The sequence below is a fragment of the Arachis hypogaea genome, chromosome 16 (assembly GCF_003086295.3).
Source record: "Arachis hypogaea cultivar Tifrunner chromosome 16, arahy.Tifrunner.gnm2.J5K5, whole genome shotgun sequence".
In the NCBI taxonomy this organism is placed as follows: Eukaryota; Viridiplantae; Streptophyta; class Magnoliopsida; order Fabales; family Fabaceae; genus Arachis; species Arachis hypogaea.
In genome coordinates, this window is record NC_092051.1 from 36266709 (window position 1) to 36410887 (window position 144179).

Below are 144179 nucleotides of genomic sequence, written 5' to 3' on the forward strand. Positions count from 1 at the left end.
GAGACTTCTGGATTAGCGAAGATCCTTTGTTCTCGGGACTCTGTTTTGGTTTATATATCTTGTTTAGATACTTTTATCTCCATTAAATAATACAAATTTTGATGACTCCTCTTATAGGGGGTTTTGGAGAATAGGTTTCTGTATTTGTGTCCCTTTGGGTTTCCTTTGGGGTTTCCTTATTTTAACATATGTATATATTGCTATGCTCAGGCCGGTTATCTTCGCGGCCGGATTTTGAGTCTTGATATTCCTGTTTTTGACACTCTTTTGTATACATATGATCTTGCGTTAGCTTATCCTTTGCTCGTTACGTTATCGATCGGAGTGTTGCGCGTTCGAGATTACGGTTTTTGTTTACCCCCTTTTTCTACAAAGGCTCCTAGTTATAATCAATTATTCATACTACTATACGTACTAAATTTTTGTTTTAGAGGTCGTAATACCTTGCCATCTCTGAATTATGACTTAAGCATAAGACTCTGTATGGTAGGGTGTTACAAAATATAATATAATTGCATAGTTATATATATATAGGGTGTTGAGTACCCGAAAAAAATCAGAAAAAATTTTGGTCAATATTCCCAAGATACATGTACAGTTATCTAAGAGTTTCTACACCCAAGATAACTACATAAAAAAATTCCTATATAAAGAGCTTGTTGGCTCGAAGCTCATCACACTACATCCATCTAACTACTTTCTGTTCTCCTTCTCTTTCTTCTTTATATACATGACTAGTAATTAATTTTTTAGTAGTTTATCCCAATGAGATCATAAGAAACGATGAGGAGTGAATGATATTTGAGTGCAATTCACCTGTAATGTTGCGCACTTGATGTCTTGATTCTCTAAATATGCTAAAGAATGCCATCTTGAGCAACATAAGGTATAACATGTGATAGAGTGATATGTTGCTGTTCATGATATAGGTAGTGGCTGTTGGCCGTCCTCTTCGATCTCATAGGCAATTCTGGTAGCAGCAACACCAATTCACTTTGCTGAATCTCGCGATAGTGTCAACGAAGATGGGAATGAGTCTAATTCAAATTACGTTGCTGAAATCGGATTGTCTAATGAGAGTGATTCCTCTTAGGAGTATGTGCTGGAGACTCCAGCTGGTGGGATGCTTGGATTCTTCTTCCTCTTCCTTTAGCCATTCCACAATTATCAAAAGTTTTAAGCCATTGTTACACTCTTAACTTGGAAGAAATGTAACTAGATGATTCTTTCAATCTTGGCGAAAGGAAGATTACAACACAGATGATGACGTGGAATTTCGGGTGGACCATAGTTTTAAAAGTAGAGATGTTGTTCTCATGGCAGTAAAGAACTACAACATTCGAAAGAACGCTAAATATAAAGTTTTGGAAACGTATAGGCTGAAATATCATTGTCGACACAAACAAATATTTGCTAGGTGTCCACGGAGTCTTCGTGTAGCACTTGGCAAAATTTGAACTACTGGTAAATGTCGTCCTTTGCAATTTATAAAATTAACAAGTAAATATTGATTATGTTATATATTAGATAATGGAATTTATGAGTACTTTTGTAGGGAGGTGCGTAGGTTTGGGGGCCACATACCTATTTGGCGCCAACTATATTTCAAGACCATGCTCAGTTGGATAGTAGTCTGATTTGCAATGCGATCCTACCAATTATATATTTTGATCCCTCTGTTTCCATCCCAGTATTGCAAAGTGTAATGCAACAGAGTTATCATTTTAAGCCATCATATCGAAAGGTATGGATGGTAAAGTAGAAGGCGATTGCTTATATTTTTTATGATTGGGAATAGTCGTATAATAAGATTTTCATCCTATTACAGGCTTTGCAACAATGCTTCCCTGGCACCATACATGATTGCATTATTGTTCCTTATTACAATATGAACATAATTGACAGAGATTTGTAGGAAGCTTCATAAGGTGTTTTGAGTCTTCCTTCTATGTGTCGAAGCATTTAGTCAGTTGACGATACACATTTATATGAAAAATACGAGGTGTATTGTTAATATCTATGGCCTAAGATTGTAATAACAACATTCTGTCCACAGCTTTTGCACTAGTGGAGTCTGAATATACTGAGTTATGGTCATTTTTCCTAACAAATTTAAGGCAACAGGTTACTCCATAACAGGACATTTTTCTTCTCATATTTGATAGATCTCAAGCCATACGCGTTGCCCTTAGTGCACTCAATAGTAGTTGCCATCCTCTAACAGCTCACCATGCTTATTGTATACGTAACATGGCTTCCAACTTCACTACCCAGTTCAAGTCGACAGAGGACAAGAGGTATATTATCAATGTAGCATATAGTCCAAGCAAGGAGATATGTAAGTGGTACTTGAACACCTTAAGAGGGTTATAAAGGGATATGTTGGAGCGGACATTGAGGTTTCACTACAAAAAAAGGTCTATGGTCACGGTTTCTAGTGAAAAGGGTGACCATAGGTCTATGGTCATGATTTTTGACTTATGGTCACGGTTTTTCTACCGTGGCCTATTCTGGCATGGTTATAGGTCTATGGTCACAATTTCTATGGTCACAATTGCTGTGCCTAAATTTTGACACTTTAGGCCACATTTTTTTACCGTGACCATAGATTACTTTATGGTCAGTCTTTTGTAAAATCGAGACCATAGCCTAATCTATGGCCACCATATTTTAAAATCGTGACCATAGGCTGATCTATGGTCACAGTTTTAGCGTGACCATAGCTTATCTATGGCTGCCCTATTTTAAAACCGTGACCATAACTTACTTTGTTTTCTGATATTTATCTTTTTAAAGTATAATCACATTCCAAAATTATGATAATCACAAAATAAGTCTAAAAAAGAAAAATTCAAGAAATTTAAATCATAAAATTTACATTATAAATTAGATATGTTTTTAGTCCAAATAACACAAATTAAAATAGGGTGTGATTTATCCATTACATGTAATACTGGGTAAAGTCTCTTAAAAAAAATATAAAAGACATGAAATATTACATTTACATAACTAAAGTATATATGGGATCCATCCCATCTCATATTTCGATGAAAAATAATATTTTCTTCACATCAAGTCCTCTTGCTAGCAAAATAAATAAACATGTTAGAACAGGGAAAAAATACTTTCGATAACACAGTACAGTTGAGTAATGAATATGTGACACAAGTTTAATAAGTCAATCAACAATAAAAAGGACTATATTAACAAATAAATCAACAATAGAAAGCTGGTACCTGTAAAAAAAATTTTCAATGACAATAGAGGGAAAAAAAGGTGATGCTGGTCACAATTAACAGCACATCTAAATGAAAGTCTCAAGACAAAACCATCAAAGAGTTTGAATATCATGCATCATATAATTCCAGTAATACAATGAGAAATAAACTTAAAAAATTACCACAAACTAGGCTATTTTACTCACATGATTGTAAAGGCACTCATTTAGACAACCCAACATAAATAATGTCAAATCAATTTTAAGACTAAAATCATTACACATATTCTATAAGGAATGGTTGACTACCCACCAGCAATTCATTCATACCAATTGGTCAACTACAAACATAATCAAGAGGTACTTAGCTAGCATTAACTTGCATACACATGAAACTTTGATATGCTTTTTATTTATGAATGATAATTATAAGTTTATAGAACATGAAAGTTTGATTTGCTTTTTATTTATGAATTATGATTTTTTTTTTGAAAATTAAATTAAGAAGCTTATCTACAGTTTAATAGTTTTTAGTCTTTTTTATTTTTTAATATTGATGTTTATGTAACTTACAATACACGTATAGAAATTAAACTTCTCGATACAAGATATGTATCTTGATTGCATTGTTCTATTTTCTGCGTATTTTTAAATTTGGAACTCTCTTTAACTTCTTAAATTATTATGACAACATCTAGAATATATCAGAACTACAATCAAGAAAATATGGCAGCAAGTGCTCAAAATGGAGATATATGTATTAATATACAAAGCATATCTATTTCATAGCTAATTGATAGAGACATGTTCACGTTAATTAAACATCATAAACTAGTGAGAGCACACAAATTTCAGAATCAAATCATTACAAGTCTAAAATATTATATTCTTGATTATATAGTGAAGATTGGTTCACTTTAATCTCTACAAGTAACAAGTTATCATATATAAAATTTTGTATAATCAGAATTCATCTCCCTTGAATGAAAGAGGAGAACCCAATGGAAAGCTTGTATCAATAAGTTTGGGATTGAGAAACACAAAAATCACTGTTATATCATCATGGAAATGTCTTCTTACTCCTTGTTCAATCTTTTGGAGGTCTACAAATCTCATTTTTCTCTTCTTTGCTGCTTCTCTTAGTGCAACTTTCACTAGTCTTCTTGCAATTCCCTATAACAATGAAAATGCTTACTATTGGTTTGGAATAATTTGCTTACATAAAGAGTGACCAACCAATTAGGTAGTACACAGATAGTAAAAGACTTGGAATTTGGTAGAGTCAATTTTTTAGTTTTGTCTGATAAAAAGAATTATAATAGAAAAAGTGGAAAGAATTATAATGTTCAGTGATATGTTCAATAACAATTGAACTTATGACAACAAATTCAGCTCAACTCAGTGATATTATCTAGCAACAAAATTCAACTAAGTATTCAATAACGTTATCCAGCAACAAAAAACTAAAGCTCAGTGATAAATTCAGTAACAATTCAACATACGACAACAAATTCATCTCAATCATAATTTGCAACAACAAATTCAACTATGATAATTTTCAAATGCTCAGTATTCAGCAAAACAAAATTAGCTAAATCATAATTTCTGCAACAAATTCAACTTTCAACAACAAATTCAAGATGTACTAAAATGAAATTGAAAGAAAAATAACAGGGCCAAAGCTGAAACTCACTTGCTCAGAGACCAACTCATGGCAAAGGAAGCGTTGATGGCTGAAGCAGGAAGATGAGCCTACGACAATGACAGAGCGCGACGAGCTTGCGACGGTGACAGAGCGTGACGAGCTTGCGCGGCGACGAATTTAGAAGGGAACTATGGCTCCAACATTGGGATGGAGGTTGTAGGTATGGTCACTTGACGACGAATTTCTTAGAGCATATCAATAGTGTTTTAAGGGGAATGAGGAACTTTCCCGTGGCGGCTATTGTGAGGGCAACTTATGAGAGGCTACAACAGCTATTTGTACATAAAGGTCATGAAGCGCACGCTCAGTTGCAAGGTAGCTAGGTTAGCTGACTTGTTCGTAAATAAATACCCCCTAATCAACATCAATAAGTAACATCAGACATACTAGTAGAGAGTATCTGGATCTGTCCTTTACGGAATATGTACAACTCTATTTTTGAGCTAAGTCATCTTCAGACTGAAATTCTGCTTCTTGTCCTTTGACTGCGGTGGAGGTTTGTCGCTGAGCAAGTCCTTAACCCACTGTCATATTACTACTGGAAATCTCTAGTGCAACCCCCAATCGACTTACCAGCTGTGCACAAACTAAGATGGTAAGTCACATTCTAGAGTATAAGGGTGACCTCACCCCAAAGGAGGTGGAAACTATAGGTCTCAAACCTCCACCACTCGACAAATGCAGAAAGAAATGCATTTTCAAATATGAAACCCTTAGTTCTATTGCGCGTACTACGTGTCCAAACCCAACCTCTCTAATGTAAGGTAGTAGGATGCCAGACGGAGGGATAGATAACGTCACACCACATGGCAAGAGCAACCGAGACGTCTATAAGAATAAGATTGATTAATCTTTTTGTAATTGCGTATAACAATGCGTTAATAACTAAATTATAAAAGTTAATCTTATCTAATTCATGAACTTTTGGTATTTAATGTAATTAAATTTTTGAATTAACTAATTAAATAATTTCATTAAAAAAAGTACAAACAGTCTTCCAACTAATATTACAACACCTAAATTATTAATATCCTAATATAAGTATGTATTTGGTTAAGAAAAATAACTTCATCTAAATTTTAAAAATTAATTAATCATATAACAACATTAATTACTAAAATCTTAATATAATTAAGTATTCGATAAAAAAAGAACTTCATATAAATTTTAAAATTAATTAGTCATCTTTTAATATTTTCTTCTAACTAATTAAATCCAACGACCTAAACATATCTATTAATTAATTAAATCAAAATATGTTAACATGTCAACTAAATAACTTTGAGAGAATCTCAAGAAAGCTTTCTAAATTTGAAAAAATCAACCAAATGAGCCTTCATCTCGGCTGCACCTATATAGGTGCATCTGTACATATCTCAGGTACTAAGATCTCAAAAACTGTTAGAACTATATTTCAAGTGTACAAACCTCAGTTCATACATTTATTATATGTTTCAGGTGCACTTAGAATATCACTACAAGAAAGAGTGTAATTATCGATGCCAAAAATCAACGGCCAAAATCTTCGTCGATAATTTTCAACGGCTTGTCGTCGATAAAATAAAAAAAAATTAAAAGTAAAATATTAAAATCGACAACATGGTCGTCTGTTATTTTAGAAATTCAATGTTAGCATATATTGCCCATAGAGATGGGGTGAGATATTTTTTCCTTTAAAATCGACGACCAAAGGATGTCGATAAATTTGAACGATGAAGATTTTTTCAAAATTAGATGAATGGTTTAGATTTATTATATAAAATAAACGGCTAAAGTGTTGATTTTTTTTTCAAATAAAATTGACGGTATTGCTATCGATTTTTATGAACAAAATTTTCACCCGCGTTTACTCCCCGCGCCCCTGGTTTTGCCCCAATTCACCTCAATTTACCTGAGAATTTAACCCCAATTCGCGCCTTCTCCATTTCACCAACCCTCCCTCTCCGATGCCGTCGCGCTTCTTCGCTCTGCTGCCACTGTGTCGTTGCTCTGCTGCTCCCGCACCCATCGTCGCCCCGTCACACTCGCGTCGCCGTCCCTCTGTCCCCTGTTTCAAATAAAAAACCGTCGTAGCACCTCCTTCTCTATATGAATCTCCAGCAATATGTCACATGAAGTATTACGAGTGCTACTTTAATTTGTAACATATGATTTCACAGTTCTATTAGTCTGGCAATATTGAATAAGGTTCAGTTTTCCTTTTCTCTTTACTTTTCTATGTTGTTTTCCTTGTTTTGTGAATTGTGATCCTAAATTTCCGATTTTCGAATGGAGTTCTTCATCTTTGCTCTGCGAATTATTGATTTCTTTCTTTTTTTTTTTTTGTTCTCTGATTTTTCTCTTGGACGCACAATTGATTGAGTTTCGTTTTCTTCTCAGATTATGTGATTCATTTTGTTAATTGTAATTTCTGAGTATGCGATTTCAGTTAATATCTTTAACGTTTCAGAGATGTCGATTATCGGAACAGGTATGCAGACTCTCGGTGATTCTCACTTGATCTTCATCTTCCTCTCTTCGAGTCTTAAGTAACAAGCACAAACCTTTGCTATTAGCATGATTTTTAATTTCTAATTGTTCCTCTCTTTATTCACTACAACAAAAACGCCATTTAGCGGCGGTTCTTGGAGCCGTTTAGTGGCGGTTTTGAACCGCCGCAAAACATTTCGCGGCGATTCCTGGAGACGCCGGAAGATAGGGCGCGACAAAACGGATTGCGGTGGTTTTAGTCAACCGCTGGAATAACCGCTGCAAAATGCAATTTGGGTTTGGCGGCGGTTATTAACCGTCGCAGTATGTGAAGAAAAATTGCTGTTACCCAATTTGCGGCGGTTACGAACCACCGCTAAATGTCGGACAGGAAGAAAAAATTTTTAGTTTTGCGGCGGTTTCAAAACCGCCGCCAAATTTAAGTTTTCAATTAAAATTTTAGATTTTCTATTATTTTGCCTATTTTGACAAAGAATGTTTATTAAACTTTAATTTTTTTACTTTTTAACTAATTTAAACAAATTTAAACCAAGTAACACAGTTCAATTAATATAACCAACCAAATTAAACATATGCAAACATAACATATATAACGAAATTGTCATAATATCATCCAAAATAAAGTAAGAATGCTCAAGTTGGATAAAATAAGCCTAACATACTAAACCAACTTAAATGTAAAAGGTATCCAAGACCATTAATTGAAATTCAAAATTTTTGTTGTGGGTCGTGATTTCCAGATGAAGATGGCCCTGCGCATGACGAGTCCAGTGTACCGCCCACAAAAGCCAGCTCTTCAGCAATCTCAACCGGCAAATTGCCTCATAACTGTTGGACTACATATCCCAAGACCTTATGTATTGACTGTCTCTTCGCCCGCTCTTCTTCTAGCTTAGCCGTCAATTCTGCAATCATCCTCTTATCCTCTGCATTGGACTCTACAGAATCCGACGGTTGTCCAGCAGCGTTACCAAAGACTTGGGTGGGACATGGTCCAGCACCTAGGGCACGAACTCGTCCTGGGTGCTCCTTTCCGAGAACTTGTGCTAGCGAGTCATTCTGTGAAAGGTGTTTAGAGGATCCATCCTGCCTCTCAACATTCACAATTGCTTCCTACGAATATACAACATTGGAAAGGAAGAAGTTAACAGTAGCGCAATATATACAGTAAGCTATATATTGCTTCAAATTTTCAAACATGACTTACACTAACAACACGCGCATCGGGGTGGATATACGAGCTATCTTTTTTCTTATGAGTCATGATAAACAACTCTCCTCTACCAACGGGCCTTCCTTGCTCTCTCTCCTATATCGTTGATATTGACACAATTTAGTAAACAACAACAACATTTTTCAAGAAGCTTAATCAAAATCTTAATGCAAATGATGACTTATTACCACTTCGTCTTTTTTTCTTGCCAAGGTTTTGGAGCCCCCAGTATGTGTGTAAAGTTGCTTGCTCCGATTTAAAGTGTTCTGTTTACACTTTTTCTATGAACAAATTACAAAACAAATGCAAATGAGAAAGATATGTTGAATATAAAATGTAAGGGAATTACTATGTATACACATGTTTTATGTGGAAATAATAAAATATACCAAGGCTTACCTGTGTTTCTTCATTCAGGCGATAGTCAACAAACTTTTTCCAATCATTTTTGTCTATTCCTTTCGGGTGATGCTGAAGATTTTCCTCATAAGTCCTTATTTGTTTGTAACACCTATGAAACAAGTGGTGCCTTGAATCCTTTCAGTTCTTTCCTATCCTCTTCAAAATATCACGCTTTATTTTTCCCCCGGCATCGTCCTCATAGTAAAAGACCCGCTGCAATTAGTTTACATTGTAGTTAACGAAGACCATCAAACAAGTATAAGATTGATATATTTAAGACATGCCACAACCATTACAGGCTAATTTAAATTGTTGAAGTATGACCCTCAAATCCAATACAAGCAGTCACACTTACGTATAAATGAGAAGTGCTTAAATGATGATGTGAAAAACACAATATGAAAATTTTACTAACCATATAATTTACCCATGCAAAAGACCTAAAAAAAACTAAAAACTAAAATTGCTTAAATTGTAGAAGCTTAAAGTTGTACCTTAAGCATGTCGTACGCATGATCCCTCTTTACTTTGCTCACCAGCTTCCAACTTTCTAAGTGTATGGGGAACTGGGAATAATCCACACCCAAACTCCCTATGAAACCACTCAGTAATCCTGCTGCTTGACCAATCGGTTGCAGCTCACTGTTAAACGGGAGTACTATCTTCGTATTGGAAGGGAGGGCTATAGCCTCCTTCACGCTCAGCTTACAAACTTTTCTCACACCGTCCTCTAAGAAGTGTATGGGAAACAAAATTACTCTCTAATCATTGCACAAAAGAAAAATAGAAGTAAATGACTATAAAGATAACTGTTTATGAAAATGGGAGGATAAAAATGTTTACCGATAACAGTAACTTCCCAGAAATCTGTATCTTTGGTTTTCTTGTTGTTATGCTGACCTTCGACTTCTTGGGCAGCAAACAAGTCGTCGATGTGGTCATCAAACGACGGAACTTCTCATCCGCCTCTGGATCGTAATCCTCGTCTTCTAATTCATGATCAGCCACTTCCGCGCGATGCCGAGTCTCTATGTTGTCTGTTGGAGTTTGAGGGTCATCAGCAGTACTCGACTGTGCATTCCTATGATCGATGCACGGTGCACGAAATGGTTCTTTCATACGGGTTGCCGGAGCTCTATTAGTTGAGGATGATATCCGAGGAACCCTATCACGTGGGAACTCCTGTGATGTCTGAGCTCCTCTAGTCGTGGTCCCAACCTTAATGCAATGTGAAACCATTTAGAATTATATCTTAGAGAACTAATTAATATTGAGAATTATTTTATTTCATAAACTAATAATTTTGCCGGGAGGAAAATTAATGCGGTTCGATGAGTCAATTGAAGGACATATAATTTTCACATAAGGTTACGTCAAGAAAAGTTAACCACAAACACTAACCGTTGTCTCTTCAGTACTGGCATTAGTTCCGGCATCTTTCGGGGGTTCCCGTATAATGTTGTACCTTGGTTTCCTAGGCATCCTTAAAAACCTGTATAGAAAACAATATTAGTAGACAAATTATATTAATATTAGATAGTGTTCTTACCTGCAATTCCACATATATAGATAGTATTAATATTTACTATATATAGTATTTCTTACCTGCAAGTCCACATATATAGATAGTGTTAATAACATTTGGCTAATAATTGATGAGTTTAATTTTTGATGCATTTATACGTAGATTGATGTATTTAAATTATTTTTTAAGTAATTTTTGTTGTATATTAATTATTTTTATTAATATGGTAATACATAATTGGTTGTCTTCGACATAAAAATTAAAGTTATAATTGGTTAATATTGGTTAATATACTAAATTTTCTATATTTTATCAATTTTATACGTATGAATTTAGTATATTTTGCATCCACACGGAATGTGTATGCTAATTGACAGAGGATATGCACACATGAATTATTATATAATTTATTGTCTGAATGGTTTAGGCTTGTTACCATTTAATAAGGTGTCAAATAATTCAGATCTTATATAATTATATTCTTATCTTATAGATAGGAAACATGGAAGGTATCATGGTTTCTCAACATGTGTGATTATTCATTGCCACTCATCTTCTCTTCTAACATAGTTTTATATACATTAACAGTATGGTAGCTGATGTTCATCGAACATTGCTATATGGAGGTATCTTTTTGTACCCTGCTGATAAAAAAAGTCCTAATGGAAAACTACGGTATGTCAAGCCCTGCATTACTAAATTTTTTATTGGCCCTACATTATTAATAATTTAATATTCTTACTTTTGTTCTATATATGGAGCCAAACGAAAAAGAAGACCAAGATGAAGAAACAACCTTAAATAATAAATTATGAAAGAATGTAAGAAGAATAGTATTAAAAAAAGAATAATGGAGAAATATTAATACAAATTATTTTAAATTATTTATTATATCAACAGTCATCAGACCTTAGTTATAATGTGAGAGAGCAGACTCAAGTAATCTAAACTAACAAATTCGGTACCCGTTAAATAATTAAAACAAATAAATTCAAGTTACGAGAGTGAGGCACTAAGTATTATTAATTAATCCATTGATCCCCTAATACTTCCTTCCATTTTCAAAGCTAGTATCTAATCACTGTCATGTAGAACTGCTTACGGATAAGATCCCCTATGTTAATGATCTTAACTTGCTTGCAAAGACAGTACCCAATGACACAAAAAGAAAAGAAGAGGAAAACACACATTAATAAAATTTTAAGTCTTGTCCTTGCTTTAGATGTTTATATTTGATAGTAATCATGATTCATGACTTATTGTAAAAAGGGATGAGAGATAATATTAGACGAAAATGAAAAAGCTTAAATAATTAGTATTCTTTAATGTTTAACCTGTCTAACTTTCATTTGCATTAAATAATATATAGATATACTCCATTTTAATATATCTTAGCGTTTAGTTCACAACCTTTTGAGCTCTACGTCAATTGCAGGTAAATATTAAGATCTTGTTCTTCTCCTACAGATGCACAAACAAGATGCAAGTTCACACATCAAAGTATTCCAATCAAACAGTGCTCGAGCATTGCCATCTCTTAAGTCTTAACCAACGATAATAATGCTTTATTTGTTTTATCTATTTACTTAAAAACTTTGGTAGGGTCTAAACTCAATCCATCAAAACGGTGGCATGTGATAAAAGCACTAGCTAGGATCTATCTTTATTATTATATAATGTCAAAAATCATCGAGTTTCATGCCTTTATCTGTAAGGATTGGATGCTCAATCCTTGAGAAATTGATAAACTGTTAGTATTTAGTCAATGTCATTATCCAAATAAAATCTGACGTTACCCTCCCTCTCATTTAGATGGAATTGATTGATAGGCATATAAAGCGATGGCTTTAGTTTCCAGAAAACAAAGAATTAAGTGAAGTAATCTGAGCTGAAAGTGTTTTCCTTGTTTCAACGGTTTAGAAGAGACCAACATTCGTTTTGGGATAATCTTTGAATTCTAGATCTGTAGTTCACCCAAGTGGAAATTGAAATTACTCCCTCAAATTGCTAAGCTCTTATATCTACGTTGCAATTATGATTGGTTTGTTCTTTTGGTTTGAAATGGAAGAATACTAGATTCAATTTTATGAATATAAAAAGCATATCAGAAAGTTTGTTTGAGAGGGGTGAAAAATGGAATCTTGTGATTAGTGTTTATCTAGCTCAGGATAAAGTTCAACACTGGTAATCTGATGTTCTTTGAATTGTTACTTATGGGTAGATATTCCGGGAAATGAATAGAATCTTTATCAGATTTGATTCCATTACTTGGAAGTCACATATATGAGACTAATTTTAAAGACCTTTCACATCAATAGAGCACTTCTATCCACCAAAAAATTAAAATTACAGACTACAGAGCATTATACTGGTTTACTACAAAGGATCCGATCCCTTTCATCAGTTGAACTAATGAGGTTTCAAATTCATCTAGGTTTAGATAAATGAGCACAGAAAAATATATTTTCAATAGTTTTACTAATGTTGATGCTATTGTTAGTTTTTGTTATGTGGAAATGTGTGTGACCTAAGTTGGTATCGGAATCATACTTACTCTTGAGGTAAATTTTTACTGATCTGTCTTTTGGTGCAAAGACCAGATCACTGTATGTAGTCATCTTTCAACAGGGGATGATAAGGTGTACAACATATAATTTAAACATATATAGCTGATTAAACAATACTTAAGCAGTTGCTTTCTAATTTTACCTCTTTGTTAATTAACAAAGGACAACTTTTAAAGAAAAGCGTTTATCTATGTATACAGTAGTCTTTACCTATATAAATAGATGAACAAAGAATATAAAGTTTTTTCTGTTAAATAAAGATTTCAGATATATTTTCAATAGAATTTTGTATACTTTTATTTTTTTAGAATTTTATAAATTTTTTTCTTATATTAGTACTGATTATCATATTGATTGCACATATTTCGCTCCTAAAATTTATAAATATATAATTTTCTTTTCACATATTAGTATCTCGTGACATATTCTGCCATTATTTTTCAAACTGGATTTTTAGCTACCGGTGTATCTCTTATAATATTTAATTAAAATTTATTTTAAATAAATATTTTCATAATTAAAACGAAAAAATGCCCTAAACAAAGTAAATCAATTAAAAAAAACCCGCAAACATGAACTCATATGAACATAAATTAATATTCTTTTCGTTCGTAGCCTATGGAAAGTCGAATTAAAATGAGATTAATACAAGTAATAATATACCCAAAAAGCAGTTTTGAAACAGAATAAAACAAGTTAAGGATATAAAAAAATTGAATTTTTTATCTTCCGGCAAAAAAGTGCATCAATTCAGAAATGTAACACGAGAGGTTCATGAAGCTAAATCAGAGTAATTTGGATACTGTAGATTACTTAATGTTGAACGATATGTAAATGAAATCTTAAGTAAGATAAAGAAAAGAAGAAAAACAATGTACCTTAACTGCGGAAAGACAATCTTATGGGATGTTCAGCAACGGAAAAAACTCTCGAAGAGACAGAGGACTGAACTCACGTAACTGGTTTGAAATGGAGAGGTCTCTCACCTGCTGAGAATGACATGCAACTGATAGGAGAGTTTCATATATATAGAAATTTTGGGGTGTATGGATAAAATAGAAAATGAGGAGAAATAGGAGGAGATCACAACAACATTTGACAAATTGATTTAACGTTAATCAATTCAAATAGTTTGTTTTTGTATTTTCTTATCACTTTTAAATTTGTATTATGCAGTTCCTTTTTTGTTGCACCAAATCTGTTATGAAGTTACCGTATTAACTTAAACAAGATAACTATTGCTTCTTTTAAAAATGTAATCTGAACCACCTGCATAATTTAAATGGACTTAAACAGTTAGGATAACTTAAAAGTAGTGAATACTGTTTGAATTTCAAAAGTTTGTTGAAATATTCAATTATAAATATCTGTGATTCTCAAATGTTATAAACGTGCTTATTTAATTATATAAATGTCACTGATAAGCATTACAATCAGTTGACATAAATTCAGGAAAAAATTATTTCTGAAGCCAAATTCACCTATCTGGTTCTCCTCTTATTGGGTTTCTCTATAAATATTTTTCTATATGCTACTTTAAACTATTTCACATTAAATTGTTTTGATTTCTCACGACGAATCTCGTTTTTTGTTTTTCAGTTTGTTGAAGTAATTAATTTTCACACCAAAAGCCAAGTAAATGGATCTTCAACCAGGTAAGTAACATTGTGTTTCTGTGTCTCATGTATGTTCTATTTGAAACCTTGTTTTGTAGTTTTTCTAATTTCAGTCTAAGAAAAATTAAAGGCCCCTTTAAAAAATAAGGTTTTAATTGAAAAAAAAGTATATCACCAACAAAACTTGTTCCCAATAGCATATAAAAATTAACAAAATTCACAAAGTCAAATACAATTCATTATCAGTACCTTAACCCAGCAGCTCAAATAATATTATCAACACCAAATTAAGAGAACAAATCAAGCAAAACGTCAATATCAAATTTTTCAAAAGGGGCATAATGCTGAATAGATGACCAGAGGTAGGGACAGAGAGACATCAGATAAACACTCATTATAAAAGGATGACAATCTCAGCAACTCACAATACGCAGAAAAAAATAAAATCTCAACACTACCCGAGTAACTAAATCAGTAATTTTTTTAATTAAGAACAGATCAATAAAACAAGAAAAACCAAACTCAGGCAGTGTTTAAGCTAACCAGAGGAAGGGACAGAGAGACAGAGAGCGAGATTGACGGCGACAAAATGCGAGCTCCATGGCAACGGCGAGTAGAACAGAGACCTCGACTGCGACGGTGAGGATAAGAGAGACTTCGGCGTTGACGGCGACGAGAAGAGTGAACTCGGCGGCGACGGCGAGGAGAAGAAATAGCTCGACAATGGTGACGGTGAGGAATCTTCAACCCTGCGTCTGATAACCAGACGACGTCGACGAAAACAGATCCAAATCTAATCGACGATGAGGTTAACGCGGTGCTATAGAGCGGTGAGGGCTGCTGTGGTTGCGCTGGGCGATGGCTGCGGAAGGGGTTAAGAGAAGCGGTGGCGGCTAGGTTTTGTTTCTTTTTTATTTCAATTTTCAGAGTTGGGGCTGGGAGGAGTGTGGGGCTTGCGGGTAGTCCATTAGGTTTATTGTTTTTTTGTTTTTTTCTTAATAAAAATCAAACATTATCGTGTTGGGGGATTATTCAACCCAGACAAACCATAATTAGCAATCGTATATTTTTTTATGCCTTTAAATAAGTAATAATTATAATAAGAATGATATTTATTACACTATAAATCGCTATTATTATACTTATAATACCTATACATATATTAAAATCATAATTGCGTATAATAGCCGTAATTTATAATAGTTACAGATATTTATGTATTAATATCCGTATAAATATTTATAAATGATATCTTTATTAATGAACATAATATTATTCTTATCATAATTTATTGTATAATGTTTATTATAAATATTATAACTATTAATATCCTTATTAATATAATTATAAATATTATATTAATTATAATTTATTACAATAATTGCTTATAGTTTATAACCATTAAAATTTTCGTATATTAATTTACAACCTATAACATTATTATATTATAAGGATATTTTAATATTAATAGTATTATTTAGTATAAAATTATGTTATTAATTATTATATGGTATAATAATTTTTGCAAGTTATAAAAATCTAGTAAATATTGTCTTCGCTCAATTTTCTTTGTTGCTAAAACCAATTCTATCACAATATATAAAAGGATTTAGTATGTGTTTGGATTTCAGTTTGCAAACGTCAGTTTGCATAAAAGTGATTTTACAAAATTGATTTTGATGAAAAGTAAGTTTGGATTAACATGATTTATGTTTGGCAATATTTGTATCAAAATTGATTATAGTAAAATAAATGTTGTTTAGATTATACTAATCAAAATTAATTTTAGACAAAAAATTAATATTAGAGGCATTAATTTAAATTATTTTTTTATATACATACAAAAACAGATCTCACAAAAACAATATAAAAAATATTTATTATATAAATAAATAAATACATTAAAAAAATATGAAAGAGTGTACTATAAATTTTATAATGTTAAACAAAAAAATATTTTAGTATTTTTCTAGCATTACCCGTACTCCTTGATTTAGAATTATTTTGGACTATAAATTTTCATTATTTATGGATCTATTATTACTTTTAATTAATTTTTTTATTTATTTTTCGTTTTTTATAGGATCATAGTTTATATTATACAAATTTTTTATAATAAATGTAGTATATAATAAGTACAATAACAAATTTTACAAAGTGAAAAAAAAAATAAAAAAATTAATATAAAAGAAAGATAGAGTACATCAAAGAATAGAAAAAAAATCATACAGATATCAAATAATAAAAATTTCATAAAACCAACAACATATATCATATAAACAAAAAAATACAGTAAAAACTAAATAAAATTCATATGAATAAAGTAAATAAAAAAAATTCATACACAACATAAATACAATGTAATAAAAGATAGAACAAAAAGAATTTATATGAATAAAAAATAATAAAAATATCATAAAAATTAATAAAATACCTAAAAAATTATAGCACTACAAAAAATAAAAAAATCAACAACATTCGTCATATGAATAAAAGAAATATAATAAAATAAATAAAAAATCATATAAACAAAGTCAAACAAAAATTAAAAAAAATCTTAAAAAATATATATATAACAAATAGTATAGAAAATGATAAAGACATTAGTTACACACTGTTCACTTTGAAGTACATTGACAAACTCTAAATAATAACAATGCCAAAACCATAAAAAATGCTAATAAGACTATATGTGGTGCTATTTTATGAGAGTATTATTCGTCATAATTTCTCGTATGACAGTAAGCGAAGGAAGCATATTTTTTATATTTTGCAAATCATTTTAAATTTCATATCAATTGTAATTCGCTAAAACTAAGTTGCTAGCTAAAACTATATCGTCATAATTCTGATGGATGCAAAATTTTACCAGTTTGTTCTCATCATATTTTCTTACGTCACTATTAATTAGTTCGATATATTTTGATACTATACTAGATATTGATAAAACCTGGATTTCAAAATCACGGAGTAGTGTGGAATATAGGTAAGGACTGAACCATTTTTTAGACTTTGCGTTTGCGAATACATCCTCTGATGGCATGATAAAGTGTCCATGTCCTAAATGCGGGTTTCAACTTATGCAAACAAGAGAGGATGCATATGACCATCTATTGTTACGACCATTTCTCCCTGGATATACTATTTGGGTGCATCATGGTGAGAAGCCGGTTGAAGAGAGACCTGGATTGGGACAAGTAGATGACAATCTGATATCCCAAGTGAATCAAATGCACCAAATGGTCAACGAGGCATTCAATTTCACGATACAACATGGGAGTGAGGACATCACAACAATCGAACATGCAGAAGATGATGAAGACGTGTTACCGAGCCTGTATGAAGGTCCAAGTCACACGGCACGGGATTTTAATAATCTACTGTCAGATGGAGAACAGGAGTTATATCCCGGATGCGCAAAGTACTCCAAATTATCATTTTTAGTGAAGCTTTATCATATCAAGTGTATGTGCGATGTGAGTGACAAGGCAATGACAATGATTCTTGACTTACTACGGGACGCATTCGAACAAGCAAAACTTCCAAAGACAGTGTATGAAGCCAGGAAGACAATAAGAAAGCTGGGTATTGAATACGCCAAGATAGATGCTTGTCCAAATGATTGTATGCTGTACCGAGGTGATGATGCGAACCTGACTAGGTACAAGAAATGTGGGTGTTCAAGATGGAAGCAGAAGACTAAAAATGGCTCTATTCTTAGGCTCAACGTACCAGTGAAGAGAAATGGAAAACCTATAGCAGCCAAGACCCTTCGTTACTTTCCCCTCATACCACGACTGCAGCGGTTATTCATGTGCAGCAAGACATCGAGTGATATGTTATGGCATAAATAGGCGTCTAATAACGATGGTTTCCTTAGGCATCCAAGGGACGCTGAAGCATGGAAAAAGTTTGATGCAAAGTATACTAATTTTTCGGCGGATCCGCGCAATGTTCGCCTAGCCTTTGCGAGCGATGGATTTAATCCCTTTGGGAATATGAGCACAAAGTACTCCATCTGGCCTGTGATTCTTATTTCGTATAATCTACCACCCTGGCTTTGCATGAAGCAGACATCTTTCATTCTATCCACGCTTATTCCTGGGCCGAAAATGCCAAGTAACAACATAGATGTTTATTTGCAGCCTTTAATAGATGAGTTGAAGAAATTATGGGATGGTGTTGAGACCTATGATGCCAAAGAGGGAAACATTTTCAAGATGCGTGCGGTACTGATGTGGACTATCAGCGACTTTCCAGGATTGGGAAACCTATTCGGCTGGAATACGCACAGTGGGTTAGCCTGTCCTACGTGTAACTTGGATGCTAATCCACATCGGCTGAAAGACAGTCAAAAATGGTGTTTCATGGGCCATCGACGCTTTTTGAATCAGGGACACAAATACAGACTAGACCGGAATAGATTTGACGGGCAGGTCGAAGGTAGAGATCCGCCAAAGAAGTTATCAGGAACAGATGTATTGAGGTAATAGTCTAATGTGCACATTTCATTTGGGAAGAGTTCAAGTGTGACATCCAAAAAAAGACGCAATGGCCAGGATACGGATGAAGATGACTCACATTGGAAGAAGAAGAGTGTTTTCTTTGACCTCCCGTACTGGGAGGATCAGATGTTGCATCATAACCTCGATGTGATGCATATAGAAAAAAACGTGTGTGATAATATAGTCTTCACTATCTTAAACGATAGCGGCAAATCAAAAGATAATCTTAAAGCTCACAGAGATTTACAATGCATGGGAATAAGGCCTGAATTATGGCCGGGGGAAGGTGGTAAATATCCTTTTGTGATATTTGCAATGTCAAATTCACAAAGGGATGTATTCCTGAAGACTTTGCAGAATGTGGCCTTTCCAGATGGTTACTCTAGCAATGTTGCTCGTTGTGTTGATTTGCGACAACGCAAGTTATATGGGTTGAAAAGTCATGACTGTCATATTCTGATGGAACAATTACTCCCAATTTTAGTGAAGAATGCACTTCCGAGTCCGGTGTCCAATGTGATTGCAAATTTGTCGTCATTTTTCCGAGAACTTTGTGGGAAAGCCATAAACCCTATGCAGCTTGCTGAGCTTCAAAATCATGTTATGCAAACCTTGTGTCAGATGGAAATGATTTTTCCTCCATCCTTCTTCACCGTCATGGTTCACCTCACCGTGCATCTCGTTGATGAGGTTACTCTTGGTAGACCAGTACATTATAGGTGGATGTATCCAATAGAAAGGTTAGCTTACTGATAAACCCCTTTAGTACATTCAGTTCAGTTAATTGTGTATATACTGAGCGTTTTATTGTATTTATATAAAAGGTATTTAGGACGTCTGAAGCAATATATTCGTAATAGGGCACAACCAGAAGGCTCAATTGCAGAACGCTATTTATCTGAGGAAATCATGACTTTCTGTTCTAGGTATTTGGATAATATTGAGACTAGAATCAACCAACCAGGGCGAGTTGATGATGAGCCTGTTGACATTCTTCATAACTCGGGGGAGAGTATGTTCCCAGCTACTGGCAAGGCATTAGGGGTAGTTTCGCATTTCGAACTCACTCCAATGGAAAAACATCAAGCTCATCGTCATGTGCTAGTCAACTGCGATGCCGGGGTTCCGTTCCTTGAGTAAGTATACGCATGTATTTCTAAAACACCAATATAACTCTTTTCTCCCGATGACTAGTTGGACTAATTTTCTTCTCTCAAATAAAGTACATTTAGGGAAAAGACAAAGCAAAGCATACGTCATCAGACAAGGTCGCAAGCTAAGATAGATAGTGTCGTCCATGCAGAATTTCCTCGGTGGTTCAAGCATGAGGTTGACAGAATACTAACCTGACTAATGTTTTTTTAGCCTGGAATTAGTACATATGCAAACCGATTTTAATATAAAGTATGAATGTTATGTGGTTCCAGGTTCTTATGGAAAGTACAGTTCAATCAAAAGACCTGAACTTGCTTGCGTGCGGTCCCATGATTTAGGCCAGACGTTTTGGGACGTACAATGTTAACGGGTACAAGTTTAGAACTATCTCAAAGGAAAACGGTATGAAAACACAAAATAGTGGAGTATATGTATCATCTAATACAAGAAGTTATGCAAGCATGCGTAATGATAGAGTAGCTGTTGGTGGTGTTCCATATTACGGAAAAATTGTAGACATAATTGAATTAAATTACAGCTGTTCCTTCACAGTGGTATTGTTCAAATGTGTTTGGGCTAATACCACTACTAGTAGAGGCATCAAACAAGACCATTTGGGACTTACCAGCGTTAATTTCTCTCGTCCAATACACACTGGTAATCGTGAAGAAGATGAACCGTACATATTGGCATCAGGGGCTCAGCTTGTATACTATGTGGATGATGAAGTAGCTAAAGAATGGAGTGTTGTGGTTCATGTGAAACCAAGGGATTTGTATGACATGGGAGAAGAGAATGAAGAAGCTGAAGTTGGTTTTTCTCCACAGCCAGGGTTGAACATGTCAGCGAAAGGTGACATTGGAGATTTACTATTGACAAGGGAGGAAGATATAGAAGACCTCATAGAAAATGCCTCAGAGAATTTCGATGATGTTGCATAATGCATTGTATGAAGCATTTTAATGTAATTTAAAAATGATCTTTCTGTCATAAACTAAGTTAAATAATCTCAGCGTTGTACGTTGTTTTCTTTGGTTACTTTATACTTGTGTAGTTTTTTTTTTTTTTTTTGCAGTTAAATATTTATGTTATTGTGAATTCTCATGAGTAAAAGCATACTTTTTGGTTCTTTCAACGATTTTAATACGAAAAAGTTAGTTTACGTTAAATCTTTATTCCTTCTACAGTTGTTGTGTTTTTTAGGGTTGCATTTTTCATAATCTTGCTATGTATTAAGCAATATAATTTCATTAGTTTTACGTTTTGAAAACAATAGTGAATTTAACATAACGGTGGAATAGGATCGATGAAAAATGAGGACTTTTCGTCATTCTCTGCAAACACAACAATTGCTACAGAGCTTCTATTTAAGAAAATTGCCCAAACTACTAACAAGGGTGATGGTAATTGTCGAAAATTTGCGTTTTATTTTAAAATTGTCTTAGCATCTTGTAGTTTGGTTTTTTGTCTAAGTCAGTATTTAATGACTCCAGAGTTCTCAATTTCTTCTATGTATACTCATTCTATTATGTGCATGTTGATATTTTCAGTCTTACTTGAATATTCTGGAGAAATAGTTCGTGACAGTCTAGATGGAGAAGAGTGTGATTCAGAAGACATTTTAGATGATGTATCCTCTGTCGCAATCGATAGATCCATGCAGTTTGATCTGAATAAGGTTCCAGATGAAGAGGATGAAACTTTAGAAGACCAACAGGATAAACAAGATGATATACATGTTAAGAAAAGGTGCTTTGATCGGAATAAAATGCCATGGTATGGAGATGAAATATCAGATCCTCTAAAACGTGAAGCCCATAGATTCATAACAGAGTATTTTTTGCTGGGTCAATACGATGTTGGAGAGAAATTTTGATCTTTTATTATAACAGTTACGCTGATTTCCTTAGTTTAATGATTTGGGTCGCAGTTGTACATGTTTATTCTTGATTTAGGTTTAGTAAGGCATAACTTCAAAGAGGAGTAACTTTGATTTATGCTCTCTAGAACTTTATTTTAACTTCATAAATATCAGAGTTTGATTTTATTTTCTTCTTTTACATCCATGATTGAATGCAATTTTTAAATGCCAATAACGTAATCAAGAAAATCTTAGTGGTAAATTTGTTCACATGAGGTAACATATAAAGGTTACAAGTAACTTGTGAATTTTTTATCGTAAAACGAATGTAGAAAAAGTGTATGTAGCTTCAGATAGTAATCTTCACTTAACTAGATTATACCCAGATGGTTACTTCTAAAGAGAACAATGCAATATGTGGTAACACGTATTTTGCGGCGGTTTAAACGTAACCGCCGCAAAATGCCTAACAAGAAGACACCGGCGGACATATCCCGGCGGTTTTCGAAAAGACGCCACGAAATGTAAACCGGACCGGCAATATAGTGGCGGTTTGAAGAAAACCGCCGCTAAATATAAACCTGACAGCAATATAGTAGCGGTTTTAACAAAACCTTAACAAAACCGCTGCTAAATGTCGGCCTGATTGCAGCCCCAACCTCTAACCGCTGCTATATGTGTCGCAGTTTGTCTTTTCGCGGCGATTTTACAAAACTGCCGCAAAATAAGCGTCGCTATCTTAAGGAATTGTTGTAGTGATTAGTTTATAATATTAGTGTTTTTGTGAGTAGTCTCTATTACTGGTTATGGAAGCTGCTTAGAGGAATTTCAAGCTTTGAAGTTTTTTAATTTGATGCTTGTAAAACAGATGGAATGCTTTCTATAAAAACCATGAGTTAGTTTGCTTCTTTTTCACTGAATATATGCACACACGTCAAGCAAAAATTAGGAAAGAGATAGCTATTTTCTCATCTGCGTCATTACAGAAGTAATGTGCAAGCCTTCTGTATAAGCCTCTGGGCAAAATTGTTTTACTCTTAGGTACATGTTGTATGAACTCCTCAATTTTCATCAACCATGTGGGTAGGGTGCTATTCTGTATAATTGTTCTACATCATGGCTTAACATTGACATAGATTTTAATTATTTAATAGCAATACTGTCTTGAATATATTTGTTATCAGGATTCTAATTGTAGTTTATGCAAATTGTAGGTATTAATGATACTGAGATACATAACAAATTGTAAATTCTAACTGTGACATTTAATTTGTTTGTTGCAAACTTGCACTATGAAGGTCGTCTAGCTATGGTTTTGTGGCCTTCAAATCCAAGAAACAAGCTGATTCAGCACTTAATGAGTTCCAAGGAAAGGTAACTCTCAAGGTTTTGTACTTCACCTTATTTACTTGAATTAGGATTCATGAATATTGGTAGTGCTTATTCTTGTATTTTTTTTAGTTATTGTCTTGATTCTTGAACTCGTTTTAATTGGAGTGTTGTGGGAAATATTTGTTCTTATGCAGATATTTATGGGAAGACAAATCAGGGTAGCTCATGGTAGGCAAGGAGAGTAAAACATCTGAAGATACAACTTCTGAGTTGAATGGTGAAGAAGCTGCCAAGGCTGATTGATACCATGGTTTCTCGTCTAGATATCAATATTGTGAGTGCTGGTATTCCCTTCTTTGCTCATTCTTTCAGCTCATGCTAAATCTTGATTGATTTAAAGTCATTTACAAGGGATGAAATATATCTTCTTTTCCTTCATAAGTCATAGCCTAATCGTTTTGGGGATTCTGGGTGGTTGGGAAACAATCTAAGACATTGATCTGCTAGCAACTTCACTCTAGTATATGCAAAAACTATGTTATATGTGAAATTGGTTTTATCCTAAACTTAATTTAATTTGGGGTTATGCAATGTTATGCTTCTATTCAAGTTAAATGTCACAGCTAGAATCTTCTTATGTTAGAATCTTCATTGTTGATGAAGATTCACACTGCTATAAATTAAGTTACATTAATAATGCCAGTGTTTGGTTGGTTCCATAGGAAGGTGCTTCAAGTCATGTTTGAGTTTGTCTTAAAAATTAGACTTTCTAATAATGCTGTCAGGTATAATAACATTGCCAAGTTTGCGTATGTTGCAATGGGATGATCCAAGTTCACAGTAGAGAAAGACTCAAGCCAAAGCGATTCTCCAACTTCACAAAATGCTAGTAATGTAAAAAGACTAGTTGGCATGGGAGAGTAAGGTTCAAATCCTTAGTTTCTTTGTTCTTTTCTATTTTGTGTTAATTATTATTGGATTAATCCATGGTAAAAAGATTCAGCTACGTTGTTTAATTCACTCAGGGTCATGATTGGAATAGGAGAGCATGTGTACTCAATATTCCTTCTAAGTGTTTTCTTTCTTGAATATTTAGAGATTTAAATAAAGCTATCACATTGCTATCAACCTTGATTTTAATGTTTGTCTCATACAACACACCCACTCTTTAGACATAGATAGAGGTGCTTATTATAACAATTTTTTGTGCAAAACTGCATTAATTTGTTTTCTTGATCTTCCTCGTTGATCATTGAATTCAACAATGCTTGAATAATTTTGGAAGCTCTAGTGAATGATATTTTAGTAATACAAGCTCTTTGTTTTGATGCAGGTAATTTATTATAATTATAATGGTGATCTGCCAAAAGCTCTTGATCACTTTCTTCAGTGTGCAAATTGGCAAAAAGCTCACACCGTTTTCGTAATACTGATTAATTCTTATAAAAGACCTGTGCATTATCACCTATAATTTTGGGGTACTATTGTTTTGACCCATTATATTGTTTTGTATAGATGAAAATTGCGAGATTTTTTCTCCTTAAATCCAAGCAAGTGCATCATCATAAGTAACTACTTTAATATCTTGTGCAGCCAAACACTGAGATATGGAGGATTGCAACTTCCATGGAGAACCAAAAATCTGAAATTGATAATTGGAAGCCAGGAGGTGGAATATATATTTCATATTATTTGATGAGAAACTCACTTCAGGGAGACACCAATGCGATCACTCAATTGGTATGCCAATTTATAAAAGGAGATCCCCTTATTATCATTCATGTACACATTGATTATTCTGGAAGTGCAAATTTATCACACCATAGAATGGTATTTGGGGTACATACAATTAGGAGTTATGAAAGTATGATTTGTTAAGTTAGTTTACAGTCAAATAAAAATAAAGTTGGTAGCTATGAACAATTGGAAGATCGGATTTTGGCTGTGTTTTCATGTAGCTATTGGGCACACTTATTTATATGTTAAGATGATTGGATTCTTTGGTTACTAGTGAAGCAAGTAATGGATCCAAATATTAATAGTAGAAGCAAAATATATTGGAGATCTTGTAAAAGGAGAAACAAGATATGAAAAAAACTAATAATATATGGCTATTAAAATTGACGGTAATGTTGTCGCTTTTTAAATTTAATATTGACAAATATCGACGACTATGTTGTCGATTTTTAAAGTAAAATAGACAAAAGAAAATGGAGAATATGTCGACAATTTAATAATTAAATCGACAGCTAATTTGTCAATTTTAATAAATCAAATATCGACACAAGAGTCGTCAATTTTAGATAATATTATCGACAATCAACATGTCGGTTTTATTAAATATGTAAAAATCTTAAAATTATATTATCGACACAGTAGCCGTCAATTTTATTGAAAGTTTATCGACAACCCAAAAATCTGTCGATTTTATTAGCTTTTTGAAAATTGACACATTTTAAAGCGACGGCTAACATCATCGATTTTACCGTCGATTTTTAGTATTATCGACAGCTTTGCCGTCGATTTGGCCATCGATTTTAACGATGTTTCTTGTAGTGTATGTAATGTCCTCATTGTTTATTCTGGTAATTGACTATCCAAAATGTACATTTTTACTTCAATGGATCTCAGTATTCTAAATGTGACACATTATGTATATCGATAAATCTTTCACTGTTTATATATTTCAGTAAATATTATATTTTAATAAAAATTCCTTAAAGAGCCATATTTTCTAAGAAATCTCAAAGCATTGAATAGGATTAGTTAGACTATTACACTACACCACATTCGGCAGTTAGCGGTGGTTATGGAGTTGGATAGCAACGATTTTTAACCGCTGCAAAACGGATAGCAGCGGTTGCCAACCCGCTGAAAGATAGGGGTGCGGCATAACCTTTAGCTAGATAGTATTTTGCCGCGCTATGTTTTGGCAGAGATTCTAACCACTATTAAAACGTAATCAAGCCTACTTTTAGATGGCAGCGATTGTTAACCGCTGTAAAATGCTATCTGTCAAAAAGCTGTGTTTGTAATATAGCTGCGGATTTGTAACCACTGTCAAATGTCATGTAGTTTTTTTTAATCCAAATTTTTAAATATATAATTCCTTTTATGTTCTTCCACTACGTAAGTTGCTTTAATTTATTAAAAAAACCAACAACCAATTAAACTTAAAAACACAAAATAGAACAAAAATATATACGCAAAAGTCAATCATTATAATAGTAATTTGTCTTCAGTGCATTAATGTCTGTAAACTAGAAATAAATAACTCAAGAGTCATTAAATAGTGAACAATTTAAAAGTGTTTAGATTCAGGTGGATCTATTTCTGTTGAGTTGATTCCATGATTTATAATTCAAATCATTAGTGCCAGAATATCATCTTACACAGGATAAGGTCGGTGCACTTCCCAAAGAATCCAGATCTGTAGCTACGTCAGGTGACAAATTATCTCCTTGTTGCTGGATTAGGTATATTAACAAACTTTCCATTGTCTGTCTCTTTGCCTTCTCCTCTACTGCCTCTGCCTTTAGTTCTGTTGCCTCTGCCTTAAGTTCTACAATCTTCTTTTGATACTCCTCAATCTGCACACCAAAGTCCGACTGCTATGGAATATTACGGAAACACTGAGTGGGACATAATCCGAAACCTAGTCCACGAACTCGTCATGGGTGCTCCTTTTCAAGTACTTGTGCAAGGGAATCGTTTTGTGAAAGTTCCTTGCTAGATGCATCTTGGCCCTCAATATGTGCAATTGCTTCTTGCAGACATGTGAGATTCGGAGTTACACTAATTTTAAATCCATTTTTGTAAATTCAAAAAGAAAGGTGAAAAATTAAAGAACATGACTTACACCAACAACACACGCATCTTCATTTATATATGAGCTATCCTTTTTTTTATGAGTCATGGTTCATGTCTCTCCTCTACCAATAGGCCTTCCCTGTCGTTACTCTTATAACATTCATGTGGACACAATCATATAACAAACAACACTATATTACCAAAACCAAGGCAAAAATCTGAAACTGAATTTAAATTGATTACTTCTTTGTGTCTTTTTCTGGCCATTGTTTTAGAACCTCCAGTATGTGTGTAACGTTGCTTTGAACGATTTATAGCATTTTTCTGCACTTCTCCTACAAACAAAAAACAAATATAAATGTTAATGGGATAAATTAATACAATGTTAGAGGTCTATGAAATAGCCATACATGGTTTTGAGAAAAAAGCATAAGGTAAAGGTATTTTGAGTAGATGTTTTTCTATTATCACAACAAATTCAGCATATTTAGCAATAATTCAGAGGGTTTGGAAATGAATAGAATGAAATACAACTGAATATTTGTTACCTTTGTGTCATCCTTCAACTGATATTCAAGAAACCATTTCCAGTGATTTGCATCTATTCCTGATAGTTTATGGCTGGCATTTTCCTCAAAAGTCTTTCTGCTATCATAAAACCTATGAAACAAATTATTTCCTGTGTTCTTCCAATTTCTTCCTATCCTTTGTATGATTCCCCACTTTATTCTTTCTCCTCGATCAACCTCATAGTGAGATTTGCTAAACATTTCACATAATAAGTTAGCAAAATCAATGAATGTAAATAATCTTATTTGGGTACGTGAAGAATATCAATATTACCTTACTTGGGTACGTTTGCAACTTCTATTAGATGAACCAATGAATATCACTATTTCATATCATATAAATAATCCTTTATTAAGGCATATTTATTTGTCTATATAGCATTTTTGTTTTATTTATAAAAATTTCATCATGAGTTAGAAGAAAGCAGTTCAATTGTATGTTAGAGAATAAAATGACAAGTATGGCGTATATATTTCTTTTCAGTTCAGAAACTATTATATATTATCTTTGTTTCCATATGAATTTAAAATATAGCTATATGTTATAAAATTTTGTAGATACTGCTTACTGACATAATATACAATAGACATTAATAATATATTATTATTGAAAGACATGTAACCTAAACGGACAAAAAAAGCACCAAAATGTTACAAACCCACTCATAGATACTTTATTTTAGACCACCTGCATGCACAATATAATCTATATAATATTATATATTATATTCCCTCCAATATGCAAAAACTATGGTTTAGAATTTTCGAATACATCAATATGAGATATGATTGTGAATCTTACTGTGGAGAATTCCAAAAGAATCGCACTGATCTAATGCTTATTGATGCCTATACTTTCTTGGAATCTTTTTTTATTGGATGATGCGATCCTTTAGAAATTTTTCACCATCTCTAAACTTCTCTTCTTCATGATCCCTTTGTGATGTAAATATAAAAAACAGCTTCAATAATTCTTAAGGATGGTATTTTGTAAGTATAATGTATTTGATATCCTCTTATTCTATCTATTTCAATTATATATATATCTATTCATCTTGAATTCCTTAGGTTATAGGTTCTAAATAACTAACTATGTTTCTTCATACAATTTGATATATGGTTACTTCAATTATATATAAACTACTTGCACAGGTGTGTTATATAGAGAACCTTTTTTGGTAGGTTCTAGGTTATATATGGCTGGTTTAATACAACAAGAATGTCCTGCTTTAGTTTCTTAGATAATCAAATCAGATGCTCACACCAGAAAAAAAAACAAATGCAATTGATTTCCAAATGAAGATAGGATGATGGTATAGAAACTCATCATGTTAATGTAATATATAGTCAATACATTATCATAATATTGTTTAATTAGCTGCATTTCTTAGATTCACCAATAGTCAAAGTTATTCAAATTTACTATTTAGTGGGAGAAAATTAATACTTGTACTAGAGATAAGATAAGATGCATGATAAGGATCTTCTATCATATAGTGTGCCCAAAATCGCAAAATCATCAACCAAATACGTCGGTTCACAATTTTTTATTTCTCTTCACATTTAAGCAAGTGTTAATTTAATTTGATTCTTGCATTGTGTCATGTGTGTGCGTCTTAAATCTTCTCCTTGCAGTATTGATTTAAAAGAAACAAAAAGAAATATTTTACACTCAAATTAAGTTTGAACAAACTTAAATTAACTTTAAGCAGTAGTAAAGCCTTACTATATTAAAAAAGTTTAAAATTACCTTAACCTGGTCAAACGCATGTTCTTTCATAGCGTTGTTCATTGTCTTCCAACTATTTTTACAAATCGGCAACTGTTGAAAATCAGCCCCCAAACTCCCCAAGGACCCGCTTAATAGGCCCGCTGCCCGACCAATAGGTTGAAGCTCTCTGATATATTGGAGTACGATCTTCCTTCCAGGAAGAAGTGCTAATACCTTCTTAACAGTCAGATCCATCTGTTTTGTCACACCATTTTCTAATCAAGAAAAAAGGCGTACAACATTAGAATTACCCAGAGAATTAGAATTCAATGAAAAGATTAATTATAGTTTCTAAGATGCTGGCAAAAAAATTACCAATGACATCAACTTTCCAAAAATCGGTGTCCTTTTGTTTGTTGCTGGCATTGCCCTGATGTTCAACTTCTTGCGCGGCAAACAAGTCGTCGACATGGTCATCGAACGACTCCACCTCATTCACCTTCAGGTCATAATCTTCATCTTCTGAACAGACATCGGCAACTTCATCGCGATCCTGATGCTCTGTGCGTGTTGCAAGAGCTCAAGTGTCACCCATGTCACTTGACGAAGCCAACCATGTTTCATTGCGCGGTGGTCTAAATGGTACATCATTACCACGAGAATGTTGAATACCGTTGTTAGATTGCGGAAGTGGAAGCGCTCTAGCATGCCGCTTGTGCGGATTTAGAATGTCCACAACTGAACCGGCAAGTGCACCGGGTCGTCCAAGTAATACCTCAGGTGAGTGAGGATCAATCCAACGAGGATTGATGGAGTGAGCAATAATGGTTAACTGATTGGTTTAGTCAAGCAAACAAAAAAGTTGGTTGTGTGGGTTTTAAGAGCATTAAACAATAAATCAATAGTAAAGAAAGCAAATAATGAGTTTGGTGTAGAAATTAATGGGACAAAGCAGTTAGGGTATTGGAGATGTTTACTTTTCCGGATTAAGGTTTCTTACCAACTATTTTAATTATGCAAGATTCATTTCATGGCAAACTGTAATTGAATAAATCCTAATCTCTTAGTGATTTAGTCTCCTCTAATCTTCATCAACCGTCAATCTCTTGGTCACTTGATTCCGATTAGAGGTTAAGTTCAAATCTAGTTTATGGCCACAAAAACCCTAATTACCCAAAGCTAAACGGATTATATGTCACATATCCAAATTAATTCAAGTAATTAGCAATTTAGGAGGAATTTACTTTCAAGCTGTGTTCAGGTGAGAGACCTCTCCCAAAGGTCACAAGAACGCACCTAGAATAAGGGTCATACTCTCGTTCCACCAAGATTCATAAAATTAAGAACGAAAGTAATCCTTGAAACTGAATCAGTACATTAATTAAAATAGAAGAATAATAGTCCTAATCTATAGAAATAAATAGAGCTCGTAACCTTAAGCAAGAGGTTTAGTGACTGATGACTTACAGAGAAAACAAGGGTTCTGAAAAGTGTGGAAGAGAGAAGATCCCCCTAAAGGGTGAATCTTTTTTCCTTTTATATCTAACCTGATTTGATTTGAAAATAAAATAAAATAATAAATCCTAAAACTAAAAGATATTGTTTTTAAATAAAAATTACAAAAATAAAAGATAAGATAACTAATAAAAGCTAAATCCACTAGAGATGCTCTAAAAGTGTGGGCTTTAATTTGGATTGCCTGGCGCTAAATGCCCAACGCCAGTTGGGCATTTAGCGCCCATAGGAGGCAGAGGAATTGTTGTTTTGTGGGGTTTGTTGGTGCTAAACTCCAGTTGGGCATTTAGCGTCCAGAGTGGCAGCTCCCAATCTTCTCCTTTTTGCACAAAACTCTGCCAACTTACTTCGAATTTCACCTAAATTAATAAAAACACCAGAAAAACTCAAAGTAGCATTCAAAGAGGATTTTAACACTAAAATATAATAAAACTTAATAAATTCTAACTAAAAACGACTAGAAAACAAGGGAAAAAAGGGTACAAGATGCTCACGCATTACCGTTGTGCACTTGAAGTATCACCTCCCATATCCGTCGTTCCATCCTTTAGTTAAAATCAAAATAGTTAGGAAATCAACCAACCTTTTTCAGTATTCCCACAAATGATATTGACCAAAAAACTATCCTAATAGGCAGTTCAAGAATTCAAGCTCAAACCAGCATTACTTAACTCACCAAAGTAGCTCGGGTTTCATAATCACGGGCAGCACCAGTTCCGGCTGCACTACTAATGGTGTAGCGAGGTTTTCTAGGCATTTGATTAATCCTTTACACAAGATAACGTCATTAGACAATTAGCAAGAGAACGACAATTTATAACTCAATAGTACATAAAAACTCAAACCTTCACCAACATAATTCAGTAACAAAAATAATTATTCCAAAAATGCAGAGGATAAGTTAATTTATTTTTTATGTGCAATGTATGCTTGGGTACCATTATTTGATTGAAGATATTTTTTCAAAGATTTATTTATCCTAAGATTTTTTCAAGTAACGAAATACACATAATTGAACATCTACAAGGTTGACGAAAGAGAAACACAGAGAAATCGTTGGTTCTTTAAGTCAACATCACAAACAAATGATAGAGGTGTGTAAGAAGCATCGTCTTATTTTGTTTTCTTCATATTCATAATGGATTAAATAAAAAAATTTGTGCATAACAAGAAAGGAAAATAATAGGACTAAACTTATTTGTCCTAATCCTTCAAAGGTTTCGATTGGATAAACTCTATCCCTTTCTTTCTCCGTGCGAACTGAAAGATCTTCAATTGTGCACTTTCAGCTTTTTGATCGAGGCTTTAAAAAACATATAAACGACATTCAGTTTTTACTTTATTTAAATTAAACTCAAATTAATTTATTTGCCGATACCATAAAAATAAAATAAAATATTAAAAATATTAATGTTAAGTGAGTTATAAAAAATTCAGCAGAAGGCTCACATTTTTTTGAATATCTGAAAACAAAAAAAAAGTAAAAAAGAAAAACGGTTCGAAAACAAAGGAATATTAAGGGTCATTGTACGAATATTATGAGAAAAGACAGTTCAAATAATTTTCTTTACGGCAACTACAGAGGCAACGAAATTAGGACCCACGTTGACGAGGATTTGCTAATCGATGAACACAGAGACGCCGTTGCAGGTGACTACGGAGGCTGTGATGTCGACAAATCCAGGAAGTCCAAACGACGAAGAGGGGGGCGACCTTCCACGGAGCAATGGCCAACGACACGCACGATGTGAAGCGACGACAAATGATGGCAGTCCGGCATTAATGGGTGTCGGCGCTCTGGAGGATGAAGCTGGTTGGAGTTCTTGCGGTACACTTAAAAGGGTTTGTTAGCTGAGGTTTAAGCTGCCTTAGGGTTTTTTTCTTTTGGGTGAAGGAGGCGCGGAATAGGTAAAGAAGATGGGAGAAACTGACGTCTAAAATCTTGGGTGAATTTTGAATTCGTATCAATTTTATCTCAATCACATTATTCCCTGATTACTTAATTAGCCAACGAATTTAGAGTTTAAGACTTTAAGTTATCATATTTTAAAAACCTGTTTCTCATGATAATTATTTTATCCTTTTATTAACTTAATTCTATTTGAAAAATTATCTTCTATTTAAAAAGTAATTAACTCAAAATCTGGTGATATATAGCAAATACATTTTTTTTATCTTATCTTCAAAACAAACTTTGTTATTAGTTATATTTTAAAGGTGTTTGGAAGTCTATATAATAACTTATATTCTCTCGTATAATCACAAATTCATATTCTCAAGTATTCTTCTTCTAAAATGTTAGGGGCTAACAGTGTTATGTGATTTTCTTTTATTTTTTTCCTCAAGTTCACATTCATCCAAGTATCATATTACCAGTGCTGGATGCTAACTTTTTTCTCCATGTGTATCCTCTAATATTTTTTAAAAATCTCGCTAAGAGAATTTTTAAACTCAATTGTTTTATTTCGATGACCATTTTGGTTGTTTTATACTATATTTGTTGTATTTAAAATGTCGATTTTATGTTAACATATTTATTTATGTATTAAAAATACTAATAAAGAATATATTTTAATTTAAATTGAATAGATAAATTTTTTTCGTTTTCGTTTTTCCCGATTATTTTTGTTCTATTTAAGGAGAAACAATGAATTGATTTTAAAGCCATTTTTTATATCATTGATCCATTTGGTTTTTCTTTTTTTGGATTATGTTTGTTGTTTGTGAAATATTTTTTTAATATTAAATTGTTCCTAAATTATTGTAATGAATATAATAATCTTAAATTATTTTTTATTCTAAAATTTTTGGAAATGTTCTAAAATTGTTCTATTTTCACTCCTAGTAAAACTATATAAATTATATCATGCGAATAAAATATCCTAAACTATTTAGCATTATTTAGTGTTTAACAAGTTGTCTATGAAATATTTTTATATTAACATATATACATATTGGATTTATATTAGAAACAAAATAATATAATATAGTATGTGATGACGAACAATAAGTCCAAATACATGTAAAATATAAAAGGATCTTTGAAAATGTTCGTGTTAACATCTTTTACTACGCTTCGTTCTTCTCGTTTGTATGTAATAATATAATTAGTTTGAAATATCTTCGTTGTATAATAGATATGGACAAAACCTGGATTCTAAAGCCACGAGATAGTGTAGAATATAGACAAAGATTTAACAAGTTCTTAGATCTTGAATTTGCAAATGCATCGTCGAATGGCATGATAAAGTGTCCATATCCTCAATGTGGGTTTCAATATATGCAAATAAGAGAGGATGCGTACGACCACCTGTTGATAAGGCCTTTTCCCCCTGGATATACTATGTGGTTGCATCATGGTGAGAAACTAAATGAAGAGAGCTCTAGTTGCACACTAATAGTTGAAAAACCTACATCCGAGGTGAATCCATATATACAAATGGTGCACGAGACATTTAACTTCACAATGCATCATGGAAGTGAGGAGACCACAACGGGTGAACATGTAGAAGACGATGATCTGGAGTTGCCGTACTTGTACGATGGTCCAAGTCGTGAGACCCAGGATTTTACTGATCTTTTTGCGGATGGAGCGGAGGAATTATATCCCGGTTGTTCCAAATACTCAAAGTTGTCTTTCCCAATGAAGCTTTATCATATTAAGTGTATGTGCGGTGTGAGTGACAAGGCTATGTCGATGATTCTGGACTTATTGTGGGATGTATTTGAGCAAGTAAAACTCCTGTCCACATTATATAAAGCCAAAAAAACTATCAAAAAGTTGGGGATTGAATACAAAAAGATAGATGCATGCTCGAATGATTGCATGCTATATCGGGGTGATGATGAGGACGCGACTAAGTGCAAGCAATGTGGGACTTCACGATGGAAGCAAAAGAACCGGAAGGGTTTCATTGTTAAACTCAAAATACCTGTAAGGAAAAATGGAAAGCCTCTACCAGTAAAGACTCTTCGTTACTTTCCTCTGATACCATGACTACAACGGTTATTCATGTGTAGCAAAACATCAATTGACATGTTATGGCATAAAGAGGCTGATAATAATGATGGGTTCTTGAGGCACCCGAGGGACACTGAAAGCATGGAAAGAATTTGATGCGAAGTATCCATATTTTTCTAATGATCTACGCAGTGTTTGTTTAGCTTTAGCTAGTGACGGATTTAATCTTTTTGGAAATATGAGTACGAAGTATTCGATTTAGCCTGTGATTCTTATTCCGTACAATCTTCCTCCATGGCTTTGCATGAAACATACTTCTTTTATTCTATCTATGATTATTTCTAGTCCCAAAATGCTTGGTAATGACATTGATGTTTATTTGGAACCCTTGGTGGATGAGTTGAAGCAATTGTGGGATGACATTGAAACTTATGATGCTAACAATGGAAACACTTTCAAGATGCGTGGCACTAATGTGGACTATTAATGATTTTCCGAGGTTGAGAAATTTATCTGGGTGGAATACGTACAATGGGTTAGTGTGTCCTACGTGTAACGTGGACGCTAAGGCTTAGCGGCTGACATTCAGCCGAAAAATAGTGTTACATAGGCCATCGTCGCTTTTTGAATTAGGGCCATAAATATAGACTAGACCGGAATAGATTTAACGAGCAAGCCAAAAGTAGAGATCCACCAAAGAAGTTATCTGGAACAGATGTCTTGAGGCAACAGTCTAACCTGCAAGTTTCATTTGGGAAGAACTCAACTGTGATAGCCAAAAAAAGACGCATTGGTCAAGATGCATATCAAGATTATACGCATTGGAAAAAGAAGAGTGTGTTCTTTGAACTCCCGTACGGGGAGGATCACATGTTGCATCATAACTTTGATGTGATACATATAGAGAAAAATATTTGCGACAACGTAGTCTTCACTATCTTAAACGACAGCGCCAAATCAAAGGACAATCTTAAAGCTTGCAAAGATTTACAATGCATTGGCATAAGGCCTGAATTGTGGCCCAGCGAAGGTGGTAAATACTCTTCAGGAATATTCACAATGTCGAATCTACAAAGGGATGTATTCCTGAAGACTCTACAGAACGTGATTTTTCCATATAGTTACTCTAGCAATATTGCTCGTTGTGTGTGACTTGCGATAGCGCAAGTTGTCTGGGTTGAAAAGTCACGACTGCCATATTCTAAGGGAATAATTACTTTTAATTTTGGTAAAGAATGCATTGTCGAGTCTGGTGTCTACTGTGATTGCAAATTTGTCATCATTTTTTCCGAGAACTCTGTGGGAAAGCTGTAAACCCTATGCAGCTTGGTGACCTTCAGAATCATGTTGTGTGATAAACCCATATTTCATGATATATTTTGTGCTCAATTTAAGTGATTTATTCAACCCTTCACCCACTTATTCATGTGAAATTGCATAGTTTTACTTTTCCTTCCTTATTATGTGATATATGTGAAAAACATGTTTCTTATGCTTTAAAAATAATTATTTTAATTACCTTTTATTACCATTCGATGCCGTGATTTGTGTGTTGAGTATTTTCAGATCTCCTAAGGCAGGAATGATTTAAAGGATGGAAATGAAACATACAAAAATGGAAGGAAAGCACAAAATGGAGTTTTTGAAGAAACTGGCAGCGACGCGAACGCATGGACGACGTAGCCGCGTGCCTAGCGCGAAAAGGCAGTGACGCGAACGCGTGACTGACGCGGACGCGCGCCTTGAGCAGAATGCAGATGACGCGTACGCGTGACCGAAGCGAACGCGTGACAAGGAAAACTCCCAGATGACGCGACCGCGTGACCTACGCGGATGCGTGACAGACGCCACGCACCAGAAACTGCAGAAAATGCCCCCAGCGATTTTTGAAACCCTTTTTGGCCCAGATCCAAGTACAGAAAGCACATATTAGAGGTTATAAAATGGGGGAATGCATCCATTCAGGAGGAGGTCGATTATTATTCACTTTTCACAATTTAGATGTAGTTTTTAGAGAGAGAGGTTCTCTCCTCTCTCTTAGGTTTTAGGATTAAGATTCCTCTTAAAGGATTTAGGATTTCAACTCTTCATCAGGTTCAATATTCTTTTACTTTATATTTCTCTTTTACTTTCAGATACTTTAATGCTCTCATTCAATTACTTGTGTTGCCAATTTGGCTTATGAACTCTCTATGTTTAGATTGATTTTCTCTTATTAATGCAATTGAGGTATTTCAGATTTATGATTCTTGTTTAGCTTTTTATATTCTTGGCTTTAATTGATTAACTGGAGGCTCTTGAGTTATCAACTTATCGTGATTGATTGTTATGTCGGCTAATTGACTGGAATTCCACTAACTCTAGTCTTTCCTTAGGAGTTGGCTAGGACTTGGGAATCTAACTAATTAGTTCACTTGACTTTTCCTTGCTTTCGTAAAGGTTAACTAAGTGGGATTAACTTCAATTCTCATAGGAGTAACTAGGATAGGACTTCCGAATTTTCATACCTTGCCAAGAGTTTATTTTACAGTTATTTATTTATTTTACTTGTCATTTAAATTACTTATTCCTTACTTTCAAAACCCCCAATTTACAAAACTCATAACCAATAATAAGAACACCTCCCTGCAGTTCCTTGAGAAGATGACCCGAGGTTTAAATACTTCGGTTATCAATTTTAAAGGGGTTTGTTACTTGTGACAACCAAAACGTTTGTACGAAAGGATTTTCTGTTGGTTTAGAAGCTATACTTACAACGCGATCATATTTTTATATTTCTTTACCGATAGAAAAATCGATCGTCAAAATGGCACCGTTGCCGGAGAATTGCAAATGTGTGCCTTATTATTGGTTATTGTAAATATTTTTCTTTTACTTGTTTATTTGTTTTTGTTTTTTTTTCCTTTTATTCCTATTAGCTACTATGAATTCTCACCTCTCTCGCTTTGAGTTTGGTTCTAAATTTGTTGAAAGGAGTGGAAGCTATAACAGGAATATGCATCAAGGTCTAAGCAGTCAAAGATGGATGGAGCCAAGAGGATCTGATCAACCCTTTAGGCAACAACACCCTCCAAGATATCATAGGCAAGGACCACTCTACAATGCATACCAAGCTGATAGACATGGTGGACCCCCTTGTAATTACCAACAAGCCCTACCCTGTGCTTATAGACCATCCTCTCAACGTAGCTTTGAACCACCACACTCACAAGCTCCTTTTCACCATTCACCACCGTATGACCCTTATCCACCACAATTCCAATCCAATTACTCCCAAGAACCACCACATTCTTATTTTGATCCCTCTTCCCCAACCAATGAACCCTCATACCCACCCCAACCTCCAATGAATGACAAACTTCGTGTTCTTCTTCAAGGGCAAGCGAGGATGCAAAAGGGCGTATTGGAACTCACTACTGTCTTAACTGAAGTAGTAAATATAATAGCTTCCTGACATCTGAGCGCTCAAAATACTCCCATGGCTGCATGTGGAGAATCAAGAGAAGAGCGTAGCATGAAGGAAACACTAGAAACTCCGGTGGACAATGAGGAGCATGGCTTTGTATTGGAACAAGTGGAGGAAGCCATGATAGTTGTAGAGGAAGAAGTGGTTGAAGATTTAGGAGATGCTGAACCTCCATGGGAATCGAGAGCTGTAAAGGATTCTGCTGAGAAGTTCGAAATTGATGCCAAAGAGGACAGTGCACAACCTCCAAAGCATATACCTTGTGAAAAATTGGACGGAACAGACCAAGAAGTTGATTCCATAGGCAGTGATGATCATGAATCAAGCTCTCTTAATCACGAACTCACATCCGCAACTGAACTCCTTGAGCCTGAAGAATCTTATCCAAGTGAATACAAAGATGATGTCGAGGTAGATTTCTCTCAACCTCCAACGTATGACTTGAGTGATGAGGAAGACATAGAAGACTTTGATCAGGACGCAGTTGCAGTTGAAAAATTTTGCAAGGAAGTGGAGGAATTCACAGAAGAATACAAGGGAGTAGAACTTACAGAACCACTGGAAACACCTGTTCCAAGGCAATTACCACCTAATACAAGCTTCAAGTGGGTACAATCCTTAACCTTTATCTTTACCTTTCCACTTGAATATGGTTTGCTTGAAACAGATGGCCAGCTTAGAGCTCTCTGTGGCTTTAAGAGTAAGAGGGAAATGGCTCGTACTCAGAGCTAGTGTACAAGGTTCAATAAGGTTCCGTGCTTCGATTCGAAGTGCAAGGATTGGTATCAAGTTCAATTGAATGGGTCTCAGAAGACGTTTGGTCATCTTGATGAGAATACAATTTCTAAACCGCCCGGATTGAAGAATATAGATCAAGACAACGGCAGATTTAAAAGCAAAGTTTGGGATTCTGGAATCTATTCTGACATTCGTCACCCTGGGAGCCTGAGAACCTGTTTAAAGCTGCTCAACAGCTTTATATGCCTAGTTTGGGACCCCGGAGGCTATTGGCATTCCAAACATTGGTGGAGATTTCTGGATGAATTTAAGCATAAGCCACCATAACAGGAAGCTCATCTAATGTCCAACTTAACGACTTTAACTAAAAGTGCTAGGTGGGAGACAACCCACCATGGTATGGTCGTTTCTTTTTCAATTTTATTTTGTGTTGTTTGTTTTTATATTTTATTATTTTCATTGAACCTGAATATTATTCATTAGCATTGCATACTGCATAATTGCATAATTACATAAAAAAGGGGCACGCGACGCGACCGCGTTGCTAACGCGTTCGCGTCAGTCGCGAAAAACACCTCCCACGCGTCCGCGTCACTCACACGAACGCGTGATCTGGAAATCGGCGTAAAAATCCAACGCCCAGAAATCTGGGCTGGAATCGTGCGGCTGGTGTGCGTTTAGCACAAAACGGCCCACGCGTTCGCATCCCTGGCGCGAACGCATCACTTGCAAAACACTCATCCCACGCGACAGCGTGAGCGACGCGTTCGCGTCGCGTGAATATTATGGCCCCCTAAATGGAGGAGACAGAGAGTTGCGCTGAAACGACGCTGGAATTGTGCATTTAGCACAATTTATAGTAACGCGGTCGCGTGCCTCACGCGTCTGCGTCATCCATCTTTTACCCATTCCATGCGATCGCATCAACCACGCGACCGTGTCAACCCCATTTCGCCCTAATCACGCGATCGCGTGCTCCACGCGTTCGCGTGGATTTAAATCCACTAACCCCCAGTCACGCGAACCCTAACCCCATCGCGCCCCCATACCCCCCCCCCTTTCTCCTCCCCCTCTCTGCAACTCCCTCCTCTGCAGCCATCACCACCTCCGACCGCCGCACCACCCCCAACCACCCAAACCCACCGCGATGCCCACCCCCCCTCCTTCTTCCTTCTCCCCTCCTTCTCTTCCCTTCTCTTCTCTCCCCTCCGCCACTGCCCCCCCCCCCCACCGCGGCCAGCCACGACCGCCCCGCCACTAGCGCCGCCTCCCACCACCACCACCCTCACCCCCTCCCTTCTTACCCACCCCCCTCCACCATTAAACTCTACGCGAAACCCCCTGCCACTAAATAGCTGCCCACCGCCGCGCCAGCCGCCCTTCACCGCCGCGTCAGCACCACCACTACCACACCCCTATCATCTCTCTGTTCCATAAATTTGTTCTTCTACACACCAGGTTCCGCCGAACGCCAATTTCTCTATCACTTGTAGTTATTTGCTTATTTTTCCGATTATGTTCAAATTAGGCTAGTTAGAGATGCATGTTTGTAGTGGATTCTAGGCGGTTAGGTAGCTAGGATGTGGTTAGTGGATTTAGGCCTGATAATTGCACCGTACTTGTTGCTTGTTTTACCTATTCTGCAATTTTGGTCTGGCTGTGATATTTATACTGTTCATATGCTGTTCTTCACTGTTTCATGTTGCTATTACACTGCTTTTTCATGTTCATATTACTTGTGTCTATTTACAGCTTTATTTTAATTTATATGAATTGTTCTGCTTGCTGTTTATTACCTGGAAACATCCAATTTTAGCCGGAATGCTGCCCAATTTTCTGCAAATTATTTCCTTCTCATTCATGTATTGGTTTTGGCAATTTTGAATTTTGCATTACTTAGCTTTTACTAAACCAATTCATGAATGCACGGGATAGCATTCTTATTCCTTCTTAATTCCCTGGATAGTAAATCGCATTATTGATGATTTCCTTTTAATTTTTGCTACTCTCATCTCTATTTGAATTATCATCAATAACCTGATATTTTTGCTTGAATATGAGTTTCTCATTCTTTAAATTTGTGAATTTCTTGTTACCTAGGAAACATTTATCATGCCACTTACTTTAACTTTCTTTCTCCTAACTCACTGCTTTCCACTTTCTAACCTCTTTTTCACTTTTAACCACTTTTAACTTTCTAACTTCTCCCTTTGCTTTTTAACTAACTCCTTCAATTTTTTAACTCATGGCATGATTATTGTTTCTCCTAATTAACAGGTATTCTACTTATAATATATTTTGGATTGTGATTTCTCATCTCAGATTTTTAACTCCGAAACAATCCAATATGTACATTTATTTAACTCATTTTATTATTCTACTGCTCTTTTGCCACTATGTGCTTATATTGCTCTTATTCTATTTGCCTACTTGTTTTCCTGCTTTGTTCTTCATTTATATCCTGGAATTTCTACTTTTCAGGATGTCTGACCCTCAACGAAAAGGAAAAGGCAAGGCAACCACTTGTAAAAGGAAAAGAGGTGAATCTTCTATGTCTATCTTGGACATTATGCATGATGACTCCTGGCGGGAAAAGCACTTTACCCTGCAGGAAAAGGCTGACCAGCTCCTCCCTGCCAATGATCCAGTTAAATTTGCAAACAGATACTGTGAGCTGAAGTATCCAGTGTTTGCCACCTCTAGGAACCTGTACCTGGAAAGAATTCTAAAAATTTCAGAAGAACTACAGCAGTACACCTCCGATCAGATAAAACAGAGAGGCTGGTTCTTCTTGGAGAGAAACTTGATAGAGGTCAATGCTTCCTGGGTAAGAGAGTTTTACTGTAACTATTTCAAGACTTCCCTGGATGCAGTGCACCTCAGAGGGAAATAGATACTGATCACTGAGGAAGTCATTGAGGATATTCTGTGCCTTCAGCCTAAATCAGATCAGCCTGACAGTTACCAAAAGGCTGAAGAGGACATCCGCTTTCTGAGATTTGACTGGGATGCTGTCAAGCAGAGGATAGCCTTTGATTCTACTGACCCATGGGTCATGGGAAAGAACACAGCAATGCCTAAGGGAATCAAGCTGATGTATCTGAATGATGAGGCTCGGCTCTGGCACCAGATCCTGAGCAACTTTGTTATGCCAAGCACTCATGAGACGGAGCTGCCTGCTGCTATGATCACCCTCCTCTGGTGTGTGATGGAGGGTAAGGACCTGTATCTTTCACGATTCATTCGGTATTACATGGCCAGGATCCATGTCAGAGGCACTCTCCCTTTCCCATATCTGATTACCCAGCTCGGCCGTCGAGCTGACGTGCCTTGGGAGCTTGCTGATGAGAAGCCACCTGCTGCAGACTGCAAGAAGATTATCCCTCACAGCAGAAAGTTTCAGACTTTGGGTTACAAACCCCCATTCCTCACCGCTTCTGATGAGACAGCCACACCTTCAGCTGCCCCTTCTTCATCTAGTGCTGCCCCAGCTACCACCACTACACCTCCACCTGCCTCAGAGCCCGTTTACCACCTCGTGCACCGCTTATTTCAGCAGTTGGACCAGATGGAGCGCCGCAACCGGCAGCGATATGAGAGATCTGAGCGTCGCAACAAGCGACGCTATGAGCACCTCAAGTTGATGATCCGATCTGGCGGCGACATCCCCTCCGAGCCTGACACATCATCAGAGCCATCCGAGGAGGAGGCGGACGAGCATGAGGAGGAGACACATGCACAGAGAGAGGCTGAGTAGGCAGGACCAGAGCAGGCTACGCCACAGCAGGAGGAGCCACACCAGATTCAGGCCGCAGACCCAGAGATTCCTATACAGTCAGAGCCTCCACTGCAGCAGACAGATCCTCCTAACCTTATCCTGTCTGCAGATCCTCAGGCCACCACAGAGACTCCAGAAGCCCATCCTTCCAGTGATGACACTCCTTCACACCCAGCTTGAGTGAGCATCGAGGACGATGCTTTACTTTAAGTGTGGGGAGGTTGCCATCCCTGTCGTATCTTTTTGGTGAACCACTACAGACTCTTTTATCTTATTTTGTTATTTTCCTGTATTTTTATCTTTATTTTTATTTTTTAGTACTTATGCATTGCTCTTTTGCTGTATTTCTACTTTATTTCCGCATTTTGCACTTTAGTTTATATCTTAGCCATTTAGTTTAGTTTGCAATTCTAAACTTATTAGTTATAGAATATGTGGATTCATTAGTATAGTTTACCCTTTTAGCATATAATAGTTTGATTTAATTGAAAATAAAAGGAGTAAACTAGAAATCTTAGTAAATTAAAACAATCCACACACCTTGTATATATAGCATTACATGTTAGTTAGTTAACAACATTTCATCAAGGAACAACACTAAGATTTTAAGGGCCACCCTAAGATTTACATTGAGAATAATGGGAACTCTTAATTTTTACTTGCATGACATGTATAACTGATATATGATTTTCGAGCTGGAGAACACACAGCCTGTGAGTTTTGAGCTTAATTGTATCGTTGCATTCGGACCATAAATTTCATTCCTGTGTGTTTTACCCTTCTTTTTCATTCTGATGTTCTTTACTTTGTTTTAATCTATATGTCCAATTATAGAATATAGATACATACCAAGAGATGATTGAGGCCATCATTTGAATTTTTCCTCACTTATCCCAAATTAGCCTACCTTTTACATCACCCTTGTTAGCCCCCTTGAGCTTTTTAATCCCCTCTTGCTCTATAAACCACATTACTAGCCTTAAGCAGAAAAACAAAATAAAAATCCCAAGTTGAATCCTTGGTTAGCTTAAGATAGAAATTGTGTATTGTTTAAGTGTGGGAAATTTTATGGGAACATGGGATGATAGAAACAAAGTAGGAATTTAAAAAGAGTAAGCTATTTCAAAAACAAAAATTTGGGAAGCATGCTCATGTGAGATCAAAACAATGGGATTACCATGTGCATTGATTTTAAAAAAAAGTATTTTTACATTATTTAATTAAGGGAATACACAAAGAAATTTCCCAAAATGCAAAATAAAAAGAGTCAATGCATATAGGTCAAAAATTTCAAAATTAAAATTAATGTATGAGCTTGTAATCCAAAAGGGAAAATGTTGGGTAAATAGGTTAAGGAACTTTAAAATCATATATAGTATGTATGTTAGGTGAGATCTTAGACTAATCAAGGATTCGCTTATTAGCTCACTTAGCCTTATACATATGCCTTCACCTTTACCTTGGCCCCATTACAACCTTGAAAAAGACCTCATGATTTTTGTATGTCTGTATTCTATAATTGTTGATTGGTTAGATGAAGAACAAAGTTATAGAAAGTAAGGATAGAAAAAGAATAGAGTGATTAACCCAATAAACACTGAGTGACTAGAGAGTAAACACAAAATTCAGTGAGGGTTCAATAGCTCATCACCATATATCTCTGCTTAAATTGTTAATTGTCTTGCAAGTTTGTGAAATATTTTTACCCATCTCAATTGTAAAAGTGCTTTAGCATTATTTAAGGTTTGGCTATGCATATATGATTCCTTGAGGATATGAATTAATTTAACTACATGTAAGCTTTATATACAAGTGAATAACAATTAGAATTGCATGATTCATTTAGGTAGTTGCATTTAGAATAGATTGCATTGCATGAGATTCCACCACTTTAACCTTACCTTACTCTTTATCTTAGATTTAGCATGAGGACATGCTATTATTTAAGTGTGGAGAGGTTGATAAACCCATATTTCATGATATATTTTGTGCTCAATTTAAGTGATTTATTCAACCCTTCACCCACTTATTCATGTGAAATTGCATGGTTTTACTTTCCCTTCCTTATTATGTGATATATGTGAAAAACATGTTTCCTATACTTTAAAAATAATTATTTTAATTACCTTTTATTACCATTCGATGCCGTGATTTGTGTGTTGAGTATTTTCAGATCTCCTAAGGCAGGAATAATTTAAAGGATGGAAAGGAAACATATAAAAATGGAAGGAAAGCACAAAATGGAATTTTTGAAGAAACTGGCAGCTACGCGAACGCATGGACGACGTAGCCGCGTGCCTAGCGCGAAAAGGCAGTGACGCGAACGCGTGACTGACGCGGACGCGCACCTTGAGCAGAACGCAGATGACGCGTACGCGTGACCGAAGTGAACGCGTGACAAGAAAAACTCCCAGATGACGCGACCGCGTGACCTACGTGGATGCGTGACAGACGCCACGCACCAGAAACTGCAGAAAATGTCCCCAGCGATTTTTGAAACCCTTTTTGGCCCAGATCCAAGTACAAAAAGCACAGATTAGAGGTTATAAAATGGGGGAATGCATCCATTCAGGAGGAGGTCGATTATTATTCACTTTTCACAATTTAGATGTAGTTTTTATAGAAAGAGATTCTCTCCTCTCTCTTAGGTTTTATGATTAGGATTCCTCTTAAAGGATTTAGGATTTCAACTCTTTATCAGGTTCAATATTCTTTTACTTTATATTTCTCTTTTACTTTCAGATACTTTAATGCTCTCATTTAATTACTTGTGTTGCCAATTTGGCTTATGAACTCTCTATGTTTAGATTGATTTTCTCTTATTAATGCAATTGAGGTATTTCAGATTTATGATTCTTGTTTAGCTTTTTATATTCTTGGCTTTAATTGATTAACTGGAGGCTCTTGAGTTATCAACTTATCGTGATTGATTGTTATGTCGGCTAATTGACTGGAATTCCACTAACTCTAGTCTTTCCTTAGGAGTTGGCTAGGACTTGGGAATCTAACTAATTAGTTCACTTGACTTTCCCTTGCTTTCGTAAAGGTTAACTAAGTGGGATTAACTTCAATTCTCATAGGAGTAACTAGGATAGGACTTCTGAATTTTCATACCTTGCCAAGAGTTTATTTTACAGTTATTTATTTATTTTACTTGTCATTTAAATTACTTATTCCTTACTTTCAAAACCCCCAATTTACAAAACTCATAACCAATAATAAGAACACCTCCCTGCAGTTCCTTGAGAAGACGACCCGAGATTTAAATACTTCGGTTATCAATTTTAAAGGGGTTTGTTACTTGTGACAACCAAAACGTTTGTACGAAAGGATTTTCTGTTGGTTTAGAAGCTATACTTACAATGCGATCATATTTTTATATTTCTTTACCGATAGAAAAACCGATCGTCATTGTGCAAACTCTATGTCAGTGGAAATGATTTTTCGTCCATCCTTTTTCATTATCATGGTTCACCTTACGGTGCATCTCGTTGATGAACTAAAACTTGGTAGCCCGGTACATTATCGGTGGATGTATCCAATAGAAATGTTAGCTTGCTTATAAACGAAATTAATTCTTGCAATTCATTTCATTGTGTATATACTGAGCGTTATGTCTTTGTTGTATAAAAGGTATCTAGGTCGATTGAAGCAATACGTGCGTAATAGGGCACAAGCAAAAGGCTCAATTACAGAGGGCTATTTATCTGAGAAATTTTTTACTTTCTGTTCTTGATATTTTCTAGGGGCTGTTTCACATTTTGGACTCACTCCAATGCAAAAAGATCAGGCATTTCGTCATGTGCTAGTGAATTGCGAGGCCGTCGTTCCGTTCATTGAGTAAGTATGCACACGTTTTAATTTGAAACACAAGTATAACTCATTTCATACAGTCAGTAGTTGGATTAATTTGTTGTTATGTCATAAAGTACATTTAGTGCAGAAAGGAAGCAAAGATTACGGACTCAAACAAGGTCGCAATCTAAGATAGATAGTGTTGTGCAAGCAGAATTTTTTTGCTGGTTCAAGCATGAGGTTCATAGAAATTTAACCTGACCATTGTCTTTTTAGGGTAGAATTTGAACTTTATGAAATTCAATTTTTTTATCAACGATGGATGTTATATGGTGCCTAGTTCCAATGGACAGTACGCAGTATTCGAAAGAAATGAAGTTGTTGGCATGCGGTCCCATGCTTCAGGCAAGACATTTTGAGGCGTACAACATCAATGGGTACATGTTCAGAACCTTCATAAATGAAAACGAGCTGAAAACCCAAAATAGTGGAGTTTATGTCTCATCTAATAGAAGAAGTTATGCAATCATGCGTGACAATAGAGTGGTTGTTGGTAGTGTTCCATATGATGAAAAAATTGTGAACATAATCGAATTGAACTACAGTTGCCATTTTATAGTGGTTTTGTTCAAATGTATTTGGGTTGATACAACTACGAGCAAAGGCATCAAACAAGACCATTTGGGCCTTACCAGCGTTAATTTCACTCGTCCGATACACACTGGTGATCGAGAAGAGGATGAACCGTACATATTGATATTAGAAGCTCATCTTGTATACTATGTGCATGATAAAATAGATAAAGAATGGAATGTAGTGGTTCATGTAAAACCACGAGACTTGTATAACATGGGAGGAGAGAATGAATAAGTTGAAGTTGTTTTTTCTCCACAGTCAGGGTTGAACATGTTAGCGACAAGTGACATCGGTGATTTACAGTTGACAAGGGATGATGATATAGAAGACCCAATAGACGATGATTTTGAGAATTTTGATGACGTGGCATAGTGGAAATATGGAAAACCTGAACGTCATTTATAGAGGATCTGTGTGTGTTTAATTTAATAGTGTTTATGATGTACATAGTTCGCTGGTTACATTACTATCTGTATTTTCATATTTGAATTAAGTTTTTATTTCTTGTTAGTTTTCATGAATAAAACCAGTTTCCCTTTTCTTTCTACGTTTGTTGCTAGCAAAAGTCAGTTTCTAAATAAGTATTGATTTCGTCATTATTGTTGTTGTTTTTAATTTCTAGTGAAAAAATCATGATATCGAGTAAATGATCTTGAATTTCAATATTGTTACCACTAACCAATATAATCAACATAAAATGGTGGTGTAACAGGAGAAATAAAAACGGAGGACTTCTCATCATGCTGTGCAAGCACAACATTTGCTAACGAAATGGCTATGGCTTCTCCATTCTCTTCATTGGAACATGTAATTACTGTTACTAGAGACATGTGGTTCTATAAATTAAATGTTAGGTTTTGGTTGGAGGCTATTTCAGGACGATCTTGTTCTAACGAATACTTACAAATGGCGAACAAAGCTACTATGCAAGTTTGTTCGTTAGGTATACCTTTAAAAACTTGAGTTAAACTACATTTGAATGATGTATATTTTAAGTTGATATATGCTTACAAATTTTCTGCAATAATAGTTGTTATGTTAATGTTCAAATTTGTAGGAACTTCATGAATGGGGATCAATGTACGAAGAAAAATTTGGGTATGCTTTTGTGACATGTGCAGCTGGTAGGACCTACATATACTTGCTGAATTAAAGGTTAAAAATAAATATCTAGCATAAAAAGTGCATCGTAGAAAAATAGTATGCTTTACGAAAAAGACCATGAACTATACATTTTATTATGATGTAGGCGTGCTTTAGAAACACGCATGTTATTGAGTTGGATATTACTTCAAAAGAGGAAATGAAGTATATAGAACTTTCTATTATAGAGCTTCTTTCTAAGAAATCTGTCCAAACTACTAACAAAGGAGATAGTAGTTGTTAATTTTTTTTTGTTTAGTTTTAAAGTTCCTTACCATTTCAAAGCATACGTTTTTTTCTAAATTATTAGCTAATGACCTGGGAGTTATCATTTTCTTTTGACTAGACTTAGATTGTTGTATGCATGTTGATATTTTCAGTGTCAGCTGAATATTCAAGCGAAATAATTAATGACACACTAGATGGGGCAGACACTGATTCAGAAGATGATTTAAATGCTATCTCCTCCGGTGAAATTGACATAGGCATGTTGAGCTCAATAAGGTTCCGGAAGAAGACAATAAAACTTTATACATCCAACAAAGAGAAGATGACGTACATGCTGCAAAAAGGAGCTTCAATCTGAACAAAAAGCCATGGTTTGGAGATGACTTATCAGATCCGTTATCACGTGAAAGCTGTAGATTTGTGACAGAGTATTTCTGGCCAAGTCAATATGATGTTGAAGAGAAATTTTGACTCATTACTTGTTTGTCTACTTCAAGAATTCTGATCTTTATGCTCTATTGAACTTTGTTTTAACTTTATAAAATCAGACGTTGACTTGATTTTTTCTTTAACATTTATGCTTGAATGCAAACTTAAAATGCACTGATAGTACACAAGGAAACCTAATTCATAAAATTTTTGCACATTATTAAGCAATATATGTTTTTTTAAATCATGAATTATTTTTTACATAATACAAATAAAAAAATGTATGTAATGCATAACATATTTTTGAAAAAAAAATTTAGAATTTAAGTAGATTTTACATATCAATGTTTAAACATAAAAATTTGGGATAAAAATATATTGCGGCGGTTGAGAGAAAACCGTTGCTAACAGAGTATCTGGTATTGACCATTGCAACAACCGTTGTGAAATTGACATGTTGCAGCGGTTAAAGCAAAACTGCTGCAAAATAAGGAGCTTTTAGAAGCCCTTACCTGATCTATCGCACCAACCGCTGCCAGATTCCATTTAGCCGTAGTTTTTGTAAACCGCCGCTATCTACCACTTTTCTTGTAGTGAATTACTATGGTTTTTCTTTTGGTAAAAACTTACATGCAGTTGTCTTTATGTGAAGTTGATAGCTGAAAATCATTAGATGATTTGATAGATTTGACTAAATTATCATCTAATGATTATCAATTATCAATTTCATATGAAAACAACTGTATATAAATTTCGATTTTTTTTTTTGGGTCAATGATATTTTCTTTTTATCCAATCATTTAGGGTTTTTTTATCTGGGTTTTACTACATTGGGAGCCCAAAATTCAGGCCCAATGTTGGACACAACGGGAGAAAAGGTTGTGCTAAATTCAGGACCAAAAAAGAGAAAAGAAAGTGGTACTAAATTCAGTCGTTCTCCCGCAAAGAAACGAAGCAAGCGAGAAGACTGGAAAAACAATTCCCGCCAAAAACTGTGGAAGAAACCACCGCATCGGAAAGAAGATGCACATAATAGGGGAAGAATCGCAGCCGCAGCAGAGGTGTGGATATGGAAACTCCTCCACCGATCCATTTGGTTTACTTTATATACTCGATGTTTATTTCCCTCAGCAACTGTTCACTGTCCAAGATTCGTGGCTCAACCTCACTTCTGCTCTTCTCTCCTTCTTCTCTTCTTCCTCCGGCCAAAGCCTGGCTTCTCAGGTACTCTGCGTTGTTTACTCTTCCCCATGCAATTCGCCACAGTTAGGTACATTTCTCTTCTCTTCATTGCATTCGCTAATTAACAATTAGTGTTTTAAGTTTTAGTTAATGAATTTCTCAAGAACTAAAGCATCTGAAAAAGCATTTGTAGCAACGACATTAAAATCGATATTTGTATTGGATTCACGCAGTAATTTGTTAACAAACTCGGAGACAATTTACATGAATGTATTAATTTTGGAGAATTTGTTAGTAAGAATCAAATATAAACATGTATAAGTGCTATTGATCTAGGTACATTGATATTGAATATTTGAATGTTCGATTGTGGTGTGGCCGTTTAATTCTTGCAGCATGATTTCAGGTGAAAAATGATTATGGAAACTTTGTCCTGTCAGTAGACTTTCAGCAACTCAAACAAATATGCCATGTTGAGGAATTTTATGCAATGTTGAGGGAGAAACCTAAAATTGCTATCTTATGCATGAGTGCCGCACTTCACAAGGTATACTTGAAGTTTCGTTTCTGATCACAAACTTGAGCAACACAAGCTCTTTATCTCATGATTATTTTACTTAAAATTGGTAACAGGTTTTGCTTTCCAACTTGGAGAATGACAAGCCGGAGCTTGATGCAAAAGTAGATATCCGTCTTCATAACTGCCCTGAAACTATGATTGCTCTAAAGAACTTAAAAGCAGCTTTCATTGGTATATCATAAATTCGTTGTATTTATTTTTATGCTTAACTATGAAATTTGAAGTTTTTTCACCGTATTGAAGACTAAAATGCATTTTAATATCCTTTTTGGTGATTTGATAGACAAGCTTGTCTCAGTTCGTGGTACTGCTGTGAAAGTCAGCACTGTCAGGCCTCTTGTAGTAGAGCTGACTTTCAAATGTAGTAAATGTAAACAAAGTATTACGCGTATATTTCCAGACGGCAAATTTTCACCTCCATCAACTTGTAATTTGCATGGTTGCAAGAGCAAAATCTTTATTCCATTGCGATCTACTGCTCAAACTATTGATTTTCAAAAAATAAGGTGAGGGTTGCGGGGACTTATCATCTTTAATCTCTTCTTCATGTGCCACTTTTTCCTGTCCTCCCCCATTCATGCATGAAAGCATATGTTAAACCGATAGTTGATCATTTGATGTTTGTGCTGAACCAGAGTTCAAGAGATATTAAAACCTGAAGATCATGAAGAAGGGCGAGTGCCTCGAACAGTGGAATGTGAGCTTACTCAAGATCTTGTAGATGCATGCATACCTGGTGATGTGGTGACTGTTACCGGAATTATAAGAGGAATTAACACTTATATGGATATTGGAGGAGGTATGGTAGACACTGCATGTTGTGTTATCTACCATATATGGTGTCCTAGATTAATGCTTATGTGGATGCTGATGTGGAGCATGTCTAAGTTTCTGCACATTGTGCACAGATAACCATTAAATTTAAATATCTCAATTACTTTACGTAAGATTCAAATTTATTGTCTTGAGTTGTTTCTCATGTCTGATTCAGCTTGTTGGTATTTATTCAGGGAAGTCAAAGAACAGAAGCCAGGGGTTTTACTACTTATATCTGGAAGCTGTATCTGTAAAAAATTCGAAGTCACAGTCCACTCCTGGAGATTCGCAAGAAGCTAATCCCAAAGCTAGACCATCTGAGCTGTTGGATCTGTTTTCATTTTCTTCAAGGGATTTAGAATTTGTAGTGAAGTTTGTGGAGGAACATGGTTCAGATTTGTTTCGTCAAATCCTTCAATCTATATGCCCATCCATCTATGGCCATGAGCTTGTTAAAGGTAAATATGTATCACTTGAAGCATGCCTCTAACTTGTTTGCATTCAGTTGCTTGTTGATTTGCTGGGAGGATGAGTCTTGGTACATTGTTTATTACAATGTTGCTTCCTTATGACTTGTTGCTGGTAGCCATGGGTTCTTCTCATGGAAATCTTCCCCGAGAGTCCAGACTGTACAAGTGCCCAAGTCTTATGCATTAGGATATCCTTTTTGTGACATGTTTGGTGACAGGTTTTCATGTGCTTTCTATAAGTTTTACTTTTTTAGCATAGCCTTGTTCATATTTCCTAGAAAAAAGGTTGTAATTTCACTAGCCTGACATGTTTTTGCTCATGTTTAACTTATGAATCTCTTCGCTGAAATGTGAATTGTAAGTAACGGTCTTGGAAGTAGAAAATGCAACTCGTACTATTACAGTATTACGGTACTCCAAATGTGTTATCTCTTGGTCATATGTTTGAAAACTAGCTTGCAATCAATAAAACAATTCTATTTTGCTATCATTTCAACAGCCGGGATAACTCTTGCATTATTTGGTGGTGTGCGAAAGCATTCTATGGATCCAAATAAGGTTCCTGTGAGGGGAGACATTCATGTTATAATTGTTGGTAAGCTTTTTAATATTGTTTTCTTCAGTTAGAAGTTAGAATAATGGAGAGTGATGAAAAAGTTGGGATGATATGACCAACTTGTTATATTCCAACTTCAATTTTTAGGTGATCCTGGTCTTGGTAAAAGCCAATTGCTACAAGCAGCAGCAGCAGTTTCTCCACGTGGCATTTATGTATGTGGGAATGCCACAACCAAAGCCGGCCTCACGGTAGCTGTAGTGAAGGATAATATGACAAGTGACTATGCATTTGAGGCTGGTAAATGTCTTTACTCCCCCCCCCCCCCCCACACTCTCTCTCTCTCTTCCCTCCCCCTTCTCTTATCTTCTTTCTTCTCTCTTTTCATTTTTATGGATTTTCTTGATGAAACTGTGATCTTATGGGCTCCATGTGTCTGCTGATTCTGGCATTTTGTGGTTAGTGGTAGTTGTTACTGGTTGATAAGGAATATGTGGCAATTTTAGTTTAAATTGTGCTTTTACAAGTTGCCATTCATCATTTGATTCCTTATATTGTTTTTCTCGTTTTGAAATATTTGCTACTAAATGATAAATGAGGAATTTAAATTGTAATAGATAAGGATCGCATATTATCAAGTCATTGGTTTGACCAAGGAGTATGGGTTGCTCCTTTGATGGTAGGAAATCATATGTTGTTTTCCTGTAGAATATGAATCACTTCACATTAAGTGAAAAGGAGGTTTATTTCTCTTATGCTCCCTGGATGTTCTAACTAATCATGCTATGCTCTTTTGCAATAAATAGTTCTTGTGTGAATGATTGTTGGAATTCCTGATAGGTGCCATGGTTCTGGCTGATAGTGGATTGTGCTGTATTGATGAGTTTGATAAAATGTCATCAGAACATCAGGTCTGTCCTCTGGTGATCAATTTCTTGTTATTTGAATCTAAATTTTGATCTGAAGCTTTATTGTGAATTTGTTTTACTACAGGCTTTACTAGAGGCAATGGAGCAACAATGTGTTTCCATTGCAAAGGCTGGTCTAGTAGCAAGTTTATCATCCCGAACTTCTGTCCTGGCAGCTGCAAACCCCGTTGGTGGTCATTATAAGTAACATTATACTAGTTTTCATCTTATTCTCACAATTTTCCATTCGCAAGATTCTTTCTTTTTATATTCTGCATATATTATCGTGAAAAGAATAATATATGAACATTAAACAGCAATAGAATTTGGCAATATCTCTTATATTTCCATTTTATTTTATTATATTAATAAGGTAAAATTTTTTGAGTTTCTCAATTGATATATTTAAATTTGAATATTGTCTGTACTGCTATCGAATAATGCCACCCCTGCTACCAAGCCAAATGTTCCTTTTAATAAATTCTGCAAATTATATGTATTAAGGTAACTATATAATGAAACCAAAAACACAATTGCAGCCGGGCGAAAACTGTTAATGAAAATTTGAAAATGAGTGCTGCTCTTCTGTCACGTTTTGATTTGATTTTCATACTGTTAGACAAACCTGATGAGCTTCTAGACAAGCGACTCTCCGAGCACATTATGTCCGTAAGTTATACTGTCTTCTCATTCGTTGACTGTGCTTGCTAGTACAATAAAGTATATGTTGTCAATAACTCTTTCACGGTTGATGGGAATGACATCTTTTTCTTATCTTGATTAAAGTAGCAACTGTTATACCGATAATAAATCAATATTACCAATTTTTTAAGAACTGTGAAAATTTTTAGTTTCTAGGCAAGTATGTCTATAAATTTTAGTTTCATCCATGGACTAGCAGAGAAATGCAGGATATTCATAACAAGTAAAGAGCTTCATGATTTGCCTCTTGGCTGTACATGTAGTCAGCCAGTCCTCACAGAGGTTTTTCTTCACATTAGATTTCGGTCTTGTCATAGGACAATATATCATCCCATAGTATTGGTTTCCTTCTAATGTTATTGGTTCATAATTTTTGTTTACTACTTATATGGTTCTGTTGGCACTGAAGATTGTTGGCCCAAATTTATCTTGCAGCTACATGCTGGGACTGGACAACGTTCACTGGCATTGAAAAAGCGACGTGGAGGTTCTCTCTCCACTCCCTCTTGCCTGATTGTTTAGATTGGTAGAGCTCACTTCATCTTGGTTAATTTTGATTAGCTGATGTAGAATATTAATCTGAACCAGATCCGCTCCCTGAGTCCAGAACTGTTGTATCGCAGAATGGTGAAAGTGGTGTAAATTTGGGTGTTAGATCTGGTTCTTTGGTTTCAAGGCTGAGACTTGACCCACAAAGAGACAGAGATTTTGTTCCATTACCCAGTCAACTTCTTCGTAAATACATTGCCTATGCAAGGAGTTTTGTATTTCCTAGGTGATTTGATGTCATATCTACCTATTGATTCTAGTCTACTATTTCCTTGTACAGATTTGGAGATCTTATTGTCTACTTCTCTTCTCTTTTTCATTTCTCATAACCAGGATGTCCAAGCCAGCAGCAGATATCTTGCAAAAGTTTTACCTTAAACTTAGAGATCATAATACTTCGGCTGATGGCACTCCTATAACAGCAAGGCAACTGGAAAGTCTGGTAAGGTTGGCTGAAGCTCGAGCTCGGGTGGAATTGAGGGAAGAAATAACAGCCCAAGATGCACTGGTTAGTCTTGCATGTTACTATGACCTCGATAATGTAACCAGTTCTGTGTCAGGCCCTCGAGTTTAGTTTGAGTAAATTGCCAGCTTCAGTGCTAGTCTTTTAGCACATCTTCTGAGAGTTTTCCCATCAAAACTTAGAAGCAGTAATAATTAAAGCTATTTTAAACATAGCAGACCAGGAGCTCAGTTGCAAGAAACTAAAGGATAGCTGGCAAATTATATTTTTCTGCCTCAACTTTTAAGGTCATCCAATAATATAATTTCCTATAGTGAGCAAGTGAGTGCAAGGACAACTGAATGTTTCCACTTTCCTATCCATGTTGAAGTTAAGACCGTTATTACGTTGAATAACTTAAACCATTCTTGAAATTACATTACCTTGAAATTTTTCTTGTAATGACATTGGCTATGCAGGATGTTGTGGAAATTATGAAGGAATCTCTGTATGATAAATATGTTGATGAGCATGGTATTGTTGATTTCGGTCGAAGTGGGGGAATGAGTCAACAAAAGGAGGCAAAACGCTTTCTAAATGCTCTCAATAAGCAATCTGAACTAGAACAAAAAGATTGTTTTTCAATATCAGTACGTGCACTGTTGTACTCTTTCTTCTGCATTTGCTGTGGGTGGTTTCAGTCATTGCTAAAAGCCATACGCTTTACTTGTTTCAGGAAATATATAACCTTGCAGATAGGATTTCCTTGAAAGTTCCAGATATTGACACTTTCATTGATAATTTAAACAGTGTTGGTTATCTTCTCAAAAAAGGACCAAAAACATACCAGGTACGGTGGTACTTCACTACTTCTATTGTCTAACTGTATTAACCTTTTATATGTTTATGTTACAAACTTAATATACTAGTGTGACTTGCACCTGAAATCTTTGCCAAAATACTTTCGTGTAAAATTTTGAATGTCGTTATGGGAATTGAGAGGATCCTTTTGACATTTTGCAGGTGCTATCCTCTTCGTATAGTCGAAGCCAATCATTTAGGACTAGAGGCTAACCCGAATTTGAGCAGTAATTTTTGTGTTATGCTGAATTTTGGGCTGTGTGCTGCATTATCACAGTATGGCATGCCATGCATGAGAACAGGATAGATAATTTTTGTATGCAAAGCATGTATTTACAGCCTAAACTCTAGCAGTCTAGCCCAACAAATGGAGGGAAAAAGAAAGGAAAAGAAGAGGGAAAAAGAGAAAGGGGGGAGGGAGCGTACTGCTGACCTCAAATTTAACCCCCTGTAGTAAAAGAAAAATGAGCAGATCCATCCATGTTAAATATGAACATGGCTTTTGTCATATTTAAATCTTAACAATTAAGGTAGTTTAAAAAAGGGTGACAAGGTAAAAAGTATCTCTAAGAGCACGATAATTTTATGCATATTAGATGTGCTATATTTATAGATTAAAAATCAAAAGCTAATATAAAAAAAAGAGTATTGATAAATTCTAATAAATATAAAATATCTAATAAATAAATAAATATCTTTTAACATATAATATTTTAAATGTCAATATAATTTTTTATTTTTAAATAAATATAAAACATATTAATACAAAAATATAAATATTTTTTATTTATTAAGTTAATTACTATGTAATAAAATTTTATAATATTAAAATAATATTTTAAACTCCAATATAAAAGTATAAAATAATTAAATTTTATTTTATATTTGATAAATAATTAGATTATTATCTTCAAAACTTATTAACTAAATATTTTTGTTAAAATTATTATATAATATAAAATTTTTTCAAAATAATTGTGAAATTTAATTTTTCGACTTTATTTAATATGTACAAGTAGGTTTCACATAGTAAGTTCATTTTTATAAATTTGTCATATTTGTTAACTTTTTTCATATATTAATTACCGTAAAAAAAAAAATAACTTTTATGCATGAATAATGCTATATTGTGCGGCTAATACAACTATAGAAATTGATATTTGTATTGGAAAAGGTTTCGGATCCAACATTGTTTCGGTCAATAAATTAATTAACAATAATTAAACACTAAAAAATATTTAAAATTAAAAATAATAAAAATATCCAAAATTCAAGTAAAAATTTGAAAATAAAATAAAATAAAATCAATTTAAGGTATAGAATTTAAAATTTAAAATTTAGAATAAAAAATTTAGGGGTAGAATTTTGAATTTAGAGTTCGAATTTAGAATTCAAAATTTAAAATTATAACTTAGGATTGCCGAATCAATGGATGGTTGGTGTGGACACCCAATACTAGCTAGTGATTGGTTGAAATTGTAGTGTTGAAAGAAAGAAAAAGAAATGCAAAAAGATAAACAGGTAATTTTAAAAAAATTGTGAATATTTAAAATTTTACAAATATTTTGATAAAAAGTTAGATTATATAATAATATTTTTAACAAAAATAGTTAGTTAATAAGTTTTAAATATAATAATTTAATTATTTATTGAGTAATATAAAATAAAATTTATTTTATATTTTTATGTTGCAGTTTAAAATATTATTTTAATATAATTTTTTAATATTATAAAAATTTTATTGCATAATAATTAATTTTAATGAATAAAAAATATTCATATATTTTTATATTGATGTATTTTATATTTATTTAAAAATAAAAAATTATGTTATCATTTAAAGTATTGTATATTAAAAGATATTTATTTATATATATTAGAATATTTTATATTTATTAAGATCCATTAATATTTTTTTTTATGTTAGTCTTTAATTTTTATTTAATAAAATTTAATAATTTATATAAATATAACAAATCTAATATGTACAAAATTATTGTGCTCGTTTTAGACCTACAATAATAAACATCTAAATATGACCTTTAATTTTCAGGATGCAGCAAATGACCAAAGATTCCGATTTACACGGTTGAAGTAAATATATATTAACTTGTAAAAGCATGACGGTGGAACGATAATAACTAATAACGCAAGGAACATACATCATGGAATAAATTCTGTTTGGATTATAGTTATCAGAATTAAACTGGTAATTAATTCGATTGTATGATCAATCGATGAGTTGTTTATTCACTCGATTGGTCCAATCATAATTAAATAAAATATAAAATTATAAAAAAATTAAAATTAAAAGTTAAAATTTAAAATACATGTTTACAAATATATTAATAACAATTAAGTATTAATTCTTAGATATAATTTATGATGTAAAAAAATAATAAATTAGTTAGTAATATAAAATATTTTTTAATTTAAGTGAACAAGAAAGAGAAAAAAATATAATACAGTCAATATATTAAATTTGATATCTATGTGAATACATGTTTAAAAAGATAAAAATAAAAATAAAATTCGTTCAAAATTACTATATAATTATCTTTTGTCACATTTAGTATTAAGAAACATGTTGGCATAGTAGCAAGGAAAGGGGCATTATATGCATGATCTAAAATTATTTACTCGCTTTAGAGAAAAAGTGAATTAATCTACAATTTGTTGTGATAAGCACAAATGATGTGGATGTCCATTTATTATATGGACGACTGATTTTTGGAAAAGGATCTTCTCCAGTTTTTTTAACAATTGATAGAATACAGTGTGATCTTTCACCTTTGATTTTATGAGTGGGACCAGAAATAAATAAGAGAGAAAATAATGAATGGTTAGATTGAACACCGGATACCATCCAGTTTTTTTCTCACTGGAGAGGATCCACTCCCCTGATTTTTCCTATGAAAATATGAAGCTTCCAAGCCAAACTGAAATTAAATGAAGCTTGAAATAGTCAATACTTTACCTCTATAAATAGTGAGGTCTCAGAGAATTGATGTACAACAATAACATATTCTCTCTTTTGTACACATCAATAACATCAATAACAATTCTCACTCTCTAATTATATTTATTTTATTTGTTACATCTTCATTATTTATTTATTTAGTTATTTCACAACACGTTATCAGCACGAGACTCTGATCAAATTTTTAGGAAGACTCAAGTAACAAATTTTCATTATGTCGAAGTTCTCTCATCTTGAATTCAATACTCTTGATATATCTAGAAACAATTATTTATCATGGATATAAGATGCTGAAATCCATCTTGATTCAATGGATCTTGGAGATACCATTAAGGCTGAAAATAATATATCCCAGAAGGATAAAGCCAAAGCCATGATTTTTCTTCGTCGTCATCTTGACGTATGATTGAAAAACGAAGATCTCACATTAAAAGATCCTGCAGATCTGTGGAAAGACCTTGAAAAAAGGTACAATTATCAAAAGACGGTGATACTTTCTCAAGCTCGATATGTTAGAGAAAAACTTTCTCAACCTTCCATGTCTCGAATGTGCAGCAGCAGTATCGAGAAAAAGGATTTAAAAAAAATATTCTGAGTTAATTTCTTGCATTCTTGTTGCTGAACGCAACAATGAATTACTTCTAAGGAATCATGAAGCGCGCCCAGCTGGCGGCGCCCCATTTCCTGAAATAAATGCGGCAAATCATTACCCCAAAAGAGGTAAATGGTAAGATTTAGGTAATAAGAAAAATTATGGAAGGAAGAAGAATTATGTTCACAAGAAAGGATCTCACTAGAAGTGGGATAAAAAGAGAAACAATGGGCAAAGTAAATCAATTGAAGATAAATGCTTTCGTTGTGGTGGAAAGGGCCATTGGACACGTACCTGTCGTACCCCAAGGCACCTAGTTGATCTTTATCAAGCATCCTTGAAAAAGGATGACAAAGGAAAGGAAACAAATTTTGTTTCAAATAATGCTGAAAATTCCACCACTCATTATGATGCATTTGATTTCTTTGAGGATCCTAAAGGAAATATTGGTCATTTGATCAATGATGGAATATTTTAATATGTGAGATTGTTAAGTATCCATGTAAATAAATAATGTAAAGAACTTATTGTTAAGTTTTATTTTCTATATATTTAAGTTTCAAATATGATGTATATAAATAATGAAATATTAATGTTTATGAATTTTGAAATCATTAAATGTGTCAAGTTTTAAAATAAAATTTTAGTATATGACATTATGTGCAGTGTTTCTTAGAAAAATAATTCCAATCAAGAATTCAATTTGACTGTGAATGTATTACTACTCATTTTATTATTATTTATCTTTGAATAAAATGACAAAGATATATAATGAAAATGTATGTATTGCGGATAGTGCAAGTTCGCACACCATTCTCAAAAGTGATATATATTTTACCCATCCTGTGCCAAAAGAAGAATATGTTAATACTATTATTGGCTCAGTCAATGTGATAGAAGGCTTCGGAAGAGCTATAATTTTGTTTCCAGGAGGAACAAAATTCATAATAAATAATGCACTATTATCTACCAAGTCTCTGAGGAACTTGTTGAGTTTCCACTACAAGAAAATAAGCTTTCTGCCACGCTTTAAAAGCGTACCGAAAAGTGCAAAAAAGCGTACCGATAGCTTTTCGCCACGCTTTTTGAGCTATCGGCACGCTTTTGAAAGGGTCACATCTTCCAGCGTGCCGGTTGCTCTATCGCCACGCTTTTGTGGATCTATCGACATGCTTTTTTTGTTGGCACGCTTTCATCTCTTGCCACGCTTAAAAAGCGTACCGAAAAGTGTACATATCGCCACGCTTTTAAAACGTCCCAGAATGTTAGGTTTGGGTACTCTTTAAAAACGTGCCAATAGGAGAAGATATGGCTACACTTTTTAAAGCGTGGCAATAGCCAGTGATACAGCCACGCTTTAAAAACGTGGCAATAGCCTTATAAAATTTAAAAAAAAAATTATTTTTCTTATTTTTACCTTCATCATTGCAAAATATAAATTTTCAATCCTTTTTTATTACCAAACCTATAAATATAGTATGCAATTTTTAGTACAAGATAAATCAAACAATAATTAGTGACATAATTTTTGCAATAATTATTTTATACATTAAAAAACTAATACTCAAATACAAAATAAATCTCAAGTTCAAATTCCAAAACTAAAAACTGAAAAAAAAAATAACTTAAATTCTATTTCCTTTACTGTTCCTCCTTCCTCTAGCCCTCTTAAACCTCCTTCCCTTAGATCATACAAGAGACCCTCTGGCAAGGAGATCCTTCTGTCAGGACCTGTCACCAAATGGAAGCAATGATCAGAAACTAGTTTCCTACCTTGAATTGTACAACTAGAGTATATGAAAAAAACTTTGTTAGTTCATTACAAGAACTTAATTAGGACTAATTAGGAGATTATAGGCTATAGCAATAAGTTACCCTCCTCTTCCTGCTAAGTCAAACTTTGTTAGCTACTTTGGTTCTCTCAGTTTATTTACAAGCAACAATAAGTTACTTTGCCTTCTGTTGGCTTTCCCATGCAATGATTTTGGCTTCCTCTTTCTGAATCCTGCAATGAAATAGAAGTTTATTGGAAAACACACAATCAGAACAACTAAATTATATGTCTCTAGTTCATTGAATGATATGAACATAACAATGATGACATACTTGGTTATGTCCATGGTGGACTTTGCAATATCTGAACATGAAGTTTGGATTTCACTATTACTTTCTTGAAAGGAGGTGAGCTTTGTTGCATGACCTTTAGGCCACCTAATAACAGTGGCCTCACTATCAACCTCAACATCTCTAGTCTCTAATTTGCTATTTTTCTATTTTCTAATAAAATGCAGATGCTTTAGCACATTAGTTAAAACAGCAGAAAACAGCAGAAATCATCCAATAAAAAGCAAGAGCTAACCACTAATCAATTCAATAAAACAGCAGAAAATATTCAATAATCATCTAATTTTCTTATTTTACCTATTGTGACTTGTTAGAAAGATTGAATCAGCCCCATATGCTCAATAAGATCATCAACCAGCTCAAGGTTTTCAAAACTGAAATAAGGAGGATCTACCACTACTATTTTTCAGCAAATAAAATTTCAGCAATCAATTTAACTCTCACCAAGTAAGGAGGATCTACCACTACTATTTTGAAGGAATGCTTCAACTCCAGTGGCAACTCCTCAGGGTGATTGTGGTCATAAAATGTGTAATCACATCCGTACTACTCAAAACGTTTGTCATACTCAAAAAGTTGTGCAGGAACATTAGGATCCATGTTCTGAAGATTCAAGAAAGGAAAATTTTTTAAATATCTGACAAAGCAAAAACAAGAACTCAGAAATGACATCAAACAAATTAAAAAAACTCAACAAACCAATGATAATATATAGCTTTCAATGCAAGAATACTGTAGGAACCAGGGTTTAATAATGCCTTCTAATAATTAGTTAAGCTTAAGCTTAAACACTTTTGCTTTATACCATGCTCAAAACATTACCAGGTCCTGGTTGGTGTGAGTTGAAACACTACAAATTTTACTATCTCTTTGTTGTATAGATCAATGTCTTGTCCTAATCATAATTTGAGGATAATTCTTTAAAAAACAAATGTCCCACATAGAAAACAAACAAAGAAACCATGTATGACTCTGTACAAAACTGTCTACAAGATCAAATAATGACTTGAATGCCAAAATTTTATTACACTTACAGTAGCAAGACTATAGTTATCTCGAAGATGTTCACTGGATGCCAACATTAATGCTGTTGTCCTGCATTACCAAATCAGAACCAAAATTCAGAATAAGAAATCGGTTCAGAAACAACATTCAAAACAAGCAAAACCCAAAACAAAAAATTAGAACCGGTAACAAATAATCATAACAAAGAAATCAGAATAAAAAAATAATAACAACCAAGAACAAATAATTAGATCCAAAAAAATTAGAACAAATAATTAAAAGTAAAAAAAAAGGTAGAAGTTCAACAACTAACTGCAAATAAGAAAAATAGATGCAGAGTTTCAGAGAGCTGGGTGAAGGATGTAGAGGAATACGACTGTTTATTGCATTATACCGCGGAGGACGATAGCGGCTGCAAGATCCATGGAGGACGACGGGCGACGGGTGAGTTCCGAGGAGGACAACGGGCGACGGCTTCGGAGTGCGACTTCGAGTGACGGGCGAGTTCCGCGGAGGACTACGGGCGACGGCCAGTGTGACTGCGAGGGAAGGAATGGGTGAGCCAGGGACTGCAACGGTGGAGGGGATGAGGCGAGCAGGGAGAGGCGAGCAGAATCGCGATAGAGAGAGGCGAGCAGCACGACGACCAGAACCGCGAGAAGGACAACAAGAGGAGTGGCGAGCTGGCTAACACAACGACGAACCAGTGAGATAAATGGCGGCGTGATGGAGGTTAGGGTTTTCTGGGTGCGATGAAGGGTTGGGTTCCAGAAGGCTGGGTTCCAGAAGCTGAAGATGAGGCTGGGTTCCAGTGATGAAGATGACGATGGACGCGAAGGAAGCTGCTGGGTTCCAGAGTGAAGATGAAGTGACGGCGCAATAGGGTTTGAAAGAGAATTTTAAGGTTAAAAAGATTTTAGGGTTTGAAAGGGAATTCTTTAACTCTGTTCTAACTTTTATGAAAACCAAAGAAACCAAGAAATTCAAATGATAACATTTAAAGTTTTAATTCATTCTTTGATATCAAATTTAGTTTAAATATGAATATTGAGTTTACATTAAATATTTTTTATTCTAAATTATAATTTGTTATATTTTTTAAGAATATTAAATAACTAATTATTAATACAATGTACAAACTGTAAAATTAATCAAATTATCTTAAACTAATTTTGTTAAGTATAATTTGGTTACATAAGAATTAGGTGTACTCTAACAGTTATGTGATTTAAAAATAAGCAAATTATAAAAAAATTACACATTTTGTAATGAAAAAAAAAGATACTGAAAAAAGAAGAAAAAAATATTAAATGGTAAAAAAAATAAAATCACAAGTCATCTTAAAATTTAGGATTAAAAATAAGTTAAGTGTGAAATTTTGAAAAGTTATCATTTAGGGTTAAAATTTGAAAACTTAGGAAAAAAAAGTTAAGTGTCAAAAAAAATAAGTGGGAAACTAAATTTTAGAGGAGGGAACTCTATCGGCACGTTTTTTTCCGGTGCCAAAATAAACACACTATAGCCACGCTTATAAAGCGTACCGATTTTTTTCTATGGTCACGCTTTTTAAGTGTGGCAAAAAAACGGGTGGCCAAATTTTTAATCAGTGGCCACCCACTGTAAAAGTGTGCCGATTTTCCTCTATCGCCACGTTTTTCAAGCGTGGCAGTAAAAAAGCGTGGCTAAATTTCAAGTAAGTGGGCACCTTCGTAAAAGCGTGCCGATTTCCCTCTATGGCCACGCTTTTTAAGCGTGGCAAAAAAAAGCGTGGCCAAATCACAAATCAGTGGCCACCCTCGTAAAAGCGTGGCCATAGACCACTTTTCGGCACGCTTTAAAAGCGTGGCAAGAAAAAAGTGTGCCGACAGGTCTTTTTTCTTGTAGTGTTCAAAGATATTCGCCGAAATGGATATCATATTGAGACAATGAATGAGGAAAATCATGAGTACTTATGTATAACAACTCATGATTTAAATAAAAAGGTTATACTAGAAAAGTTACCCCTCACTTTCATCTGGGTTATATTATACCAAGATTAGTGCAATTGAATCACATGCCACTGTAAACCAGAAGTTTACTAGCCCAAATGAATTCATAACTTGGCACGACTGATTGGGTCATCCGGGAACAACCATGATGTGGAGAATTATTGAGAACTCCCATGGACATTTACTAAAAAACCAGAAGATTCTTAAATTTAGTGAACTTTATTGTGCTGCATGTTCTCAAGAGAAGTTAATTTTAAGGCCATCACCAGTAAAGATTGGATTTGAGTCCCCTAAATTCCTAGAAAGGATTCAAGGTGATATATGTGGACTTATTCATCCACCATGTGGATCTTTTAGATATTTTATGGTCCTGATAGACGCATCTTCGAGATGGTCACATGTGTGCTTATTGTCTTCTCGCAACCTGGCGTTTGCGAGATTACTGGCTCAAATTATTCGATTAAAAGCACAATTTTCAGAAAATTCAATCAAAGCAATTCATCTTGATAATGCTGGTGAATTTACTTCCTAAACTTTTGATGCTTATTGTATGGCTAATGGAATAAGTGTTGAACATCCAGTAGCTCATGTTCACACACAAAATGGGTTAGCAGAATTACTTATTAAGCGCCTCCAATTAATTGCTAGACCCTTACTTATGAGAACAAATCTCCCAACCTCGGTTTGGGGGCATGCTATTTTACATAGCGCAACACTTATTCGTTTGAGACCAACGAGTTACCATCAGTTATCTCCTATGCAATTAGCTTTTGGCCAGCATCCAAATGTTTCCCATTTAAGAATATTTGGGTGTGCGATATATGCTCCCATTGCACCACCTTCTCGCACCAAAATGGGACCCCAAAGAAAATTGGGGATATATGTTGGATATAATTCTCCTTCTATAGTGAGGTATCTTGAGATACAAACTGGATATGTATTTAAATTCCGATTTGTGGATTGTCATTTTGATGAATCAAAATTTTCAACATTATTAGGGAGAGAGAATAAGCTTCCTGAAAAGGAACTTAATTGGAATGCATCATCCTTGATGCATTTAGATCCTCGATTAGGGCAATATGAACTAGAAGTTCAAAAGATTATACATTTGCAAAGAATAGCAAATGAATTGCCTGATGTATTTTCCGATACAAAGAGGATAACCAAGTCTTATATACCAGCAGAAAATGCCCCAATTCGAATTGATGTCCCAGTTGGACAAATTGCCACCAAAGCAAATACACGCCAGAAGCGTGGCAGGCCTATCGGTTCTAAAGACAAAAATTCTCAAAAGAGAAAAGAGGTAAATAATATTCCTGTTGAAAAGGACATAGTAAAGACACCTGCAGTTGTCCAAAATTCTGATATGGTTTTAACGCCAGAAGACGTTCAGGTACCTAAAAATTGTGAAAATAACGATATCTCGATAAATTATGTCTTTACAGGAGAGAAATGGGACCGAAATAAGACAATTGTCAATAAAATATTTGCATATAATGTGGCATTGAATATCATGCATGAAAGTAAGGATCTTGAGACAAGATCAGTCGAAAAATGTCGACAAAAGAATGATTGGCCAAAATGGAAAGAAGCCATGAAGGCTGAGTTAGACTCACTTGCAAAACGTGATGTCTTTGGACCTGTAGTCCATACACCAGAAGATGTAAAACCTATTGGATACCGATGGATATTTGTGAGAAAATGAAATGAGAAAAATGAAGTTATACGCTACAAAGCTCGACTTGTAGCACAAGGTTTTTCACAGAGACCCGGTATAGATTATGAAGAAACGTATTCCCTTGTAGTGGATGCGATAACATTGCATTATTTAGTCAGTTTATCTGCATATCATAAAATGCATATGCATTTAATGGATGTGGTAACAACCTATTTATACGGCTCATTAGATCGGGATATCTACATGAAAGTCCCTGAAGGACTAAAGATATCTAAACCATCCAATGAATATTCGCAAGGGTTATACTCAGTCAAATTGCAAAGATCTTTATATGGTCTAAAGCAATCTGAACGAATGTGGTATAATCGTCTTATTGAGTATCTGGCCAAAAATGGATTCAGGAATGATGATATCTGTCTATGTGTTTTCATAAAGAAATCTGCATCTGTATTCATTATAATTGCTGTGTACGTTGATGATTTAAATATCATTGGGACTCCTGAAGAGATTCCAACAATTATAAAAACTCTAAAAGAAGAGTTTGAGATGAAAGATCTTGGAAGGACTAAATTTTGTCTCGGCCTGCAGATCGAGCATATACAAAATGGGATCTTTATTCATCAAACAACATACACAGAGAAGATCTTTAAAAGATTTTATATGGATAAGTCACATCCCTTGAGTACCCCAATGATCGTAAGATATTTGGATGTGGAAAATGATTAATTCCGTCCTAAAGAAGAAAATGAAGATATCCTTGGTCTTGAAGTACCATATCTCAGTGCCATTGGAGCGCTAATGTATCTTGCTAGTAATATAAGACCCCATATATCATTTGCTATGAATTTACTAGCAAGATATAGTTCCTCTCCAATCAGAAGACGTTGGAATGGAATCAAACAAATCTTTTGATATCTTCCTGGAACGGTTGATATGGGATTGTTTTATCCCTATGGATCCAAGTCACAACTAGTTGGCTATGCAGATGCTGGATACTTGTCTGATCCACATAAAGGGAGATCTCAAATAGGACACCTGTTTACATATGGTGGAGCAACTATATCATGGAGGTCCACGAAACAGACGATTGCTGCAACATCCTCTAATCATGCCGAGATACTAGTAATTCATTAAGCAAGTCACGAATGTTTTTGGTTCAGGAGTTTGATCCAATATATTCTGTCATCATGTGAACTTATTGATCATAAGATAGCTCCAACTATCTTGTTTGAAGATAATACAGCATGCATTGCTTAACTTAAAGGCGGATACATCAAAAGTGATAGAACAAAGCATATTTCTCCTAAATTCTTCTTCACTCGTGATCTTCAAAATCAGGGGACAATTGATGTCCAACAGATCCGCTCAAGTGACAATCTGGCAGATTTATTCACAAAGTCACACCTAAAATCCTCCTTTGAAAGATTGGTGCATGAGATTGGGATGCGCCGATTTCGAGATATTAAATGATGTCGACAGAGGGGAAGACTGTACTTTTTTTTCCTTGGTCAAGTTTTTTTCCCATTGGATTTTTCTTGACAAGGTTTTTAATGAGGCAGTCCCCATCACAAAGGATATTGTACTCTTTTTTCTTCACTAAAGTTTTTTTTCCACTGGATTTTTCTTTAGTAAGGTTTTAATGAGTCATATTCCTAAATGGTCATCCAAGGGGGAGTTTTGTGATAAGCACAAATGAGGTGGATGTCTATTTATTATATGGACGGCTGATTTTTCCTATGAAAATATGAAGCTCCCAAGTCAAACTGAAATTAAATGAAGCTTGGAATAGTCAATACTTTACCTCTATAAATAGTGAGGTCTCAGAGAATTGATGTACAACAATAACATATTCTCTCTTTCATACACATCATAACAATTCTCACTCTCTAATTATATTTATTTTATTTGTTACCTCTTCCTTATTTATTTATTTAGTTATTTCACAACACAATTCTACACTATTAAATTACAACTCCACTAAGCAGACAATGAACAACAGAACAATGTGAACAATGGGCTCAAATTTTAGCCCACCAAAAATAAAAAAATTGCACAGAAATTAGGTAACAAAAAATCCTAATACTTACCTTCCTAAATTTTAACCATTAAATTCCCTACCTAAATGACCGTCACTGCTGCTTCTCCCCAAATCTCCTCACTCTCGTTGGTGCGACGTCAACCAGCATCCTCACCAGCGTGTCTCTCTCCGTCGCCAGATGTCACTGTCGTCACCGAGAATCTCACAGCCATCCCTGTGTCAACAACTTGCCCCCAATTGGCGCTTCTCTCCCCCCTTCGCGCATTATCGTCGCCGCCCAGCCTCTCAGTGCTGGACTTCGTCAGCAACCAGCCCCCACCGCGCATGTCTCTCTCACTCACTTGATACCGTCGTCGCCGGCGAGGATCTTCTCGCCATTGCTGATCCGCCAACCATCCCCCCACACCGGCGCATAAATATCCCTCAACCCCTGCACTGTCGGCACGCCGAAGTTCTTCTAGGTATCCCTCAACCCTGTACAACATCTTATATATATGAATTATTTGACTCAATTGGAATAACCATCTATGTAGTACTTAAAATAACCATTCACTTACGTAGTGAAATGAACATCTAGCATTTGTTAATTGTATAAACTTAAACCGAATCCAAAAAATAACCATCCATGTAAGAATTAAAATAACCATCCGTATACCTAGTGAATTGAATATTAGCGGTGCGACTGCGGCGGTGTTGGCGTGGGGTTGTGACGGTGTTGACACGGGTAGTGGGGTGGACAGCGACGCGGGGTGACGCTGCGTCGGTGTGCATTGGCGGTGTTTCGACTGCATTTGAACAGGGTGAGGGGAAACTACAGCGTTATACTGCGTCTGAACAGCTGTCTCCGTCCACGATGGCGAGTTTTGGCCGTAAACCGGAGATCAATGACGGCAAGTTTTGGGCATAGATCAGAGATTAAGAGGTTATGCTGAGATTAAAAGTAACAGTCTGTAGTGTGAATGCATTTAATTGCTAATCCTAATTTTTTAAATTTTAAAATCTAATATCAATTAATTAGTTAAGAATTTGATTTTTAATTTTAATAATTTCAATTTTACCTTCTTTTTAATCAATTGTTCATATTGTTTATAATTATCATTGTTTTCCTATATTTTCTCATTAAATTATTGAATAGCTATAAATTTATCAAATTAAAATATTTTTATAAAATAATTAAAAGAAATTAAAATGAGATTTTTTTTATAGAATTTGGTTGATCTAGGTTTGTGTGGCGACTTATAACCACTTTAAAATCCTGCTTCTCATCTTGTAGTGAAATCTCCAACAGTTTCTTCTTTTTATTTCATCTTCTTTCTTTTTTCTTTCTTTCTTTGTTCTTCACCAAAAAAGAGGGATTTTATTTTTTGTTCTTCCCCTTTTTTCACATGCAATCCTTTTTTTATTTTTACTATAATGTCCTTCCATAATGTTGTTGTCTTTGTCTTTTTCATTTTTCTCTCCTCATTGTCATGTCATCTTTTTTTTTTCACTATCTTCATCCTCTATTAATCACATTCAAATTATTTCTCTAATCAGAAGAAATTAATTGTGACAATCAACGTTTTTTCAAATTTTTTTGAATCCTTAACATTTTATTTAGAAAGTTTTGGTGAATAGAAAATAAGACGAACCAAATTAATTTGAAACGAGTCAAGAAATATATATTTTTTTAATATTTAAGGAAAAAGAACACTCATGTAAATATACTCAATCTCTTTTATGTTAATGTACTTAATTGTTTTTTTGTTATTACTTGGAATAAGAATATCATTGAGAGCAAATTAAAGAATATTTGGAGTAACTAATGATGCTATGTTGGTTTAATGGATCTATAATAAGTTTATAATGATATAAATTTAGTTGATTTATTATAATTTTTTATGTGGTCGTATGTGTTTATGATGCTTGTTTGGTGTCTAATGTTGTGGTTTAATTTTGAATGTGTGGCTTGCCAATCCTAATCTAAGTAGTTCATATTTGTTATTCTCATTATATTGATGCAGAATGATAGATATAACTCAAGGTTAGAAAAAATATATTATGATAAGAATATGACAAATAGTTAAAATCCATAAACTAAACAAAAAAAAAAATACAAAATCTATGAAGTCATTCATTACAAATCTAAAAAGAAAAATAAAGTTGCACAATTTAAACAAATAATATTTCATCTCATCAATTAGTTATCCAAATTTAGCGTTGTAACTTGACTCTATGATTAATTAGTAATCTTTTAGCATGAATAAAATAGCAAATCAGCTTTATTTAAGCAGGAATTTTAACCTGCAATATAAATACTATTATAAGAAAAGTAATAATACAGAAGAACTTCATAAATTTTAAACCAGCTATAAAAAATGATAGTAAGGAATAAAAAATATTAGGACCTGACAATTTTGGGTGAAATGTTTCTTTGATAATGCCATTTTCTTATTTAGTTGCTTTTCAACCCAATTTTTTACTCTTTTTCTGCCTTTTTGTCTTTTTTTTTCAAGTCTTTTACATTTTTAAGTAGTCTTTCTAATGTGTCTCCATTTGAACATTTTTTTTTGCATTCAAAATATTTGAAACATCATTATCTTGATTGCGTCTACAAAAAGAATCTACCTTCTTATATGCTTCATCTATAATTTGCTCAACAAACTTAGATGTTACATCAAAATCTGATGATTGAGCAGCTAATGTGATTGCATTAGAGCATATATTCTTATATCTTCCTGTGGTATCCACCCTAGTATCACTTTGAACAATTTTTTCATCTATGTCATGAACAACCATTTCTCTTACTTCTCTGGTCCATCTCTTTATAATGTATTGATTCGGAATTTATTTTACATCTCAAATATTTAAGACTTCAAACTATGACATCATAAGAATTCTATTGTTTCAAACATTTCACAACTACAAGTAATTGACATATCTTTCACATTGCTAGACATGGTGTATTCTCCATCTTTTTTAAAAATGACAACTTGATATTCACAAATTTGATTATATTCTTTACAATAAAAATAATATAAGCAGCATAACTCTAATCAAACTCATTTTAAAATGAATCAAATGCAATAGGAGTATATATTTGTACAACATACTTTAATAATGATGAGTGAATCATCTTTTAAGTTGAGGAAGTTTTTGCCTTGCAGTGTATTCAGCTTATTGCTCCTTATATCACTTGGCACTAACAACTTGCTCAAATTGTTTGAGAAAATATATTATATCTAAACTTGACCGTACAAAATCTTTTAAGTTACTATTAAAACTTTTATTTTCCAATAGTATACATCTTCATATAACAATGATCTCATTTTTTCTTCACTTTACAAATATTCTTCAACCAAGTATTATCTTTCACTTTGTATCTCTGAAGCAACACACCCCATGCTTCTTGAAATTGAAATTGGTATTCAAAATTATATATGCAAGCTTTGAAATCTTTCAAGATACAAGAGGTATCTTTCAATTTATTCCCTAAATGCCTAATAGCATTATGCATTTTTTCTACCAAAGCACTTGTTATAGTAGGATATTGATTAGTGAAAATAGTTTTAGGCCTTTTTTGTATATGAGCTTTCAAAAGTAATTTAAATATCTACATAAAAGATTTTTTTGATTCATTATATAAAAGAGCAGCTCCAAATATTACTATTTCTCGATAATGATTGGATCCACAAAAAATACCCAATGGTCTCTTTTCTTTGTTTGTGCAATATGTAATATTAAATGTGATTACATCACCAAAGATAGCATAATCAATAATCATTCTTGCATCAACCAAAAAGTATTTGTTATTTTCTCCTCAGTATCTAACTGTATAGTATATTAAAATAAAGGATTATCAAGCAGCTGTCGATGAAAGCCTTAATAAACTACCTGCTTCACCATAGGCCAAGTCTCGCTTTCCTTTGGTTCGAAAATAGTTCTTTTGATCTTATTTGGTATATCCAAGAACATTTTACTAACATCTTGTAAACTAGTTAGTTTATGTGTTTTCTTTGGTTTTGGGCTAGCTTCATCTCTTAAATCTATTTGCAATGCTTGTATTTTTTAAATCTTTCTTTGTGATAACATCATATGACTGGTTTTTGGAATTTGCAAAATATGATTCTGATTTAACTTAAGGTCACAAATTACATATTTTTTTATATCTCGAGCAAACTTGAGTGATATTCTTGGCAATTTGTTTTAGTCTCGATGCAAGGATATTTTGTTAAATAATCTCATTTATCCGGTCTTCGTTCGCCTTCCTTTGCACAAATAAGTCTAAAACTATTCACAGAATTACGCACCTTGCAATTATTGACATACTATTGTGGAATATCAAAACCCATCATTTAACCATAATTTCTTTAGAATTCTTTAGCTTCTACTACCATGTCAAAATTTATGTCTAATTTTTGTATTTTTTTTGTTACAATTGGCTTGACCAAAATAAATAACAAAATTCCAAATATAATTATGATAAACATACAAAAGAAATAGTACTAAATTATGTAAAAATTATGAGGACTAAACTAAGAGTACTAAATTATGTAGAAAAGAGATTAAAAGTACAACACCATGATACTATAGACATATATATTTGAAAAAAAATATACCTGGAATAAGTGATTAATATAGAACTGTATTATAAAATTTGAGTTTTTTTCCATATTTTCAGAAACCAATTGAAAATCTTCTGCAAATATCACAAAAAATAATATATTAAGCAAAATTTTATCAAATATATTACAATGAAATTTGAATTTATTTAGTAAAAAATTACTTTTTCAAGGTGGTAACATTATGATCATTAACTCATTCGTTTCGTCAGATAAATCTACGCTTTTGGTTTCAAGAAGCAACACCTCTATGTTTGGCTTGCTAGGCATTCCTATCATAGCAAGGGACAACATAATGCTCGTCTCTATTGGGGACACTATCATCGTAGTCTCTATAGATGGAACCAGCATATTCGTTTCACTTGGTGATTCCGTCATTGTTATTCGATGACACTGTACTCAATATCTGTATGATCTTTTCTATCAATTTTCACTCAATAAAAATTTTATTATTATACACTTATTTCAGTTTTACAAAATTCCAACTCTACGCGCAATCCTTGCAAAATGGTGCATTTTTTTTATTTTTATTTTTTAATAGTTGACGTTTTGATTCTCTTTAATGTATTTATTTATTATTTATTTATTTAAGATGATAAGCACTATTTATATTATTAATGGTTTAGATTAATTCACTTTTTTCTCTAAAATAAGTGAATAACTTTAGAGAAGCCAAATTTAAGTTATTTTATTTTATTTTTTTGTACAAATGAAAAACCAAATTTATAAAACTTTTAAGGTTAGTAATTTAGTATAAAAAAAGTACAAAAAGTTTTACTACCTTGTGGTAGAGGTGTCAAATAGGTCAATTTGTGGGCTGACCTCTCAAACCTGAAAAAAAAAACAAATCGGACTAAGATTTGGAGTCTATCAAACTAAAAAATATTTGCCAAATTCATATTGTGAAACCTGTGATTTTTGGTGGAGCAGTGCAGGTTGGCCTATTGACTAGAATTTTTTTTCTATATGAAAAATTAGAAATTGGTGCAAGAATTAGACTATGTTTTCATTAAAAAGAAAATTTATGAAATAACCCTGAATCAATAGACTTCGCACCCCGAATTCATCTCACAATTTCGGCCTATTATCCTCTGTAGACTGTAATGTAATCTACAAATGTTTGACTAAGATTCTAGTAGCTCATATCAAACCTTTCTTATCAGAAAGAATAGCCCTTAACCGATCAAGAATTGTTCTCAGCCACATTATCCATGATAACGTCATCATTGTAAAAGAAATGGTGCATAATATGAGAAAAATGAAAAGGAAGAAAAGATCCATGGCAATAAAAAATGACTTCAGAAAAGCCTATAATAAGTTGAGCTTGGAGTTCATCAAGAAAAGCTTAGAAGATTTTGGGATGCATCATCAAGTAATTGATATTGTTATGGCTTGCATATCTTGATTTTATACAAAGTTTTATGAAATGATTGTAAAACCGAGGCTTTCAATTCCACCCAGGGTATTAGACAAGGTGGCCCGATCTCCTCATATTTGTTTGTGATTTCTATAGATAAATTGTTCTAGTTGATTGAATAAAAAGTGAAAATGAGTATTTGGAATTTGATGAAGGCTAGTGGAAACGGTCCTAACATATTGGACCTCTTTTTCACGGATGACCTTTCGCTCTTTGCTGAAGCTTCTCCTACATATATAAAGGTTATTATGGAGGTACGGAACTATTTTAGCTTAGCTTTGGGACTGAAAGTAGTATAGAAAAAACTTTCATCTACTTCTTCAAAAATGTAGACAGACATACAAAAGAAGCAATAACTCAATTTTTAAGTATATTTGAGTGTATTTTTTCACAAAAAAACAAGAAAGAAAAAGAAGTATACAAAGGTGCCATTAACAGAGTGAAATGAAAACTAAAAAAAAATGGAAAGCTAGTTGCCTATCCCTAGTAGAAAAAATAATTTTTTCTCAATCGATGGTAACCCTACTTTTAAATTTTGATATAATGTGCTTTCAAATTTTAAAGGGTCTGCAATAAAATTGAAAGATTTCAAAGAAGTTTTATCAAGGAAGAAAAAGGTAACATGAGAAAATTCCATGCTACAAATTGGGAAATGCATTGCAAATCAAAATGTTTGGGAGGTTTAGGATTTAAAACCTCTAAGTTATGAATGACTCCTTCTTACTAAAGTGGCTCTGGATAATATTGAATGAAAAGAAACTTCTTTGGATTGAAACACTTTGTCACAAATATGGAAAAAATCAAGATCTCCATATTTGTTTTTGGAAAATAGATAAAAGTACACATGAATTTTCATACAGTAGACAAATATACACTCCATTTTTTTAATGAATCATGTGTATACACCAATATCAAGTTTATTGGTTATTTCTACCCTTCTGTTGTCTGAGTAACTTTTTCAGCAATATTTGCTACCAGGTGACACCTTATTTGCTATGGTGGCACTGTGCATTGTGTGAGTGGCTCTTTTGATGACACAATCGAAAATAATTGTCAAATTATTGAATTTGATAAATTAGAATAAAAAAAATATTTACAAGTTACGTCTCTTCATTTTCTTTCCTTCCCTCTCAATTTCAAACAGAGTACAGTGAACAAAAAATCCTTCATTCTCTTCCTTCGTAGTCTTCATTCTATGAGATTAAAAAGAAACTCTCTCTCTAAACTTTCTTCGCATCTCTCAAATAAGGATTTGTAAACTCTAAGGTACCAAAATGTCATAATCTCAACGTAGGAAGAACATACCTCATGTTTGTGCGAGTGGTTGTGGTGACTCCTCTTTTGCGTAGAAGAATAGGAAGAAAAAGTTTGACTACAATAACAGCAAGTATCTGCATGGACTTAATGCAGTGGTACTTGAGTCTGCGAAAGAGTGGAACCTAGGGAGATTGTATGACTCCAAATTTTGAAAAGTTATTAATAAATTATTGATGAACTATTATATTTAATTAAGATTATATTTTTAGAAATTTTTATATATAAGTTGAACAATTTCTTATTTATAATTTAGAGTTTTTATAATTAAAAAATAATAAATATTTTATATATCTTAATTTTAATATCTAAATTTTTAACTTTATTTTATAAGTAACGAAGAATTAATTTATGTAACTCTAATTTTTATTAAATTAATATTTAATTAAAATTAATTTACAAATTAATAATAAAATAATATTTCAAAAATAAATATTTTATATTTAATTTAATTTTTAATTATTATTCTATTTTTTATTTTTTTTAATAAAATTAATACATTACTTTAACCCCACAATCCCTAATTTTATTATACAACACAAACCCTAATTTTCACTTACCCTCTCCCACTCTAACCCATACACACGGTCACACAAGCGCATACACAAACACTAAACACACAAACATGATACAGCAGCTGGGAAAGAAAGAAAGGAAGAGAGAAAGAAAAAAGGGAAACGGGGAAGGGGGTCGCGGTGGAGTAGGAGAGGAAGAGAGGGGGAGTTGTCTGTGCCACCACCCAGCCGACAGCCCGCCGTCGCCGCTAGTCTGCCGTGGAGCCACCATCGAGACACAGAACCACGCGAGGTGAAGGAGACGAAAACCGTCGCGCCACTGTCGCTGTCTTCGACGCATGTGGAGTCACCGTCGCTGATGAGCCTAGCCGCCGCCTAGTTGCGTCACCGTCATGAAGTCCTCACCATCGTTTTTCCCCTTTTTTGCAAATCGTCGCCGTCATTGGAGCAGAGAGCGCGGGAGAGAGCTTGCGGTAGGGGGGAAAGGAGAGGCGCCTCCGTGCCGCGCGAAACTGCCGCTGCCATCGCACACTCCGCCCACGCCGCTGGTGATGGTTGGCCGAACCTTCTTCGCCGAGAAACGCCACTGCCGGTAAGGTTCTGAGTATTGGATTTCGTTCCTTTTGAGTGTCTGAAAACGTTACAATCACTGCGTGTTGGTTTCAGTTGCCGTCGCCGAATTCCAGTTGCCGCTGCCGCCTGAGGTGGCTGCTGGGGGCCATCGCCAAACCGGTTTAGAGACCGCCGCTGCTTCATTTTTGTATTACAGTAAGTATTTCTGTTTCGGAGACTCTGCGTTAGTCTTCTGTTATGTGTATTAAAGTCTTTGCGATATTAATATTTTTAGGAATTAGTAACCGGGCTTACATGTAGCGATTTAGGCTGCTTCTGCTATTGATAAAGCAAGCGGAGCTGAGATTCCGGTTGCCGTTGATTTCGGGCCGAGAGAAAATGTTTTCTTGGCGCGTTTGGTTTTTGGGTTTTGGCTTATCGAGGTGGAGGCATTTTCAAAAAACTAAACTTTATATTTTGGGGTTGCTATATATGGATATTCATGTGAAAAATGTATTTTTAGTGATTGTACAAGTCTTATGTATTATTTGGTTGTCTTGAATGGAAGTGAATGCTTGTTTGGTTTGATTATTGTTCGGTTTTGTGAAAAGGATTGTTTTTGGAGTGTTTTTTTAAAGTTATTTCTTCTGAAGTTTTGAAAACGAGTTTGGTTCATTGAAAATGAATTGAGTTGAATTTGTTTTCTTGAAAAATGAGAATGATATGAATTTTCGGAATTAGTTTGATTTTAAACTGATTTGGTCTTGAATCTGTGGAAAGGGTTGCGGAAAGGTTTGATTGGGGCCCGAAAAGGGTGGCAAAGTCCAAGTTTTAGAGGAGTTGTTGCCAAATTTTTATGAAATTAAGATTCTATTTTAAAATGTGATTTAGAAAAGAATTTGGATTTGAGACGTCCTATTATTTGGTTCTTGGTATATTAAGAAATGGGTGTTTCGAGTTTAAGCTATTTAAGAAAAGTTTATGTTTTCCAATTGATTTAAATATGAAAGGGCTATGTTTTGAAGTTTGATTAAGAAAGTGCCTTTGGAGGAGTTTTAGTGGATTTTAAAAGAGATTGAACTTTGATTAATTAAATTCGTTTTGTTTTTGAAATGTTCTTTAAATTTTGGCTTAGCAAGACTAAACAATTCCGAGCATTTGGGAAGATTTTCGATTTAAGAATGAAATTGAAATTGGTTTTTGGATTAAATAATTTGGTTTTAGTTTAAGTAAGTTGGTTTTGAAATTGGTTCGGAATATTTGGATACATGACTTGATTTTGGTTTAAATTCTTGTTTCTTTATTCAAATCAAGAAGCTAAGGTTCTAGAGGTTTTCAATGAATTTAAGGAAATGAGTTAAGTTAGTCTCCCCTAAAGTCTTGAGACTCTATTGAGGAATTTTCTGACCAAATTTTGATTTAGAATGAATGATTTTGAGTTTTCAGAAGAGAATTTAAATTTGGCTTTGTTTTGAAGTCGTTTGGGAGTTTTGGACAGATATTGTGAAAAGTGGCTTTGTTTTGAAAGATTTTTGTTGAGTTAAGAAATTAACGAAATTAATTAGTGATAACAAACATTATTTTTGGACAAAATAAATAATTAGTATTGATTATTAATAATTGTATGTTGCTAATTATTTATTAAATGTTGCAGGCCAAAATTCAATTTAGCATCCCAAAATGGAATGAAAATAAAATAACAAGGCTGGTGAGTTGATGTCACAAACGAAGCCCAAAAGAAAACAAAGCCAAAGAAATCAAATGGGTGATCTTATGGATATTCGATCCAAGCCCGTTAGTAGCAAATTACTCCAAATTGCTCTCACACCAAAAGCAACATTCACTTCTGTGTTTTGGTCAGAAATCAGAAAAAGTGAGAAGAGAGAGCTTCTTCTTTAAGCTACTCACAGAAGAAGAAAGAAAGAGAAGATTAGACAAGAAGGGGTTGAGGTCAAATCAGCAAAATCAAACCATATCAAGCTTAAGCACAGGTTAAAGGTAAACCAATTTTTATTACATGCAAGCTGCGTTCTTCTCTTCTCAATTCTCTGCAAGTCCGAAAATGACATACAAGAAAAAGTTGATTTCTGCCCTAATTTGCTGTGTATCTACGGTCACAAGTGATTCTTGGGGACCAAGTAGCTTCTCAATGGCTGAGATCTGGTTTACCATTGAAAGATCCTTTTGTGTTTGTTGTCTTGAGGCTTTCGGTCAACCAAGGGAAGTCAAAAGCAAAGTTTCTACTCTGAGGATTAATGAGAAAAAGTGATATTTTGGGTTGGTGAAGCACAATGCTCAACGAGTTGACCTAGGAAGAGCAACCAAGCAACATGCAAGGAGATAAAAGAGGTTTGCTGTTCATTCAGAAGCTAAGGAGAGATAACCCAGTGTATTGAGGTTTTGTTCGGTGAAGAAGTTCTTTGAAGAAGTTCCTCTACTTGGACAGTGTTTTCTTTCAAAGAAGCATTCTTCCAAAAATAAAGAACTGAATCAGAGATATGCTAATCTGGTTTATCACATAGCAAAGGGGTTGTTGATGAAGTCAATCTCCTTCATGTTATTGCAGATTGTATTTTACTTTTCAATATTTATCTTTTTGTAATTTTTTGAGTGAAAAGGCATATTGAGAGAACTCAAGTAAAAACTATAAGTGAAAAAGGCTGACAGATACACTTAAGAGAAAAACCTATAATTATTTTTAGATTTCTTTAGGTATGTCAGTGTCTTGTATTTAGTACTTGTGAGGTATTCCTTTTTTAGTTGGGTTAGCACTAAAAGTGAAGAGTTAGATATTTACATAGCCAATGTCAAGTTAGGTTTAGGGGTGTTCATGAATCGGATCCGATCTGTATATCTGCGGTATTTATCCGAATCCGATCTGAAAATTACGGATATGGATCCGATTCGCAAGGCTTTCGGATCGGATCGGATCCGCACACTAATCGGATCGGATTGCGGATTTTGTGTTGGTATCTGCATATTCGATCCGCATATCCGCGTATCCGCAAAAATAAATAAATAAAGATTCTTTTTATGTTTTATTTCAACTAATAATTATCATATATGTTGTATTATTTTAATTTATTATTTAATAAAAGTATGTTTAATATTATTTTAAGATTTAACATATTTAAAAGAATAGAAAAAATGAATTTCATTGATATTTTTTTAATAAAAATAAGCTTTTAAAAATATTTTTGTATTTTGCAAATATATTCGATATCCGGTCTGATCCAACCTTAAAAACTGCGGATATTGGATCCGATCCGATCCGATAATTTTAGTGCGGATCGGATTGAAATTTTGGCTATATCCGATCCGATCCGATCCGCGTGCAGCTCTAGTTAGGTTAGAACTTGAGTGTGAGAGAATTGTGTCAATCATGTGGAATTGGTGTATGTAATACTTTTAACTATAGTGGAAATTCCTTTATTGTTGTGGAGGAGACTGGACGTAGGTTGCATGTCACAAGGCAACCGAATCAAGATACATGCTGGTGTTAACTTTCTCTTCTCTGTTAAGCTCTGTTTTTTTGATATTCATGAGACAAAAACAAATTGTCTCATAAATTTTCGCTACTGAGTTTAAACAGAATCAGAATTCAAAGTTTGTTTTAAGAGGTTATTTCAGTAACTTAAAAGAAAGGCATAGATTCAATCCCCCTTCTCTAAGCCTACTACAACCTTTAGTTTTGAAAGGAAATTGAATTGAGGAAAAGTAGTCATTGAATATGTTTGTTATTGAAAGTAAATGGGACAAGAATGATTTTTTTGAAATAAGATTTTAAGTCTGATTGATTGTGGATATTACTAAGAATATGATGAGGGTTTCTAGCCTGGCAAGGATGGTGGTATAGTCCCGCTTGCTCAGTGCGTAAACCATTGTGCAGGGATGGTGGTTTTATCCCGCCTGTAGTGAGGACGGTGGTTTTATCCCGCTCACATATTGATGAATTGTTTAGCAAGGACAGTGGTGTGATTTCGCTTGCATAGTGTTATGTGTGCCCAGTAAGGATGGTGGTTTAATCCCACTTACTGTGGAGGCAAGGACGGTGGTTTAATCCCGCTTGCGTGTTCCGGACAAGGATGGTGGTTTAATCCCGCTTGTTTATGGAACCTACGGATAAGGATGGTGGTATGATCCCGCTTATCCGAGTCGGGTTTGGCAACATAACCAACGCATGAGCTCATGACCAATAGGAAAGACATTCATCATATGTATCTATGTGACATTATTTGCGTGTGCATATTGTACTCGATTTGCCTATGTGACTAATTATGTTTAATTGCGAAATGCTCTACTTGATGTAACTGCTTGATTGTGTTTGAACCTTCTTACTTGTGTTTGTGACTGAAAATTGGTTGGATTGTGGTGGATTGATTGTTGATTGAGTTGTTTGGGCCTAGGCCCGTGGTTGATTATGAGATGGGCCGAAGGCCGTGTTTGGTTTATGTTTTTGGTTTAGAAAAGTATGAAAAACTAAACTGGTTCAGCATAGACTTAATGAACCTATGCTTGGAACAGCTTGGTCATTCATGCTGTTTAGGAAAAACTTTCAAAGAGGCTTTTGAATTTTTGAAGAAATAACAGTTTTCTCTTTCAGAAAGGATTTCAAATTTTTAATGGTAAATCTTTGGGTTTTAAAAGGATGCATAAGACGGTTATTAATCACTATGCTTTAAAGAGTTTTATTTTTGTGTATCCTATTATAGTAATTCTCTAACCTCATAGTGAGAACCTACGAGGACGATGTTCTCACTCCCCTACAGGTCTTTCCTTTTTCAGGTTATGGGCGACGAAGTTCGGAAGAGCGCATTTTATTTCATTTCTGTTTTAAATGATATTTGTGTTGTATTAGTTACTTTTTCCCTCGCCTTTATCTTTACAAGTTTTTATAAGAGGGATAGGAACTTGATTATGTAATGCTTGTAAAACTAACAATAGGTATATATATATATATATATATATATATATATATATATATATATATATATATATATATATATATTGATTTTTGCATGGCACGTATGAATGTATGTTATCAATTAAAAAGTCTTTCGAGTGGTTATACGGTTTAAGTTTTAAACAGGCTCATATTTTAGTATTAAATATTTTAAGAGTCGTCGTAATACCCAATCTATCAGAGTGGCGCAACCGGAAGCGTGACATTTTAATAGTTAGGGTGTTACAGAGATTGTTTCATCGTTGTCCGTTATGGGAGGTATATGATTTCTTATGTTTTTTTATGATAAATGTTATGCATCTTATGTGAAAAGGCTAAAATTTTCCTCGGATTCATGAATGTAGAAGAAAGAAGGTTAAATTGAGGTGTGATTATTTCATTTGGGTTGATGAAGTTGTTGATGCTCGAAAATATTAGAGGATTCATGAGCAGAGTGAAGAAAGCAAATAGAAGGTGAAAGAAGAGATGAAGAAGATGTTACAGATAATTGATGGGATTAATCAAGAATTGAAGAGCATTAGAAATTGGGTTCAGTGTGTATGAAGTTGAGAAGAAAGGGAAGAGAATGAAGAGACGTTGTAACTTGTAACTCTTTTTCTTTCTTATTCTAATTTAACAAATTTAATAATTTAACAATTATTTTCTACTGTGTTATTAAAAGGGCCACGTCACACAATGCACAGTATCATCATGGCAAATAAGCTGCTACCTGGCAGCAAGCCAGCAACTATTGCTGGAAAAAGTTACTAAGACAATAAAAGGGTAGAAATGACTAACAGATTTGATATTGGTGTGTACACATGACTCATTAAATAATTGAAATGTACATCTGTCTACCGTGTGAATATTCATGTGTACCTTTGATTCCTCCCTATACAAAAGCTTATCCAAAGTGTGGAGTTTTATGTGTTAGAATATATCCAATTTCTTAGGCAACAGGTACTATTAGCTTGTGAAGGATCATAGATTAGAAAAAAAAATCCCTCTGATGAAGAAGAACACTAGCACTGGTTTTGAGATCCAAGAATGAAAGTTAAGAATGTGGTAACATTGAATGAAGAGTGAAAACTAACCCTCTTAAGAAGCTATTTGCAAGAGGACATAGTCAACAACATTAGGGTCATTTCTTCCACCTAATGATAATCTTGGAGAGGATAGGATTCTATGATTTCAACATAAGATAGGGATTTCTTGGTTAGAAGTGCTTACAAAGCATTAACCAATTATGGAGGAGTACATGAATATATGTGGGATAATATTTGGAGTTGACAAGGGCCATAATGCATAAAATATTTTCTATGGCTTGTCTCACATAAAAAACTCAAAAGAGACAATTTTTTGTCCTAATCTCTCATGTCATATATGTAGAAATTTAAAATAGTTAATGATTCATGTGCTCTGGGACTAAAGGATGGAGATAGACCTTTTTTAAAAAGGAAGGTAAAAAAATTTTAGAGGCAAAAAAAAAAAAAAATCATTGATAATTTTATGATGAATTTTTTAAATATGTTAATTATTTTATAATAATATTATAGTGGCTTAATATATTTGTTATTGATTACGTTTTAAATTGTTCTCATGCATGACATAAATAATACTCGTTTATTTAAATTTTGTTGGAAAAAAATTTAGTGAAAATATTCCAAAAAAAGAAAATATTGTTTGAATTTAAGCACCTAGTATATAATTATACATATTACTTTATTACTGAATATTCTTATATTTGTTTAGTAAATATAAAGATAAATATTGTTTAGAAAAAAATTATAAAAAAAATCTGATGTATAAAAATTCATGTAAAAATTATCACAACATATTTTCTATCCTTATTTTAAGCTTTTAATTAAACATAAATAAACTATAAAATTATATTGGGTAAAGTATTAAATTGGTCCCTTATATTTGGGTGTAATCTTTTTTTGGTCCTTAAAGTTTAAAGTATTCTATTTGAATTCAAAAAAATTTCATTTAGCTTTAATGTAGTTCCACCGTGAGATCAAAGTTAAATAATTAACGAAATGTCCTACATGACAGCAGTACAAGAACAAAGTCGATAATCTGGAGAATAAGTACAAACTCTAGAGGCACAAAATCAATCGTGGATGCATCAATACATTCTCCTTAATTCTATAGAAAATATTTCATTTAAATTATAAAAAAAATTATAAATAAATGTATTGATACATCCACAGTTGATTTTGTGCCTCTGGAGTTTGTACTTATTTTCTAGATTATCGACCTTATTTTTGTACTGTTGTCATGTAGGACATTTCATCAATTATTTAACTTTGATCTCACGGTGGGACTACATTGAAGCTAAATGAAACTTTTTTGGATTCAAATATGACACTTTAAACTTCAAGGATTAAAACATGATTACGTCTAATCGTAGGGGACCAATTTAGTACTTTATCCAATTATATTTTTGAAAAGAGAGGCCAAACTATAAAATTTAGGAGGGGCCAAAAATAAAATTAAATAAATTTTTATTTTGAAATTTCTTAGGTTAGGGGGCCACTACCTCCTTTTACTACTATGAAGCTCCATCCTTGTTTGAAACTGTCTAAAAGCATAAAAACTTTGGTCAAAAAACATCCTTTCTTGCGATCTTAATTTTTTTTAAGTTCTTTTTGATGTTTGGATTCGCTTGAACCTCTCAACAGACTTTGGACACACTAAAAAGTACCATGGCAGACTCATTTCAAGTTCACCTATTGGTAGATTGGAGATGGAGAAATAAAAAAATTTTCTCTCTTCTCTTCAAAAGGCTAACTAACTCAAACTAAGTCATTCTCTCCTATATCCATTCTATCCTCACAGTATATCATAAGAACTTTTTTATAAATGTAAGAACTTTTTTATAAATGTAGTCCCAAAAGACAGGAAGTACATGTTGCCTAGCAACCATCTCCTGAAAATTGGGATAAAGTTAATACAGATAGAGTATTCTTAGATAATTCGAAAAATGCAAGTTGTGGAGGAATTTTCCATAATCATCAAGGTAGATGGACAGAGGGATACATGGCAAATCTGGGAGGGTATACAGCTTTCAAACTTAGCAAAAACATCTTGGGACTTGGGGTTTAATAAATTGATCATAGATCATATTCAAAGGCAACTATTATGACTGTAACAAAAAGAGAAAAACTAGCAGAACACCCAGATGATATTGTTAGATATATCTCCCTTTATCACATAAGTAAGTGGGAATTAAAATTCTAACATAGACATAGGGAGAGTAATAGATGCACTGATTGATAAGCAAATTTGTAGATACTTCAGCTAGTAATATGAGGCTCATTATTGATGATGATCGTAGAAGGATCACCTTATCCGAACCGTAGTTGATTTGTAATTTTAAGCTTAGGCCTAAATTAATAGTTAAATTCGTTCCTGAAAGATCATTCGATCTCCATTTTGGTCTCCAAAAGATTAAATTAATCAAAGTAGTCTCCAAAAGATAACTGCGTTGGTGGAGTTCATCCTATCGTCATCTCAGTGGCTGACGTTGTAAAATTCCGGATTTTAAAAAGTTATTAATAAATTATTTATGATGTATTATGTTTATTTAAGATGATATTTTTAGAAAATTTTATATAAAAGTTGGGTAAATTCTTATTTATTATTTAGAGCTTTTATAATTGAAAAAAATAGTGAATATCTTATATGCCTTAATTTTAAATATTCAGATTTTAACCTTACTTTAAAAATAAAGGAAAATTAATTTACTTATCTCCAATTTTTATTAAATTAGCATTTGAATGAAAATGAATTACAAATTATATTTGAAAGATATTTTAAAGATGGATATTTTATATTTAATTGGAGTATTTAATTTATTATTTTATCTTTTATTTATTTTATAAAATTACATCATTACCCTCTATTTTTATTAAAATTTTCTAATCTAACCCAAACCCTAACTTTACTCTACCTTAACCCTAACTAAACTACACCCACTCCCCCCCGGTGCCGGTCACAGACCAACGCACACACACACGCTTCGAAAAAGAAAGGAAAGAAAGGAAGAAAGGAAAGAAAGAAAGAAAAGAAGAAAGAGAGAGGGAAAGGAGGATCCGAGAAGGAGGGGGCGCCGAGGATGAGGGAACGCCAGGGGAGGTGGAGCTCGCCATCGTCACTGTGCCTTGCTACATGCGCTGCCATCGTCGTCCAGGGAGCCACCACCTTTGTTCGTCGTTGCCGTTCGCCCTCACCATGCCGCCCTTATCCTTAAGTTCACGAAGAGAGAGAGACTGACAGAAGGGAGTGGCGCGCACGGGAGAGGAAGAACTGCCTCGCATCCGCCGTCGTCTTCGCGGGCTCGTGTTGCCGCGGTCGCCCTCGCCGTGGAGCCGTCGCCGCCACTGTTGTACCCGCGTCGTCGTCGTCCTTGTCATGGATTCAGTCGCCGTCACTTATAGCGGAGCCAGAGGAAAAGAGAGAGCTCAGGAGCAGAGGGAGAGAGGGGAGATCCGTGCTCAGCCACCGCCGCGCCGCTGCTGTCGCTGAGATCTACTGTCGGTAAGGGTTTCGAGTTTGGCTTTCATTTCTTTTGAGATTCCGGGAATTTTATTGTTGCTACATGTGGTTTTAGTCGCTGTCGCCGGAGTCTGGTCGCCGCTGCCGCGTGAGATGGTTGCCGGGACTGCCGCCGAACTGGTTCAGAGACCACCGCTACTTTGTTTTGTCAATTCAGTAAGTATTTATGTTTCAAAAACCCCGTGTTAGTGTTCTGTTACACGTCATTAAGGTCTTTGCGATATTAGTGATTTTAGGAGTTAGTAACCAAGGTTGCATGTTGTGTTTTAAAGCTGTTTATGCTATGACAAAAGGAGGCATGCTGTGTTTTGGAGCTGCCATTGATTTCGGGTCGAGACGAAAAGCAATTCTCTAACGCATTTGGTTGTGGGTTCGCTTGCTGAGGTAGGGGATTTTATAAAATCTAATTTATTAAAATTAGAATTGTTATAAATTGATATGTTGTGTAAAATGCATTTCTGTTGATTTTGTAAGTCTTATGAATTGTCTGAATTGTCTTGGGTGGATATGGTTGACTGTTTGATTGAAATATTGTTTGATTTTGTTAAATTGGGAATTTCTGGTTGGTTGGATATTAAAATGATTTCCATATTTGAAAGTCTGAATTTTGTTTATTGGAAACTGATTTGGTTTTGAACTCGTTGGAAAGGATTGAGGAATGGTTCGGTTGGGAACCGAAGAGGGTGGCAAAGTCCAAGTTTTAGGGAAAATGCTGCCGAATTTTCTATAAAATCTGAAACCTTGTTGAAATGTTATTTAGAAAAGTTTAATTTTGAGGAATCGTATTATTTGATTTATTAAGGAAATAGTTACGTTTTGAATTTAATTTATTTGACAAAAACATGTCTTGAGTTCGAGTTATTCAGAAAAGAATTACTTTACAATTTTAAAGCACTTAAGGAAAGTATTATGTTTTAAGATCGATTTTATATATAAAAAGAGTTTTATATTTTGAATTGGACTTAAGGAATTCGTTCAGAGGAGCTTTAATAACTTTACAAGAAAAGGGACTTTGATGGAATGACGTCATTTTGTGATGTTTTTGAAAAAGGTTGAAAGAATTGGTTTCTAAGAAATTGAGATTGGTTTTAGATTTTAAACTTGGTTTGGATTTACATGATTTGGTTTAGAAACTTCCTTTGAATAACTCAATTTAAGGAAACAATGATTTTTAAGAATCTTAACTGAATTTATGGAAATGAGGTCGGTTGTTTTTCCCCTAAAGTCTTGAGACTCTGTTGAGGAATTTTATGACCAAATTCTGACTTAGAATGAATGATTTTGAGTTTTCAGAAGAAAATTTAAATGTGGCTTTGTTTTGAAAGGAAATTGAATTGAGGAAAAGTGGTCATTGAATATGTTTGGTGAAAGTAGCTTGGACTTGGGCTAGTATTGAAGAGCATACTTGGGAGCTTGAGTCAGATATGCAGAAGGACTACCTACACCTCTTTTCAGGTAACTAACTCTGAATTTTGAGGACAAAATTCTTAATTAGGTGGGTAGGATGTAAATTCCGCTAAAATTAGTAAATAATTAGTCAATAAATTAAATTTTAATTAGGAAAATTAAAAATATAAATCTAATATCAAAATAGGATAGAGCTCTTCAAAACAAGAATTTTGACACCAATTTCAAAAAATTTGGCCCAAAATTGGACCGGATGGGCCGAACTGGTTGAACCGGATCCAAACCGAGCCCGTGAGTCCAACCGGACCCATAATGGGCAGAAGCACCTCCTTCCCCATTCAGCTTAGAAACACGCTGAAATAGCAAAGGGGAGAGGAGAGCTCCCTAACCCTCACTCCCACTTCCATCTGCCATAACTTCTCTGTTCGAGCTCCGATCACCACACCGTTTGCAGCCACGCGTCCAGTGCGTCGAACTCTACATTTCTATTAGATCAATTTCATGGGTAAGTGATGAATGATAACTCTTGACGGTTTAGAATTTTCTCAAATGAATGAATTCTCGTTGTAAAATATAGTTTCCAAACCAATCAATAATCCTTTCATACAAAAATATTGGTTGTCACAATTAACAAACCCCAAATAAGAATTAACCGAAGTATTTGAACTCCGGGTCGTCTCACAAGAAATTTCAATGAAGTGTATGATTATTGGCTATGAAAATGCAAGGGGGGGTTTGGTTTATAAGAGGGATAATAAAATAAATGACAAGAAAAGTAAATCAAGCAATTAAAGGAAGCAATTAATAAAGAGAGACATTCATGGCAAGGTTTGAGATCATAGGATTTCTATCCTAGTCATGCAATGATCAATTCATCTTATTTAGTCAACTTCAACACAAAGGGAGAAAGTCAAACAAGACTAATCAATCATACCACAATAATAACAAGAATTTATCTTATTACGTCATCTCCAACATTGGAAGAAGGTATCATATTATCTTCCATAAGAGAAAGTCTAATAAGACTAGTTAATCTCAATCCAAAAGTCCTAATCAATTTACTAATTAAATTAGCAAAAGATTAGTGTCAATGGAAACAATATTAGCTAACAACTCTAGATCACCAACATGAGTTGGGTTTTCATGACTCAAGATTGCCTAATTACTCTCTCCAAGCCAAGAATGCTCAAAAATCTACTCTAACATCCAACCAAGCATTTTGTCAAACACTTGGAAGGCATAAAAGGAAAGTATAATAAATGACAAGAAATAGTAAAATCTACCAACTACAAATTGCAAGGAAAGTAAATCACAACTCAAATCAACAATTAAAAGAACATCAAACATTAAATTGCATTAAAAGAGATCTAAATCCAACATGAGTATCCATGAACATAAAAGAGAGCATAAAAGGGAAATTAACACTACAAATCATGAGAATAAAAGAGTAGAATCAAGAATCCATAAAAGAAACAAGATGGAAACATGTAATTGAACCTAATTCTAAGAGAGACTAACCTAACCTAATTCTAGAGAGAAGAGGGAGCTTCTCTCTCTAGAAACTACTTTACATGATGTTAAAACTACCAACAATTGCTCTCCCCTTGTCCAAGCTTGAATTCTACATGAAATAGCATTAGAAATAAGTTGGGTTGGGCCCAAAGTGCTTCAGAAATCGCTGGGGGCGATTTCACTTTAGTGGACCACGTGCTCAATCGGCGCGCACGCGTACATGGCGCGTGCGTGCCCCTTAATGCGAAGCAACATATAGCAAATTTTATATCATTTTGAAGCCCCTGATGTTAGCTTTCCAACGCAACTGGAACCGCCTCATTTGGACCTCTGTAGCTCATGTTATGGTCGATTGAGTGCGAAGAGGTCAGGCTTGACAGCTTTACGGTTCCTTCATTTCTTCATGAGTTCTCCCACTTTGCATGCTTCTCTCCTCACTTCTTCCATCCAATACTTGCCTTATGATCCTGAAATTACTCAACAAACATATCAAGGCATCGAATGGGATTAAAGTGAATTAAATTTAGCTATTTTAAGGCCTAAAAAGCATGTTTTCACATTTAAGCAAAAATCAAGGGAGAATTGTAAAACCATACTATTTTATTAAATAAATGTGAGAAAAGGTGATAAAATCCTCCAAATTAAGTACAAGATAAATCACAAAATCGGGGTTTATCAGTAAGCCAGAATCCCATCTCAGATTCTCTACCCCCTTTTGATTTGTGAAATTGATCCCTTATAATGAGATTTTGCCAAATTTGGTGTTCTAGGTTCGATTTAGCTTGCGGAGCTTATCGGGTTTGAGTTACTTTGCACATGGGTAAGGTGAAGAAACCAAAACCCTATCTAAAATTCTGAATTTGTGCATTAGAGATTGAGTTGGGTATATATATGTGTTGTATATTTGTATTAGGTGGTGTGTTGTAATTGGAACTTGGCATTGTGGTGGCCTTGGTATTTGTTTTGAGTTGTGAGGGCTGTGTGTATAGCTTGAGCGGCTGCCTTGGATCAAACGTAGTGATCGGTCAAGGTATAGTTTAGGTTTCGCGTATTTAATATGTAAGGCTCTGTGAAAACTTAGGCTAGAAAACTATAGGATAAGTTGAAGTAGTTAAATGTGTTAAATGATTAGTCTTTATGATATTGATGGATAAATTGATGTTGAGCATATATATATATATATATATGCTAGTATAATAATGATGATTGGAGGATTTATGATCATGGTAATATAATGATATGGTTGAGATTGAGTGGTGTTTATTTGAATTTGTTGGTATTGATATATGAATAATGATGTGATGATGGTTGGAGTCTTTTGTGGTGATGACAATATGTATATATAGAATAATATGTTAGTTTGTGATTAAAACTTGTAGAGTTGGATTGAAATGAGATGTTAATGAACTAAGAAAATGATAGGATTGCAAGGATTGTTGTGCTATTGTTGAGGGTAAATATATTGATGGTTATGAATATGTTGAATTGAGTGGGAATGAATTTTGAAAAGAAAATGAGGTTTTGAAGTTTTTGAAAAAAACTTGGTTTTTGGCCGAACTTCGGCGGTTCATAACTGGAGTTTCAAATTTTGGTTGGAATTGGAATTTATCTCAACTCAAAGATGGTTTTGCAAGCTTTTGAACGGTATAAATTCTATGAAAAACGGAATTTTGTAGCAAAAGTTATGAACATCGAAAGTTTGGGTGTGAATTATGTATTATGCAGGTGGATATAACAACCTTCTGGAAAAATTGTGTTTTGTTGAACAACGTATGCCCACGCGTACGGGTGGCCCACGCGTACGCGTGGCATGGAATTTTAAACTGCACATGCGCGAGTAGCCCATGCGTGCGCGTGATGAGCCAACATGCATGCCACGCGTACGCATGACCCACGCGTACGTGTGACATGATGTTCTCACCTACGCGTACGCATGGTAAGGGGATGCATGCGCGTGCTACCTTTTTATACTCCCACGTGTATGCGTGGCCATGCGTGGCCCACGCGTACGTGTGGCCCCTGTTTCATGCAAAACTGGATTTTTTGTGTTTTAAACCAGATTTTAGACTTCTAAACTTCTATTTTCATCTTTTTAGCCATAAAGTATAATAATAAGTCTAGTAGCTAGTTGAAGCTAGGGAAATAAGGTAACTTGGGGATAAAGAAAGAGGTAAACATGATGAGATATAAGAAAGGGATGTGGATGTTAAATGAAGTTATGATGCCATGGCTTTGATGAATGATTATATAATGATTATGAATATTAAACGGTTTATGAATTGATGATATCTGAGATACGAGTTTTTCTGGGTAACAGAACCGTGGCTTGCCACCACGTGTTCCAGGTTGAAACTCGATACTTTGTTGACCCTACATCGTAAGGGTGACCGGGCACGTATAAATTTTCGGGAATGGATATCCCCCATTGAGTGATATATAAATGAATGAATGATTGTATAAATGATGAATGAATGAGAAATCTATGCATAAACTCATGGGGATGCGCGACGAAGGACAGTCTAAGATTTTCGAACTTGCGGGTTGGCTGGATAACCGATAAATGAGCCTCATCAGCCATAGGACAGGCATACATCATGTGCATTTGTTTGTTTTGTCTGCTATGCACTACCTGGGATTGCCTAACTGAATATATATCATGCTACCTATTATATTTGCTACTTGTACTATCTGTTTCCTACTTGTGCGTGACATTGTTTGATTGCTTGTCTCTGCTAAATCAATGGTAATGGAGGAGCCGAGGAAAGGTGGATTTGTTTGATGTTAATGTTAGGATTTAGAGTAGGCAGGTTTAGAACTTTTAGGTCACCTAACCCCTCTTATGGCTTCTGCTTAGAGTTTAAGTTTTATAATTGTATGCTGGAGTTCTAGGATTGCCTTTGGCATTCCCAGGACCTTATATATTATGTGCGTGGAATCTTTACCATACTGAGAACCTCGGGTTCTCATCCCATACTGTGTTGTTGTTTTCAGATGCAGGTCAAGAGGCTCCTCGCTAAGCGTCTGGATTCCTGAAGTGGAGTATTCTCTAGGTTATTTTGAGTTTCAGTTCGTATATATATATGTACTTAGCTTTCTCTCCAAGAAACTTGATTATTTTGTTCTCATAGAGGTTAAAAGAGAGTTAGGGCCTTATTTCTGCATTTTGGGATACTTATATATATGTATATATATGTAAATATTTTCCGGCCAGCCTTGGCTTCGCAGGCTGAGCCAGGAGCTAGTTTCACTGTATTCTTGGCTCTCTTTTCACTCTTTTGTTTATTCATATCTTTAACCTTTAGGTTTCTTAGCACACAAGTAATTCCGTCCTCTGAGTGTTGTGCTTTTTATTTTGCGATTTTGCTTTACCCATTTTTCAAGGCTCTTAGTATATGATATTTTTCCACTATTATACGTATGTATTTACTGATTAGAGGTCCGTAACACCACACTATCTCTATTATATGACTTAAGCGTAAAGCTCTGTTTAGTAGGGTGTTACATTATGCTTTACATCTAGGATGTAAAACAGAGGTGGTGGGTATTACGATATCTAAATAAAAAAAATATATAATAATATATAACAAGGATATAGTATACTATGAGTCTTGAAAAACGGGTAAAGCAAAATCGCAAAATAAAAAGTGCAACACTCAGAAAATGGAATTACTTGCGTGCTAAGAAACCTGAAGGTTATAGATATGAATAAGCGAAAGAGTGAATAGAGAGCCAAGAATACAGCATAACTAGCTCCTGACTCAGCCTGAGAAGCCAAGGCTGGCCGGAGAATATTTACATACATATACAAGTATTCCAAAACACCCAAAATACAAAAACAAGGCCCTAGCTCTCCTGTAACCTCTATGAGGGACAAAATAATCAAGTTTCTTGGAGAGAAAGCTAAGTACATATATACATAAACTGATAAACACAAGAACCCAAGAACCGCTTCACTTCAAGGATCCAGACGCCTAGCGAGGAGCCTCTCGACCTGCATTTGAAACAACAACACAGTATGGGGTGAGAACCAAGGGTTCTCAGCATGGTAAAGATGCCACGTATATAATATATAAGGTCCTGGGAATGCCAGAGGTAATCCTAGAACCCCGACAGTTAGTTATATAACTTAAATTCTAAACAGAAGCCATAAAAAGGTAGGTGTTCTAAGGAAATCTAAACTTACTTACTTAAACCTAACTTTTTCACTAACCATTCCACCTTTCCTCCGCTCCTTCATCACCAATGATTTAACAGAGACAAACAACCAAACAATTTCAGGCACAAGTAGAAAATATGTAGTGCAGGTAGCAAATATAACAATTAGCATAATATATATTCAGGTAGGCAGTCCCAAGTAATGCAAAGCAAACAAAACAAACAGAATGCACATGATGTTTGCCTGTCCTATGGCTGATGAGGCTAATCTTTCGGTTATCCAGCCAACCTGACAAGTCCAAAAACCTTACACTGTCCTTTGTCACGCATCCCCATGAGTTTATGCATAGTTTTTCATATTTCAATCATAATTCATACATTCATTAACATATAATTTACTCAATGGGGGATATCCATTCCTGGGAATTTATATGTGCCTGGTCACCCTTATGACGTAGGATCAACAGAGTATCGGGTTTTAACCTAGAACACGTGGTGGCAAGCCACGGTTCTGTTACCCAAGGAAACTCGTATCTCAGATATCATTAAATACATAAGCCGTTTAATATTCATAATCATGATATAATCATTCATCATAGCCATGGCACCATAACTTCATTTAACATCTACATCTTTTTTTTTTGTAACTCATCATGTTTACCCCTTTCTTCATCTCCAAGTTACCTCAATTTTCTAGCTTCAACTAGCTACTAGGCTTAGTATTATACTTTATGACTAAAAGGATGAAAATAGAGGTTTAGAAGTCTAAAATCTGGTTTAAAATACAAAAAATCCAGTTTTGCAGGAAACAGGGGCCACGCGTACGCGTGGGAGTATAAAAAGGCAGCTCGCACGCGCATTCCCTTACCATGCGTACGCGTGGTCATACATGCTGATTCATTACGCGTATGCATGGGGCTACTCGCGCACGCGCAGTTTAAAATTCCATGCCACGCATATGCGTGTGTGTACGTTTTTCCAAAAAATATCAGATTGCCCAGAAAGCTGCAAAACCAAAATGTAGTCACCTGCATAATACATATTTCACACCAAAACTTCCGACGTTCATAACTTTCTCTAAAAAATTCCATTTTTCACAAAATTTATATCGTTTAAAAGCTTGTAAAACCTTCTTTGAGTTGAAATAAATTCCATTCCCAACCAAAATTTGAGGCTCCAGTTATAAACTGCCGATGTTCGGCCGAAAACCAAGTTTTTCAAAAGCTTCAAAACCTCATTTTCTTTTCAAAACTCAATCCCACTCAATTCAACATACTCATAACCATCAATATAACTTACCCTCAACAATAGCACAATAATCCTTGCAATCCTATTACTTCCTTAGCCCATTAACATCTCATTTCAACCCAATCTTTACAAGTTTTAATCACAAACTAACATATCAATCTATATACATATCTATATATACATAACCTCAAACCAAACACTTATTACCTAGTCAACAAGATTCATCAATCAACCACCTCAAACTCATATTCATCATCATACATTAGCAACATCATTAACTCATCATCATTAATTCCAGCAAACTCATATTCATCATCATACATTAGCAACATCATTAACTCATCATCATTAATTCCAATACCAACATCCGTATCAAACCAAAACCCAACGTTGTTCAAGATGTATCAATAAAGCACTAAGCCATTCACATATTCAAACATTCATTCCTATCCTACGGTCAAGTAGCCTAAGTTTTCACAGAACATTATATATTAACTACGCGAAACCTAAACTATACCTTGGCCGATTTTCGCGTATTTATCCAAGGTAACCCACAAATCAAAGTTGTAAGCCTCAACCGCCAAAAATTCAGCAACTAGAACTCTCACCAAGCTTCTAATTAAGCTTCCCACATATCCAATTGCCTCATATCACATATTTACATGCACCTAACATAATTATCACAAGCATATTCCCAAAATTCAATACCCAAAATACCAAATTAATGAATCAACTAGAGTTTTAGGATTCTCACCTTACCAACGGAAAATTGGGACAAGACCCGGCAAGTCCACCAAGTTAATTTGATCCTAAACACCGAAATTGAATAATTTTCAACATAATTGCTCATACATTTTCGAAATTGGGGGAAGTGGCTGAGAAGAGAATAGTGAGTTACCTACCAAATTGTTCCATGGGTTTTGTAGAGCTCATCATGGTGAACGTGTGGTCGTAAACGGTTCATCAATCCGAGCTCCGGATAAAAAGTTATTGAGAAATGAAATTTGAGTGAGGGTTTGGAAACTTTGGAGTTCTTCCTCCTCTTTAGTTGCTGCCCAGCGTGAATGAGGAAGAGAATGGAAAGAGGGAGCTGTACCCTCACTTAATGGGTGGGCTTAGTTGGGCCTTGGGCCCATTTTGGGTCCAGTTTAACCGATTTGGCCCGTCCGGCCTAATCTTGGGCCAAATTCTTTGAAATTAGTGTCAAAATTCTTGTTGTGAAGAGCTCTATCTTATTGTAATATTAGATTTACATTTTTAATTTTCCTAGTTAAAATTCGACTTATTGACTAATTATTTACTAATTTTACGGGGTTTACATCCTACCCACCTAATTAGGAATTTTTAATCACTGTACTTTAAAAACGGTTTTGTTCTCGTATCTTATTATAGCAATTCTGTAACCTTATAGTGAGAACTCTTTCAAGGACGATGTTCTCACTCCCCTATAGGTTTTTCGCTTTTCAGGATATGGGTGACGGAGCTTCAGAAGAGTTATATTCATTTTCTATTTATTCAAAATTATTTTGTTTATCTTAGTTTTTATTTTTCCCTCGCCTTTATTTCTAGCAATTTTTGCAAGAGGGATATAGGAGTTGTGATATGTGAAGTTTGTATATATATATATATATATATATATAGACGCAGCGTGACATTTTGATAGTTAGGGTGTTATAGACGCAGCGAACGTTAATTGATAGCATGACACACTCCAAAACAACATAGCTTTGTTTTTTTTTTTTTGCCCCCAAGTTTTGATATGACATTGTTTGATCTCCAAAATGGATATTCAAATGTTTCTCTCCAAAATGGATATTCAAATGTTTCTCTCCATCACCCCTTTCATAACAGCCATATCTCTATTTCGCTCCAAAACCTCTCATCTTCTCTCTTCTCTTTGAAGCCTTGCCCTAAGACACTCGTCTAAGATCTGAACTTGCCTGTGTACTTCACCATTCTATAAAGTGACATTTGTGGATGAGTTCACACAAACAGAGTGCAAAGTTAGAGGACTCATGGAGACCCAATGCTAGTGGAGGAAGGCATCGTAAAGGTGATAGGTAAAGATTTTTTTTCTGTCATTTTTTGTGGCTTTACAGTGTTCGTATATGTCGTTATATCTTTCTGAGTTTATTAGGACCATCGAGTAAGACTAGGGTTTGGAGTTTTAAATACATTTATCTGTTGATGTTGCTAATTAAGGTGTGATATTAGGAAAAACATTTTCGTTTTGATGATGGAATGACAAGTTTCAAGGTTATTTTGTTGTGAGTTTCTAGGATTGATGCATGTTTATTTTGGTGTTAGACCAGGATTGTGTGATGTGGGTTAACGTTTTGGTGTTATTCTATTTTATAGATGGAGGGTCCTCCTATGATTTTTGTGTTTCACCACGGTAAAAAGTTTAAAAAAGACCAGGGTGGATATCTGTATTATGAACCTATAACGCAGAGGCGTTGATGGAGGTTGAGGGTGACACACTTAATGTATTCTTTGTGAAGGTTATTATAAGGACATGGGATATGTTGAGGCCAAATGTTGGTGGAAGGCTCTTATGTTCCCCTTGAATTCAGGTTGAAGAGGGTGGTCATAGATGCCGATTTGATTGTAATGTGCAAGGATTGTAGGAGGAAGTTCAACTTGATCAACCTGTATTTTGAGCATGGTGTTTTAGAACCACTTGTTAACAACATGGAGGGAAATGTGGTAAAGAAGAAGCCATCCCAAACCAAGAAGCAGCTATCTCAGCCCACTAAGCTACCCTCTCAGCTGAAAGCATATTTTCAATCTTCTAAGCCATCATATTAGTCTACCAAGCTACCCTTTCAGCCCACCAAGCCACCTTTTCAGCTCACCAAATCAGCCCACTAAGCTAATAAGTTAGCCCAATAAGATACCCACTCATCTCATTAATTCATTAACTAAGCCCACTGGACCATTATCTTAGTCTACCAAAAAATCATCTCAGCCTACTAAAAGTCCTTCACAACCCAATAAACCATATACTCAGCCCATGAAGCCCACCTACCTCTCATCCTAACAAAGCTCCATGTCAGTCTAAGGGATCAACTCAGCCCTCAAGGAGTTCACATGGCACTCAGACCAAAAGAAAGACCAGTGGCACTACCACTACAAGATCTGAAAGGCATGTGAAACAATTGGAGGTTGAGGATGATAGTGATTTTCATGACTCCTATAAGAGTGCTAAAAACAGTCTTTACAAGCCTCCAAAGGTGCTAGGAGATGATGAATACAATAGTGACAGGTGATGTTGTGAACTGTACAACATTGAACAAAAAAGTTAAGGTGAAAAAGAAGCACATGCTTGGTAAAACCATATTATGGGATAAGAAAATAGATACTGATGATTCTAGCTATAAGGCTTCTGATAATGAAGAAGCTCTGATTTAGGTAATTGATTTATTCATTTTAGATTTTATAATAATTTATTTAGTCAACTGATTAACTAATTATCCCACTAAGTGATATGGCAAATCTAGAAGATGATGATGAACATGATGGTGACTTTGATGTTAACTCATGGCACCTAGAGAATTCAAGGAGGAATTAAACTCTAATAAGGAATCACCAACTATTTATCCTTAGTACAATGATAAAGCAAAGTTTGGGAATCTTAAATTTAAGGTTAGTATGATTTCAAGACAAAGTCTCATTTCATGCTAGCAACTAGAAACTATACAATTCAGTGGGGTAGTAATATTTTATTTACAAAGAATGATAAGGTTTGGGTTAGGGCTGTTTGTAAGACAGAGGGTTATCATTAGGCGGTTTACTATGCATGTAGCAAACAAGATGGTCCTGACAAACTAAAACACTAGTTGACAACCATACTTGTCCTAGAAGGCACAAAAATAGGGCAACTATACAACAGTGGACATTGAGTAAGCTTGTACCCAAGCTTAGGAAGCATGATACTATGAAACATGGTGAGATTTACAAGTGATTTATTAGAAAGTGTAGTGTAAATCTGAATCGCACCTGCTTCACTAGGGCATTGAAAGCTACTAGAAAAGTGGTAGAGGGTGATGAGATTGCTCAATATGGGTTGGTCTGGGATTATGCACATGAATTAATCACAATCAATCTCAAGTCTAGAGTTTAGGTTAGTGTCATCCTTATGCCCAAGGGTCCTCCTTAGTTTGAGAGATTCTATATGTGTCTTGATACGTGTAAAAAGGGGTTGAAGGCTGGGTATAGGCATATGATTGGATTAGATGGTGCTTTTCTTAAAACCTTACATGGTGAGCAAATACTGACTACTTGTGGCCATGATGCTAGCAATAAAGTCTTTGTGATTGCCTATGCAATTGTGGATGTTGAAAATAAATACAAGTATAAGTGATTTTTGAAACTACTACACTCAAACCTTGGTGACTACAAATAAGAACAAATGGTGCTTTATTTCAGACATACAGAAGGTGATGACTATTTCAATGCTCGATTCAATCTTATTAAGACTAATTTGATCTAATGAAACATTCCATTGGGACTTGTTTGATTTAATAAAAATCTTTAACGGGTTGATATGATTAACAATCTTTTCAAGTTTCTTGGTTCTAGTTAGGGTTTAATTCCAACAATACAGGAAGTGATGCCTGGTGTGTTTCACAGATTCTACATGTGGCAACTATGGCACAATTTTTTAAAGCAGTGGGGTAGTTGTGAGTTGAAGGATCTCGTTTGGGAATGTGGTAGATCAAAAGCAAATAATTTGTTTGATAGGAACATAAAAAAAGTTAAGCTAATTAACGAGCAGGCTTGGCAGTACCTTGACAAGTGGTCGAGGGGGCATGGACAAAAGCATATTCTAGTGAATTTCCAAAGGTGGATAATATATGCAATAATGCTTGGGAGTCATTCAATACAAAAATCAAGTATGAAAAGACCAAGCCTATTTTGATTTTAGCTGAAGAAGTGAGAAGAATAATTATGAGAAGTATGATAGACAACAAACAGAGGTTTGATCAATTATTAAGAGGACCAAATACCTATTTTGGTCCCTGAGATTCACGCGATTACTCAATTTGGTCCTTGAAATTCAAAATTACCTATACTAATCCTCTAGATTTAAGTTCGGGCACCAATATAGTCCCTCAACTTTTTCCGGCGATGACTAGGCAAACGGAGTGCTGAGATGGTACCCTCCCTGCCACGTTAGATGATGAGTAAACAACATCGTTTACCCTTGGCGCCCAAACAAGTCAGAAATGAAGCATAGTGGAGGTAGAGAAGAAGAAGAATACTTTATTTTGGGTCTCCATCATTTCTTCTCCCTTCGTATATAAAGCGACGACATTTATGACTTGTTTGGATGCCAAGGGTAAACGACGTCGTTTACTCATCATCCAGCGTGACAGAGAGGGTGTCATCTCAGCATTCCGTTTGTCTAATCATCGCCGAAAATAGTCGAGGGACCACATTGGTGCCTGGACTTAAATCTAGAGGACCAGTATAGATAATTTTGAATTTTAAGGACCAAAATGAATATTCGCGTAAATCTTAAGGACCAAAATGGGGGTTTAGTGGTCCAACAAAGCAGACTAGAAGTCATGACAAAGTTATCTAGTCAGTGGGCCCTTCAATGGTATGGTGATGACAAAGAGGTATTATATGAAGTTCATGGGTAGCCCATTAACATGGTGGTGGATACAAGAAAGCCCACTTGCACCTATAGGTTATGGCAACTCACAGCTAAATCATTCAACCATATTTTAACAATTGATCTCATTTATATCAACACATGTAACAAGTCTTGTACATGTATTTGACATGGATGCCATGTATGCATGCAATCTCAGCCGTACAAGATAAAAACGATAAAAGGGCTAAGGAGTACTACAATGAATGGTTGACAATGGATCCGTATAAGAAAACATACCATTTCCATGTCAATTCAGTCAAGGGACAAGATTTGTGAGGAAAAAACACCATCATTAGCTCTTATTTAAGTCGAAACCTAAAAGGTCTACCAAGAAAAATGAGAAAAGAAAAGGATGAACAGCTCTTCAAATCAAGAACAAAAATAAAGAGGAAGTACAATCCCATCAGGTGCATGTACTGTGGATAGATTATCCACAACAAAAGAGGTTGTACAAAGAAGAAGTAGGTGGATGTTAAGAAACAAGCTAGACAAATGCAGCTGTAGCTTGTACTTGTTAAAGAAGTTGCCCCTACTACAGGTGAACTAGACACTAACAATGATGGGCCAGCTCACACTGAACCTGCTCCATATGCACCATCTACCTTGCTAGGATTACATGTACTTCCACCACTAGTCTAGCCATAAATTGAGATCACAATCAACTAACTAGAAAGCTTCTCACCAACACAAGAGATCCAATAGCCCATTGACGTATGTGAGATTGTTTACTTAATAACTTACATTTAAATATCCTTTATGTCATTTGGTTGAATAATAACAATTTCTTCAATAGATTATGTAGGATGAAGTCAGGGGAATGCTATCCAAATTATAAGTAATTAAAGAAAATGTAAGAATACCCAAACCAGCTGCAGTTGCACCTGTAGCCATTTCTGCTGAGACAATCAAAGGAACAAGCTTTGGAAATGCTAAGAAGCTGGCTAGCTTCATGACATTTGTGCCAACTCTAGGCTTCAAGCATCCAAGAAAGAAAGATAAAATTACTTGATTAGGAATATGTGTTTTGTCTATGGTTGTTGTCTATTTTTTTATATAGGCTATGTAAACAATGTGGTTGATTGTCTTGTTTTGTTATGGAATTATGTTTAGCACTATTATGTGTAACACCCCATTACCCTAAGCCTTACCTCTAGCCGTAAAGAAAAGGATAACAAAGTGCCACGACAGTTCTAAAGCTTATAATATATAATATATGTCCAAGAATTTATATAATTAGAAGCCCGATGAAGGAATAAAACTCAAAGTCGCATAAAGCGGAATTACAATACGCGAAACGTTCACACACGATACTAAACGCGTAGGCATGGACAAAACAAAACATAATAAATATAGAACCTTGTCAATAGCTCCAGGATACACAAGGTAATAATAATTAAAGTAAACAAGATATATATAAGTATGATATACAAAAAGAGGACTAGTTACAGCCTGCGGAGTTTAGGCCGGCTAGTCAAACTGAATACAACAGAGTTTTGAAGTTTTAAAACAGCAACAACGTATCTCTCAAAGTTTTCAAAAATAAAGCCTCTAAGGTAACAAAGTTATAAAAATACAAAGGATGAGAGAGTAACTAAATCGAACATATCAAACTACAAAAAGTGATAAAAGATCCTCCGCTCTGTTACCATCTTGTAACTCACTGAGGTGGGTTACCACCTACATCTAAAAAACAACAACAGAATATGGTATGAGAACCGAAGGTTCTCAGTATGGTAACAGTGCCCAATATATAAGATGTAAGGTTCCTGGACGCCAAAGGCAATCCTAGAACTTGACATCGATACAGATATTCAAGCTTAACATAAATAAAGAACTTAAACCATAAACAGTAAATAGGGTTATCTAAACTTAGGAGATTTCTAACTAATACCAATCACACCGCTGTATCCCACAGCCTTCACCAACCTAACTACCGTGCGATCGCATCACCACCGCCTTTCGATCCTCCTCAACGCCAGACAAAATCCAGGTAATGCATGCAAGTAAAACACAATTAGTATACATATATAGCAGGTAAATCAACTAGCATTTAGGCATGTTATTCAAATAGGAATAACTCAAGTAATCAAAGCAAGCAAGCATGTAGAAAATGCATATGATGAATGTCTGTCCTATTGGCTGTGATATCACATGTCGGTTATAGTGCCAACCTGACACATCCTTTCGGATATAGCCTTTCTGCCACGCCTGGGATATAGGCCCTGCACACTCATGTAGCAGAGAATCTGCCACGCCAGGGATATAGACCCTGCACACTTATGCAGCAGAGAGGGTTATCAATCATCACCATATTCTCATCTCAAACTTTTCTCAACTCTCAAGTCTCAACATTTCAGGGATATAGTGTCTGACACACTCTTGTAGTAGAGAAAACTGTCACGCTAGGGATATAGTGTCCTGCACACTCTTTCAACAACCAACAAGTTCATTCCTCTCCGAGACCCACGCTCATCATAACCATCATCAGTTCTTAATTTCACAAGTTATCATCACCCCAAAGCTCTCAAACCATCACCAATATAGTACTCCGCCTACTCACTCACAACTTCAGAAACCTAAGTCTCCGTCTTCCAAACTTATACAAAAAATTACCAATTTAATTCGCTAACCCATCTCTAATAATATTAAGGCCAAATTACTAGTTAGAAATCTTAAACAGTAGATAAAGAAGTTTGGAAAGCTAGAGAACCCTTGAAAAGTGAAGAAAAATTATTTTTCAGTAAAACAGGAGCTGTGCATACGCACGCCCAATGTGTTACTTACGCCAAGTAAAACAGCGTCTGTGCGTACACACACCCCTCTGTGTGTATGCACACACCAAGTTTTGGCCCATTCCGCGTACGCATGCATGTGCCGCGTACGCGGGAAAGCTAGGCAGACACGCACGTCTGCATATGAAGGGGTCCGCGTACGCATGTATATTAGATTCCAGAAAAAGTTAAGTTACAGAAATTTCAGTTTTAGACCCCAAACTTTAAACTTTCATAACTTCATCTACAAAACTCCATTTTTCTCAAACTTTATATTATTTTAAAGCTCTTGAAATAATCTTTAATTTAAAATATAAATAATTCAATTTCAATGTTTGAGACTCAAGTTATGATCCGTCAAAGTTCACTAAAAATTAAGTTTTACACAAAAACATCAAAGTTCTCTAGTTTCCAAATTCCAAAACCAAACCAAACCAAAATATACTCAATTTCATCACAAAACACTACCACATACTACACTTTACCATTCCATTATACTTCAATCAATTCAACCTCTATTTCACTCAATCTTTTTACCGTAATTCAACAAAATCACTAATTCCCAACTCAAGATCTCAATCATCAATAATTTGCACAATTTTACTCATCATACACATCATTCATCATATCTCACCACAAATCCTTATAATTATCATTATTCAATCTCAATCTCAATAATCAACACCATTCACCAACACAACATCATAATTCATCAGTCATTATACTCATCAATAATCATCATCTACCAACATATATGTATTATCACATGAAAACTCATTCAACTTCCCTCCAAATCATCATCAAGCATAACATGTACATACAAATAATCATACAACCACATCATTCAAACCTATCTTAAATGCCACTAGTCTAAGTGTCCAGAAACATTACATATTACATAAAGAAAACCGAAACCATACCTTGGCTGATTCCCACACAACTCAAAACACCAAGCTCAAACTCAAGGCTCCAAAACCATCAAACTCACTCCAACAAACATCAAACCTCAATCTAACATCATATAACATACAAAAATATCACTAGGGCTAACCCAAAACATCAAACTACAAGAGTTTGAAGAGACTTACCTTAACCAACGAGATTAGAGATAAAATCCAACAATATTCCAAAGCTAGATTACCTCTAAACAAACAAAATCATAAAATCTACTCAAGAATTAGAACCAAAAATACAAAAATGCTAGGACAGGAAACTGGAGTGAGAGTTTAGGGTTTTCACCTACAAAGCTTAGTTAGAAATGATGGGCTCAGCAAGAGCTTCGCGTGGCCACAAACGGCTTGTTAATCGGAGCTCCGTAGCTCAAGTTATGGCTAAAAGAAGGAGGAGATAAATAGTATTCTTCCCTCTCTTCTCTTCTTTTTAATCTATCTGAGTTCTCTCTCTCTCTCTCTCTCTCTCTCTCTCTCTCTCTCTCTCTCTTCACATTAAAATGAGCTGAAAGCTCATTAATAGGGCACATATATGTTGGACTTTGGGTCCGATTTAGGCCCAGTCCAACCCATTAACGTTTTTGGTGCGTTTGACCTAACTTTGGGCTAAAACCTTTAAGATTAGCACCCGGTTTTCGATTCTAAATTATTTTTGTCCTTTCAAAATAATAAAGTCAATTTTCAAAATCTTATTTTTTTCAATACGCGGTACCCGTCAGATTAGAGCCGGTATTGCCGGCTTAAGTGCCGATACGCATTTTTACAAAAATTTTTCGTGAAATATACATTTTTCCACTCAGAAAAATTCATTGAATTCAAATTTCACATTTATATTTTAAAAAGAACATTTTTATATTTTTAAACATATTTCTAGCAATTAAATTATTATTTTATTAAAGCGGTTATTCTAGTTCTTACATTATGTTATAGCCCTTTGTTTAGATCTATTATGTTATGGAACCTTTTTTTAAGTGTGTTACATTATGGATCCTTCCTTAGCTACTGTGGTATATCCATTGAGACAATATTATGATTATGATTATCCTTACTAATGAAGACAATGTTATGATATACGAGTTTATATAAACATCACCATAATGCATTTTTTAGCAACCCATTAGACATAACGTACAATTGCATGTTGAATTAAACACAAACAAATTAGAATAGATCATCTCATTAATAAATTCAGTTCATCATTACTTATCAACTCATTCAATCTCAAAAGTCTATCAGGACCTTAAGAACGACATAACACAACATCACTACTAGCTTTACTTGAACAAACATATGATTAAAAGTGATCCACCAATGACAGTAGCCAATATTATTTCAATAAATATGTACATCAACATCATTTTCATTGCTGTAACTTCAATTTCCAAGATGCCTACTCTCCATGATACATTCACCCTCCATTCATCATAATCACTGACAACGTCTACATTAGTTTCTGCATCTGCCTTTCCACCACCTTCTGCCGCTCTTTCATACTCATCATCATCAACCCATCTAAAGTAATTGCTGTGGCTTCCCTTCTACAATTTTTAAAGAAATCAACATTAACAACCCAAAAGTAGACAACATGATGGACAATGATGAAAATTTTTATTTGAACTAACTCACCTAGTATTTTGCACAAGTATGGAACAACTTATCTAGATTCTCTGGTGTCCCAAATTTTTTTATCAAAGTATTCAACCTACAAAAGCATGTTTGGTCCCTGATCTTCCTCCTCCATCACATAGAAGAGCTGGAACCATGGCTACCATGAGATTGACATGGCAAGTCACCACCACGACCACTGTTTCCTAACCCCATCATCACAGCGACTTAACAAATTTACCTACTAACAAATGTACAAGGTAATCTCATTGGAAAAGTGGAGTTATTTATGCTTAAGATTGGCATTAGGGCTCTAACATTGGATTAATTTGGGTTAATGTAACATACTTATCTTGTCAACATCAACATGGCTAACGTTTAGGGTGTGCCACACTGTTAGTTAACGTTCCACATCAGCCACTAAGATGATGGAAGAATGATCTCTACCAATGCAATTATCTTTCGGAGATCAAAATAGAGATCAAGTGATCTTTCAGAGACGAATTTGATTATTAACTCATTTAGGCCCTATCTCAAAAAAAAAGTTACAATTTTCAAAACATATTTTTTTTTTACTTTTTCCTTTTTCTTTTTTTTTATTTCTTTGTTTATTATGTTTTCCTACTTTTTAAATATATTTTATTTTACATTCCTACTCCTATATATATGATCCAAGCTATGTGACTTGTTTTTAAAATAAAGATGGTTTCTTTGGAGTTAAGCCTCAAAGTAGTCTCTGAAACTACACTCGAGCTTTAAAGTGGTTCTGAAGTTAATAGTTACTCAAATTTGTCCTCGAAGTTACACTCCAAGACTCATAATAGTCCTTAAGACACTTTTCGTTCATTGAAAAGCTGAGTTGGACTATTCCTGCCATATAATAACTAGCTGACATGACAAACAAAACTTAATTTTTGTAATTTGGTCCCTTTTCCCTTTTAAAACTCTAATCCCCAAATGATCTCCAACTCCCGCAAGGGCGACACCTTCTGGTCTTTAAAGTAATATCTGTCATTCCCTTCCCGTTCCTTCCAGCTCTTCTCTTTCGGAAACGGAGCTTCGTCTACACCAGTAGTGCAACTCGCTTCTTCCAACATGGAAGCTTTTGAATCCTACTTCCGCTTCTGTTGAAGGCTAGGCTCCAATGGCTGGTTCACCCCAGTGCTCTTCAGTTTTGAGGAAGGTTCAGTTAGAGGATTTTGGAGTCGTAAGAGGATCGTGTTTTTTACTCGATACATGATCCGTTTCCACAAACTTGATGTTTGTTGTATTACTACTTTTCCTACCTTGCAATATTCATATTCATTTTCATATGAATAGTGTTAACTTTTAATTTTGATATTAAAGTAATTTGAATTTGGTGTTAGTATTGCTTATTTTGGGTGGTGATTGGTGAACTTCAGGTCTAGCTTCTAATTCTCCCAAATGAACTTTAGGGTTTTTGGCTATTGACTATTGATTCTCCTATTGCTACTACTCACAGAAAATTTGCACATTTAAGCCAAGTGAAAGTTTGGAAAAGAGGAAAAACTAGAGCAAGGTCTTCTCCTATGTTCTCAGGGCATGCCCTAGTGAAGCCTCCAGTAAGGGAGGAGAGAGTGGTGGTTAAGGGGGAGAGGAGGTACTACTATAAGTGCAACGCGAGTTTGCCATTAAGATACTACAAGGTTTTGGAGAAGCTAGAAAATAAGAACTTTAATGAAAAAAAATTATGTATATCTCTGATGATGATGAAGATAATGTTTTTGGAAAAGGTAATGATGTGGGGAATGTGGGGAATGATGGGATGGTTCTTCAGGGGAACGTCAATAATGGAAGGGTGGATTTGCATTGGAATTGCCACAATAATAATGGGAGTAACAACAAATGGGAAGGGGAATACGAGAGTGAAGACGGTGGCAAGGAAAATGGTTGGGAACAGGATGATGAGGAAGAAGCATGGAGTGTTTCTTAATAATGATAATGATTTAGGTTTAAATACAATTTGAAGATAATTTGGGAATTAAGGTTTTAAAAAGGGAAAGTGACCAAATTGCAAAAGTAAAGTTTCATTCACCACATCAGCTAGTCATTACAGTGCCAGCGTTATAGAAATAGTCCAGCTCAACTTTTCGATAGCAAACGATAGATCACTCTGAGGACAAATTTAAGTAACTATTAATTTCAGGGTCCACTTTGAGACTTAATTTGATTTCCTTGTAAACTTTTATTTATATTTTTGTGTTATATTGTATTATAAATATTGTTGTTATTTTAAATTTGTTTGTTGAAAATTATGTTGAAATTGGTATTTTTTTAATTCTTCGTAGTAATTTGATTACGAACATCATGATGAACAATTCTATTGATGCCAAGAATTTAGAAAAAGATTGTGAAAATTTATATTATAATTTGACTATCTTTTATTTGCATTTGTATTAGGATTTTTTGTAAATAAATAAAATAAATATTTTAATTATGAATATACGTTAATTTGAGGGTATTAATGGATTTTAATTAAAAGAGATAAGGCACGAACACGTGACAATGTATCACGTTTACAAACGTGATACGTGGGAAATAACTATTTAGTAATATCTCATTTATAGATATGGCGATACTTATCTTGTTTACACTATAAATGAGATACGTGAGAATAAAAATCATACACAATAAATGGGATAGAATACGATAAAAATCAACCTCTTATAAAAGGATCAGAAAATTGTTGATATTCCTCAGAAATATCTCAATTCTTCTTCCTCTTTTGTTTTTGTTCAAAAAAACTTAGCAAAAATGTCTAGTGGTAGTGGTTTCTATGTTGTGATGGTGTATCCTAACTATTAGATGAGAAACAGTGACAGCGGAATTATATTTAAGTGTGAGAGTCCTGTGCTGTTCCGAACTCGAAGAACAAATTCGTTGTTTGAGTTAAAGAGTATGATATTGACGCACGTCAATAGTGGGGAGAGAAAAGTGGTTGGTAGAGTTAGGTATAGGATGCTAGCACCGATGGAGATTGGTGTATTTTGGTTTCGTCTATTCTGGGTCGATGGCGATGAGCATGTGCGCCTAATGTTTGACGTGCATGGTAGAATTATGGTTGAACAAGTGACAGAGCTTTCTACAGAGATTCGTGATGTTGTTGGTGGTAGTGCTAGCAGCTCGAACTTTATATTGGATGACCCTCCACTCACACCATGACTGTTGCACTATGCTAGTCAAGTGCAAGACATGGACGTTGAGGATGATTAATCCGACGAAGTGTACATTGCCGATAGCCATGAAAGTGGATCCTTTGACGATGAAAATGACGATGAGTTCATACCTGAGATTCTTGTTGGTGGATCAGTTCGATACCTTTAGCCTGCTTCGCATCTAATTCCAGAGTTATCATCTGTACCCAGCTACTACCATACATTGGATTTGGATGCGATACACGAGGAAACTCTATATTCGAATATGGGGGCCGACGATTACAACACCGATAGTGGTGTGGAGTTTCGGATTGGTCACAAATTCAGGAGCAGAGAGGGAGTGCTGCAAGGCGTGAAGAATTATAGCATTCAGAAAAGTGCCGAGTATCGAGTAGTCGAGTCAGATCGGTTAAAGTACCATGTACGTTGGCGGCAATTTATGGATGGTTGTCCTTGGAGTTTCTGTGTTGCCCTCCGACAGAATCTGGGATATTGATGAGTGTTATTGTATCTTAATTCGTTGTTTTCTTCGTCATTCTTATTTTGGTTAGATTTTAATTTGACTATATTTAAAATGGTTAGGGAGGTGCGTTGTCTGGCCCCACGATGTCATAGGATTACCGACCGTAGGACAGCAACCTCATATGCAGAATCATCCTGCCACTCATACAGTCTAGTCCATTAGTGACCATTCCTGTTCTACAAAGTATAGTAAGACAAAGCTATCACTTCAAGCCGTCGTACAGGAAGGTTTGGATGGCAAAACAAAAGGCAATTGCGCAGATATATGGTGATTGGGAAGAGTCGTACAAGGTGCTGCGGTTGCTCCAAACATTGCAGAGTTGTCACCCTGGCACGGTATGTGACATTAGTGCATACCGTATTATGATGGCCACTTGATGGTGCGCGATTGCGATTAGTTCGATAAGGTGTTCTGGTCATACCCTCCCTAGATTGAAGCTTTCAAGCATTGTAAGCCGTTCATCTCCGTAGATGGCATGCACTTGTATGGCGAATATGGTGGAGTGTTGCTAATTACAGTTGCACAAGATGGTAACAGTAACATTCTCCATGTTGCCTTCGCCATTGTTGAGTCTGAGAGTACGGATTCATGGTCCTTCTTCCTTACAATCTAAGATGCCATGTGACACCACAAGAAGGGCTACTGATTATATTTGATAGATCCCAAGCAATCAAGGCTGCACATAAAGCTGATGACAGCCTTTGGAAGCCTCCTAGGGCGTTCCATGCGTATTGTGTCAGGCACATGGCTGTGAACTTCATGTCTTGGTTCATGTCAGCCGAGGGCAAGCAGTATCTCATAATGCTGCATACAGTCCTAGGAATGCTGGGTACGAACGGTACATGGATGCTCTAAGGACGTTATCACGTGAGATGGCTGACTGGGCCAGTAGATTTAATAAGGAAATATGGTTGCAACATTGTGATGGTGGACGTCGGTTTGGGGACATGACAACTAACCTATTTGAGTGCATCAACGTAGTTCTGAAGGGTACAAGATATCTATCCATTTCAGCTATTGTTAGATGCATGTACGAGAGATTGTAGTAGTTGTTCGTCTGGAAGGGTAGGGAGGTGCAGGCTCAAATGGCAGCGAGTAATCGGTATTCACAGTGGCTGCAGGCTGTGGTTGAAAAGAATAAACAGGGTATTCAGAAGATGCGAGTTACACATTGCAATAGGAGGGCTTTGGTTTTTTGGGTATAGGAATTAGAGCCATTTGAGGGTTAGAGCCAGAGTTCATTCCGTTTTTGATTGAGCTCGGGGACATGCGACTGCAAACTTTTCCATTCACTTCATTTCTACTATTGTCATGCATTTGCTGCTTGTGCTGCTTCCAGCTTCGAGTGGGGGTCATATGTTCATCTAGTCTACCTTCAAGAGTCTGAGCTCAAGGTTTACGAGGTAGAGTTTCCCCCGATCCTTGACGAGAAGCTTTGGCCAGAGTGGCACGGGGCATGTTTGCGCCCTAATCCAGCCATGTGTAGAAAGGCAACCGGAAGACCAATTTTTACGAGGTTTCGTAGCGATATAGACGAGGTGGACTGCCAAGACAAACGGTGCAGGCTATGCCGGCAAACAGGCCATACTCGGAGGGGTTGTCTGAATCAAGCCATAGAGGATTCTTAGCAATCGCATAACTTGTGCCACATTTCATATGTACTAGAACCATGCTATTCATTTGAGGTTACGTTATATATCATTGTTATTTTGTTTTATTTAGCAATCGAACTGCCTATGTTTTATGTTCTATTACGATAATTTGCACACATAACCCTAATCAAGGCATGGATAGTAACTAAAAAAATTCATTAAACAAGGTACATAAAATAAAGACAGAAGAAATAAAGGAGCACATCATCACTATAATGTAAAATTTTGGTACAAAATACTGTACTTTGGAGTAATACAGGATAAACTACTAATTAATCTAATAACATGTATTGCTAATCATGGATGCTAGTCCCTAGGATAATGAAGGCGATGCCTAGTGCCATAAGGGGGAGGCTGGGTCTGGCGAGGTAGTCTGCGGCCTCACGGGTCCTGAGGAGCTGGTGGTGGTGGAAGGGCCACTACATATGACGGTGGCGGAGGAGGCTGTGGAAAGTACGGGTGTGCATGAATCATGATCAATCGCTTGTGTTTGAAAATGTGGTGGTGGTGGTGTATACTGAGGTGAGGGAGGTAATCAATGTGAGGTAGTCATCAGTCGGCCGTAGTCAATGGAAGGCGGTGTAGCATACTGAGACCTCGGCCAGAGATCTGGTCCGTAGGAGGAGTGAGCACCCGGGGACATCTGAGGCACCTAAATCGAGGTAGTCACTTCTGGGACAGAGAAAGGTACACCATAAGTGGCACCATGCTCTCTGGTCGTGTGGAACTGCTCTGCATCCGCTACATGGTCTACTGGTCAGCCGTCTGAACCTAAAATACCTCGTCAAACTGTATCTCATTCACTATGGATCTCTCCTAAACGCTGGATGAGGCACCAAGGTCCACCCAGCCAGGTGGATTTGTGAAAGGGTCATCATGATGCACATAAGAGCCTGGTTCTGGTGGTGGTGGTCCTGGTGGTGCTGGTGCTGGTGCTGGTCGGGGGGGGGGGGGTCATCCGCATCCTCGGGTATATCGCCGACATCCTCCTGCTGGACATAATCTGCCTCCTCCTCGGATTCAACGTGTAGCCTTTCCTTACGGGGTCTGACGTGCTCTCATCGAGGCATTGCAGCTCCTCCGAGGTCCCTCCTACCCCTCTCCCTCCTGGCAGGTCTTCGAATGTCTGGTCGCACCTCCCTGGCATGCCTACAGTGATCAGGTACATCTCGTGGAAGGTGGAGACATCCTTGGGCTGACTAGGTGTGGGCTGGACGTCATCAGGGAGGGTCGAAAGTCTGGGGTCATCAAGCACATCCTTCCCAGACAGATGTCTGACCCGACAGGCCTACTGGTACCAGACTCAGTACTCCTGTATCGGCCTGTTGTCGGCGGTAGGCTGAATGGAGATCATGTGGCCCTCCTCAAACCAGGCTCTGAAACCATCATACCACTCCTAAAGGCGAGTAGGCCGCCACACATCCTCTCCCCATCCAGTAGTGGTCAGAAACTTGTCGACATTAACCAAACCGCTAGGAACTGGCTGCTCACCTCTAAACTGTCGTTTCAACCGATGGGCCTGGTGAAACTCCATAATATTGAAGCATACCAGGGGGACAACAGACAACCAAGTCTTCCACTCCCCACCGGACCTCACTCAATCCAAAATAATGTCATTCAATCTAGGATCGACATACGACATCCACCGAAATTGCATAACTAAGTGGCATAGGCTCATCAGAAGTAGTTTATACGATAATTGTACTCAAATGTTTCATATTAAAGTAAGGAAAAAATAAAGGTATACCTCGTCCAAATGCAGTCGATCTAGCGCCGTACGCCAATGGAGGACTCTCTGTGCATAGTGGTCCCTAATCTGTTGGGTCATCCCGATCAACCTGTTAACATACGCAGTAATCAAATTGTGTCAATCCGTGTAGGTAAAACTTGAATTGAATAAATAAAAATTGACAAGAACATTAAACGATAACAATTGCCTCACTACTAGAGGAAAGGTCATAATCTGCCTCTCCAGTGGACACCACTGTGGAATCCTGTGGTATATCCACGAGACTAGCAGCGGTGTACATCCGGCTATGTCCGTGGTGTCACAATGTGCTGCATGGCACAAGGAGTGGTACATCCATGCAAGCACAGCGGACCCCCATGATAGACCGCTACACCTCCCGAAGTCGGCCAACAGTGGAAACCATTTGATATGCACCTGATTGTTGGATTGTCGGTCATCAGGTAACCACCGATCAGTAGTATGATGTAACACTTAGTGTACTATCGGAGGGTGGTTGGATCCGTGGTACTCGGAGGCATGTGGCAGACTCTGTCCTGAAGTCATGTCATCTTAATGCTAAACGACTTCTTTCTTTGGGCACCTTGCTATGGACCATGGGGGTTTGGCACCCAAGAGCTCCTCCACGTACTCCCATGTCAGTCGCTGGTACCAAGTCTGGAAGTCATGCAGGCACCCACCCATTGGCTCCCCGTGTGTGTGTAGTCCGAGGTGGTACGCAATGTCCTGTAGGGTGATGTTGCACTCACCCCATGACTGGTGGAAAGTGTGGCTCTCTGGACGCCAGAGCTCCACGAATGCAGTGATTTGGGAGTTGTCAAACACAAAGTCCCTGAGCTGCACCTTGTCGCCAAACCCAACCTCCCTCAGATAAGGGACGACGACGTCCGAGGGTGCAAGTGTGTGACTAACCCGCCTAGGTAGTAACAGGCGAGGCCTCTGTTTAAAAGAAAAAATTTTATAAAGATTCGATTCCAAACTAAGTTCTCTAGTATGTCCAAATCTATTCTAACAAATCTAAAATGCAACTCAGATAAACATCACAACATAATGAATAGGTTACAAAACCAATACTTAAAAATCCTCTCCCAATTTAAAGAAAATGTTAACTAATAAATATATTTAATTACTAATCAAATCAAAGTAGTTAGTTATCTAACTTTCACTCTAAGTAAATTACACACCTAACTCATGTTACTAACTTGCCAACTAACCTAAATTGTGTTACCTCAATATCATCCAGTCTACTCATGTATTAAAACACTAACTCTGTAAAAGCTCTCCAAATAAAATCGCATACACTTAATAATTTAAATAATAAAGATAACACTAACTTCATAGTCGATAGCTCCCGCAATGTGCCAACTAGCGTTGAGGCGGTTGATGTCAGGGTCTCGTGCGTCTGTGCGTGCGTCTCTGCGTACCATAACTTCTGGGAAACTAAAAAATATAAACAAAATGGTGCCAGAAAGAGAGAAATGAGAGAAATGTGGGGTTAGGGGTGCTGCGAACGACTTCCATTAATACCCTCAAATTAACGTATATTTGTAATTAAAATATTTATTTTATTTATTTAAAAAAATCCTTTGTATTATGATTAAAGTTTTACTTATTACTTTTATTAAATTAATTTTAATTAATTTTACTAAAATAAAAGTTAGGCGAGCTAATTGGTGGCATCACCAATCTCTCATAAAACGAGACAAACTAACATTTTAAATCTGATTTATTTTGACGGATTATGCCGGCCTGCCCTATTTTTTGGACAAGTCTTTGACGGGACAGGATGAGACAAACTACCCACTTTGACACCCCTTCTTCGTGCAACAGTAGAACCTCTGATGGAGTATGTAAATTGCATCAAATTCAAAAGGAAGCAAACCGAAGGGAACGGGAGATTCTGTTGATTTATTTTGGGTGGAAGAATCAATCATCAGTTATGACTAATTAATCCTGTTGCAAATTTATTGATTGCTGTTTGGTCTGTACAACAAAGATCCGTAACTACACTAGTCAAAGAAAAAATCCTACTTATCTTTGCAACTAATCAATCCTTCTTATGATTAATCATAGATAAATGAAAATGCTCACGAACCTAAATTTTTCATAGTTGATCTGTGCTTATTTTAATGCTTTATCCCTTGTTTAGACTACCAGTAACAAATTTCATTGAATTGATAAATGATATAAAGATTTTAATAAACTTGCCTAAACATTGAAACCACCTTTCAACGGTTCAACCCAAACATAACATTCGGCAAATTTTGAACTCCTATAGGTAATAATGATTCTATCTCCTAGACATCGTTTCTTCATAATTAATCCCCAACATTATCTTTTCTGTTCTCAACTAAATTATACAATTGCTATAAAGCACTTCACTTTTATCTCCTTGTAAACTCATGCAAAGCCTAAGTACAGCCACTTACTCTAGCTAATCGTGATGAGAATAATCCATAGTTTCACCGTTGCGAAGGTGAAGAGCAAGTGAATCCCCACTATTCTTGCCCTCTCTACCTACTACTGAAAATTGGCCACTAGCTCTGATTAAAATACTCATCATACTACATTTTTTTCTGAAACCAGTTGCAAAACTTAGTGCTACTCCATCTTTCCAATAGTCCACATTTCTCATCAAGTATATACACTGTCAAATAAAACCTATAAAGAAATTCCAATTTGTTTTTTCAAGGAAAAATAAAAGAAACTATCCTAGCAGTGGGTTCTTGTAATAACAAACCGCTGTATAAGCCAAATAAATTGAAGAGCCTTCTGCTGTACCAAGACCACCCAAGACATTCATCGAATAGATTTAAAAAATTGGAACCATCTTCATCCATTATTGTACAAAGAAATAGTGGAAGGAATGTACCAATTCATGCTTACATCAGTGTGACAGAATCAGATAACAAGACTTCAAGATTACAATATAACTTCCGAATAATTCTAATCCAAAGTTAATATACAAACCTTAATTGCAAAAAATATCTGGAAACAAGAACCAACGTCTCCTATGTCAGTATTCACATAATATAAAAATACATTCAATATGCCGAGGCCACTTACTAAACCTCCAACAGCATTGAAAACACACGACAACCACGCAAGAATCAATAGACTCTACCTACTCTGGACCTTGCATAGGAACCATCATATGTTGACCCTGAGATAGAAGGTCCAAAATAAAGTGAGAATTACTGTCATGTAAATTGATTATTTGTGCTAATAAAAATTCCTTAAACCAAATAAGATGCAACATACGAACCAGAGGAAAAGAAAAAAGAGAAATACAAAAGATTATATAAATAATTACATGCTAAATTATCCCACGTTGAGTAAAAATAGACTAAATTTGGTACTCATTACTCAAACAGTTAATCATGAGAGACTCCCACCCCATAGAACTACATGAACACTACTCTCAACCATTCATGTCTTCAGAGAGCCAGCTAATGGAAATAAAGCAGAAGCTGGAAACGAGCAAAAGCAAGGAATGGGCTATGAAGGATAAAAAAAAGTCACCTGAAGTGGCTAATCAGTTTGCACCATAGTATATGCAAACTTCATTAAGGACAATATTATATCTGACATCAAGTAATACTCAATTCAATCCACAAGACTCTACCAACAAAATAGCTTATTCTTGTTTGGTTGGCCAATTGCCCTATGGGCTTGAGTAACGTAGCTAAAACATCCACATAAAACCAACTAAATAGAGTTTATTTTGAAATTACACCACCTCTTAGCCCTTTAATAAGAGTTTTCTTTTTTTAAGCACCATAAAAACCAAGCCAAATATTAAAGAATAACTTTCAATTTTTATATCTATGAAAAACTATTTTGTTTTAAAAAAAGAAAGTCCTTAGAAAGGAAGTCTTTGAGAAATCCAGCATTCACAATATTCGTTAAATTTTGATGAATAGGAAATCATATAGCATAAGATACTAATATCAACTTAGACCCACAATTCGCCAGCAGCAATAATCTTTTAACACAACCTAGAAAGAATTTCCCAAGTATTGTTACTTGTTAAAGAAAGCCAAGTTAAACTAGCTAAGCATCTCCCTCAGAAAATTTGTACCATAACAACATGAGCAAGGAATGAAGCTCCAATTATTCAAGAAGAAAATAGTAAAAAAGGAAAAGAATAAAAATTTGTTTCCTCTTTTGATAAAACAGGAAATGAAAACAAAAACCACCACAAATCCTTAAGTATTTTTAACTTTATCCTATCTATACAAAAATCATTATCTGAAACTTACTTTTGCCATAAACAAAAACACATCAATTATTATAAAGTAATACTTTGAAAATCAAATATCTCATAAGTTAAACCAAACATACAAAACACTAATCAACATTATAGTCCAAACTAATGATTAATGTGCTGATGCCAATAGCATCACCATTATCTGAATTGCTAATTTTGTAAAAGAAATTTAAATAATATAAGATCCAGAGCAGCTTTCAGCAACTCATGGTGCCCCAACCAAGTCTAGAGAAAACTACCCTTCAAAGATGGACCACGCATTAAATAATCCAAGTCCATAAAAAGAAAACCTAGAAAGTAGACAACCCATAAACCAGACAACTTTTCATCAAGGACTTTAATGAGTGCATTGATATGTGCTACCAACCAAAAGTAGCCACCTCGCAGTCAAGAATTATCAGGCATTAATTCTAAGATAGACTGTTTCAGTGACCAGTATCTCTTATGATATGAAATCAAAATGGTAATAAAACCAATATTTGTGGAAAATTTCAACAAAATTCTCTTCAAACCTATAACATTATGTGAATGGAAGTATCAACAACTCATGGATTGCTTTTCTGTCCAGAAGAATATTGTTTATGCCTCTCAGGTGATACCCAATCTTAATTATAATTACGAAATTTGTTACTAAAGATCATACTAGAAATTATTACATGCATACTAGATTTCGATCTATGTTAAGGGTTTTGAACATAAAGGAGAACTAATCTGGATTGCTAAATTTGGCGAACTTACTTTTCAAAGCATATTGAATATAAGAGGGAAAAAGAATGCTGGAGAGTAAAGGGTGGGGAAAAGCTTTCACTACAGCTGTATTGTGTGATACAAGGCAGGGAACTGAGAGAATAGCTGACAGAGGCCTCAGAAAGGAAGAGATAGAGCCCAAGAAAACCATATTAAGCCATTCCAGCTAGAAGATATACCAATGATACTTATGATACAAAATAAATAAAGTCTCATATTTGAAGTGGGTTGATGGGTTTTGATTTGCTCAGGTACTATAAGATTTTTACAATTCACTTATTACTGAAAAGAAAACTATTAGTTCTAAGTTTCTTACACCGTATCTATTATTAATAATGTATTAACATTAATATACACCCTTAGTAACATATTCAGTAACTTCGCAATTAGCACCCTGCATAACAGCAACATAAAGTTTCATGATCTACTAACTACAATCTTGATGTTTGATGTTGATGTTTGACAGTCAATTTATTGCAGTTTCAAATCAGTTTGAAGAGCAAGCAGAGCATCATCATTTATCAGCATTCAACAAGAGTACATGACAGTGCAGAAGCACAGAAGAAAACCGTATACAACATTATACAGAGTAGTATTACCTGAGGGTTAGTGTAATTAACGCCTTGTGAGAAAGAACCTTGATGAGCAAGCTGTAAATTTCACAACAAACCATGACAACATCAGAACTCAGAAGTTTTGACATTCCAGCGATACAACAAGCATAGCAAGTATATTATGTGCTTGTGTGTATTCCACCTGAACATTAGGACTTGGTTGAACCTCTTTCTTAGCAGAAGCGTCTCCACCCTTTGCTGAACCCTTGGTGTCACCCTAAAACACCACAAGTTCAAAAATAAATAAGTAAATAAAATTAAAAAGCGAACAGATATCAATCCAAAGGAAGAAATATTGATATTACCTCCATCTGCAGCATTCCCAATCAACCACGGTCAAATCCATATCACCGAAGGGGGGTTGCACCATGAGTGAAGAACAAAGTTAGACAGTAGGAAAATCAAAACGTGCCATATAGCAACATCTTTACATGACCCCGTACGCGTGTTCCTCAGAACAGAGCTTCTTGGGGACCAGATAAACTTCGCAAGTAAACCGAAGGTAAAAAAAAGAAAGCTGTAAATTCAGAATTACCTCTCTGTATCTTGTGAGGTAAATCTTCAAGGGATCAATATAATCCTCGAAACCGAGAGTCGCCATTGCCCAGAGCAAATCATCACCGTTAATAGTCTTCCTCTTCTCTCTCTGGCACTTATCAGAGGCCCTACATCATTCAACACCCTCGCAATTAAAGTACAAAAGAAAAATTAAATTAAATTAACAGTGAAACAAAAGAAAAAAAGAAAAAAAAAGTACTCGCTGGTGATGAAGCTGATAAACTCGGAGACGCATTCCTGAACAGTTTCTTTGGCATCCTTGGCGATTTTTCCGTTGGCGGGAAGCGCCTTCTTCATGATGCGGCTGATGTTAGCGATGGGAAGGAACCTGTCCTGCTCCCTTATGTTGGAGCGAGGGCTATGGTCACCGCTCTCGTGGCTTCCGCCGCCTGGGCTCGCCGGACCGTCGGCCATGATCGCCGGAACCCTAATCTGAGAAACGAATCGGATAACACGAAAGACATGGTGAAAACTATGAAAAACGAAATAGGAAACAGAAAAAAAAAGAGTAGAAGAAAACCCTAGGTGCGAGGTGGACGCGAAACCCTAAAGAGAGAAAGAGAGAGGGAAAGGGACGATGATGGTTGTGGTGGATGATTATGACTGTGATAAACTGAAATACCTGGTTTGGGTGCTGGGAAATGTTTATGGAATTTTTGTATTTGGCGGGAGAGAGATCCGGTGAGAAATGGGAGAGGAATCGGACGCTGGAGAAGAAAGGAAGAAGGAAACGATTGAGATCAGAGAATGAAGCCTATCACCACCGTCCGTTTTCTTTATATTGCCCTCCCTTTTCGCTTTTTCCCTTCTTCCCCCCTTCCTTCTCTTTTTATTTTCTCTCTCCTCTATCTTTTCTATTTTTTTTTTTAATAATTATTGTTGTTTTCTTTAACTTTTCTTGTATTAACTTTCAAGATTCAACTGCCCCTGCCTAAAAAATTTATTACTGGCATTTACTTGTAGTACTTATTTTTAATTTATTACTGATCATGTGTGGTGTGTTCAACAATACTTTATTTTCATGATGAATAAATGATGGACTTAATTTAAACAGATTAGTAAAGAATTAATGACTTCAAACATATAAGATGCAAATAGAAAAATATAAAATGAAATGATTTTTTAATTAAAAAAAAGTTTTCATATTTCAAGATGTTATTGTGCTGGAAATTTTATTATATTTTATTTTATTTTATTTTTGATGAGGTGTTTGATTTGACCACGTGTTGTGCCTGCTGTGTGCCTTTTGGCTTTTAGGTTTGGCGGTGGTTTATATTGGTTGTATGGTTTTGATAACCACAGCTTTTGTATATTTGTGGAAAGAAAAAAGTGACGGTTCTTTACAGTGACCTTGTGTAAGTTGTGTTTCAGTTAACGCTAGTCAATTTTCAGAATTAAAATTTAAAACAAGCAGTTAACTTTTTATTTATTTTTTTACACAGTTCCAGTTTAAATCAGCCTTGAGATTCCCAGTTTCACAAACATAACTAAACCAACTATGATTTCTTTTGGCGTGTTTCTTGTGCAAAAATTGTTCATGAACTCCGATTATATGTATGTGCTTCTCTTCTGCTTTAATCTTTTTCCATGGCCAAAAGCGTTTTTACTTCTATAAAACTTGTTTACTTGTACAATGAAAGAATTGTGGTTACAAAATTGACCCTTCCGAAGATTATTGAATGAAATTTATTTAAATAGTTGTATTGTATATATTCCCTGCTTCTTTGGTCCGTAACTCAAGTATGAGATTCTACAATGGCTACAACCTTACTCCAGAAGGAGGAATACGATTCTGTCTGGCTTGATGCCCTGCAAACACGTAGCAAATCAAGAATGAAAAGTGTCCATTTACATGTAAAAACAATGTAGCAGCTACTTTATTTGGCAATTCAGTTAAATAAATACGACGTCATTGATGCATTTCCTTCTAATCCAGAACGCATTATCACTCGAATATACATAATACATACACATTGTTGTTTTGGAGGAATCAATCCTGGACCAAATATGAACAAACTAAAGGCCTCCCCCACACAGGAAAGCAAGGATAGAAAAATCAAATAAGACAGAAATAAATAACTTGTAAAAATCAATAGATTTATCTTGCGGTTGGGCGTGCAATGGATTCATCAATTGAGAGGTAACTCTCAGTGGCACCTAGATCCATTGAACCTATGTTCACGGAAGAGTGGAAAGAATTTCTTGACAAGCCACGTGAATTGCTTTCAGCCTCTCTCTCAATAGCTATTGCATCTTGGATCTCCTTCAGAACTTCAGAAATCGATGGCCTCATATATCCATGAGGTTGAACACACATCAATGCTTTCTCTGCTATTTTCCACATTGATTGTAGGTCGTAATCATTCCTTAGCATGGGGTCAATAATTCCTTGTATGTCACCACTCTCAATGTGAAATTTTGCCTGTGAAACATACAAGTTAAACAATCAACACAAATTTAGTTCGTGTTTCCTTTGTAATCTTGTATTATCATCTAATCAAATATTGATGTTTATATGACTTTAAAAATAGTAAATAGATTAATAAAATACATTTTCACAATGACAACATATCATTACATCTTTGTGTAAAGTTTCTCTACTCAGAACAATATATATATATATATATATATATATATATATATATATATATATATATATATATATAGAAATTAAATCCATATAACATGATATGGAAAGGCTTAACATCTGCATAGTTTATTCAAAATGTTCCTTAGCTTGTCACACTCAATATTTTCCAGTATTTTATAAGTTTACACATTCAATCTAATGCATGTTATTTTGATTTTTCAATGTTGTATATGTAAATACTGCACATATTATTTCAAAAGGGTAAAGTGTTGTTTTGGTCCTCAACGTTTGGGGTGAATTTTATTTTGGTCCTTAACTTTTTAATCGTCCTATTTTTATTCCAAAACGTTTAAAATAGTATCAATGTTATCCCACCGTCAAATCTCTCACTAACAATTAATGAAATTAATGTACTGTTAATAATATTTTTGTTAAAGCTACGGTTGCTTAACTCCTTCTCCTACCTTCACCTCCTCAACAAGCCCAAATCCTATTTTCCTACTCCCTTCTTCTTCTTTCTTTTACACTAAACTCCCTTCTTCTTTCTTTTACATTATTCAGTGTAAAAGAAAGAAGAAGGGAATAGAAAAATAGGATTTAGGTTTGTTGAGAGGGTAAATGTGGGAGGGGGAATTAAACAAACGTAGCTTAACAAAAACATTATTAATAATAGTACATCAATTTTCGTTTAGTGTTAGTGAATGATTTGACGTTATTAATAATAGTACATCAATTTTCGTTTAGTGTTAGTAAATGATTTGACGGTGGGATAATATTGATGTCATTTTAAAAGTTTTGAGATGAAAATAGGATTATTAAAACGTTAGGAATCAAAATAGGATTTACTCTAAATATTGAGGACCAACACAGTACTTTACCCATTTCAAAATTATGCTTATAGAGAAATTTAAACTCACCCACTGGACTATGTTTCGGCAGTTAACACCAAAGTTTTCATTTGATATTGCTTCTTGTCCAGATATGAGTTCAAGAAGAATTACACCAAAACTATAAACATCGCTCTTGTCAGTCAGTTGCTGGGAGATATAGTACCTATTCAAGAAAAGTTTACATGACAATCCTGAAGTAATTGGGACCTTAGACACAACCAGATAATTAGTTATCCAAAACTAAACACACAAATTTATGGAAAATAGATGAAGGCCTTACTCAGGATCAAGATATCCTACTGTCCCCCGAACTATGCTAGAAACATGGGAAACGCCATCAACAGCAAGTTTTGAAAGACCAAAATCTGAGACCTTAGCTCTCATTTGCTTGTCAAGAAGAATATTGCTGCTTTTTACATCTCTATGGATAACAACAGGAACACAACCCGTATGAAGGTATTCAATCCCTGAACAAACAAATAAATAAAACAATTAATGTCATTATGAAATGGTTGTCTTATCAGAGAAGGACCACTCAACCGAAACTTCAAAGAAAAAGTTAAAAGTATTGTTATAATGCTATCTTAATTATGGATACACTAGCATTATAATTTGTAACCTTTTGCAGCATCTTCTGCAACCTCAAGCCGCTTAATCCAATTGATACTCCGTCCATGCGTTAATGGACCTACAAGAAGTCAGAGATAATTCAACATATGGACTTATATGCTCCTTGATAGAGTCATGTAGGCTTACCATAGAGATGTTCCTTGAGAGTTCCATTGTGCATGAATTCATAAATGAGCATGCTACTATCTTCCTCCCGGCAATACCCAAGAAGCTGTACCAAATTTCTGTGATGTATTCTTGAAAGAAGTGTCACCTGGATCAAAGGAAAATATCAACTATAATATTGTTTTGGTAAAGGACATAAAACATAATATGAATATCGTTTCAATGACAACAGATTTTAGTAAGAACATTCAGCTAATTTTATCTACATTACCAAATGAAGCATCACAAAAATATAATGTCTCTAAAGCAAAATAGCAAATATGAATTATTATTTATTAGAGAAGCCTATTAATGCAGGAGGGATACCTCATTGGAGAACTCTCGCTTGCCTTGATAGGAATTATTGGTCAAAACTTTTACAGCTATCTCTTTTCCATCTTTCAGTTTCCCGTAGTACACAACTCCAAAACCACCAGAACCAATCTTTTTCTCAAAATTATTTGTGGCATTTAAAATTTCGGAAAAACTGAAGCAGTGAGCAGTTTCTGCAGGATCATCATTTTTCCAGGAAGCCAGCTTTTGAGTAGGGAGAGAAGAGTTGTGATCTATTAACAATATAAAGAAATAAATCATGTCGTACAAACTCAGATATATGACAGACACAACAAAAATATCTTCATTTTGGAATCCTACCTTGCTCAAAATACCTTCTATTTCCTTTACGCATAAACAAGTAAGATATAATAGTGGCCAATAATAGAACAGAAGCCCCCACTGTGGAACCAATAATAACATACGTTTTGCCCTCTATTCTTTTCCCCGTGTGAAGATTAATGTTTCCAGAGTAGCTGTTGAATACGGAAATAACAAGATAGTTCATCATGCTATTTTAAAAGTATTCACTTTATGGTTTCTTCTGTAAATGTTGCATGGTTTCACCATCAGAGAAAAATAAAATGTTGCACTTATTTATCTTGTTTCAGTAGGCAAGTTAAAGCAGTACTCACTCTAAAACCAAATCTTTGCTCAGAAGAGCAGATGGTATTGTTCCAGATAACAAATTATTTTGCACATACCTGTGAAAATCATAATTAATAAATATATCAAATAATAATTGAACAAGTTTGAAGGATAGTCACTTGAGCATTAAGCATACATGACTGCAGTATTTTCTCAGATATTTAACATAACAACTTACAGTTTTCTAGTTAGCTTACATTTCTCCTAAATTTGGAAGGTTCAGCAGAGATGTTGGGAGGACACCCGTCAACTGATTGTTCTCAAGATGACTGCAAGAGGAAAAACGTTACAGTTAATCGAATGCTACATTACATAGCAATAGCATGACTGTGGAAAGAAGTTATCAACAATTACATGATCTTTAAGTCCATGCACCCAGTAAAATCTGGTATTGGGCCAGTTAACATGTTTCCATCAAGCCATCTGCATCCATGAAATAAATCATTCCACTACACGAGGTAAGCGATGAACCAAACGTAAGACACAAAGTATTCATTCCCAGAAAAATTAGATATAAACTTACAGTTCAACTAGACCAGTCAATTTGGTGATATCCAAAGGAACATTTCCAGTCAGGTTTTTACCGGACAATAAGCTGCCACCACCATGAACATAAATTAATTATTAGAAGACCACTTCAACTCTATTTTGAAACATGCAATGGAACATTCTTTATAGAAGCAAACTGCTTTCTTATTTCTTTTTCTTTGTTTTTCTTTTCCTTTGATAAAGACAGAGAATGAATCCACAACAAAATGAAAATAAATAAGTAAAAAATAAAAATAAATAAATAAAAAACTTACACTGAAACTACTTTTGGTTGTGGATCTGAATTACAGCGGATCCATGACCATGGAACAGGTAGACAAGGGTCCCCTCCCTCTTGTGCCCAATCTGCCGAAGGGTAGTGTGACAATACACTAGAAACAGCTGCTACTGAAAAACATGTCCAAGTACAAAAAATTTTTAATACTTCAAGAGAGAGTGGGGTAGAAGATGAAAAGGAAGATAAACTAAAGCAATTTGCAATGCAAAAGACATACTTAAACTACATAATTGCAAGTTTGTCAAACATCATATCATAGTAGCTTCTTCTTAGCAGACTTACAATCAATAGAGCCATCATTTTTCTCCAAATATTTATTTATCTCCATTGCATTTAGGAGAGGACCCTTGGAAGAATCAGAGGTCTTGCCAAATCTAAAAGAAAGCACAAAGGGCAGGGATATGTTGTTAAATCCTGGTTCATAGAGGCGATATTTTCCCTGAGCATTTTCTTCAATATTTACAACAGCCTTGCTAATATCAGGCTGGCCTGGAAGTACTAGCCTAAATTTTCTGGAATCATTTGGACCCAAATCTTCAATTTCTGCACAATAAGAGAATGCCCAACCAGTACCAGGAAAACCATCCAAGTTCAACCGGTAAGTTAGAGACCCATTTGTGCCAACTACTGCTGTCTGCATCACTTTCACTGGGGGTATTTCGTCTCTGTTAACATCAATTGGTACTTCGGTAGAGATTTTCTTGGTACCATCAGCAACATCAACAAGAAAATTTGCTTTCTTCACAGAATCTGACTCCCATATTCTATCAAAAGGATCATCAGGATACCTGAAATGCAAATACAAAGCGTTTTAAATTAGAGGAAGAGTATGCATGTACTCATGTAAATATTTAGTGTTAGAATACGTGAAGGAGTACTTTATATGAAGAAAGTTGCAAACAAGCAACCTTCATGGTTTTCTCTAGTAAAAATGACAATAAACTAGTCATTATGAATATCCATAATAGAGTCTTCCAATTTTATATTGAAGTTGTTTTAACAGTTGGAATGGAACCATTTGATTGATTGATCTATGTCATACACACACATATGAATAAAAATATTGTTAGCAGATAATTTATAAAAGAACAGACTTTGAAGCAATATATGGAATGGACTAAGGTTAGGACAATTACCTGATTGGAGCATCACTTTCTGCTCCAAAATTTATCCGTGCAGAGACACTGAGGTAAAATTGTTCCTCATATTGTGTATAATAAACTGAACCATTGAATTGCCGGAGCTCAAGTGTAGATATGAACGGCTGCCCTGTTGTGGCGTTCGATAAGCACACACTCACAGCAGAACTTGAGGCCAAAAATATAAGCTCTCTCATTTCTATAAGGTTAGCATCTGATATAACAATGGTAGACCAATGTGTAGCCCCAACAGAAATGTCAAATTTAGGATAAACATTGTTATTATCAAAGTTCCCATACAGGAATGCGGCCCTCAGTAGGTACCTTGTCCTGCTCACAACATCAAGTGTGTAGCAGTATTTCTTGGTATCAGCAGGGAAGTGTCTAAGCGTGGTGTACTGCCGCCGTGTCTCGTTCGCAACTGATATGGTGCTTACTTCTCCATAAGGAAGCTTATCATCAGGGCTCCATTTAAGACCAATCTCATCAGTGAAATTTTCTGAACCTCCACAGTCCAAACTTACAAAACCTGCTTAGGATGAAATATGTCGTCACTGAATAATAGCCTAGATGGACGAAATTGCAATTATAAATCCAATTCCAAGCTCTAATAATTAATGAACACTTAAAAAACAACAAGACAAATCGCATAGTATATGAAAAATCCACAACATTAATTGTTATTAAGTAGTATTGTAAAAAGCTTATAAAAAAAATTCACAGAATCTGAATCAAAAGCAGAGTTTAGATCTCAAATCTTCAGTCCCATGCTGAACAAAATCTTAGATCACATGATAGACATGGAATAGAAGAAGATTAAGTAGCTCTATTAAGCTTTAACTAAACAATAACACGAAGCATCGGTTTCTATGAGCTGATTCAGCTGAAGAAGCTTATGGAAAGAAGAGAAAGCGAAGAGATCATAAAAAAGAAGAAGAAAGAAACATATACCTTGCATCTGAGCGGAAGAGGAGGAAAGCGGGAGAAGTAGAAGTGAGAGAGAGAAGAGGAAGAGCGCTCCGTTCTCCTCCATTGTTATAAATAACTGAAGCTTTCGGTGTGAGAACTGAGATAGAGAGAAGCATAAAAATGGCGGAACCCGACGGAGTAAGCTCACATTCTCACTCGGTCACAGTCTCAGTAGTAGCCTGTAGCAGAAGCAGACCGTGCCAGTATATAGAATGTTCGTATCTCGAATCTGCTCTATAAATAATGGAAGGAATGTCCTTACTACTACACAACAAACAAAAGATACGTTGTTTTTTAATATTTTACAAATTTGAATATTTTATTCTAATAAAATAGTATTAATTATTTACTTTCCTAGTCTCCGTCTCGTAATAACTCACCAAAAATTACATCAACTACAACTAATAATATGACTTCAATCTTAATTTAATATTATTTTTTTTCCTTTTTTTTTTTGACCGGTAGTTTAATATTAATATTTGATATAGTGTCACTTTTTTCAGAGCACTACTCAGTGTTATACAATCGGTAGTGGTGCTTTGGTGGTGGGTATTGGCACTTATCAGACTAAAGTAGAGAGGTTGCAACTTTTGAAGTTTTGAGAGTTGACGGGCGTTTTGGTAGTGCGTGCGTCGGGCCCACACAAAGTCAAGTTTGTGCCCCTATGGCCCTATCTGCCTTATACTGAAATTATTTTCTGTGTTTGCAGAATAATAAGAATACGTTCCAAAATTACGGTTTAGACGTGATTTATGAAAGAAATTTTGTTATCCCAAACTGGCTATTTGCGATTTTATAGAGGAAACACATGCAAGGATGAAGCTACTTTATGGAATCGTGGTTGCGAGTTGCTACACTTGCTAGTAGCTCTTATTAGTTATTACTGTCGTAAGAGACGAGGGAAGTTAGGTAGCGTTTGTTTTCGGAAGTAGGACACGGAGACATGGATAACACTTGTTTAAAAAGTGTTTGGAAGCAGAGACATGGACAGTGGACATATTATTTTTGAGACAGTTTTTTATATTTTTGTGTCCACTCTTTTACGAAGGACAATGATGGACACAGAATTTGAAAGAGTGGACACGGACAATTTTATAAATTTTGTTTTTTTTTTTTTCACTATTACCCCTTCTTATTTTTCCTATTGCGTTGTTCAGAGATACTTTTTTCTTCCTGTTCTTTCTCTATCTCTTTCTTTTCCAGGTACTCTCTCCTTTCTGTAGAATTTTTTATTGGGGGCAGATAATTCTTTTCTTTTTATCGTTTTACTTCAATACCATTTTAACCTTATATTATATTATTTGATTTGTAATAAAAATAATAACAAAAATAATTAATCTTAAAACTTTTGAAAGATAAATATTAGCAAAAGTAAAATTAATCTTTTAAAATGCTAAAAAATAATTTATAAATTGTAATTGATTTTATATAATTTAAAGAAAAATCAGTTTTTTATAAAGAAAAATCAGTTTTTAGATTAAAAAAATTAGTTTTTTTAAAATAAAAATAGATTTTTATATGCAAAAACTAATTATTTTTTCATGTAAAAATGGATTTTTTTTAAAATTAATTTTTTATTTAAAATTAATTTGGCTTATTAACTTAAACAAAATTTTTTATTAATCAAATTCAAATTCATTTTTTTGTTAATCTTAACCATATGTATTCCTACATATTAATAATAAATTTTAAAATAAAATAACTATATTTATAAATTTTATTTTAATATAAATACTAATATATTTTTTTATTAAAATTTTTTGCCTCTTCAAATATTTTTTTCAAGTTCCGTCTGTACTCCTACGTACTCTCATTTTTTATTAAATTAATTTGTATTGATGTAGAAAATTTGGAATCACATGGCTATTTTAGTCATTTCATATAATATTTTAGTCTTGTCCATGTGCATCCAAACATAATACTAGACATTACATTAGTGTCTTGTCCATCGTATCCAAATACAATACACAAAAGATAATTTTTAGTGTCTCCGTCCTATTGTCTCCGTTTCAGTGTCATGTTCTGTCCTGTCTCTAAAAACAAACACAGCCTTACTTCTTTCTTAACATAATTAATCTACTAGATTTAATCAATTCAACCGTTGGGGACTTGGGGTCAAAATAATACTTTACCTTAATATTAATTTATTAAAGTATGAAGATTGTTTTATGCAATTATGTTTACTTTTATATTTATAATATGATATTTTAGTATATTATTTAAATTTTATTACACAGAGTATTTTAAACATGTCGTATCCAAATTTTTTAAAAAAGAATATATTGGCGTATCTGTATCATATTATGTCTGTGTCACATGTCATATTTATATTTTTTAGATGAGAGCGCAAAAAATGTGCCTGAATTCATGAGCATGATTGAAAAAGTTTAGTTTTTGCGATTTTTTGATTTTGCTAAACTAAAGTCTTCTGTATCTCTGATAGAACTAAATCGCAACTTGTCTGATGGGAAAAGACTACGGAGGTGGCTTTAATGTGTTGGAGACCAAAATCTAAAATTACTATTTATATTAGAGTGTAACACTTATTAAATCTTAAAGTCCAAATAAAATCGTATCTCTAATTTTATTCTCATTTAATTCCAAATCAAAAATAATAATGACTTGTTTAATTACAATAATTGAGATCACCGTTATATAAATTTTATAATGTAAAATAGCTAATTTGTGATTATAATTAACATATGTATTATCAAAAAATATATATTAGAAAATAATAATTCCCTAACAATCTCTCACTTGGGCTATACATATATATTTTTCTGAGAGAATCACATGTTATAAATTTTATGCGCGCATCTGAGTGATATTTTTCTTATTATTTCTGGTCTGTCTTATATATTAGTTACAAAATTACCGCAACTTATAAGACCTATAACTTTTAGAAAATTTATTATGAGTCGGTTTCAATTTATTTATTCGTTAAAGACTTTAATTTCAGAAATTATTTTATTAAATATAATTAAATCTAGTTTTGATAAATTGAGTTTGAATTAAAATAAGAGTTTAATCTAATTTTATAATTATTGGATAATTTTCATATTTAAAATTTAAAGTTTTAATAGTTGTAAAATAATAAGAATTTTATATGATTTAATTTAAATAATTGAGAGTTTTAGTTAATCTTACGAACTAAAAAAAATTAATTATATTATCTCTAATTTTAAATTAGAGTACTTGATTGAAAACCAAAGAGTAAATTGATACATAAATAGTATTCTTAAACTAATTTGATGGGATTAAATTTGGTTTTTAAATTACTACTCTATTCCCTAATTTTATTAAAATAACCAAACTATCCAAACCCTAATTCCCAAAACAAACTCTAATTGAGACACTAGCCCTAACCCTAATACAACACACTCACCCCAGTCACCACCCGCACTCCTCTTCAAACACACACGCGCGTGCGAACAGAAAGAAAAGAAAAAAGAGCAAGAGCTGCAAAACGGAGAAGAAGAGAGGGAAGGCGGGGGGACGGCGCCGATAGGGTTGGGAGCCACCGTCGCCATCAAGAATCATAACACAGAGGGAAAAAGAGAGTGCGGCGTTGAAGGGAAGAGAAAGAGAGAGAGACGCGAGCCAGTGACCGAGAGGATAGAGTTAGGGGTGGCAATATGTATCCTACCCGCGGGTTCACCCTATTGGGTAGGGTTGCCAACCCGATCCGCAGCGGATAGGGTAGGGTGCGGGTAGGGTTCTCGTGCGGGTCGGGTAGGGTGCAGGTTGAGCCTCAACCCTACCCGACCAATCCGCACTCTATATATGTTTATGTTATATACTTATATAAAAATATGTTTTAAGTGGATGTTGAATCAAAGACCTCTCACTAAATGCAAAAGATCCTTAACCACTAAAAGAAAATCATTAATTGATAATTTAATATTTTTTTTACATAAAAATCAGTTCTATTTTAAATTATTATCAAGTTATATAATAATGTTGTATATTTTTTGTAACCCGTGGGTAGGGACGGGTATCCGCGGGTTAAGAGCGGGTAGGGTTAGGGTTGGAATATTCTCAACCCGCGGGTAGAATAGGATTGAGTTTATATAAAAATCTCAACCTGCGAGTAGGGTTAGGGTTGGATCCAAACCCTACCCTACCCTACCCTACCCATCGCCACCCCTAGATAGAGTTGCCATCGATCATGCTCATCACCGAAGCTTAGACCACCACCGAGCTGTCCCGCCATCAATGTCGTCATTCCTGGAGTCAACCGGAGCCGTTGTTGTAGACGAACAAAAAGAACGCGAGAAGAGAGAGGAGCTTGCGAAGAGAGAGAAATGTGATGGCTAGAGAGAGGGTTGCACCACTGCCTTTGCTGTTGGAGACTACGTCGCCGAGCCTTTGGATGCCAAAAAGCAGTGCTGACGTCGTCGGAAGCTACCGCCGGAACCTTTGCCTCTGATTTCTGCAAGGTTGCCGGAGCTCTCAGTCACAGGGAACGACGTTGTCACTGGAAGTCATCACCGGAACTGCTGCTGCTTCGTTCCCTCATTTCTTCTTTATTACAGTAAGTTGTTCTTGTTCCAGAACCCTTGTCGTTAGTATTCTATTATAGTTTGTTAAGGATTTTAGGGTATTGATGTCGTAGGGTTGAGTTATTGTTACTGCATGCTGGGTTTGATGGAATGGCTGCTACGGGAGTAATTGGAGTTGTGCTGCGGGCCGTGATTGTAGCTGCTGCAGCGTTATGGTGGAGCTTCTGTGAACGTTGCGACTGTAAGAACCGGAATTAATTAACCGTTTAATTAACATAAAATAAAAATATAATTTAATTGTCTGGAATAGGTTCAGAAAATTAGAAATATTAATTAGAAAATATAAAGATGAAATTCGGGTTCAATAAATTTTTTCGAGCAGAAAAAAGTAATTTTCTGCTAAAAAGTGCGTAAAAATGCATACCGGTAATTTAGCCGATAGTACCGGTTTAAGTTTGTCGGGTACTGTGTGAGAGTGATAAAAATAGTATATAACCTTAGAAAAATAATTAAAGTTGAAAACCAAGCGCTAATCTTAAAGATTTTTGCCCAAATTGAGCCAAACGGGCTAAAAACGCTAACGGGTTGGACCGGCTCAAGTTGAGTCCAAGCCCAACATATATATATATGAATTTTAACGAGCATTCAGCTCATTTTATCCTAAATTGAGAGAGGGGAGGCGCTGAGATGAGAAGAGAGGAAAAGAGGAAAGAACACTATTCACATTCATCTTATTTCGCTCATAACTTGAGCTACAGTGCCCCGATTCACGTCTCGTTTGTGGCCACGAGAAGCGCTCGACGAGACCGTCGTTTCTATCTAACCAAAGTAGTACGAAAATCACTCTATTCTTTCCATTTCTCTGTCCTTATGCATTTCAAAATTTAGGTTTGGTTTTTGAGTGGATATTTGTAATTTGGTTGTTTATGTGCCAACCAATAGTAAATAATTATTGGGTTTTATTGCCAATTTCTGTGATTAAGCTTGATATTTGGTGACCTTGGAAGTGGTGTTGGTAATTGAAGGCTTGTTGGAATCAAATTTGGTGATTTTGTACATATTGGGAATCAGTCAGGGTATGGTTTCGATTTTCTTTATGTAATATGTAATGTTTTGTAAAATTTAGGCTAGTGGACCATAGGATATGATTGAATTAGATATATGGTTGTTTGAATTATGTTTGTGGTATATGCATGTTGATGGAGATTGAAGAAATTGTATATGTTGAGGTATGATTGTGGTGGATTCTAATATGATGATAAATTGATGTTAACTGTTGGTGGTTATTGATTATTGTGATTGATGGTGATTGTTGGAAATTATTGGTGTTGATGATGTATGATGATTATTGATAATTGTGATGATTTTGATGAATTAGGATGGTGATTGTTGGTGTTTGATTATGAATGTTGATGATGATAATGAGTATTGAATATTGTGGTTGCTATTGTTAACCATTGGTGGTGATGGTGGACTTTGATTATGGTTGAGTTGAGGAAGTGAGGATGTTTATAAGAATCTAAGTAAGTTAGTGAGTATTAAATTGGTTTTAGTAGTGAATGAATGAGAGATGGTTGAGAGATATTTGGTATGAGGTTTTGTATTGTTTTTGGGTATGGATAATTTGGTTTAAGTTGAGAGTTTTGAAAACTAGAAGACTTTAACAAATTTTGTAAAACCTTGTTATTTTATTTTGTACTTTAGTTATTTTGATATAAATCTCTCACTTTTGTACTTTATACTTTATTGCCTTAGAGGCTAAACTTTGAGATACAGGTTGTATATGCTATTTCAACTCAAAAACTCTGTTATGTCTGTATTTAAGGTTGTATATGCTATTTCAACTCAAAAATTCTGTTATGTCTGTATTTAACTAGTCGACCTAAACTCTATGGACTACGGCTAGTATTCTTTTGACTATATATATATATATATACTTTGTAAGCTTTTGTATTTTATCATGTCGTATCGTATACCTTTACGCATGTAGTTATCGTGTGAATGTTTTGTGCTTCTATATCTTGTTTTGGGCTTTGTCTTTCCTTCTATATATACTAGCGGCTCAACAGGCACTAACGTGACTGTTTAGCCGCTTTTCTATTATTTTTAAGAAATTAATTTTATTTTTTTAATATATTATTCGCTCTTCAAATTTATTAGATCACTATTTTCTTATTTTAATATTGACGTGATCTTATTTATATCATATTTTAGTATTGGTGTTAATATATTATTCACCTTTTAAATTTGTCAAATAAGTATTTTTTCATCATTTCAAAATTAACATAGCCTTAGTTATATGATATTTTGTTGAAATTAAAATTACTATAAAAAATTTTTAAAATGCTAAATTATAAAAGCACACATTAAAGATATGTATATGTTATCGGAAAAAGATATAGTTAAAAAAAATGATAATAATATTATCCTAATTTAATATCAATAATTATAAAAAATTATTCAATAATTAAAAAATAAATTATAAATAAATTTAAATTAAAAAATAAGGAAAAAGAATTATGTTCTTATTATGTATAATAAAATCATGATAAAAATTTACTAACATTATTTACAAATTAGTTACTTATATATTAAATTTATTTATTTTCTCAATCCTATTTAATTTGAAATAAATTTAAAAATTTAAATTCAAAACACACTTTATTTTTATGCATAATTCTAATAGATAAAAATATGTATTTCTTTAATCTTATATTGAACATATTTAATTATCTTTAATTTTATTATTATTTTTAAGTTATTAATTTTTATTTTGATTATATCATCTCATCATATCATACACTATTTTTTTATTATTTTTTTTACATGTATAACTATTATTATTTTGTCGTCATTATTATGTTGCCTTGTTTTATTTCCCTCCTTTTTTTTCTTCTTCTATTAACCCCAACCGCAATCAATTACTACCATACCATTATTACAACTCTTATTTTTGTTTATCACTTTGATCCATAACTATCGATTGTGTTAACTTTTGAGTTGTTAAGGAATTATTTTCTTATTTGATTTAGATATCTAGATGTATAATTATTATATAGAAACTTATTTTTCATAGTTGCTTTTTAAGTCATATTTTATCATTTTAAGAAAAAATTAAGATATCAAGCATTTAAAAATTTTGTATTGAATAATTAAATAAAAAAATTATAAGTTATTTAATTTTTTTAATATATAGAATAATTAAATTTGAATTAATTTAGGTATAAATACTAAAATTATTACGTTGTTATTATGTGTAACAATGAAAATAAAAATTTATAAAAATTTATAAATTTATTTATTTCTCAATTTTATTTAACTTGAAGCTGATATAAAAATTTATATTTAAATCACTCTTTCTCTTGCATAATTTTAATGGTTAAAAAACTTTTATTTCTTATAATTTTATATTTAACATTTTAAATTATCTTTATTTTTATTATTCTTTTAAAATTTTTAATTTTTATTTCATTATTCTTTTTTCTTACCATTATCTATCCACATGTCCATCATTGGCTCACCACCACTCTTATATTGTCTTGTTCTCTCTTCCTTCCTCCATTTTTATTATTCTTTACGTTCTCTTCAATCGCAATTAGTTACCAATGTATATTAGTTCACAATTATTACACTCAAAAGTGAATACTACTTTAAAAATAAAGTTAAAAAAATCTCGTAACTCTTATGTGAATTATCTACACTCCTATAAATATAACGAAGAAGTAAATTTAACTTTTTTATTATGTGTATTTTTTTATTATCTAATGCATACAAAGTCACATATTTTCATTTATGATTAAAAGTTAAAAATTAAAATTAAATTATATTAGTACTTTTTGGTTTAATAAAATTAAAATAAAGTACAAAAATAAGGATAAAAACTAAAAAAAGTAGATCTTAAAAAGGATAATGTCAAATTTTATGTCATTATGTATGAGAATATTTATTTATTTTATTATATTTAATTTTATACCAAATAACAAAAAAGTTATTTTATGTCCGTTTTTTATTATTTATTTTACTTATCTATAACTGTTTAAATTAGACTTTACAGTTATTGAGTCATGTTTTCTTTCAACAAAAAAAATAGTTGTGAAGTCATTTTTATTTTTTTATAATAGTACATCCATTATATCATGATTTTAATAATTAATGTAAAATTTAAAAAATTGAATAAATTTATATTTATTTTGATTACATTTAAGAGTTAATTATATCTAGTCCTATAGTCAAGAAATAGACTTAACTTTTTCTATAACAAATAATTTTTCAATCATCTAATTTATAAAAAAGGTCCCATCTTTTTATTTATCCTAAAAAGTAAAAATTAAAACTAATATAAATACTTTTTGTTTCGTCCTGGCACTGGGGTGGCCGAGCTTAGTGACTCCGAGCAAGCGGCTATCGGAGAGGAAGAGCTATATGTCAGCCGGGATCGAACATCGCGGCGGGAATACCTGCAAAAGATACTCTGACGCTCAAGTTAGTGATAATCTCGCGTGAGAGTAATTAAGTAAATATGAAGACTGAGAATGGAACCTGAACCTTAGCCGAGGATATTAGCTCGGCTTTATAGGAGTTGTTTTATCCGTTTCACTAGGGATAAGTCCTAGTTTGTAGGTTGGTTATGATATTCTGTTTCGGTGATTAGGCTTGCTGAGCACGTTTCCTATTTTCAAACGGGTGAGGTCATTGTTATCTGCTCACGTGCCGAGCTTTTCAGGCGGCTGGTGCGAGGCCGACTTTATCTGCTTACGTACCGAACTTTTCGGGTGGCCGAGGTTTGAGGTAACATATCATAGCCGCCAAGCTTGCCTCGGTTAGGACAGGACTAAGGCGAGCTTTCGAAAAAATGATGTCGTAAGCCTCGGCCGCTGAGCTGTTTGTTGTGTGGCCCCCAAGCTCGGCTTGGTTCTGTGAAGAATGCAGAACGTTTTGAGTGGCTTCGTATCTTGTGCCATTATGACATGATTGATGTGAAACTGCCCCGTTTTTCTAGGCACCCCTGTCCATTGGATTTTGTAGTGGGTTTAATGCTTCTCTTTTTTAACAATTTGGATTAAATGCTGTGGTAACCGTTTGTGTTTGGTGGGGAGTTATCTGTAGTTTTCATTTCTTCTTTCCCTTATACTTCTCTGTTTCGAAAAAAAGAAAAAAGCTTGTGTCTTCTACCTGACTGAGAATGAGTAAGAAAGGTTAGTGTTAACTCCTCCTCTATTTTCTTGTTTTTGCTTTTCTATCTTTCTGCTTCGTTCGTTGTGATGGAGAACTGTAATGTGGGTGACTTGTATGGTTGGGTGGATGCTAGGGTGAAAGAGTATGTCTTCCAATTTGATGATGAGGAGTCAGTGAGGTTGTTGGATTCGGATTCCTGGGTCAGGGAGGGTAGTGATGTTAGGATAGAGTTATTACCTTGTGAGAGAGGTGATCGAGTGTGCAACCGACTTAACGATTGGTCTTTCTTTTTCATGTATAGTTGTCTGTTTACTGAGTTGGGTGTGAGACTTCCCTTTACCGATTTTGGGTGTGGGGTGTTGTATTGGTTGAATTGTGCCCCAACCTAGCTTCACCCTAACTCCTAGAGTTTTGTCTGGGCCTTCGAAATTTTGATGGAGCTGTTAGAGCATCCGCCGTCTTTGAGGCTGTTTTCCTCTTTATTTTAAGCGAAAGGGGTGAATAGGGGTTTATGGGTAAACCTTAGTAGTTATCCCCGTCGTGCTGTGTTTGGTCTATATAAGTCTTGGTTTAAAGATTTTAAGTCCATGTTTGTAAGGGTTAGGAGCGTTCCCGAGGATTTCCCGTTTTATTTGAACGAGCATTTAGTCGAGAGATTTCCTTTATTTTGGTGTGCCGAGCCGTATCAAGCATTGGACGTAGATGATAGGCTTCCTGATGATGATGTCGTGATGGATTTTTTGTTTAAGTCCTTGGGTCCAAAAGGTTTGTTGTCGGTTGCCGAGATGTTGAAATGGGATACTGATAGGCAGGCTGTGTATGATCACATAGGTAATTTGTTTTACTATGCTTGTTCCCTATTTATGTTTTGTTCTGTTGTTCCTTACTTTGGTTGTTTCTTATTTGTAGCCGAGAAAGCTCCTGCCATCACCACGGCGGGTTTGAAGCTTTTCTTCAATCAACGAAAGAAAGGGGAGAAAGAGGTTTCATCTAACGTTGAGAAGGGTCCTGCTGCTTTGGTTCAATATGGTGCTGGGCAGAAGCATAAGAGGAAGAGAGGGCAAGGTCAAGGTAGCCTTGCCGAGGTTTTAGAGGGTAAGGGGGAGTTGTCTATGATTCTGCAGATGTTTGAGTCTGCATATGAATCACAGAAGAGGCTCCATGGGTATGACGAGAATGAGCATGCTAGATCTTTGTGGGCAAAGTTGTATCCTTTTAATACCATGGCTGATGAACTTTGTTGCTTCCCAGATGACATGAAGATGATTGACGAGGTTGGCCGAGCTGGTGTTAGCCGATTTCTTCAGGTACAAGTTTTGTTGTAGTTTTTCTAAATTTTTGTTGATGTCACCTATTTACTTGTTTTCTTTTTCGTAGGTGATTAGTGCTCAGATCGTTGCCATTGGTCGGGCACAGGAGCTTGCCTTGGATCGGGAGGAGAAAGAGGCTTCTTGTGTAGAGGAGTTGTCTGGAATCATCCAAGAGAATGACCAAAAAATTGCTGAGCTCTCTGCTTCCATGGAGAAGAAAGAGCTGGAATTGGCTGATGAGAGGAAACTGCAAAAGACCTCGTCTGAAAAGTTGAAGGTTATGGGATCCGAGAATGATCAGCTCTCTGCTCGGATCAAAGAATTGGAAAGTGGGATTTATGAGGCTTTTGCTCAGGGTTTTGACCGCACCGTTTCCCAGGTCAAGGTGCTATACCCGGAAGCTGATTCTTCAAAGCTTGACGTTATGAAGGTGGTCGTGAATGGCAAGCTTGTGGAGGACGAGGCTGTTGCTGGAAGTGAGAGCGAGGGATCCAGCATGGGTGATAAGGCAGATTAGGCCTTTTTAGTCTTTTTATTTTGTAGGCCTTGTACATGGTGTTTTTGGATTTTAGACTTGTATCTGACTGTTTTGGCTCCGTTTTGAACAATTCCGAGTGTTATTCTTGGTAGTGATAGTTTGGGTTCCGAGTATGTAGCTCGGCTTGACGATGACTGGTTTAGTTTTATAAAATATGATATTTTTGTGAAGTTATCATAATGGTATATTGTGTCGCGATAACAGTTGCGTGTATGTATTGAAGATGGCTGAAGCCATTTCTTGTCTGATCAGATTGTTAATAAGGAGAGCGGTGGCTCTGATATAGGGCTTATGGTGGAGTGAGCCCTTAGGATTCGCGTGGATAACTTGGTGTTTGTTTTATTTGTTTGTATTTCTCCGAGCAATATGCTCGGCATGCGCATGTTGACTTCTGAGTATGAAGCTTGGATTTATTTTGAATGTTCATTGATTGGAATATATGGTAACTGTCAAGATAAAAAATGTTTAGATTTGTAATGTAAGGTACATTGGTGTGATGATTTATGGCGTCTGGCCTCGTTAAAACCCTCTTCGAGTAAAACCCATTTGTTTTTGGGAAAAAACCTTCGAAGGGGAAAAATAGTACCATCATTCGCATATTTACAGTATGTGTTATGATTGGTATTCCCTTAGTGAGGAGATATTCTATGTTCCTGGGAGTTGGTCTCCTTTAAGGGTTCCTAGCTTGTAAGCCCCCTTTCCAAGGTTCTGGAGAACTCGGAAATGTCCCTCCCAATTTGCTGCCAACTTTCCATGTGCTGGAGGTTTCCGAGCTTCTTCTGTCCGTCTGAGTACGAGGTCTCCTTCATTGAAGGATCTACAAATTACTCTTTTGTTGTGTCTTCGCTCTATGTACTGTTTTCTGGCTCGCTGCTTTATGGCCGAGATGTCTCTTTCTTCTTCCACAAGATCGAGCTCGGATGTTCGAGCTTGCGAGTTATTCGACTGATCATAAAGCTCGGTCCTTAGTGTTGGGACGCTGACCTCTAGTGGGATTAATGCCTCAGCACCATATACTAGTTTGAAGGGAGTTTCTCCTGTAGTAGATTGGATGCTGGTATTATAGCTCCATAGGATTTCTGAAATGAGGTCGGCCCATTCCCCTTTAGCTTCGCCAAGCTTTTTCTTTAGGCCCTGTAAGATAATTCTGTTAGCTGATTCAACTTGCCCATTAGTTTGTGGGTACTCGACTGAGCTGAAATGATGTTTAATGTTAAAATTTCTTAAAAAGGCAGCGAGCTTATAGTCGGTAAATTGTCTCCCATTATCCGAGATTATCTCTCTTGGGATACTGTATCTACATATAATGTTTTTCCATAAGAAAGATCGCACTTTTTCTGCCGTTATATGTGCTAGCGGTTGTGCTTCTATCCACTTAGAAAAATAGTCTATTGATACTAAAAGGAACTTTACCTGGGCTGGCGCTTTCGGAAAGGGTCCGAGGATATCCAATCCCCATCTATCGAAAGGCTAGCTTACCTCTATGGTGTGGAGCTCCTCGGCTGGGGTTTCTAAGAGAGTGGCATGCTTTTGACAATTATCGCATGCTTTGACTTTAGAGATGCAGTCCCTTTTTATCGTCGGCCAATAGTATCCTGTTCGCAATATCTTTGCAGCCAATGTTCGGCCGCCGATGTGGTTTCCACAAACCTCCTCGTGTGTTTCTGCCATAACATCTTCGGCTTCATCCTTGCTGATGCATTTGAGGAGTGGTTGGGAGTGTCCTCGCCTGTACAGGGTATTACCGAGTATTGTATAGAAACTTGCTCTTCTTTGGAAAAGCGGCAAGTTCGGCTCCTCATTTGGTACTGTGTTGATGTAATTGAAAAAAGGTGTTCTCCAGTCTGGCACCTGCATGATGCTTAAGATTGTGTCCTGCTCAAAACTCGGTTTGTCGAGTGTTAGTTGTGATAGGGCCGGTGTGTTCTCCGCCTGCCTTGTTGTGGCTAACTTGGATAACACATCGACTCTAGTGTTTTGTTCTCGGTTTACATGAATAATATCAAATTTATTGAACTTTGAAATGGGATCCTTTGTTATGAGCCAATATTTTTCTAACAAAGGATCTTTTACCTGGTATTCGCCCTTGATTTGATGTACTACAAGTGATGAGTCGCAGTAGACTGTTATATGAGGTATCCTGAGTTGTTGGGCGAGTTTTAGTCCTGCTAGCAGAGCTTCATATTCCGCTTGGTTGTTGCTTGCATTGAAGCGGAATTGAAGTGATTGCTCGGGTATCACTTTCTCTCCCTCTTTTAGCAGTACCTCAGCTCCGCTTCCTTCTTTGTTTGATGCTCCGTCTACATGTATGCTCCAACTGGCTACTGTGTGTTGGGTCTCATTAGTCATCTCTGACACGAAGTCAGCGAGTACTTGTGATTTCAGAGCTTTTCGCGACTCGTACTGAATGTTGAACTCGGATAGTTCGATTGACCACTTTATTAGACGTCCGGCGAGCTCGGGTCTGGTTAATATTTGCCTTAGTTGTTGGTCTGTTCGTACTATGATTGTGTGGCTTTGAAAGTAATGTCGCAGCCTTCTTGCCATGGTGACTAGCGCCAGCGCTAGCTGTTCTATCTTTGGGTACCTTGTTTCTGTTGGTTGTAATACCTTGCTAATGAAATATACTGGGTTTTGCTGTTTTCCTGTTTCCATCACTAGGACCGAGCTTATGGCATGGTTAGATACTGATAAATACAAGTACAACGGCTTACCTGATTTTGGTCTCTGGAGTATTGGAGGTGACGTTAAGATCTGTTTGAGTTCCGTAAAGGAATTTTCACATTCGTTCGTCCATGTGAATTTTTTGCCCTTAGAGAACGTCTGGAAGAAATGATAAGATTGGTTTGCCACTGCGGGTAGGAAGCGTGATAGGGCAGCTATTCTGCCTGCTAATTGCTGGACTTCTTTTACTGTTTTTGGGCTTGTCATGGTCAACACTGCATTGCATTTTTCTGGGTTGGCTTCTATGCCTCTTGAGGTTAACATGAAGCCAAGGAATTTCCCACCTTGGACTCCAAAAGCACACTTGTCTGGGTTGAGCCTCATGTTATATGCTCGGAGTTGGTTGAAGACCTCTATCAAGTCATCACAGTGTGATCCTTGCGCAGGCTTTTTTGCCACCATATCATCTACATATACTTCCATGTTCCTTCCTATCTGTTGTTGGAATACTTTGTCCATTAATCTTTGGTATGTCGCACCTGCATTCTTTAAGCCAAAAGGCATTACCTTGTAACAAAAATTTCCATGTTCTGTTATGAAAGCTGTTTTGCTTTGGTCTTCTGGGTGCATCAAAATCTGGTTATAACCAGAGTATGCATCCATAAAACTAAAGGCTTTGAAACCAGAAGCGTTATCGACTAACTTATCAATGCAAGGTAATGGATATGCATCTTTAGGGCAAGCTTTGTTTAGATTTGTAAAATCGACGCACATGCGCCATTTACCTGAACTTTTCCTTACCATTACCACGTTTGATAGCCATGTGGTGAAGCGAATTTCTCTGATGAAACCTGCGTTGAGGAGCTTCTTGGTCTCTTCAAGTGCTGCTTGTTTTTTCTCTTCTCTGAGGTTTCTTTTCTTTTGTGCTACTGGTCGGACTGTTTTGTCGATTGCTAATTTGTGGCAGATGACTTCCGGGCTTATTCTCGGCATGTCATCTGGTGTCCATGCGAATAGGTCGGCGTTCTGGCGCAGTATGTGTACAAGTCTTGCTCGTTCATTCCCTTCTAGTGCTTCTCCGATGTATGTGTATTGCTTTTCATCTGTTGTTAGTGTTAATTTGTGAAGGTTGTCCATTGGCCGAGGTCTTTCGCCAAGGTCTTCCCTCGGGTCGAGATCGGCTAACATTGTGGCGTTAGCCGAGCTATGTATGGATTGGACCTGCGGCCGAGTTTTCTCCCTCGTATGGGCTTGCTTTAGACAAGCATTGTAGCACTGCCGAGCTTCTTGATGGTCGGCGTACACTGTAGCTATCTTGTTTTTCTGTACTGGAAACTTAACACACAGGTGTAATGTGGACACCACCGCTCTGAATATATTCAAGGTGGGTCTCCCGATTATAATATTATAAGGGCTATAACAGTCTACTATTAGGTATTGAATATCGATGGACTTTGACATAGGGATCTCTCCCATTGTGGTCCTCAGCCATATATGTCCCATGATGGGGACTCTTTCTCCGGAGAAGCCAATTAGTTCTCTCGAGGAGGGCTGTATCATTTTTTCTGATAATTGCATCTTTTTAAAAGTAGAATAAAATAAAAATCAGTGCTACTACCTGGGTCCAGCAGTATTTTCCTTACCAACAGCTCTCCGACCTGGATGGAAATCACCACTGGGTCGTCGAGGTTAGGGCATGCCAATCTGAAGTCTGATTGATTGAAGGATATTGTGACATCTTGGTCCTCCTCCTTCTTTGGTTGCAGAGTTCTCCCGGTTGCCAACATCGCCCTATAACTTCGTTTTCTGGCCGAGCTTGTTTCACCTCCGCCTGCGTATCCTCCCGATATGTGGCTGATGATGCCTCTTAGTGGATCAGGGGTTGTCTGTTCTTTTTTGTTCTTGTCTGTTAGTGTTTGTTTGTTCTCCTCTCTGTTCGAGCTTGCTCTTCTGGCTTTCTGGCTTTCGATGTATTTGTCGAGAAGTCCTTGTCGCGCCAGTCTTTCTAGGAAGTCTTTTGCGACAATGCAGTCATCCGTGGTGTGGCCGAATTTCTGATGGAAGGCGCAATGCTTGCTCCTATCCACGAACCTTTGGTTTTGGTAGTTCCCTGCTCGAGCTGGTGGCTTCACGATTTTGGCGTTCAGAATCTCCTTTATGATGTTTTCTCTCTTGGTATTGAATTTGGTATACGTGTTGTATTTTGGTGTGAGCTTAAAGGGCTTCTTTGCATCCTTGTTTTCTGGTGATCTGAAAGCTTTTTCCTCGTCTCTCCTCTGTGGTTGTCTATCTGGCTTTTGGGCCTCGTGGAGCTCTTCAATCTTCATTTGACCTGCAACCCTCTCTCGGAACTCTTCGAGTGTTTTTGGTTTTGTTATCGCAATGGTTTCTCGGAATTTGCCTGGTCGGAGGCCGGCCTTGAGGGCATGAAGGTGGACAGCCGGGTCCAAGTCTTGAATCTCCATAGTAGCATCGGAAAACCTGG

The 144179-nt window shown here is 35.2% G+C and overlaps 5 protein-coding genes and 2 long non-coding RNA genes across 9 annotated transcripts; 4 read left to right on the forward strand and 3 right to left on the reverse strand.

Moving 5' to 3' along the window:
* Positions 1-17776: 17776 nt before the first annotated feature.
* On the forward strand, positions 17777-20380 carry LOC112757000 (uncharacterized). The gene is made up of 4 exons (XM_025805599.1): positions 17777-18540; positions 18616-19213; positions 19256-19980; positions 20065-20380. Exons 1-4 carry the CDS (start codon positions 17777-17779, stop codon positions 20378-20380), a joined length of 2403 nt encoding a protein of 800 aa, XP_025661384.1.
* Positions 20381-50267: 29887 nt separating this feature from the next.
* LOC112759046 (probable DNA helicase MCM8) lies at positions 50268-56941 on the forward strand. Of its 3 annotated transcripts, none has more exons than XM_025807864.3 (17): positions 50268-50591; positions 50956-51096; positions 51183-51300; positions 51413-51635; positions 51765-51928; positions 52140-52403; positions 52915-53010; positions 53119-53271; positions 53812-53882; positions 53965-54083; positions 54419-54548; positions 55017-55068; positions 55170-55356; positions 55464-55638; positions 56052-56222; positions 56309-56422; positions 56596-56941. In XM_025807864.3, exons 1-17 carry the CDS (start codon positions 50391-50393, stop codon positions 56644-56646), a joined length of 2430 nt encoding a protein of 809 aa, XP_025663649.1. In that variant the 5' UTR covers positions 50268-50390; the 3' UTR covers positions 56647-56941. The 3 variants fall into 3 exon arrangements, with proteins under 3 accessions (XP_025663649.1, XP_072076334.1, XP_025663650.1); XM_025807865.3 differs by having other exon boundaries at positions 50504-50637; XM_072220233.1 differs by lacking the exons at positions 56052-56222; positions 56309-56422; positions 56596-56941 and adding an exon at positions 55812-55956.
* Positions 56942-61489: 4548 nt separating this feature from the next.
* LOC140179783 (uncharacterized) lies at positions 61490-62249 on the reverse strand. The gene is made up of 2 exons (XR_011873608.1): positions 62112-62249; positions 61490-62010 (listed from the first exon to the last, which is right to left on the reverse strand). It is a non-coding gene; the product is annotated as an uncharacterized lncRNA (long non-coding RNA).
* A 14452-nt stretch (positions 62250-76701) lies between these two features.
* LOC112759047 (uncharacterized) lies at positions 76702-80726 on the forward strand. Its single transcript, XR_003179903.2, has 3 exons — positions 76702-77277; positions 77352-77453; positions 78892-80726. It is a non-coding gene; the product is annotated as an uncharacterized lncRNA (long non-coding RNA).
* Positions 80727-109490: 28764 nt separating this feature from the next.
* On the forward strand, positions 109491-111376 carry LOC140180103 (uncharacterized). Its single transcript, XM_072220500.1, has 5 exons — positions 109491-109646; positions 109961-110083; positions 110179-110339; positions 110527-110790; positions 111088-111376. The coding sequence occupies exons 1-5, from the start codon at positions 109491-109493 to the stop codon at positions 111374-111376; spliced, it is 993 nt and encodes a 330-aa protein (XP_072076601.1).
* A 4578-nt stretch (positions 111377-115954) lies between these two features.
* Positions 115955-120172, reverse strand: LOC112759048 (nuclear transcription factor Y subunit B-10). Its single transcript, XM_072220234.1, has 6 exons — positions 119959-120172; positions 119536-119768; positions 119314-119443; positions 118921-118995; positions 118764-118814; positions 115955-116310 (listed from the first exon to the last, which is right to left on the reverse strand). Exons 2-6 carry the CDS (start codon positions 119748-119750, stop codon positions 116272-116274), a joined length of 510 nt encoding a protein of 169 aa, XP_072076335.1. The 5' UTR covers positions 119751-119768; positions 119959-120172; the 3' UTR covers positions 115955-116271.
* Positions 120173-121229: 1057 nt separating this feature from the next.
* Positions 121230-127904, reverse strand: LOC112759049 (probable LRR receptor-like serine/threonine-protein kinase At1g67720). The gene is made up of 15 exons (XM_025807868.2): positions 127488-127904; positions 126534-127065; positions 125680-126185; positions 125375-125507; positions 125095-125166; positions 124926-124994; positions 124769-124840; positions 124559-124627; positions 124245-124399; positions 123918-124156; positions 123573-123699; positions 123436-123504; positions 123097-123283; positions 122844-122979; positions 121230-121758 (listed from the first exon to the last, which is right to left on the reverse strand). Exons 1-15 carry the CDS (start codon positions 127567-127569, stop codon positions 121435-121437), a joined length of 2772 nt encoding a protein of 923 aa, XP_025663653.1. The 5' UTR covers positions 127570-127904; the 3' UTR covers positions 121230-121434.
* Positions 127905-144179: the final 16275 nt, after the last annotated feature.

Coding starts and splice junctions, on each gene's coding strand:
- LOC112759049 (XM_025807868.2), bottom strand. CDS start 127,569: ATGGAGGAGAACGGAGCGCTCTTCCTCTTCTCTCTCTCACTTCTACTT. Junction 124,157..124,244: donor TAGAAGGTATTTTGAGCAAG/GTAGGATTCCAA, acceptor TATTGTTAATAG/ATCACAACTCTTCTCTCCCT. Junction 121,759..122,843: donor GCCGAAACATAGTCCAGTGG/GTGAGTTTAAAT, acceptor TATGTTTCACAG/GCAAAATTTCACATTGAGAG.
- LOC140180103 (XM_072220500.1), top strand. CDS start 109,491: ATGGGGGCCGACGATTACAACACCGATAGTGGTGTGGAGTTTCGGATT. Junction 109,647..109,960: donor CAGATCGGTTAAAGTACCAT/GTACGTTGGCGG, acceptor TATCACTTCAAG/CCGTCGTACAGGAAGGTTTG. Junction 110,084..110,178: donor AGAGTTGTCACCCTGGCACG/GTATGTGACATT, acceptor TACCCTCCCTAG/ATTGAAGCTTTCAAGCATTG.
- LOC112759046 (XM_025807864.3), top strand. CDS start 50,391: ATGCACATAATAGGGGAAGAATCGCAGCCGCAGCAGAGGTGTGGATAT. Junction 51,929..52,139: donor TTATATGGATATTGGAGGAG/GTATGGTAGACA, acceptor GTATTTATTCAG/GGAAGTCAAAGAACAGAAGC. Junction 54,549..55,016: donor TCTCCGAGCACATTATGTCC/GTAAGTTATACT, acceptor TTTATCTTGCAG/CTACATGCTGGGACTGGACA.
- LOC112759048 (XM_072220234.1), bottom strand. CDS start 119,750: ATGGCCGACGGTCCGGCGAGCCCAGGCGGCGGAAGCCACGAGAGCGGT. Junction 119,444..119,535: donor ATCAGCTTCATCACCAGCGA/GTACTTTTTTTT, acceptor TGAATGATGTAG/GGCCTCTGATAAGTGCCAGA. Junction 116,311..118,763: donor TTAATTACACTAACCCTCAG/GTAATACTACTC, acceptor CTTCTATCTCAG/GGTCAACATATGATGGTTCC.
- LOC112757000 (XM_025805599.1), top strand. CDS start 17,777: ATGATAAAGTGTCCATGTCCTAAATGCGGGTTTCAACTTATGCAAACA. Junction 18,541..18,615: donor CTCATACCACGACTGCAGCG/GTTATTCATGTG, acceptor TGGTTTCCTTAG/GCATCCAAGGGACGCTGAAG. Junction 19,214..19,255: donor AGAAGTTATCAGGAACAGAT/GTATTGAGGTAA, acceptor TCATTTGGGAAG/AGTTCAAGTGTGACATCCAA.